Source organism: Hemicordylus capensis, chromosome 5 (genome assembly GCF_027244095.1).
Source record: "Hemicordylus capensis ecotype Gifberg chromosome 5, rHemCap1.1.pri, whole genome shotgun sequence".
NCBI lineage: Eukaryota > Metazoa > Chordata > Lepidosauria > Squamata > Cordylidae > Hemicordylus > Hemicordylus capensis.
This window is the reverse complement of record NC_069661.1, coordinates 60,348,405-60,492,583: the sequence shown is the minus strand read 5'-3', so window position 1 is coordinate 60,492,583 and position 144,179 is coordinate 60,348,405. Positions and strand designations below refer to the sequence as shown.

Here is a 144,179-nt window from a genome sequence, read left to right as displayed (position 1 = left end):
GCTCATTGTCCTGCATAGAAGGTCACTTGCAACAGGTACAAAAAAGGGGGACACTTTGCTAAGGTTTGCAAGTCTGCAGTCCACTCCATTACTGATTCACTATAAGATAAGGGTGAAGCACTTCCTGACAATGTTTTAAGTGTTACAGAATCAGAGCCTGCTTCCTCACATTATCAAGTAAAACTTAATGGCCATGAAGTACAGATGATGGCTGATTCTGGTTCTCCGTACACTATCATTTCCCATCTACTTTACAAGAATCTCCTTACTACATAAGATCTGCACCTGCAGCCTTCAGACATTCACCCATGGGGATATGGGGTTCCTCTGTTGCCATAAATGGATACTTCACTGCTGGCCTGGAATACAAAGAATGTACTGCAGAAGGGAAAGTGTATGTGTCACAAAAGAGAGTGTCATTATTAGGCTGGAAATAACAGAAAGATCTATGGATAGTGTTAGACCCAAATAGCACAGAACCCATATTACAGATGATGAAGCATCCATATGCTGATATTTCCGATTTCTTGGATGTTTTTGCTGATACTCCTGGAAGTGCCATACATTTGAAACATGAAGAACAGCACTCAAACCATATTCAGAAGCATCAGTGGTTACAACAGTGTGCCTGTTGGTGTCAAAAGAAGTGAGAGCAAGGCTTTCAACAATGGCCAATTTGATAATTTGAAAACTAGCCTTGTAGGATGCATCCCAGTTAAATACTACATTATTTTAAAAAAGAAAATGCAATGGATCCACTTTGGAGGCAAATTGTCTAGCAAATTTATTATTATTATTTCTTGTTTACACAGTCAGACAGGTGTTATTGACTGGTTTGTTTTACCCAGACATTGAGTCCTTCCCAAGGACCTGGGATGGCTGAATTTTATTGTCAATGTTGTTGCTGTTGTTATAGATATCATCACAGAATATAGGCTGTTCCCAGTAAAGTTGCTTTTTGTAATTGGCTGATGGTGATTTCTGTGGCCCCTATGGTGTTGAGGTGCTCTTCAGGTTGTTTTGGAATTGCACCTAGGGTGCCAATTACCACTGGGATTACTTTGGTCTTTTTCTGCCACAGCCTTTCAATTTCAATTTGTAGATCTTTGTATTTTGTGATTTTTTCTATTTCTTTTTCTTCTATTCTGCTATGCCCTGCTATCACCTTCCAGAAATAGCTCAGGGCGGTTTACACAGAGAAATAATAAATAAATAAATAAGGTGGATCCCTGTCCCCAAAGGGCTCACAATAAAAAAAGAAACATAAGATACACAGCAGCTGGAGTGTATCACTGGTCACTGGAGATACTGTGCTGGGGGTGGATAGGGCCAGTTACTCTCCTCCTGCTAAATAAAGAGAATCACCATGTTAAAAAGGTGCCTCTTTGCAAAGTTAGCAGGGGTTAACTGCTTCCCCAGTGAGGTTTGCCTGGCTTAATCACTTAGACACCAGGTAAAGACCTTTTTGTTCACCCAGGCCTTTTAAATCCGGGTTTTCAGATTTGATCTGATTTTTTAACTAATTTTAAAATATGTTTTAAGCTGCTTTGCATTGTATTTTCTTTTCATCTTTTTTGTCTGTTATGATTTAATGTGTTATGTGTTTTTATTGTATATTTTAATCCTCTGTTGTGAGCTGCCCGGAGAACAATTTGTTATGGGGTGGCTAACAAATAAATTGTATTAGTTATTATTAATTATCATCATCAAAGGCTATCCATGTTTTTGAAGTATTTGGACCAATGTCTAAAGGGTCTCAGTATTCTTAACATTAGACCACACATGACCTGATTCAGCTGCAGTTGTGAACTATTACTAGTCCACACAATAACTAGTTGCCCCAGTGGAGATTTGTACTGCCATCCACATAAAAACTAAAACAAAACACTTAGCTAGTTTAGTGGGGCCTGAATTAAGATAATGGTACAGGTAAGCCCCTGAGCCACCTATTGGCACAGCAGGGAACTGACTTGGCTAGGAAGCCAGAGGTTGCTGGTTCAAATACCCGTTGGTATGTTTCCCAGACTAAGGGAAACACCTATATCAGACAGCAGCGATATAGGAAGATGCTGAAAAGGCATCATCTCATACTGCGTGGGAGATGGCAATGATAAACTCCTCCTGTATTCTACCAAAGACAACCACAGGGCTCTGTGGTCGCCAGGAGTCAACATCGACTTGATGGCACACTTGACCTTTACAGGTAAGCCCATGACAATTTGCTTCCACATGTAGATCTTTCTTGCTGGATTGGGACAATCTGCTATTACTTTAAAAATATAAAGGAAGTCTTCAAAACAACAACACTGAGAGATTAGGCATTTATTTCCCTCCTCAACAAAGCATTTTAAATTGCTTAGTTGACAAAGGACATAATTTTTATTTCCATTTGAGGAAAACATTTGAGGGGGGGAAGTCTTTGGAAGCAATGCCAAATTATGAACTCCTTGTTTTCCTTTCCAAATAGTGCTCTTTAAATAAATCATTGTCTAAATCCAAGACACTATTAACCACTGTTTTATGTGGTAAATATATCATCAGTTCTGTTACAGGAAATGAAGTCCCACCAATTTCTATGTAACAGGCACAATCCTAATAAAGTTTTCTTGCTTAAGTGTATATAATCTTTTCTGGACTGAATCTAATATATTTGGGAAAGAGTGGACAGAGACACAGATAAGAAGCATCTGTGATAAAGTCCAAGAGGGAAGATTTTGGCTGTCTCACTTTGGCACGATCCTGCTGTCTAGTTATTAAAACTAGCATTTGGGATAGGATGCAGTCAGGGGGAAGGGAAGAAACATATAGAATGGATATACCTTTCATATTTTCACCACTTGTTCACTACATCTAGTTGCAATTATGTGAGTGCATTGCAAGATGTGAAATAAAATAGGCCTTCCCAGATGTTGTTTACTATGACTCCCAGCATCCCTAGCTGCAATGGCCTTTGGCTGGGGATTATGGGAGTTATAGTCAACAACATCTGGGAATCCCTGTTAGAGCTAACACTGGTCTGGAACATAGAATAATTTAGTCTGGAACATAGGAAGCTGTTTTATATGGAGTCAGACCATTGACTCATCTAGCCTAGTATTATGTCAACACTGACTGGCAGCAGCTCTCCAACGTTTCAGGAATTTTTCCTAGTCACAGGAATGTAGGAACATAGGAAGCTTCCTTATACCAAGTAAGACCTTGGTCCCTCTCAGCTCAGTACTGTCTAGATGGAGATGCCATTGCCAGGGACTGAACCTGGAAGAACCTTCTGCATGCAGAACGGATGCTCTACCACTGAGCTACACTGGAACATAGGTTAGGAACATAGGAAGCTGCCATATACTGAGTAAGACCATATGTCCATCTAGCTCAGTATTGTCTACACAGACTGGCAGAGGCTTCTCCAATGTTGCAGGCAGGAATCTCTCTCAGCCCTATCTTGGAGATGCCAAGGAGGCAACTTGGAACCTTCTGCTCTTCCCAAAGCAGCTCCATCCCCTATGGGGAATATCTTACACTGCTCACACATCAAGTCTCCCATTCATATGCAACCAGAGCACACCCTGCTTAGCTAAGGGTCATGCTTGCTACCACAAGACCAGCTCTCCTTTCCTCTCCTCTCTCTGGAGGCTGTGTATATGGCCAAATGGCCTAACAGCATCCCAGACATATCATTCTCAGCAGAGCCAAAGTTGAGAGGGAGATGATAGGGAGGCACAGATTTGTTGATTAAGTGACACATTTCTTTTCTGCCAGATGGTTCAGGGGATGAGATCTGATGTGGGGCTGTTCATAAGGCATCCAGACACCAGCTAGGTTCAGCCACAGAGTTATCCTGCAGCCCAGAAAGAACAGGTCAAAGAGGATAATGACTCAGAGTACTGAAACACCATCTCCTCTAATATGTGAGGCCAGAACTGGGAGTAAGTCTTATATCTATATCTATATCTATATCTATATCTATATCTATATCTATATCTATATTTGTTAGCTGCCCCATAACAAATTGTTCTCTGGGCGGCTTACAACACAGGATTAAAACATACAATAAAAATACATAACACTTTAAATCATAGCAGACCAAAAGGGAGAAAAGAAAATACAAAATACAATACAAAGCAGCTTAAAAACTCATTTTAAAATTAGTTAAAAATCAAATCACATCTCAAAATAAGAATTTAAAAGGCCTGGGTGAACAAAAAGGTCTTTGCCTGGTGTCTAAAAGAGCAAAGTGATGAAGCCAGGTGAACCTCACTGGGGAAGCTATTCCATAAGCGGGGTGCAACCACTGAAAAGGCCCTCTCCCTAGTAGCTACCCACCTGACATCGTTTGGTAGGGGCACCCAGAGAAAGGCCTCTGAAGCAGATCTTAAGGTCCAGGTTGGGACATATGGGGCAAGGCGCTCTCTCAGATAACTCGGTCCCAAGCCATTTAGGCCTTTAAAGGTTAAAACCAGCACTTTGAATTGGGCCCCCAAATGGGCTGGGAGGCAGTGCAGCTGTGCTAGCTACTTCACTTGCCAGGGAGGACAGGTCAGAGAGGACAACAACTCAGGATGATGTAACTCCCTTTCTTATCGCAAGTGAGACTGGAACTGGAAGTGAGATGTACTAGCTACTCCTAACCTGCCACACTTACCTATACTTCAAGTATGTACTCAATAATTACTGATTTCAACTAGTCAATTTGTTTGCAAGAAAAGGCATCTTCTAAAGTAATGATGCATCTAATGTTGGGTTACTTTTCTAAAATATTCCTGCAAACACAATCCCATAGAACCTTTATGGTAGTACTTGTTGTTCACATAATTTTCTTGGGGACAAATCAATTAAAAAGACCCAGTAGGAATAGGATCTCGTTCATGGGAGCCATTCCAAATGTGGCACCTTGTTTATGGAATCCACCCACACAGACATATACACACAAAGGTGAGACAAAGGTAATGCATGTGAAATGTCAGACCCATTTCCTGCTAGGTGGGGAGACAAGAACCAAGGTATAGACCTAATGCAGGTCTGTGGCACGAGCAGCCACAAGCTATGTACGTCCTTGTTTTTGATACCAAAGAGGCAAAGCTGACCTAGAAGGTCTCAGGACTTGCCACAGGAACGGATCTAACCAAGTACTCACATGTATCTAACTTACAAGCCTTATTGAGTTAGACAAAAAAAGCTCTCATTGAGTTAGACAAGAGCAAAGAAAAACACAACTATTAATATTTTATTCTGGGAACGGTTGCAAAATATAAGCCAATCACATAAGCATCACACTTGTCCCTTATTCTGACTATTTTTCAGTCAGCCATCCAAAATGAAAGCCTGATGCAATTTGATTGGCTAGAAGATCAACATCGGCTTATGTGGCAGTTTGGTTATTTCTTAAATGACATGGAGTATATTTGATCTCAGTAGAAACTAGCACTGCCAACACTCCACTCCGTTTCAAATCTTTGTGATTTCATAATTAAGAATTTAATCTGTCACACTTTTCACAGAGCTGTATTGCTGGAATCAATACTAAGACACAAGTATTTGAGGTTATTAAATAACCAATTTCGTGAGGCTGAAAGGCAGCACTGTTAGTGTATACACATCACAGTCATGGAACAATTGAAAATCACAGCCCAGCCTCAGCAAGGTCACAGCCAGGGAGTTCATGATTATATCAAGCCAGTGATAGAACAAGAATGAGACAGGAGTATAAAACTGACCTCTTCATTCTCACACTGCTCTGCAGATTTTGGCTACTTAACAACAATCTGCTATGTAGTATTTGTATAATAGCATGTATCTCTGGCACCATTCATCATTCTACCTGGCTGCATCAGAAACCGGAAGGGAGGCCTCCTCCATTGGCTCAGCTAGTGGCCATTTTGGCTCCAGAACTGTCTCTGACGGTGACCATTCCACTCAGCCATTAGCCCTATTCATATATCAGAGCTGTTCTCACAATCCTCACTTGGGTAGGAGGTGTGCCCAGCTAGGGTAGGAGAGCTGGGTGCACTCCCAATCAGTGGTTGTGTAAACCCAGAAAACCAAGTAGGAGAAGCGTGAGAGGCAGGAGCTCGGTCAGAGAGGTCCCTACCCAGATTATCTCCCCAGCATTTTACTGAGGGTGGAAGAAAAGCCATTTTACCAGCTCCTGCCTCCTACACACACACACACACACACACACACACACACACACACACACACACACACATTTCTTGGAAGTGTGCATGGGGTTTGGAACCTGGTTGGATGTTCCTCCTACTCAGCTGCCACTTGCGAGAACAAGCCCATTATATTCAATGCACATACAGCCATACACTTCCTATCTGTACCCTGCATTTTTGAGGTCTGTATACAAGTCCATTTTTAAAGTGAATGCACATGCAGTCATTCACACAGACACATGCACATGTGCATGGACACCTAATGCATACACAACACAGCCTATTTACACATCATATTCAACACTCAACAATGAGTTTTCAGTTATTTGCATTATGTTGAACAAATGTACAGCAGTACACTTCCTATCAGTTACTGTGCATTTGAGGGGCTTGTATTCAGGTTCACTTTTTTAAATGAATGCAGGCACAGCAATTCACACAAAAACGCATACAAGTGTACAGACATCTGTGCAACATAATGTCTGAATTATGACATGCCTGAAGAGGGCCATTTTGTAACTTCATAGGTAGCAGTTTGGAAGAGTCAATACTGAATTTGCTTATTTCCCCTTTCCTGTGTCTTTTGCCAGACAGCTTCTTCCCCTCGCCCAGATGTGGAAACTCTGGCTTCTGATATACTGTAAGTAAGGCAGAGTGAGGCATGGCCAAATGTTAGTGCCAAAAGGGAAGTTGGCTTCTGTTTGGATCAAACAGCTGTGTCATGCAAGTCCTGACCATAGTTCCTGAACACAGCAAAAAGTCTTAAAAGACAAAAGACTACTCCTGAAAAGCAGGGAGGGCACTTGGGTGTGGGATGCAATCTAGGTTGTTTCAAATCAGATATGTAGATGGCACACATTAGAGCCCTTTTGTTCTGTGCTCAATTTGAATTCAAATCCCCCCCTTTGTATTTCTAAGTTTTCCTGTCTTTGGAGCTTTGCAGAGGGCAAAACCCTTTAAAAAACCACTTATGCTCTTGAAGCTCAGTTGCTGGAGGTTTTGTTGTAGAAGCTTAGTGGCACACACAGTTTTCTACTGCCTAGAGGGCCACTTGGATGAGCACCCACCTGTGTGCTCAAACCCTTTCCTCTAGGTGGTGGAATCCCTGGACTGCTGAGTCCCTAAGCTGGAACACTGGAGTGCAGGGTCCAGAACCACTGAGTTGAAATTAGTATTCCTGAGCATTCGAGACCTGCACTGGATTGCTCCAATGATGCTCCTGAAACGAAGAGTTTTTGGGTTACTCTCTGCATGGCCCTACTATGATTCTTGTACTTGACAGTTCCCAGCCTTCAGAGCAAAATGCTTGAGCTACTGGGGCTGGGCCATTTCCTTTGTGGTCTTGTCATCAGCTGATCCTGGCACCTGACTGTCTGGGAAACCCAGTGCTCCACTTTCCTAGCTGTGGGCGCATGAAGTGCCACAGAAATTGCTATCTGGTGCCAAATTGGCACCCTGTTCCTCTCTTTGCCTGCCAGGCTGGCCAAATCCTTGCAGCAAGGACCCCAGAATCTCCACTGGTGGGAGTCACCCCATTTTGGCACCATGTGCAAAACAGCAAATCAAGGGCAAGTATTAAAGCTGCTCTTGATTCTGCCTTTTCTCTGTCTTTTTCTTCCCCCTCCTGCCCACCCTCCAATGCCTGGAGAGCCTCCAATCCTTTGCTTCCTCTCTTTCATCTTGTCCTGGGAGTTGCCTTCACTCTCTGCATAATCACTGTTGTACCAAGGTTGCCAACAACCACATTTCACACTGAGCCTCTGTATTTTGATAAATACACTTGTTTTCCAAAGCTGTGCCTCTGAGCCTGTTGCTCTGGGGTACCCTAATGTTGTCTAGCCTCTTTCTAGACAGTGGCCCATTTCTTATTCATGCTTGCAAATGCAAGCAAATTCTCCCTAGCTGGTCCAAAAGTATAGGTGCACATATGTGTAGCATGTATGTTTGTGAGCAAGTGTGGCACTGACAATACCTTCCTGTTCCTTTTATAATGAATTTATTACATTTCAAACGGTGAACTACCCTCAGTACATAGTCAGAAATACAGTATATGAAGACATACAGAGCAACAATACAAATGCTATTTAGATAAGCAATAATGTGCAAAGCTACTCACATGACAAATATTACAATGTAAATTAGTAAACAAATAAATCTATTGTAACAATAAACCTCATGACCTCTTCCTTAGCACTTAGAAAGATAATACTTCCTTGGATAAGAAAACAAAAATAACTTTTGACTTACACAGCAATTTCCCTAAGATGAGAGGCTAATAAAAATTCCAATTCGGGTCTACCATATACATCTTCCTTCTCATCCATATACTGCTACTGGATGATAAACCTAACCTCAACAAGTCTATCACAGGAACACTGTTGTTGGCATTAATTATTTAGATAGTACCAAAGATTTACCTAGCATTTGGCAGAGTAATATAAACACAGAACTTACATAGAATCTAAATAGTAATCTTTCAGCTGTTGTCTGCACACTTTAAGAAAAGTACCTTGAAAAAGAGTGAAAGTCCTAATTCCAACATTTGAAATACAGTATTTAGTTTTTCTTAAGATGTCTAAGGATTTATTGCCATCTAGAGGCTGAAGAAATTACTGAATGAAGAAAAAAAAATATAACAGCCCCCACATGATTATTATATTATTATTATTACATTTATATCCCGCTCTTCCTCCAAGGAGCTCAGAGCAGTGTACTACATACTTGAGTTCTCCTCACAACAACTCTGTGAAGTAGGTAAGGCTGAGAGAGAAGTGACTGGCCCAGAGTCACCCAGCTAGTATCGTGGCTGCAGTGGCGTAACTAGGGAAAACGGCGCCCAGGGCAAGCACTGAAATTGCGCCCCCCCGCCGCACCCCCCCGCCGCCACCCCAACATACATCTGACTGACACACATGTTTCAGAAAACTTTTATTTTAAAAATTTTAAAAAATACAAAAATTACCAATATCATACATGTGGTCAAGCTCCTATCTACCACTTCAGATTTGTTTTTTTAAAACTATCCAAATTGTGGGGCTATCATTAATTTGTTTGGATAGCTCAAGTTAAAATGCTGGAAAACGACAAATTTCAGTATGCTGGGGCTCATGAAATCCCCAAATATTATGCGGAGTTGTACTTGGAAAAACTAAAAGAAGTGCCTGTCTAATTCTCTGCTATGCATTGTAGCATCACTATTACATAAGTTTTAAAAATCAATGGAGAATTTGACTTTTCCCAGATACTCTGAAAATAATTAAATGATATGCAGAGTAAACTGTGTCACTGCTTGGAATATATTCTAGTATTTCAGAAAGACAGTAAAAATGAGAGAAAGAGCAAGAAACTCCCAGTGGGCCTTAATACTAAGGATTTCACATTGATTCAAAGACAAACTGACCATTAATAGCCATATTATTAAGACATCACATTTAACTCACTTATCACAAGAAGCAAAGTAAGAGCAAATGGATACAATCTTAGCTCATAAACTTCAGCTCAGTATTCACAAGCCCTTATTCTCTGTACATAGTGCCAATCTGAATATGTGTACAGTGACATATTATATTAATTTAAAAAAATAAAAATACCTGTAGCCCCTTCGGGGGACATCTTAAAGGCTGGGGGGGGTCTGCAAAGTTTCCCCCTCCTCCCACTGGCCTCTAGGGCCTCACAGGCACCATTTGAGCATGTGCGGTGGTCATTTTTTAAAAAAAATATATATATTAAAATGGCCGCTGAAAACAAAATGGCCACTGTGCATGCTCAAATGGCCTCTGCGAGGTGTGGCATGCCCTAGGGCCTCACAGAGGCCATTTGAGAATGCCCAGTGGCCATTTTGTTTTTGGTGGCCATTTTTAAAAATTATTTAATTTTAAGAAATTGCGCCCCCTCTTCAAGTGGCGCCCGGGGCACGTGCCCCCCTGCCCCCCCTATAGATACGCCCCTGCATGGCTGAATCAGGATTTGAACTCTGGTCTCCCCAGTCCTAGTCCAGCACTCTAACCACTACACCACGCTGGCTCTTTAGATCAGTTCTGATCAGTTCTAACGATATATTTATATAGGAACATAGAAAGCTGCCATATGCTGAGTCAGATCATTGGTCTATCTAGCTGAGTCTTGTCTTCACTTGCCGGCCTGCTCTAAACACACAAGCAAGGAGTACGAGCACATATATCTTTCCCCACAACCTGGGGCACTGTCTGCCCCAGGTTCCATATTAAAAACTATGTTATTAAAATTATTGCATATAAAAAGCTATGTTAATGTAGTATTTGTTTGTGGAGTGGCGGCACGTTTAGGTGAATGGGGGCCCGTGTTTCCCCCTGTCCCTTGCACAGTGCATATTATGAAGTAAAGGCCATCAAGGGCATCATGTTTAAAGAAGAGTCCCAGGGGATCATCTCAGGGCACTGGACAGCCACCCTGCTGAAACTCAGGAGGGGTTAATGTGGGTTGACCAAAGATGATGAGGAAAAACTATTACTAACTCTGAACCAGGCACAGACCATATGCGCCTCTAGTCCCCTCCCCCGGCTTTCTACCCCCGAGCCCACCCACCAGTCACTGCTTTCTCCAGCCAGCCCGCCGCTGCTTTCTCCCCCCCACACTGGCCGCCACTTTCTCCCACCCACCCATCCCCGCAGCTTTTTTCTCCCTCCCGTCCACCCACATGCCGCTGCTATTTTTTCTCTCCCCATCCGCCCGCTGCCGCTTTTCTCTGCCCAGCCTGCCGCTGCCGCTTTTCTCTCCCTCCCATCTGCCTGCCCGCCGCTGCTTTTTTCTCCCCCCATCTGCCCGCCCACCACCACCACTTTTTTCCCCCTCTTCCACCACATCCGCCTGCTCGCCCGCCGGCTGCCGCTTTCTTCCCCCTCTCCTCCTCCCTCCTCACTCGGCCAGGCTGCCTCCATTATTATTGCCGGAATTCTCGCAGCGTGTCGTGAGAATTCTGCTGCCAAATCCTTGGCACGCATGCCGGCTAAGAGAATTAAATATTTATATAGAAACCAAGACGGGATGTAGGCAAGATAAATTGTACTTGTTTGAATCAGAGTTCTCAGCAGTTGCTGCTATAATGAGCAAATGCCTAGTGAAAAGAACTTGGAGCCCAAAATTAGATTGGCAAACATAAATCCCAGCTTTGAACAACTAAGTAGGAGCAAGCAAGCTCATCCTGATTTAAAAGGTGAAGGTGAAGTGTGCTGTCAAGTCGATTTCGACTCCTGGTGCCCACAAAACGCTGTGGTTTTCTTTTCAGTAGAATATAGGAGGGATTTACCATTGCCTCCTCCTGTGCAGTATGAGATGATGCCTTTCAGCATCTTCCTATATCCTTGCTGCCTGAACTGGCAACCTTCTGTTTGTTAGTCAAGCATTTCCCGGCTGCGCCATTAGGTGGTAATTTAAAAGTTAAATATGCTTTATTTATCTTGGTGGTGCTGCACACAAGCAGCCCCACCCAGGTAGGGCTTCCCTAACCTGGGTAGGGCTGCTTGTGTAAAGGTAAGGTGTGCCATCGAATTGGTGTCAACTCCTGGCTACCACAGAGTATACAGGAGGAGTTTACCATTGCCTCCTCCTGCACAGTGTGAGATGATGCCTTTCAGCATCTTCCTATATTGCTGCTGCCCGATATAGGTCTGGGAAGCATACCAGCAGGGGATTTGAACCGGCAAGCTCTGGCTTGATAATCAAGTCATTTCCCTGCTGTGCCATTAGGTGGCTTAGGGCTGATTGTGCAAATAGCCTTAATGCAAATGAAGTCTTTTGAACATTCTAAAGCACTTTATACTTCCTTCAGTACACATCATAGCAGTATCTAGTAAAGTAAAGTGTGTCATCGTACCCACATTAATTTGCACAAAATAGCATCTACAAGGATCTATTAAACTTTACAAGTTAGCACAGTGTCAGTCGGCACTAGGATTCTAATGTCTAGCGGCACCACTGTTTTCTGCTAAAGTGTAGCCATGTTGGTCCTTTGCAGCATGACGAACAAAGAATTATGTGGCACCTTAAAGACTAACAAATTTGTTTGCTAAGGGGTGGTGGGAATGTCGTTAGAGAGTGAAGCCAGAAGGCACAGCAAGGCAAGAGCTATTACTATGGAGAATCAGATGCAAACAAGGTCAAGTTGAAAGAGTAAACAAATCCAGTCAGAGTGGGTGTGAGCCATTTCCTAACTGGTCATGAATTGGTAAAGCAAAATGAATTGGCTGCAAGAACATCTAAGGAGGGATGGTACCGGCTGATACGCCAGCTTCTTGAGATAAATGACCTCAAAACAATGGTACATATGCTGGTAACCTCCAAACTGGACTACTGCAATGCACTCTATGTGGGGCTGCCTTTGTATGTAGGAGCCCCACAATGAAAAGAACAAGGGAAAGATGCAAAAAGTATCCAAAGGAAAAGGAAAGGTAGGAAAATGAGGAAAAAGAAAATGAAAGAGGAAATGAGGAGGGGAGGGAAGAGTGAAGAGGAAAAAAGAGGGGAAAGAGAAAGGAAGGAAGGAGAGAAAAGAAGGAGGGAAGGGGGAGGCCCACAATGCTGATGGCGAGGCCAAGCACACGTACGCCCACCATCACCAGGATGAGGAAGGGGTTGCTGCCAGATCGGATGGGGCCAGCCGCTACACAGCCTCCACCCGGATGGTGAAGGAGTGCGTTGGAGCCAGGAAGATGTTGCTTAGGGTGCCCACCTCGGAGCGATGTTAGCCAAAGGAGATGACAGGGCTCCTTTCACCCCAGCGAGAGATACGCGCATGCGCCCGGTGGAGATGCCCGCACATAGTGCGATCAGGTCAGACACAGAATGTAAAGGAGTCCGACACCAGCGCATGCGATGGAGTTGCCAACATAGCGCACGCACGATGGGCGCACGCGCGCTTGTGACTTCCGGCCACTACCGGCCGATGGGGAAAACGGGGTGGCAGGGAGGAATGCTGCCACCCCGAGGGGCTTAAAAACAACAGCACGCCGGCGGGGGAAATGAGGCGGGAGGGGTGAGTACACCCTTCCCCGCCCTTAAAGTGCTACCCCTGTCAGCGTTTCGGCGCCGAAACCGCCCCCAGCGCCGAAACGTTTCAGAGGCCTTCATAATGGCCTCTGAAACGTTTTGGGCACAAGCCTACTGGTTATAACCTATAAAGCCCTAAACAGCTTGGGCCCTGGGTATTTAAGAGAATGTCTTCATCATGAACCCCACTGCCCACTGAGATAATTAGGAGAGGTCTGTCTGCAGTTGCCACCGGCTCATCTGGTGGCTACTTGGGGATGGGCCTTCTCCGTTGCTGCCCCAAAGCTTAGGAATGCGCTCCCTGCTGAAATAAGAGCCTCCCCATCTCTTACAACTTGTAAAAGGGCAGTCAAAACATATTTGTTCTCCCAGGGTTTTAATTAAATACTGTTTTAATAGTTTTAACATTGTTTTAAAATTTTAAATTGTTGTAATGTTTTTTAACTTTTTCTATTTTGTTTTATGGTAAACAAAAGGGTTTTATTGTATACTGCCCAGAGACATAAGTTTGGGGCAGTATAAAAAGATGTTAAACAAATACATATTTTTTGGAGATAGCCACACCCAGTCTCTGTTCTTCAGGCCAAGTCTGATAGAATTTGACACTAGGCAGCTTTGAAACCTTTTTGTTTCAAGTGTACTAGGAATGCCCTGGGAGACAGGGGTGTAGCTACAACTGAGCGGATGGGTTCAAAGAACCCGGGCCCTCCAGCTCCTGAGGGCCCCCCAGCTCCACTCCTCCCCATTTCCTTCATTATCTCCCTCACTCCAAGGGGTCAGGGTGGGGGGGAAGGGTGAACACGGCCTCCTTTTCCCTAGCTATGCCCCTGCCTGGAGAGTACCATGTTATGTCTAATTGTGTCCATTTATACTCTTGCAGATACAGTCTGGTTTGGGCAATGCAAAAGGGCATTGCTGGCACATAGTGGTTGTGTTTGGGCCGCTCTGTTGTCATTTTATTTATTTATTACATCTTCATGCTGCCCCATCTATCGCCACATATTCGACAGTCAGGTAAGCTGGTGTATTCCCGACAGCTCCCTCCTGAGAGCGCCTGGGGGGTCCTGACCCCCATTTGAGACACCCCGCCCTCCTTTAAGGGCTCTCTTGAAGGCTGGTAATGTTGGTAAGCAACAAATTTCTGTTGTTGTGTCTTGATGTATCTTCTGACCAACTGGGCTTGGCTCACAGAAGCTCATGCCATGAGTTTGTCTCTAGAGTGCCACCGTTTATTTGCCACGTTTATTCCAGTGTCCCACAAATACCGTCTTCAAAATTTGTCTTTACACTTCCCATCTTTGCCTTCACCAACCTCAAGCAGCGATAATAAGGGTGGGGGCGCAGAATGTGAAACGCACGTGTGCGCACTCTTTCCACACACACTGCTTTGCTTTCAGGAAAAGTTACCAACAGGCGCTGGGGAAGCTTTAAGAATGTACCATCTGTTCTGAAGCAGGCTCATTCATGCCTGTGTTGAGCAGAGGCTCAGCCGTGGCTCTTCCTTGCCCAAATTCGCCCACAAGAGGGAAGAATGAAGAGATAAGCAAACTGCAAGAAACAGCGGAAGAAAAGCCACCGCCCCCTACTTTTTAGGAATGCAAAGCGGGCGGTCTCTCCGGGCAGGGCAGGCGCCTGTTTTCGGCGAGTAAGCGGGAAGACGAGGGCTTCGGTCAGGCCCCGCCTCGTACTGTTTGTGCCAATCGCTCGAGGAATGGCGGGAGAAAGGGTGGAGAGGAAGGGAGCCTTGAGGAAGTGGGCGGGGCGGGTGGCGTTTGTCACCCTTCTGCTGCCAGTGTGGGACGGAAGGTGACTGTGCAAGGATGTTAAGTGATGCATTGGGAGGTTGCAAGGAAGGTGTTCCTCTGCGCTGGTATTACTTACTCTCCAAAAGCAGCAGTAGGGCAATATGTGTTAAGAAGACAAGCTTAATAAGTCCATCAAGCTCTTCATCATTCATCAGGCTGATGTTAAGCAAAAAAAAAAAAAAAAGGCGGGCAGGGATGGGTGGGATGAATGTTGCCGGGCAAGATGAAAAAGCCTTGGGCTGTTTGACCTGAGCAGTTCCACCGAGTTCAAGGAGCAGGTCCAATGTGACTTACTCCCTTGTAAGAGTATATAGGATTGCAGCCTCTCTGCAATTTATAACAGTCTTAAGGTTTTGCCCCTGCTAACTGGACAAAGAGGCACCTTTTACCGTGGTGATTCTCTTTATTGAGCAGGGGGAGAATAACTGGCCCTATCCACCCCCAGCACAGTACTTCCAGTGACTGTTGCTGGTGTCTATCTTATGTTTCTTTTTAGAATGTGAGCCCTTTGGGGACAGGGAGCCATCTTATTTATTTCTCTTTGTAAACTGCCCTGAGCCATTTTTGGAAGGGCGGTATAGAAATTGAATTAGAATTATTATTACTGAGTAACACAGGTGTTGTACAGACTTAAGTAGTTTAAACCGCTTTCTAGGTAAATTAAACCTCAAGTTGCTCCAAAGCCTACTTGGATAAAGACACAAAGGCTGCTCTCTTAAGCATATAAAACTCCGCAGTTACTCCACTCAATACTGAGTGGAACACATAGATCCTTTTTTAGGTAAAGAGAAGGAAAAAAGTAACAGTCAGTTTTACCCTCTGAACACAGCACTGCTGTGGTCTATCAGAGTGGAGAAACACCCTCTACTTGCTTTTTTGTTTTTTAAATCATGTTACTTCACAGGTTCCAAGTCTGAAACGTGGGACTGAAACCAAGTTGTGTGACACAGCCTTGGTTTTTGCCCTTGTTCACACTGTCCATCTGCCAGATTACTTGGCCTGTAAAGCTAGTGACAGGCCAGGCCTTGGTGGTCTTTGTAGGTCTACAGATTGATTTGAAATGACCGCAGCCATTTCCTAGTACATTTGCAACCTAGTTTAGAATCACACCCCTCCCCTAAGCACATAAGAGAGAACAGGGACAAATCAATCTTTTCAGTAGGCTTGAAGCTCCCAGCTCCCGGGCTTTCAATAACTGTTTACTTAACTTAAGCATATCCAGAGGAGCAGTCGTGCTAGTCTGCTGCTGTGGCAAACACAACAGAATGTTGTAGCTACACCTTAACAGGCAAACCCATGGATCGCTGCTTACACAACAAATGCGTTGAACTTTAAAGTGGCACAAGACTGTTCTTAACAGTCTTTCCCAATAAAAACTCTGCAGACAGTCTTCTGATTAGTGGGCAACATCCGGACTAAGTTAGTTATGACGACTAAGTCCCACTGAAATCAATGAGACTTATGTTAGTCATGACTAGCTGGTCTCACTGATTTCACTTAGTCATGACTAACTACGCTGGATGTTGCCTCGTATGTATATGCCCACGACTCCTTTGCCAACCCAAATCTGGCAAATACTCTTGAAGTTCCTGGGCTCCTGCGTCGTAGGAATAAATCAAGGGAGAGCTCATGGTCAGCAGCGCAGTCTGCCCGCCCACACAATGCCATTCCTCTCTCTGACTCTGAGCCGAAAAGGCTTCCTTCCTTCCAACGCCTTTGTCTCCTCCCCTCCCGCCCCTACCACTTCCTTCCGCCGCTGAACTACAACTCCCAGAAGCACTTCGGGTGTCGGCCCGGGTCTGAAAGTGAAAACAAACTTTAAGGACTGCCCGTTTCAGTGGAAACTACACATGTTTCGTTTCTCTTTTGTTTCTTCTCGCGTAACTCAGTGATGTGCTGGAGGCGCCGCCGTGACCCAGCCCCCGAAAGGAAGAAGCGCTGAGCGCCCTGGGCTTGGCTGGACGCCGGGAGCTCGGCGAAGGCCAAGAAGCGGCTGCCACCGGCTCGGGCGGTGAAAGTGGAATCTCTCGCAGGGAGTCCCCCATGCGACCTGCAAACGTGAGTCCGGTAGCAGCTACCGCCTTGGCAACTGCACCTCCGCCTTTCCTCTCTGGATAACGTGCCCGAGTGGTTTGCTTAAATAGGTGTTTTTTTCCCGTGTCTCTCTCTATTTTAACCACGTGGGGCTAATGGGAGTGAAGTGAGTTCTCTGCAACCTTAAGCAATAAATAAATATGGAGGCTGCTAGTAAGCCAGGCGGCGGGGAGCAGCTGCCGCCGAGGAGCAACGGCGTGGAGGCTTCTGCGGACTCTGCGATGGACAACTACTTGCGATCTCAGGGACTATACCGCAAGCGAGTTGCAAAGGACGGATCTTGCCTTTTTAGAGCCGTGGCCGAGCAGGTAACTTTCTCTCTCTCTCTCTCTTCTCTCTCTCTCTCTTTCTTTCTCTAAGTAGTATTTTAAAGCAGCGACAGCTACATGAGTAGGGAAGATTCAGTCGCATGCCCGTAGGTGCGAAAATGTAGGCAAATCGAGTGGCATAATAACTGTTGTATGAGACAAAAGCGGGGCGGGGCGGGTTGTTCTCCAAAAGCTAACCGGAGAGGAAATAAAACAAAAGGGAGTTGTTTAATAATAGGCCTCGAGTTGCTTTTCGAGATATCCTCCGGCTCGTGGCATGAAGACTTTGACCTGGCGGGGCAGGTTGTCTGTGACTTCAGGCGGCAACAAGCTTGGGGTGGGGGTTCAGCTTGGAAGTTTTCTGCTCGTGATGCAAGATGAGAGCGGTTAGGGTGTAGTCGCCTAAGGAAAGAAACGGATCATCGCGGAAAGAGAGACTCTCTCGGTGGAAACGCTCCTGCAGCCCTTCCTCCTGCGAGGAGTGCGTTTCGTGAGCGTGCCGTGGGAGCTCTCTCAGTTGCCTTGTTTCTAGGGCAACAGTCCTTGTTTCCTGCCCAGGAAGCGTTCCTCTTGCTTCCACATTCAAGCAGTTAGTTGTACCTCCCCATTTTGTGCCCGTAGTTTTTGCATACTGCAGATTCACGTTGGCTGGTGAAGTAAAGGAGCAGAGACGCACGTTTCCATCAAGTATCCTCTCTTAAGTGTGGCTGTGAGAAGGAACGCATGCTGTTTGGGCCCCTTCTAGAACGGTTGCAATGGCTTTGCAACGAGTCCTTCTACACTTTTAAAATAGAAAACCCCTTGGTACTGGTCTGCTGGGTTGCCCTTATTCTGTTCTGGATCAGCAGACCTGTAGAGAGAGCATTGTGTTCAAGATGGGATTAAAATTCAGCCTGAAGGATGGGCGAAAAGCTGTCTGGCCTTCAGAGTGAGTGAGTGAATGAATGAATGAATGCCCCAAGGGCTGCTTTAATTTAGGCTAGCTTCCTGAAGCTATAATGACTCGGCACCTTCTGAAAGCCTGCCATGTGGGCCACTCTGCATGTTTTTATATGCATCTACTTCGGGGACAGTTGCTAGGTGGACAGGAGACTCATTTGCTTTCAAGTATATTGTCTGGTCTGTGATACTTAGAATATTGTGATACTTCAGTCCAAGAGGTAGTGCATTGTGGTGGCTAAGAACCAGGAAATCCTTGATTTGAATTTCACCTCTGTTATGAATTCACCAAGGAGTGGGGCAGGCTGCTGTTTCTTTTCTGTCTGCATTATGAGGATAATGCTGGTCTATTTTACAGGGTTAGGGTGGTTATAAGGCTAAGAACAAGATAGTGGTTGAGATCCAGACTAAATTTCTTGTGAGTAAAATTAATGAAATTAAATTGAGATTAATGGGACAACTTGGTCATGACTAACTTGCCCCATTAAGTTCAGTGGAACTACTCATGAATAATTTAGTCTGGATGCCAGTAAAATGTGTTTAACACGCTGATAAGAACATAAGAAAAGCCATGCTGGATCAGGCCCAAGGCCTGCCTAGTCGAGCATCTTATTTCTCACAGTAGCCAGCTGAATGGGCTGTAGCTAGGTCCTGTGTTCAGTCCATGGCATTTCCAGGTAGGGAAATGGGAAAGACTCCTGCCTGAGACCTTGGAAAGCTGCTGCCAGTCAGTGCAGATAACACTGAGCAAGGCAATTTTCATATGCCTCTGTGAAGCCTACAAGTAAGGAATACTCTCTCTCCTACAATTGCTTCCCTGCAACCAGTATTTAGAGACATATCTCCTCTGTACCTGGCAAAGAGAGCATATAATCATCAACACTAGTACCCATTGATAGCTGTTTTTCAATAATTTAACCATCTCTTAAGACCATCCAAGTTGGTGGCCGTAACCATATTAGGTGGAAACAAATTCCATAGATTAATTTTGCACTGTAGGAAGAAATAATTCCTTCAAGTCTGTCCTAAATTTCCTGGTAATCAGTTTCCTGGGATGACCCCTGCTTAGTGTTGTGAGAGAGGGAAAAAACTCTCTATCCACTCTCTTCACACCATGCAGAGCTTTTAAAATCTATCATGTCTCTTCTTCATTGCCTTTTTTCCTAAACTAAAAAAGCCCCAACTGTTGCAGCCTTACCTTGTAATGAAGGTAACTGGTGCACTATGTGAATGCTTATTACTAGTCTTGCAAAACATATATTCTAACATAAGACCAACTCTGAAAATAATAATAATGTACAAATGTAATTGCTTTGCTTTTTGTGGATGCTACCACTCCTGTAGCCACCTAATGGCACAGCGGGGAAATGACTTGATTAGCAAGCCAGGGGTTGCAGGTTCGAATCCCCACTGGTATGTTTCCCAGACTATGGGGAACAACTATATTGGGCAGCAGCGATATAGGAGGATGCTGAAAGTCATACCCTCATGCTGTGTGAGAGGAGGCAATGGTAAACCCCTCCTGTATTCTAACAGGGCTCTGTGGTCGCCAGGAGTCGGCACCGACTCGATGGCACACTTTTACTTTACAACTCCTGTACAATAAGACTTAGGATGAGTTCCTATCCTTTAGTGTTTTGAATATCATTTAGCTTCTTTAGGATTAGTGTAGTGAAAATATATTGATTTCTACTGCTGGCCTGTATTTGTCTTTGGGGTATAGTTGCCCTAACTTATTTTTCCTTTACCACCAATATGACATTTTCTGACTCTTCTGATTAAAGCATGTAAGCTTGGAAGTATGTAATGCTTGGAACCAGTGTTCTCTCATTTTTTTCATCTGTGTGTGGAATAAGTTTTGTTCTGGGTGGCAGTATCAAGGCAGTGTGTGCACACGTGCATTCAAATGGGGCCTTTCTGATTCAACCTGAGCGGGATCTAAAATTAACTGAGCGGACATAAAAAAACTTGTGAGCACATGCACACACCTTAGAGGGCACACTGCTTGGAACTCAATGTTTAACTGTTTTCATCTGTTAATTTGTAAGTAAATTAACTGTAAGCTAGTTAATTTGTAAGGTTCCATAACTTTTCTCTTGGTTCCTCAGCTGATTTTTAAAAACTTCTTTCTCCAGGTTTTCCACTCTCAGTCTCAGCATCTTGACATTAGGATGGCCTGCATAAATTACCTGTGGAAAAACAGAGAGAAGTTTGAAGCGGTAAATAAACAGTATTGCATTATGGGTGGCCATCACGGGCCAAACTGTCTTCAATGGTTTGGTTTTGTAGATATGTTAGGCCTTTATTTTGCCAGACCCTTGAGGTTAATTGTTTAACGGTAGTTGTTTTCAGGTACCTATAGGTAACTAGACTGGAATAGTCTTATTTTTCTGACATTTGTGAATGCTTCTCTTTCCTTGTGGGGAGGAAAAATGCTGCACCAACTTCCTGTGTCCTGAAAGTATCTATCAAGGAGTTGTTAGTAATGTATCTTTGTCATCCTGTGCCTGAGGGTGGTTGAGCCATTTTGCATGGCCAAACCTTGGTCCATGTGAACTGGCCCTCAGATGTTATGTAATGGAATTATTCTTTACATTTTGAATCAAATACTACTGTCGATTTTATTAACTGATCAAATATGACTAAGTCAGGACTACACATCTTCAATCCTTCAGCAGTTATTGGACTCGCATCATCCCTGGCTATTGGCCATTGTTGGGTTGAAGTTGTGCAGCCCTTGGCTACATTTAGCGGGATCAGCCTGCTAAAATGTTTGTATAATATTTGTACAATTGCAGTCATCTTGTGTGATTATAAAGAATGTCTGTTTTAACCACAGAAGACTTTTATCTATATGCAGGACATGCTGGGGTTCTCCAGGGCTTTTCCCTGGACAGCGTCTGCTTTCAGTTTCCAGACTTAACACTAAAATATAAATAAAACTGAAGTGCCCCTGAATAGTTCAGAGTGCATTTCACTCATCAAGCAGAGCATCTGCAAATCTGGGGCTAGAGGAAGCGTTCCTAGATCAAAGGGTAGTATTCCCAGATTTGAACCATGACACTACTTTTTCTAGAAATTGAATACTGTCTATATTATATTATTATTATTTATTCAATTTCTATACTGCCCTTCCAAAAATGGTTCAGGGCGGTTTACACAGAGAAATAATAAATAAATAAGATGGATCCCTGTCCCCAAAGGGCTCACAATCTAAAAAGAAACACAAGATAGGCACCAGCAACAGTTACTAGAGGAACTGTGCTGGGGGGGGGTGGATAGGGCGGTGCTGTGCTGGGGGGTGGATATATGTCACAGTGATGCTAATAAAATATCTTTCTCCTGTGTTTTAAAGTTTATAGAGGGACCATTTGAAGAATATTTGAAAACTCTAGAAAATCCACAGGTATGTATTTTTGGGTCAAGCTTAATGTTACATTTTATAAGCCAGTTATAGGGTTTATCTAACTACCCTAAATGAGCCCTAAAAATTAAATATTTTTGTTGTGAATCTCATTAACTTTTGTATAAATGTGAATGAATTTTTCTTTTGCTGCTTTTTCAAATGAGCCAGCTCTCAAATATTTTTGGGTGTACATCATAGAGCTATTGGATTAGGTGGTATAAAAATGTATTAAAGACTTGCTGAACGTTTTAATGGATGCTTGCAAAACTTGCAAAAGGGGCCATAGAAGTACCCCAACTTGGAAAAAGTGTTTCATTAACTAGCGATATTCAAGGGGCGAGTAAGTCTCTGCAATCAGGGATTTGGGATCTTTTCTTCTGTTCTGCTGGCGATAGCGATCCATTAAAAAGAGCCAGCATGGTGTAGTGGTTAGAGTGCTGGACTAGGACCCGGGAGCTCCGAGTTCAAATCCCCATTCAGCCATGATACTTGCTGGGTGACTCTGGGCCAGTCACCTCTCTCTCAGCCTAACCTACTTCACAGGGTTGTTGTTAGGAAAAGCTTAAGCATGTAGTACACAGCTCTGGGCTCCTTTGGAGGAAGAGCGGGATATAAAATGTAAAAAAAAAATATAAAAACACAAAAGGAGAGACACATCCTCAAACTGTGCTCAAAAGGTACTAATTTTATTGTTGTATGTTGTGTTGTGCGACACGTTTTGATGACCATCTTCCAAAGCAAAAGGTCTTCCATGTATCAATATCCTCTGAATGAGCTCTCTTAGCTGGCAGACTAGATTGAAAGACATGAAAAGCGTTTTTTCCTAAGGAAGGAATGAGTTGGGCACAGTGTTCTCTCTAACCTTTTCATCTATGTGCGGAATGAGTTTTGTTCTGGGTGGCAGTATCAAGGCACTGTGTGTGCACATGCATTCAGAGTGGGGCCTTCCCAATGCAACCTGTGTGGGATCTAAAATTAACTGAGTGGACGTCAAGAAACTTGTGAGCGCGCACAGATGCACACACCTTAGAGGGAACACTGGTTGGGCAGCTTACATGGAACAATTTATTACCTCTTGAGCACCTGTTTTGTCTTGCTCATCCAGTGTTGTGTCTCTGATGGTGGCAAGCTCTGTTTGCTCAGCTCCTTGGGGAAAGTGGGGAGCCAGGAGAACAGTAGTACTGGAGTAGAAGATGCCATTCCCTCTCTGGAATGTTGCCTTCCACTCTGGTCCTGCTGCATTGCTCGCTCTCCCCCATCCCCTAGTCAGCTGAAACAATTCACAGATGGTTGGGAGAGGGTATGGAATGCAGTTCCGCTACCACCCTGCAGATTGAACCTCTGTGCGGCTCAGGTAGGGACATGTTTTTAAAATCCTGTTCTGCTGTGCAGTAAGAATGATTCTGAATACTTCTTGTTCTCTAGTAGGTTTTTTGTTGTTGTAAGCAAAACGGTCAGTTTGGGTGTTCACATTATTACTTAGGGCACAATCCAGTTCATGCACTGTTGGAAACAGACAGCTTTCTGTATGTTGGAGAGGAAATTCCACATGCAAGAGCCATGTGTCTGGGAAGGGGAGGGTTCAGTGGGACACTGGTTTGGCCCACTTTAGATTTAGTTCCATGTTTTGCACAGTGTAGCATTTGTGTGGAGAGGAGATGCAATGAGAAATACTATATGTATGAAAATCCATTTTGGTTGTCTGAAATAACAAAAACCTTCACTGAATTATTGAAAACGTAATTGTAACGAATGAACATTAGATAAGACATGGTAACTATTTTCTGATGTGGGTATTGCTGTGAACATGTCAGTGGACTTGCTCAGAAGACGGTTTGGTGGACTATATTCTGCACAGTGGCTTGTTCATTATAATAATCTTTCTTCCTCTCTGATACAGGAATGGGTTGGACAAGTGGAAATAAGTGCCCTTTCTCTTATGTACAAGTAAGAAATATCTCTGATTTTACCCCTAATAAAATTCAAAATATTCCATATGAATATAAACTTGGGTTTGCTTGGAAGACTCTAATGGGCAGGTCCCTCTTCTGTACTGGCAGGTGTTCCGTCATTAAGACTCCTTCAAGAAATAGGTGCTTAGAGGGATGCAGTTTTAACCCTAGTCCTAATCACACTTACTTAAGAGAGTCTTATTTTACTGAACTGTGTGGAGTTGCACAATAGCATGGTTTATACTCTTAACTGTGGGTTTTTTTAGGCTGATATAGGCAGTGCAGGCAGGAGGGCTTGTCAGGTTTGCTTTCAATAGTGTGACTAGAAGTACAGTCTTGCCAGTGAGAGAACCATGTTTTTGCACAGCCTTTCTCAAATGGCACATGCCCATGTAACCTGCACTGCAGCAACTGAGCTGGCTGCCTGTTAGCTTCTGGGCCCTACTGAAGTGCAGCTGCTAACTTCCTAAAGCCTTTTGTCCCTGTATATCCTGAGGACTACCCTTCCTCCCACTTTGAACTCTTGGAAGGAATTGGGGTAGATTGTGCCCCATTTGAGAAGGGGGAAAATTGTTTTCAGTACAATTCCATGCTACAAGTCAGGCACAACCTTAATGAAGTTAAGTACCCTGCGGTGTTTCTTCCACCCTACACCCTGTAATATTGTTTAAAATGACAGTTTTTACCAATATGGATTTTGGGGTATGGACAAGCTCTGTTACAGTGCATAGGAAACCATGTACTATGCGCTTACGGGACTATATTTCTGCTGGTATCTGGTGTTATGAAAAGTCAATAAATAGCCAGGCAAAAGAAAATTGTAAGGGCCCAGCCAAAAGCATGGTTTGAAGGCACATGATACAACAAACTTACTGAAGCTAAGCAGGTCTGGGTTTGTTCAGTGCCTGGATGGGAGAATGCCTGAGACCCCTGTTTATACTGCTTTGAGTTCCAGTGGAAAAAGGATATTGATTAAATCAATAATTCTAAATTAGGTTTCAGCAGACTTTCCCAAGGGGTTAAGGGCTTTTGTAGGGATGCCTTTTCTGGTTAATTGGTAGAAGTGTGCCTTTATAATGTGGCCAGATCTTGTAATATGATGTCATGGTTTTCAGCTGCTTTGGATTGTAAGATAAAGCAGGAAAAGCTTATCTTTTAAATTTAAAATCATTGGTACTTCATTTTTTAAAAAATGAAATATACAAAGGATCTTAAAACGGAGAATATGGCTGATATCCTGATTAAATCCAGAGAAGGTAGATATGTCTAACTTGTCCATTTAATTTTAATGGGTTAAGTCAAGTAAATTTAGTCAGAATGTCGGCCATGTTCTGCAGATTAAAATACATCCTTCAGAATTCTGAATTCAGGACAAATATGGAAATATGGGTGGGGGATGTAGTAGAAATATTGGCATGAAGGGGACATACGAAATTAGATATGGAGCAAGGGGAGGGGTTTTTGTTTCAGCTAGTAGCAACTGCAAGGTCTTACTTGGCCTGAGCTACTGGCAGAATTGTACAGTAACTTGCATATTGTCAAACACTATAATTTTGGCCATGTGCTTGGATTGCAGGATCCTCAAAGTGCATTGTTCATGTGCTACAGCTCTACAGTTTAAGGGGATAATTGTATGCTCTTCTGCCAGTCTTGGTTATGGTATTGTTGCTAATTACCCCTGTTCTATCAAAACCTGTATCTTTATACATTTCCCCTCCCTTGCATATTCCTCTAGGAAAGATTTTATAATATATCAGGAACCAAACAGCACTCCTTCACATGTAACTGAAAATGGCTTTCCTGACAAGGTAAGACAAATGCTCACAGTTCTGATATGAAGGTGGATAGTGATGAGGCTTTGGCAGAGCTCGTGCAGGATATCTGGCTATCCCAGGTTCCTGCTGCATTGTCCTGTGCAACATCTATGTCCCCAGATTGCTTACAGTGTTGCAGAGGCTTCCAGGGTCCAGTTAGGAACATAGGCAGCTGCCATATACTGAGTCAGACCCTTGGTCCATCTAGCTCAGTATTGTCTACACAGACTGGCAGCAGCTTCTCCAAGGTCGCAGGTAGGAATTTCTCGCAGTCCTATCTTGGAGATGCCAGGGAGGGAACTTGGAACTTCAGATGCTCTTCCTAGAGTGGCCCCATCCCCTAAGGGGAATATCAAACAATGCTCATATGTGGGCTCCTATTCATATGCAACCAAGGCAGACTCTGCTTAGCAAAGGGGACAATTGCTACCACAAGATCAGCTCTTGGATCATGTACAGCAGCATATTTCAGCATCCTCTGGGACACTGCAAGGGGTCCTGGAATGTTTCCCTTGCATTTCCCACTTCATTGGTGCCAAGAAAATTGCACCTTTGCAGTCCTGAATAACTGCTTTGTTGGTTTGTCCAGTTGGGCCAGCCCTATCTTCATCAGGTGGAGGTTTGGTACAATTTTAGTAGGATATATTAGGCTCTTGTTGCCATTCTTTAAAACATTATGTTTTTAAAAAGATATCCTACCTCTTGGATGTTGGTGGTGGAACCCTGCTTCTGAGCTGGAAATGAGAATATGGTGCTGTAATAGACGTGTGTTTTAATATCTGAGGCTGCTTAACATGAGGGACAAATCAGACATGGTGTGCAGTTAGGATCTTGCACATTTGAAATATGTACGTTAGTAGCGCTTATGTGTTTGTGTTGCGATTGGAGACGTGGTTCTATGGGAAGAGGGAAGTGAATCCTTTTTCCATTTTCCTGATCTAAAATGGCCGCCTGGAGGTACTGAAGGAGGAAGGAAAGTAACTTATGTTTTCTCCCATGGTGAAAAAATTGCTTCCCAACTTTGGGTCCCCAGTGTTGTTGAATTAAAATGTCCTCAGCCACAATGGCCTTTGGGGATCATGGGGGTTGTAGTCCAACATCACCTGGGGACTCAAGGTTGGGAATCCCTGAGGTAATTTTTCCTCTTCCTGGAGGTGTTGTCTGGATTAGGAAAATGGCATGAGGGACAGAGTAATTCTTGCCCTACTGCTGTGTCTTCAGTCCAAATCTCAGAAACAACACCCCCCCCCCCAGTGACTGCTATCAATATCTTTTAAGGTAGGAGGTTTGGACCATGGATCTCCCACCTCTGTTGGTTTGCCCCTTAGTCTGATGTTAATCAAACTTGTGTAAGCACACTTATGAACTTGTGAAGTTGCCTTAAACTGAGTTGGACCTTTAGTCCATCTAGGTTAGTATTCACTACTGCTTGGTAGTAGTGGTTAGTATTCACTACTGTATATTCACTGCTTGGCAACAGTTCTTCAGGGTTTCAGAAAGAGGTCTTTCTCACCTCTGTCTGGAGATGTAAGCATTGAACCGGAGATCTTTGACATGCACATCTCTACCACTGAGCTCTGTCCCCCAGTCGTCTGTCTTCTTTGATTTGATATGTAGTAAACAAAAACTGTAGAATACTTTTAAGTATGAAATTATCTACACATAAATTTATGTGCTCAAGTGGTGTATTGCTATGAAGAGACAGTGTTCATTTTTTTGTCAGCTTGTAGATTTTCTAGCATTGTTTATTAAGTAATCTTTTGCTCCCTTTTTCTTAGGTATTGCTATGTTTTTCAAATGGAAGTCATTATGATATTGTATACCCTGTACAATATACTCTCAGTGCTGCTCTCTGCCAATGTGAGTACTGGTGTGGGTTAATCAGGTTTGGAATGAGCCCGGAATAAAATTCAAAATGATCTTGATAGAATGAAAAAAATTAACACCATAATAAAAGTTGTTGAGGATTCTAAAAACATAATATGAATATCCAGGTTGTGACCTGGTAACCCTGTGTCAATGTGTTGCTGAAATCATCATGAATTTTGCTTCTCTGAGAATTGAAAGTCCTGAAGATGTTTTGAAGCTTACCAAGAAGGTGGATTTTTAGGAATTCTAAAGTATATAACAGCAGTAATTTAAGCCAAATATACAGATTTTGGCATTCTACCCTAGGTCTACTTTACCAAATTATTTAATGCCCACTGCAAAGGTCTTTGGGGCATATTAGCTGCTTAGCTTTTCAGACGTTCTGTTTGATGTCACTAATATATCTCTAGCTCTATCATTATACTACAAAAGAATGTCATGTATGGAACCCTTGAAAATAAGATTACTAAACCCTAGGGCATTTTGTAATATTTTTGTCATTGCTTCCACCAGCTATTCTGTATGAAATCCTGTATGAGAAAGTGTTCGGTGTTGATGTAAGTAAAACCTTAGAAGAATTGAACCCTCCTGATGTGACCAGGGATGGTGATGGAAACAGTGAAGCATCTGATCTGGAGGATGATGATGTAGAGTAAGTCTGCAAATGTAAAGCTAAAATGCATTGAGCACAGCAATATGCAGCTATAATAGGGATGATGAAGTGGGAAGTGAAACTTCTGTATGAGGAAACGGTATATTTTGCTGTTGTCTTGAATTCATACATTCTTGCTTTGCAACTTTAAGGTAGAATTTTCAAGAACATATATGAAAACTGCGGCCTCTCCTTTTTCTTGAGCAGCAGTACAGGAGCCAGCATGTTGTAGTGGTTAGTGTGTCAGACTTAGGATTAGAGTGATCTGAGTTCAAATCCCTAATTAGTCACTGAACTGGCCTACCTATCTACCAGACTTGCTTATCCTACAGGAGTATGTTGAAGATAAAATAAGGAATGCAGAGAACCAGAACTCTGAGCTCTTTGGAAGAAGAATGGCGAAAGAGCCATATGCTGCATTACATTTTGCTGCAGAAACTAACAATTTGGAAGGCCATGACCTGTGGGTGTTTAGGTTTCTGTTCTTCAGGTGCTTCCATAGCTTGATCCTATGAGCTAGTGCTTGTTCCAGCAGGGAATAGAATGATCTTAAGGACTCAACATTGACGAAGGATCCAGCTCTGCACGGGAAATAGACTAGAAATAGTAGCAGCTGTTGCTGCTGCCACGATAGTGCTGCCACGCTAGTGCTGCTAGTGTTCACTTGTGTAGTAGGAGCATAGAGAAATCCCATCCAGCATCCTAAAGCCATTGAGGAGGGGCTGTAGCTCAGTTGTTGAGCACATGCTTGGCACACAAAAAGTTCAGTTCTTGGTGTCTTCAGGTAGGAAAGGGAAATAGCCCATCTGAACCCCTGGAGAGTTGTTGCCAAGTCAGTGTAGACAATACTGAGCTTGAGGAATCAATGGTCTGACTTGGGTATAATCCTGCTTCATGTGTTCATGTGCCATTTGATTTGATTCAAGAGCCTATTATTCGGTGCAGACCTGTACTGGGATGGTTCTGTTGGACCTCTGTGTCTGCACTATTGAAGGGGAACAAGCAAGGGAGAAGGACTGAGTCAAGAATAGCAAGAACAATAGATTTTCAATCGAGCAGAGGTTGGTGGCTGCTCCACTCGCAAGCAAAGGGTGCTGCTTTAGCTATGACATCACAGACCAATATTTGCTGTTCAACAGCTAAAGGAAGCCTGATTCTGTGCACATTGACACCAGTAGGCCTCACTTCCACTTCTCCCTCTAAAGCATGTGCATGCGCTCACACATTTTCGATGTCCACTCAGTTAATTTTAGATCTCACTCAGGTTGAATCAGGAAGGCCCCACTCTGAATGCATGTGCACACACACTGCCTTGATACTACCGCCCAGAACAAAACTCATTCCACACACAGATGGGAAAAAAAAGAGAAAGAACTCTGCTCACTTCTGAGTCAGTGGACCTGAACAGTGTGCATAGAACTTCACAAAAGTGTTAAGTGTTCATGGGATATGGGTCTAATTGCATGACCGAGATGAAGAGCGAGCAATTGTGAAAGTCAAAACAAAGATCTTGCTCGTCTTTCAAAACTCTCTGTATCTTCTGTTCTTCACAGAAATGAAATCACTTCAGTGAGCAATTCAAATGGATTGAAGCCTCTTGTGAGTAAGAAGGTATTTTATCTTGATATTGATTCGTTAGCTTCTTGCAATAGCTATAAAGGTCTGTGCCTACAAAATTTAGTTTGTAATGCAAGGATATTAGCATTGGGTTTTTGGAAGTGCAATTTTAAACTTGTCTATGAAATGTAGGAGTTTGCACTGCCAGCAAAAGGTGTAAATCAGAGAACATTGGGTGCTTATGTGTCTTTTTGGAAGAGATGCATTTTAAATTAAAATTGCCTAAGTTTCTCTGTTAGTATACCTTTTGAGCAAGAGAAATGACTTGCTCTATTAGTCAAACAATAAAACATGTGGTTGGAAAAGGAGGGGCAGGGGAGGAAAAGAACCAAACCCAATTCTTCTGGTTGCTAAGCAGTGATACACTGTTTGTGTTCTATGCAGTTGTCGCACTTGATCAACAGACCAGAGACATATCTGACTATTTTTGATTAATTATCATGAATATTATACTGTTCAGGTATTGCATACGATCTTATACGTGTAGATGTTTTTATCTGGTCTGCATGTTGCAGTGTTCTGGATTTTAAATTTTGATATATTAAAGACGATATTTTCATTTCTTCCCAGTCTAGAATAAATGTTTCAGATTCATGTAATATTGGCCACCTGTTTCTCTGAGTATTGTGTTCTGGGATTCTTCTTTACCTAGCAGTTTCACAAAAATGGAAAACCCACCTCCACTACCTTGTCAAGAAACATTCTTAGATCACTCAATCCGTTGGTTTACCAAAATATTGAATATGAAGTCTGGCAGCAATCAAAACGAGGTAAGGCCTGATTTTTTTCTGTTGGGGTTGGGATGGGGAAGGAATCAAGCATTTTTCTATGTGCATGATAGTATATAATAGCAATTTTTTTTTTGTATTTTCAGAACAGCAAAAACAAGATTTTTCTATTGCTGCTGGCATGCAATACTCGGTTGGAGATAAATGTAAAGTAGGTAGCATTGAGCTTCAATAATTTCACTTGCTGCTTTTTCAGTCTTCACTCTCCTGTGCTTCTGCAAGAATCTTTCACAAAGGGTTGCCACCTCTTTCCTAGCAGAAGCATTTTGCCTTCAACCATGGGCATGCCTGGCAGAAGTGGAATAGGGGTAGATTTTATTGAGCATGGAGTGATGGCAGAAGTTGCTCACACTTCCACTCAGTCTCTCTTCAGGGGAAAAAGGGGGACAAATCTGCATCTACTTTATCCTTCCTCTCTTGTTCTTGCTATTCTTGACTCAGTCCTTCTCCCTTGCTTGTTCCCCTTCAGTAGTGCAGACATGGAGGTGCTTTCCTCTCTGTCCACCAGTTGGCAGCCCCTTTGAAGACAGAGCTGGCTGGATTTGGGGGCACCTCCTATTTCTTCCCAGAACCTAATCTTCTTTCCTTTCTCTGTGGTAAACAGATAATGGTTCCTGGCCTGGTAATAAGAGCCAGTTGGGAGTGGTATAGTCTCCCCTGACCAATTTTTAGAGGAAGAAGTGTACAGGCACCTGCTGCCTATTTGTTGGGTGCGCCAAGCCAGACCCATACCTATGCTTGGGCATTGTGTGTTCTGAGAACACTAAGCCATTTTGTATTGCATCTGAACCCTATTCCTCCATCAAGCAGGCTGGGAAGAATCCCTGAAGCAGCCACATGAGTAATCAAAATGTCCTATGGATTCTTATACTCCCTTCTCCTTTTGTTTGCTCAGATTTAGTTACTTCCTGCTTAATACAAACCATAGTTTGCACTGCATCCAAACTAGCAGCTTGGTAGCAAAATATGGTTTTCCGTTAATGAGAAGTAACTTTGCTGACTGTTGTTCAGTTTTCTTTAGTGAGGTGTGTTGGACATGCATATTATATAGGCATGCATATATGTCTACGGTGACAGTGGGGATTGATGTAAGGCTGCTGATGTCACAAGTCGCTGATGACTTCCTAACAAAGTGATATTCTCTTCAAGGAATTATAAAGGGGGAGAAAGTGTGTTTAGGGAGTTCTTTAGCAGACAAAAGCTTGCAGGTGCATCAAACACAGACTTACTTGCCCCTTCCTCTCTCGACTTTCCAACAGAATCTCTCTTGCCCATGTTGGCAAAATGACTTTACACACTAACAGGCAGACTTGTAGGCATGCAAGGCAGAATGGAGAACTCACGTTTTGGGCAGTATAAAAATTAGATAGATAGATAGATAAATTTGCAGAAGATTTCCCTTCATGTTGAAATATGTATTTCTTCATTGTTCCTTAGGTGCGTTTAGAGCCCAGTGGAAAATTTTATAATGCTCACATCCAAGAGGTCCAGTCTGCGAATGGGCCCATTGTTGTCTTTGTGGAAGAGCTCGGTGCCAAGTAAGTGATCAAAGTGTTTTATATATTTTTATTTTTACACACACACACACACACACACACACACACACACACACACACACACTATAAAAATAAATAAATAAAATACACAGCTAGGAGAGCTTTGACATTTCTGCTTAGTCAAATCCTTATGTGAAATGATCTCTGAGGTCACTTCTGCTGATATGTGAGTCGTAACCCTTTGTGTGCTGGTTTTTGGTTGCGTATACCAAGCTCGGGTGCCAATTACCTGACCACGGAGACGTGAAACAGCGGATGCTGGGTCTTTGAATGCTGGGGTTTGCCTGTACAAGAACGATATATACAAACCATTGTTTGCTGTGGAATTTTAATTCATTATAGTTAATGCTAGAAATGGACCTTTTTGTGTTTGGAAAGAAGTGCAGTTCTGTTTTGTTAACCATTTGGGGAATTAAATAATGGTCTATATCTGAACTAAGAATTATGCACAGGGTATGCTTCTGCCCACCTGTGTCCCCCATAAAGATGTCCCTGAGGGACTTGGGACCCTCAGGGACATATTTTCAGGAGATACCGGTGGCTCCAGAGGGAAGGGGAGATTGCTGAAAATTACACCTCCCCTCTGTGTGTGCAGGGAGGCATTTCCGATGTGCCATTGTCTTTGTAGTAGGTAGGATCAGTTAAGGAATGGGTGTTTAAAAAATAAAAATCTTGCCTGTTTCAAAGAACTGTGGCACATGTTTTGAAATGCCCAGAGCTGGGCTTGAGGACACTGGTTTTGGCTGGAGCCAGGGCAGGCTGATGACAGGGTCACAGGTGCTCACAAGTGGGCCAGAGATGTGAAGCAAAAGAGTAGCTTTTGCTTTTAGATCCTACTGCTTCTAAAGAGGGTACATACTATATACGATTCATGTTAGGACTACTTATTGCATATTATGGATTCTAATTATTGTATGATTTCTTAATACATTTCTTGTGTAAGATATTGGGAGATGGTTCATTGCATTCATGACTAAGAAAGAAATGGTGTAATAGCTCAGCTAATGTACAACTGTCTGGTGATATGGCTAGTTTATTGGATCTGGTACTCATAGGATCGTATGGATCTTTTGTTCCATAAGGAGCTAGTAGACCACGTTTGTATTCCAGTCTTCCAATACCAGGCTATAACAATCCAAGCTTAGCTTTGCGCCCCCCCCCCCAATTTTGTTGGGTTATTGTAAAAAATAACTATGTCGTGGCTATCGGTGTGTTCTCTAATCTTTTTCATTTGTGCGTGGAATGAGTTTTGTTCTGGACGGCAGTATCAAGGCAATGTGCGCACATGTGCATTCAGATTGGAGCCTTTCTGATTCAACCTGAGTGGGATCTAAAATTAATTGGGCAGACATAAAAAAAACTTGTGAGCATGTGCATGCCTTAAGAGGGAACACTGAGGCGATGGCAAATAAGCTGTAAAGTTCTTATGACTTGTTAGTTTACAGCATGACTAACATTAGGGCACTCTCTTCTTTGCAGGCATTCAGTCTTCTTGAAGAACCTTAAACCCCTGCCACAGGCATCTCCTGTGGAAAGCTGGAGCACTGTGCCGGGGAAGAAGATAAAAAGACCCACTCCAGCGCATGGGCAAAATCAGACTGGTGAGATTACTATCTTCTCCACTTAAAAATAAAATATAATTGTACAGACTTTACTGCAAGGCCATCTGCCTGTGATTAAGGAGAAATGTGTGTTGCAGATGCAGAATGCAGAGGGTCAAAGAATCCAAACAAACCAATAAAAACTCCGTCAGCGCTGCCTCCTCGGCTGCAGGGAACAAGGCAACATCATGTGTCCGGTCCTGGGATGCATTCCCAGCAAATCTCTCCTGAACACAAAAGCTTATGCAGAAATTCCTCGCAGCCTGCAAGGTGAATCCAATATATTACTACTTCATTTTGGAGCTTGAGATTTATTCTAGAGGCTATTCATAGATTGCATCTATGGAGTCTTAATATTCTAGAGTATTTATTTATTTATTTTAACTAGGAAGCTTCCTTACTTCTGCCTCTGCACTGTTGCTGTGTTTGCCATGTTTGTGCACTTAGATGCATTCCCAGACCAGAAGCTTGGTCATTTTAGCCTACAAGGAAGTGAAGTCTCAGCTTGTTGCAAATCATCCTGATAAGGCACTTCCAGATTCCCTCAGGTCATTGGCCTGGCTGCAGTGGGACTGGGATATGTCTCTCTGATTGCATCTAGAGAGTCGGAGCAGACCAGCCTAAGAGTGCCCAAGGGAGACAAAGGGCAATGAGCTTCCTTCCCACTTAATGAGTCTTTGCAGATAAGACACCTTTTCTCCCTTTTGCAGTAGTTTTGGGTGAGTCATGATGGAGAGGGGTGTGCCCCCTCCCTTTTTTTTTTTTAGTCTGCCTCTTTAGCAGGACACCTGTGGAGAAACCCTTTTGTTTAAGGGGAACACCTAAGTGATGGCCCACAGGATGTAGGCAGTGCTGAGTCAGAATCACACTTTGTATGGAACAACTGCTCAAAACCCTTTGGTTGGTATCCACTTATTCATGCCCTAGGGTCCTGTTTTGGACTAGAAGATTCTTCCCCATGAGGTTAGTGGGGTTGGTTGGCTTGATTTATTTATTATTATTATTTATTTAACATATTTATACCCCGCCTCTCCAGTGCACTACTGCTCGGGGCGGCTCACAACAATAAGATAGACACAGATTCAATAAAAGTAATAACATTAACTAATTTTTTTAAAGTCGGATTAAAAACCACAATTATTAGGTTCAAATTAAAACTGATTCATTTTGCTCTTACACATACACTTGCACCCGCATTTGCTCCCTTATGTGCACACTTGGGGAGAGGCATCCAAGTGGATGGATGATCCCCACCTAGACAGCAGGTAGCTATGAATGTGTCTTTGTTCCCTCCTCCTTCCTTAGCACTAAGGCATGGTAAATGTGTATTGGGACAACCTAAGCCATTTCCAAAGAGTCAGCAACCACCTTATGGGAAGACAGTTTTCAGAAACCTGCTGGGTGCTAATCTTTGCTTAATCACCACCTTTATCATCCTGTACCCATTTCTAGCCCTCAATAAAGCAACTTTGTTTTCAAGGCACTTGTCTGTGTTGCTTTGCTTCAGACTATCCTAAATTTCAGTTTAATCAACCACTCCCCCAATATCTTGAATGTACAGCATAGCTTTATTCAGGTTTGCACCAACTGAGCTAATTTCCTCCACTTCGGTCAAAAGGTGGTTACTCCTACACTTCAGAGCAAAGCTGGTAGCAGCACTCTTGTTCTTCAGATGATTGTCTTAAATAAAAAGGGATAATGTGCAGATTTGCCCCAGAAGTCACAATTTAGCTGTTCAGACACTTTTTCTGTTGGAGTCGACACAGACTTGATGGCACAACTTTACTTTATTAAAGTGGGAATGAACTTGTTCCAGTGGTGTAAATTCAGGCTGATATACTGTCCAGGAAAGCCAAGTGTGTGTGAGCCCAAGGCGATAGCAACTCTTTATGGTTATCTTCTTATTTAGTAAAGTAATAGCTTCCTAACCTGTTTTGTTTTTATAACAATATGTGTGATAACTTTCTTATAGCCAAATCTGCAGGTAGATCTGTCAAGTTTTTTATTGCTGTGCTCTTTTAAAATGAAGATCAGTTAAAGGTAAAGTGTGCCATAGGGGTGTGCATGAACCAGTCCGGAGGCCATGTAAGAGGCCTCTGGACCGGTCCGGCACCGAGTGGGGTCTCCCTTTAAGGGCGGCGGGGGGGGGGGTAGAACTTACCCCTCCCGCTGCTCTTCCCCCTCCGGCGCTGTAGCGTTAAGTGAAGTTTTTGGGGCGGCAGCGTTCCTTGCTTCCGCCCCTGCCCCGTCGTAGTTTGTAAAGCTGTCGTAAGAGCACTCTTAGAGCAGCACGCATGTGCGTCGCCTACGTCACACGCAGCGTGCGTGTGATGTAGGCGGCGTGCGGCGGCGGCAGGTGCGCGCCACCGCACGCGCATGCGTGCTGCTCTAAGAGTGCTCTTACGACGGCTTTACAAACAACGATGGGGGCAGGGGTGCCAGCGAGGAACGCTGCTGCCCCAAAAACTTCACTTAACGCTACAGCGCTGGAGGGGGAAGAGCGGCGGGAGGGGTAAGTTCTACCCCCCCGCCCTTAAAGGGAGACCCCCCCTCGGTGCTGGTCCGGACCATGCACATCACTAGTGTGCCATCAAGTCGATGTTGACTCCTGGCGCCCACAGAGCCCTGTGATTTTCTTTTGGTAGAATACAGGAGGGGTTTATCATTGCCTCCTCCGGTGCAGTATGAGATATAGGTGTTCCCATAGTCTGGGAAACATACCAGTGGGGATTCAAACCAGCAACCTTCTGCTTGTTAGTCAAGCATTTCCCTGCTGCGCCACTCAAGGTGACCCAGGATCAGTTAGTCACTGAAAAAGTAGCAAAATTCTTTAGTTACCATTTGTACTTGTCAGGAGGTTATCATGTATATTTTGAGTTGCGCTTTTATGACAGCTTATATTCTTGTTGCTCTATAGACTGTATTTTTGACTGACTGACTAACCATTTTGTCCACTGTATCAAATTGGGAGTATAGAACATTAGCTTTGTTTTCTAAAAACAAGACCAAAAGAGAATTTTTGTTTTATAATTTGTGGGAGGGGATACTGGACCCAATCACTTACAAGGACTGCTATCTTTTACCATTTCAGTCACTGAAAACCAATTTTGTTTCCTCTTTGCAGAAAGGTGGATCGTGAGAGAACAGAAGATTTTGACCATACAAATAAGGATTGTGACTACTTTGGCCTTTCTCCAAAGGAAAGCCAAGAGAAACAGGCTGAAGAGGAAACGCGTTCATATTATGAGATTCAGTTTGGGGATGAAGAAGCCTTCCCTGCGCTTTCTGTATGTGTATTGGAAATGGAGTGCTTTTCATAATGCATTGTTTTTCCTTTTGCTATCCTTCCCTTTTCACTGATTGGCTGGTTCTTCCTCCCCCCCCCCCCCCCCGCCGGCCACCCTCATAAAGGTAAAGTGTGCTGTCGAGTCGGTGTTGACTCCTGGCACCCACAGAGCCCTGTGGTTTTTCTTTGGTAGAATACAGGAGGGGGTTTACCATTGCCATCTCCTGCGCAGTATGAGACGATGCCTTTCAGCTTCTTCCTATATCGTATGCCTGATATAGGTGTTTCCCATAGTCTGGTAGAATACATAGTCTGGGAAACATACCAGCAGGGATTCGAACCAGCAACCTACGGCTTGCTAGTCAACTCATTTCCCCACTGTGCCATTTGGTGGCTCCCGGCCCCCATAGGAAAGCATTATTACTTGGTCTCTCTTTCTATTAAAGTTAAAAGTGCAGTTATACTTCACAAACATCCTGCACAATATATGTATATGGATGTATATATATTCCTACAATGAGTTAATTGCTCCTACTTGTTCCAGAAACGGGAAGGTTTTAGGTAGATCAAACCTTTTTCATCAGGTGTTATAATGCAGAATTGGGGAGGAGACTCCGATTCATGGAAACAGCATTGGATAACAGAATTGTAGACATGGAGAGGTTCCCCCTGCTTTTAACCAGTAAAACTTCACCATTCATTCTGGCTAGTATCCCCTTTAGTCAAAACTATCTTTTCTCAAGCGTTCATTGAGATAAAAAGTTCTTATATTTTTGCCCTGAACTGAAAAGCTGTTCTTCAATGTGTGGCAGTTACCAGGCTTTGTCCCTATACTGGGAAAAGAATGCAATGCAACATAAGACTAACCTTGTGCATCTAGGGCGGCTTTAAGATTTGCTTCATAAAAGGCACACTACCTCTCTCTCTCTCTGCCACTTAAAACTACTTTTGGAACTAGAAAAAAAGCAAAATTCTGCTGGACTATTCTAAAATGGCTCTTTGGATCCTTGTCACTGTGATTGGTATGATTGGTATGCAGATGTAGAGACCATATGAATAGTAAAGGCATAAAGAACTTTGATGGAATCAGGGTGAGGATATGTGAGGCTTTCTGAACGTTCTGCTAGTCAAAAGTAAATTTAATGGTAGGAAGCCGCTAGAGATTCTCCTCCCCACCCTCCACTTCCTTTTTTTAAAACATTGACTCATGTTGTGATTTGCATACTTGGTATTGGCAAGGTTGTGAAGACTTTATAGCAGGAAATGATACTGCCGATTGGACCAAATCAGGCTTGAATTTAACTTAGGCTCATTTTCTTTTCTTTTTTAAGCAGGAAGAGGATTTGTAGAGGCTACAGCCTCAGCACAGTTAGTAGGAAATCTCATGGGATTGACTGCTAAGTGAATCTAGAAATAAAGGAAGTTGCCTTATAATGAATGAGACCATTGGTCCAACTAGTTCAGTGTTGTCTGCACTGACTGGCAGCATCTAGGCTCCACAGTTTCAGGAAGGCGTCTTTCCCAGCCCTACCTGGAGCAGCCAGGCCTTGAACCTGGGACCTTCTGCACGCCAAGCAGGTGCTCTGCCACTGAGTAAGGATCAGGAAGCTTTCTTAAATTTCTTGTGAAGAACTGGCATGTATTCAGTCTAGCTGCCATACACTGAGTCAGACCTCTGGTCTATCTAGCTCAGTATTGTCTTCACAGACTGGCAGCGGCTTCTCTGTGGTTGCAGGCAGGAATCTCTCTCAGCCCTATCTTGGAGATGCTGCCAGAGAAGGAACTCGGAGCCTAGATGCTCTTCCCAGAGCAGCTCCATCCCCTAAGGGATGGGGTTTGTGATGGTTGGGGTTTGTGATTATTTAGCCGAGCACCAAGGAAGCTATCACTTCAGTTACAGAGTTTAGTTGTTGCAGCCATTTAAGTAACATGCATGAAGATCACTGTAGAGCAGGGATTCTCAAACTTGGGTCCTCAGGTGTTATTGGACTTCAACTCCCATAATCCCCAGCCTCAGTGGCCTTTGGTTGGGGATTATGGGAGTTGAAGTCCAATAACACCTGAGGACCCAAGTTTGAGAATCACTGCTGTAGAGTCTAAACTAAATTGACTTATTGGCAAAGTACATTTGAGATAGGGAAGACCTATCCTATCTATCGGCTACATAATGAATAGGTAGGGAGAGAGAGATGTTTCCATCTTCTCTCTAGGAGGAAAGAAAGAGGATTGTGACTCCTTACAGGAAGTACCTGAGGAGTCAAGGCAGGGGTCATAGAGTAGAGGCAAGCAGGGACAGGTAAGGAGACCCTCACTAACTACTTCTACTCCCAATGCCCCTAGTGGTCATTAGGATAGTTGGTGTGAAAGGTCGCTGCACTGGAACTCCATCTCCAAGAGCGGGTAGCAGTCTCGCCTGTGTATCTGTGAACCTGTCACTTCAGATATGGACTTGGCTATAACCTTTATGATCAGGCCCTTCGTATAAAATGCTGAACACACTTATTATTGGTTCCAAAAAAAGAAACTTGGTTATTTCAGAATCCATCCATCTCTCAGGTAGCTACTCAGACCTCTGATAATGGTGGACGGAGGAAACTCCTAGAGAGAAGAAGCAGCAGTCTGAAAGAAGAGAAGGAAGAGAGAAAAGACGTGGAAGCCAAAGAGGAGAAAGGTATCAGAACTGCAATCTTAGCTTCACTTTGGGCTGACATTTTAGCCCTATTCAGATGTTGTTTAAAGTGATGGTGTACATGATCACACCATTGAGAGCAGGCCTGGAAGTCCTGCTGGGTGCGTCTCTCACGCCTCTTCACTGCGCTGCTCATGGCTGAGCTTGGAGATCATGGAAGCGCCCACCACCATCACAGATACAGCACTTCCCTCTGTGGGTGAATGCCAGCCTAACTATGAGTCACTTCACCATACTGCTCGCGGTCACGCTGGCATTCATCCACAGAGGGAGATGCTGTAGGTGTGGTGGGTGCTTCCATGATTTCCATGAGCAGCGCGGTGAAGAGGCATGAGCGATGCACTTGGCAAGACTTCCAGGCTTGCATTCAGTGTTATGATTGCGTACACCATCCCTTTAAATAATGTCTGACTAGGACTGTTGTGTTACATGTTATACCTTCATACTATGAAGGTACGCAGTATGGGAGCAATTGGTGGATGGGTGGAGAGGGAACACTGAAAGCACCTGATGAGATTTTTAAAAGAAAAAATGCTGAATGGCCTTCTATGTACGCGTTATGGCAGGGGTAGACAGTGTGTGGCTCTCCAGATGTGGCTGAACTACAACTCTCACCATCCCCAGCTGTAATAAATTGTGGTTGGAGGTGATGGGAGCTGTAGTTCAGCCACATGTTGCCTACCCCTGCATTATGGCATGGACATGCAGCATGGTGTCTTCAGACTTCAGCTATGTTTACTTTGAGGCAGCACTAATAGTATTGCCTTTTGTTGTTGCAGACTCGAATCCCAGGCAGACCCTCTTGGATCAGAAGCTTGACCCCAAAATATGTGAGGTAGCTTAAAACATGTTATGAGCTGTGATGCCTCTAGAACCTCTTACTCTTTTGCAAAATGGAAACACGGATAAAACAGCTGTGTCTGTTTTGATTTGTAGAACAATGGGGAAGATCCCAGAGATCCCAGCACGTCTCCTCCCTCAAGTCATGGGGATGCACAGTCCCAGCCTGTTGAAGAAGTAAGAGAGAGAGAGATGCTTAAATTTCTGTCGCCCTTTTAAGTGGAGAGATCAGAGTTGCATGTTGTCTTTTTATCGTAGAGTTGGATTACAGCATCATCCCTTTTATCCAGATGCCTCTTGATTGGGGGATGGTGGTTTATCTATTGCTTTTTAACAATAAGTTCTTAATGTGGTGTAGTTAGAAAAAGGAATGAGCTGGTTCCCTGTCCCTAAGGGGCTCACAATCTGAAAAGCACAAGGTAGCCACCAAGAACAGTCACTGGAGGCTGCTATCCTGAGTTGAACAGGGATAGTTGCTCTCTCCCTGCTAAACTATAAGGAAGTTGCCAATTTAAAAGGTGCTTCTTTGCCTTTTAAGACCATCAGAGGCTGGTCTCCTGGACACAGTTTATGGGGGACTACCTTGCATGTGCCATTCATCAAAGTGGGATGGCTTGATTTAAGATACAGTAATGTTTGTACAACTGATGGTGACTGCAGAGTCTGTGGGATCACCTCCCTCAGCCTAACTTATCTCACAGGGTTGTTGCAAGGATAAACACAACCGTGTACTCTGCTCTGGGCTCCTTGGAAGAAGAGCGGGATATAAATATAAACATAAATTAAAAAAATAATATTCTACTTGATTATTACGACTGGCAACTACAGAACTGCCCAGTGATGAAATCCACTTGAATCAGGGGTGTAGTTAGGGGACAGGGGGCTTGTGTTCACCCCTCTCCTGGGAGGCCTTTCAGGGGGAGGGAGAGAATGAAGAAAATAGGGAGGAGTGGAGCTGGGCCCCTCCCAGGTTCTTTGAACCCATTTGCTCAATTATAGATACACCCCTGTCTTGAATTCATGCGTGCTGATCTAGTCAGTATGAAGTATTAGTTCAATCACCTGTGATAGTCAACTGGGGTCTTAAGTCCAAAGTCCTACACCTTGGAATATAGTTGCTGGCAGCCAATAGTGTGGGTGGGCTGTTAGCTATATCTACCTGAATTCAATTCTAGGGTTTTTTCCAAGTTAGAAATTGGCGGGTGGGTGTGTCTGTGTCTGTGTCTGTCTGTCATCTTTTAGGTAAAAACAGCTATAACCTGTATATTTTTAAGGGGGTTGTCTTAAATTCAAAGTTTGTTTGTTTGTCAAATATGTACAGCGCCCCAAACCTTCGTCTCTGGGCGGTTAACAATAACATGAAACAAGTTAAAACATACACAAAAATCTTAAAACAATTTAGGCAATTTAAAAGTCAAAACAGATTAAAACTTCAAAATCTAAAAAGCTGAAAAAGCTTGGGTGAAGAGGTGGGTTTTCAAGTGCTTTTTAAAAATTGCCAGAGATGGAGAGGATCATATTTCAGTAGGGAGTGCATTCCACAGTCTCGGGGCAGCAGTCGAGAAGGCCCGTCCCCATGTGGCCACTAGCTGAGCTGGCGGCAACTGGAGACGGACCTTTCCAGATGACCTCAGTGGGCAGTGGGGCTCATAAAGAAGAAGATGTTCTCTTAAATACCCAGGGCCCAAGCCGTTTAGGGCTTTATAGGTTATAACTAGAACCTGTTTAGATAAATATGATACTCTTATGCCCATGCCCTGTTCCTAAAGGCATCTGACTGACTGCTGTTGGAACTGGGATGCTGCACTTGATTAGACCTCCATGACCAGACCCAGCAGAGCTTTTCTTAGGCCATAGTGTTTCTTTTATGCATTGAAAGCTGCTGACTGGATCACTCTTACCGAAAGCACAAGTAGAAGTGTCTTGGACCTATCTTTATTACCCTTGTTGGAGAGGATCAGTCATATACTCCTGGAAGACAGGGGTTTCCAATTTTGGGCCCCCAGATGTTGGCAATTGTGGATGGGGGTGATGGGAATTGTAGTTCAACAACATCTAAGGACCCACGGTTGGGAACCCCTGTGTTAAGGTAGCAGAACCAGTCTGTGTTCTTCGTAAGTTTGTAGTCATGGGCCACACTGCTATGCATGCTTATGATGAGGGAGCAAGATTAGTTGAACTAGGCTGATCAGCTAATCCTCGCCTGTGGAATGCACTTCCCCTATAAACATTTGTAGTTTAACATCTTTGTCAGCCTTTAAAAGAGCCCTTAAGACACATTCCTCCTCCCCCCCCCGCCCCCCGGTCAGGCTTTTAGTAATCTCTGAATGTTTTAAATTTTTAAATTGCTGTTTTTAACTGTTTGTTTTGTTTTTCTTTGGTTTTTTTGGAACCGCCTGTTGCCTTTGGAGTCCAGTGGTCTATAAATTAAATAATAAATTAAGAGCGATCCCTGAATAATTGTGCTTAGAATCGTCCTACACCGTTATTAGCTTCACTTTCCAGGAAAAGGGTATAATGAGTTGGTGGTTGCTCAGCTGAATTTTAGAAAATCCTGCTCTTAGAGGTGAATATTAGCTTTCTCAAGCCTGCTAACATTCCATATGCCTTCCTTTGCAGAATTTGAAGGAAAGCTTGCAAGATGTAAACTCCACTCCGTCTCCCGTCTTTCCTGAGATGCATTTGCCTCCCACAGTGCCTTCTATACCCACCATTGTGCCAGCCTGGCCAAGTGAGCCAGCTTATGGACCAACAGGTTTGGTGGGGGCTGGGGTGTGTGTCTTTCTCACTCAAAACTGAACTTGTAATATTGCACCTTGCTTTAGAACTGGGTATGCGACTGTTAGCAGAGTTCACCTGCATTCAGTACATGGCTTGTGGAAGCCAGATTGAGGTTTGGGGGCAGCAGGAGGAGCACATCTGTTGTAGTGCTTCCAACATATTTTGGAGCAGAAGACTATAGAATCCCTGGGCTGCAACAGGAACCAAATGTCATCTGGTGCTACAGTTTATTTGTATTTATCTTATTTGATTCATTCAATTTATATACCGCCCTTCCTCAAGTGGCTCAGGATGGTTTACATTAATATTAAAAACACATCATCTTAAAACAACTAAATTTTTTTAAAAAAATCTCATTTAAACCAGATTAAGATTGAAACTAGATATCATTAAAAGCCAGGCCAAAAAAGATGGGTCTTTAAGGCTCTCTTGAAGGCCTCCAAGGAAGAGAAACATCTCATATCCACAGGGAGTGCATTCCATGGCCCAGGAGTGACAACTGAGAAGGCCCAATCCCAGGTCGCCACTAGATGAACTGGTGGCACCTGAAGGAGGACATGAGAAAGTGCTGTATACAGAGTCAGACCATTTGTCTGCCAAGTTAAGTATTGTTTACACAGACTGGCAGCAGCTTCTCCAAGGACCCATCCCGATGATCTTAATGAACGGTGGGGATCTTGTTATAAAACTACCTTTCACAACCTGCTGCTTGTGCTCAGTGTGGATACTCAGTGGTCCCTGTACATCAGTCATGGTGGTCCAGCTTATTTGATCCGCTGTGTTGACATTTGGGACATACCCACGCTGCAAATTCTAAGCCAGCTTTAAACTGGTTTAACTGTTGTAGCCCTTCACTGGATACCTTGAGAAATAGTAGTTCTACGAGATCTCTTGAGAACACTCTGGAGTTCTGCCTCTAGATTTCTGAATCATTGTGTATATTTTGGGAGCAGTTTAAAAGTGACTTAAGCTGGTTTTAGGGTTGCAAGCATGAGTTGTCCCCTTGGTTGAGCAGAGCCCACCTTGGTTTGCAAGTGGATGGGTGACTACTTCTGGGAACTGCAAGATATTCCCCTTTGGATGGGGCCATAGCTCTGTGGAAGAGCATCTGCATGCTTGCATACACAAGGTTCCAGATTCACTCCCTAGTGGCATCTCCCAGTAGGGCTGGGAGAGACTCCTACCTGAAACCTTGGAGGGCTGCTGCCAGTCTGTGCAGACAATACTGAGCTAGATGGAGCAATGGTCTTGACTTGGTAGAACGCAGCTTCCTATGCTTCATGCTTTAACATCGATAATAATTCTCGTGTGGAGGAGAAGGACCTTGGAATGTCTGCCTTGAGATTGTTTTAATGCAAAGCAGTATATAAATTTAACAATAAATAAATAAATAAATGTGGGTTGTGACAGCTTTGAGAGTAGTTCTCTGGGTTGGTAGAAAAGTTTTATTTGTTGGGAGATAGTTCAGTGTGTGAAGCTATGGGAGTTCCTTCTCTAAGTTAGGATCCCTTTTAGTGGTTTGGTTTAAAGATCTGAGTCCTGAACAAAGACAGGTTTTTGGTTTCAGGTGTGGGAACCACAACCTCAAAAATCAGGTCTTATTTTCTATGGTCTTATCTTTTTGATGTTTAAACCCCTCCCCCAGTGTTTGCTCCGAATGCTTCTCATGTCTAGTTTTGTATGTGTTTGTGCTTAGGTGTCACACCCCAAATGCCAGTCTCAACAGTGATACCAACTCCAGTATCTGGTCTAGATTCCTCTCTGTCCCAGACCCAGGTGACATCCAGTCCAGTTGCTGCCATTCCTGTACCTCTCCAAGCAGTTAACCAGCCTTTAATGCCTATGCCTCAAACACTGAATCCTTACCAGGACCCACTGTACCCTGGATTCCCTCTGAATGAAAAGGGGGAGCGAGTCATGACACCTCCTTACTCCTTGTGCAGCACGGGGGAGGATCTACCAAATGGTAAGTGGCAGCTTTCCACCATGGTTCAAGTGGAATGTTTTTGATGTCAAACTCTAGGTGGGGAGTACGTGTTCAAAGTTTTATTTTAAAACTGGGGAGGTGAAAATTGATGATCTTTAAAGTGATGACAAACATAATTCTCTTGTAAACCTTCTAATCCTCGTCCCATAAACCAGCTTCCCTTTTTACATCAGAAGAAATTATTGTGGTTAGATGAAGAATTAATCTTCATTTGATTTCCCTTTGTCTAATGTTTTCTATTAGTTACAGCAACTGAAATGACAATCACTAACTTCATTATTTAGCGATGTGTTAGATGTAGTGGTTAGCCCACCTTATGGCACAGTGGAGAAGTAACTTGCCTAGAGAGCAAGAGGTTGCCAGTTTGAATCCCCGTGGGTATGTTTCCCAGACTATGGGAAACACCTATATCGGGCAGCAGAGATATAGGAAGGTGCTGAAAGGCATCATCTCAGACTGTGTGGGAGGTGGAAATGGTAAACCCCTCCTGTATTCTACCAAAGAGCGGGCCTTCTCTGTAGCCACTCCTAGATTGTGGAATGTGCTTCCTGCAGAAATCCGTAACTTTGGCCTTGCCTTCCAGGGTTTTTAAATTGTTTTAAAGGGTTTTGAATTGTTTTATTTTTTAGCTGTGTTATTGTATTTTAAACTTTTCATTCCCGATCACTGATAGATTTTAACTGTTTTATTATATTTGTGAACCGTCCTGAGCTATTCTGTAAGGGCGGTCTAGAAATCTAACAAATAAATAAAGCCACATGGCTCTGTGGTCGCCAGGAGTCAACACTGACTTGATGGCACAACTTTCCGTTAGGTTAGGTTAGGTTAGATTTAGATTAGGTTAGTCAGATCAGGACCAGGGAGACTTGGGTTCAAATTCTAGCTCAGCCATCAAGCTTAGCAGTGACGATGGTCCTGTCACTAGCCTAACCTACCTCACAGAAGATTGTGAGGGTAAAATGCAGAGAACCACCCTGAGCTCTTTGGAGCAAGGCTGAGATTAAATATGTACAGAATAAGGACTATGTGTCTCTTGACTAATCTGTTATTGGATAAAATGTATTTGCATGTTACCAAAAAAGTGTGTGTTTGTGACAAGGTGTGTTTTCATTTTAAGTAAGAACCAAGCCTCAAAAAACCCAGCAATGATGTACCTCTCTCTAGCTCCCATTGATTAACAGAGCTTAATCAATTAACAGAGATTAGTGTACTGATTAAAGCATGCAGCCCTAAGAATACATGGCAGCTTTGTATGTGACAGGCCAAAACAAGCATTTGAAAGGAGAATGCAGAACTTATGGCTATTTATCCCCCAGAATCAGTGTGCATGGCAACATGTATTTACTGGGATATGGGAGAGAACGAAAAAAGGATTGTGTATAGTTGACAGAGACTACTGTTGACTAGAAGAGCCTCATGGTCCCCTATCTCCCCAACCATCCCCTTACCTGTTCTGATCACATATAGTCAGTATTGTATCTTCTATACAGTAGATTCAGTTCATTACTTAAGTGGGTCATTGACAGCTGTAGTTAATCTCCAGGTCATACACTATCAGTCAGCTATTATATGCACCAGTATACATGGCTTTAGATACAGTTTAACAGCTCTAAATGGTTAGGGTGTATTAACTTGTGTTGGGATTGAAACATACTTTAAAATGTTTGCTTTCTTTCTTAGACAAAAATATTTTAAGATTTTTCTTCAATCTTGGTGTAAAGGTAAATATCAATATTTCCACTTTGCTATCCTAAAACCAGTTTTTAGACATGGTTGTTTTGGAGAAATGGAATGACTGGCTTGCGGGTACTGGAGAGCTGAATACAGAATAGCTTGCTTCCATACCCAAAAGCATCAAGTCCAGTCTTGAGACCGATGCCCTTTAAAAATATTTGGCCTGTGCTCAAATGCACTTGGGCAGTTTGGGAAAAAGTTCTTATGCAACTCCTTCATATTGATACAATCTGTTAGACTTTAGCTAGTTTGGAACTAATTTGTCACCTTTAGAATGATGTTGAAGGTACAATATGCAGCTTGGTGTATTAGACTCCGAGACCATAGCACCATCTACTGGCTGTAAATAATGAAGCAACACCAATAAGCAAGTCTTTCATCTCTCTTCATTGCCCCCTATATATACCATTTGGTGGTTGCTGCCATCTCCAGTAAAGAGTGTTTAGTAGGCCTGGATGGGAATTCTTTCCCATTTAGAAAAGTGTGCCAAGAGGTAGGGATTGGTTCTAAGGGCATGCCCTTTTCTTGGTGGTATGAATTAATCATGTAGTGAAGTGTCCTGCTGAGCTGCCTAACAGTAGGGAGAAAATGTGACTTGTAATGTGTATTTATTGGATTGTGAACTGCCTTGAGACTCTTTTTACTATAGGCAGTATATAAATGTATGAAATAAATTATAGGCTAACTAGATAGTCTTGAGATGTAGTTAAAGGAGTACTTTAAAAAAATCTTTCAGGCATGGTAAAGATTAGCCTTAACGACGTGATTTGTGGTGTTACAGGCATACAGCTGTCCCATGTGGGCTCCACACACTTACTTGTACCCTCTACATCAGGCTTGCCTAACAGCTTGTAGAATGTACCCAAAGGTGCCAGTTCCAGTCTATTCTCCCAACCCTTGGCTGCAAGAGGTACCTTTGACTCAGAACGGCCATGAAGCTGCACAGACAGATGGACACTTTCCTATGCAGAATGAAGTTAGAATGAATGGGCAGAGTCCACAGATGGACGCCATGTCTCCAGCTGTGTCCTTGTTCATTCCTACTGCTCAGGTGCCTGAAAGCCAAGGACTTGTCTGTGTAGAATCAGAGAACCCTCTCCAAGCGCTTCATGCTGAATATGACGAGTCACTGGGAGGGAAAAGTGTGTTTCAACAACCTCCTCCATTTGGGCAGAATCCGTTTTTGGGACCTGTTCCTGTTGCACCTCTCTTTCCTCACCTTTGGTATGGGTATCCTGTTCAGGGCTACGTAGAAAACTCAGTGGTGAGACAAGTTGCTGTGCCGCTTGAGGAGAAGAGGGCTGATGCATACTTGCCGAAGGAGCGCAGTTCTCCTGTTTCAGCAGCAGGCTCTGTCGAGTCGCTTCAGAAGGCCAAGAGTGAAAGCAACGTCCAAGGCCTACCTCTCCCTGTAACTACTGCAAAAAGTGAATGTAATGCCCTAAACAAAACCTCAACCAGAGTGCCTAGGGAGAAGCAGGCTTGTACTGCTGCCCTGCCTGTTCCACAAGCAAAGTCTGTCCTCCCAAATCCTTCCATAGAGCCCCAGATCACTAAGAAGCAGGTGGTAGCATCAGCAGTGAGAGACTTACCAAAAACTGAATTGAAAAATGCTGCTCTTAGCCATAAGGAGAATACAGACAAAGCTGGTGCTGCCAGCAATGTGTCAACAGGCTTGGGGGAACGCAGGGTGCAGAAGCCACGGGAAGAGAGTTCTGAAGATGAGTGTGAAGTGTCTGATATGCTGAGAAGTGGCCGGTCAAAGCAGTTCTATAATCAAACGTATGGAAGTGGTAGAAGACCTAGAAGTGACTGGAGCTACCCTTCTGGGAGAGGGGGATACCACTACCCAAGAAATGAGGAATCCTGGAAGGGGCCCTTCCCCAGAAACAGAGATGAGGGCTACCACCATAACCGCACTTACAGAGGCAGGCCATATCGGCAGGAGAGAAGAAGAGCAAATATGGGGGATGGTCAGCGGGGGCAGCAGTTGTCTTAAGAGTAGCTTCACTCAAGGACTTCCACCACGCATACTAAATGCTAATGGAGCTAAAATGCCCAAAGGCTTCCACTCTTTCTGCTTTCCTTAAAGACCAGAATGCCCTTTTTTATACTGTCAGTGAAGTGAGGCGAGGGAAATAATCTCCCAAGTGTTATAACTTTTTGGCAGTTAAATGCTTTGTTTTGGCTTATTTAAATTCTAAAGATTATATAGCTACTGTGTTTAAAATACAAAAATGCAAATTTTGTGTTGAGCTTTATTTTTCCCCTTAGAAGATTTGAGTTTGTGGTAGAACAAAAACAAACAAATATGGCTACAATGAAAACACTGCAGTGGAGTATTTGACACATTACAATGAAGAATGTTGCACCAAATAGAATGTCTATCCTAGCATACTGTATCTTGAGTCTAAGCTGTGCTTCAAGAACTCTTGGCTTCCTGGACTGTTGATGTGCTTCCGATCCAAAGGCCTTCATCTCAAAACCTTGTGAAACTTGAATGTGTGATTGTGTGTTTGCTTCTATGAAATATCACAGATGTTAGTTAACTATCTTTTTGTCTTAGATGCTTTATAGTGTTTTATTCACAGGGGTATATTTTTTAATTTTATAAAGCATTTCTTGAATTAGTCAAAGCAATCAAGAATACCTGTGTGTAAACTGATAGGAAATTCAGTCCAGTGGTGAATTCCAGACAGTCTTAACACTGGTATGACTGTAATGGTGCCTATGCCAACTATGTATATAAATCAAAAGTAGATGCTGTGCATTTTCAAAATAGTTTTGCATCTGTTACAATAGAACTTTTGCACTGACAAATCCCTAAATACTTGGTTTAAGATACATAATCTTTAAGTTGCATCTGTATATATATGTTCCAGGTTTTTTTTTTTTTTAAGGTGTAGGTAATGAGTTACTTTAGCCTTTGAGACTGGTTGTTGTGTATATTAAACACACCTTGCTGTAAGTTTTTAAAGTATGATTATCTATCTTATGGAATAGGGAGACTTCTACCTTACTTTAATACTGTCGGATTGCTTTCTTCATCCAGCCTTGCAAAGCACTGCAATATACTCATTTTGCTCTATAAAATACAGCTGTATATATTTGTCTGTATATATCAATGTAAAAGGTTACTTTTTATTCATGTCCAAGAGACTGAGTGAGACTATTTGAATTCCCTTCAGCTGCCTGTTACCTACTTCAAATTAAAGTTTGCCCTACTGAATTTTTCTACATGGTATGAATGGCTTGTTCATCTTCAGCTCAAGCATATAGCCCCTTACCTATTTCTGACTATCACTCTGGGCTACAAAGCTGATAAGTCACTTTGCAGCCCAAATTAGTTGCTCACACACAATGACTAAAACAGTGCTGGTACCTACATGTCAAAAATAAAGACCAAACAAACACCACACTATAGTAGTAAGGCTCTGTGTGTTGCTTTCTACCCCATGAGAAGGGTAGCTGTCTCCCAGGTGCTACCATGGCTGTTTAAGAAGAAGTACCTTTAATAAATCAAGTTTTGGCTTGCTTGCAGTCTTGAGCACAAACTCTCTAGCCAGGTATTCTCAAGGTTGGGTCCCCAGATGTTCTTGGACTTCAACTCCCATAATCACCAACCAAAGGGGATTATGGAAGTTGTAGTCCAAGAACATCTGGGGGACCAACCTTGAGAATCCCAGTGTTTCTCCTTGCAAAGCAAAATGTGGCCATACCCACTATGTAGTACTGAGCTGGTGGGGTGCCTTTGAGAAAAGGTCCTCCTTGAGGTGTGGCCCCACCTTGGAATGTATGTATAGAGCACTGGGTAGATTGCTTTCCCCATAGAACTCTATGGGGAAAATGCTGGGAAGGGTGACATCTCCCAGCAGTCTGATGGTGCTAGGACTTGACTGCCCAGTGCTGAGGAAAGTGCAGCACAGATGCACAGTGGGAAATGGCTCTTGCACTGGATTTTTTTTTTTTAAACCAAAGTGGCCCCTGCTTGAAAAAATAGTGAAGATACATGCACTAGAGCAGTAGTTTTTAATGTGGAAGATCTACCAGATGTTGCTGAACTGCAACTCCCAGTATCTCCAACCACAATAAATTCATGTGTTCAGTATGAATCTTGAGTAAAAGGTTGCCTTTCCAAATAAGTTTATTTTACAGCTTGGAAAAACTGCCTTTGACAAAGAATCCCCCTATGTGAATTCAGCCTGAAAGGCAGGGTGCCTCTGAGTATCAGTTGCAGGGGAGTAACAGCAGGAGAGAGGGCATGCCCTCAACTCCTGCCTGTGGCTTCCAGTGGCATCTGGTGGGCCACGGTGTGAAACAGGATGCTGGACTAGATGGACCTTGGGCCTGATCCAGCAGGGCTGTTCTTATACTGTTTTTTAGTCTTAAAATGCCACAGGAATCCTACTATTGTCTCATTCAGAGTTTCCATATTCCTAGGATTTGAAATTGAAGTTTCTCCTAAGATTTTATAGCAAAAAATTAAAGCCTCAAGAATTACAGTACCATGAAATCACAGCATAGAAGTAAAAATATTAAATTAAGTTGATTTCATTCACTTTTGAAACTGTTATGAAATCATGTACAGCATTGGAGTTTTACAGCCATGGATGCTAATGGAAGGATGTTGGGAATATGCTTGTGGGGTGGGTACAATAGGTGGTATGTGGTTCTAAAGCTGTTTCATGCACACACTTTGGAGTGGGGTAGTTGTAGGGAGAAACATACTTGGCTGATATTTGTGGCCCTTTATTCAAGAATGAGGTGTATGCCAGATCTGCCGAGTCAGTATAAACTTTTGCATATAGCGTTTATGAAGCTTTCTTGCTGCTATTTTACAGCACACTGATGTTGTTCTTATCCATGCTTGGCCGACTGGTGTGAAGTCTTCTAAGTAAAGCTGCTAAACAAAGGACCAAGGTTTTGCTGCCCGAGTCAGTTTAGCTTCTGCAAAGGGGGAATCTTGCCTCACCAAGCTTCTAGAATTGCCAGGTGTGATCCTGTCCTACTTACATCAGTTTAAGGCATTTTGCCATAGCTCCATGCCCCTAATTTAAACTGGTACATTTCCATCTGCCATTTAAGTCTGGTGGATGGGCCAAGTTCAAACTTGCAAATAACCATGCCATACGTTCAAGCTACATGGTTCAAGCGAACTATGGAACCAACTAGGATGTAGGCAGCTTATAAGAAGTAGAAGCCATATCTTAAAACAAATTGTAATAGTGTTAAAATGAACTCCCTGTCACTAAAATGTAGCTGGTCTTGTAGAATTGTACTCTAGTCAAAAGCTTCAGTTCATTCACAATATATTGTCAGCCTCAAGACTAAGTAAGGTGAGAGTGGACTAATACACCAGCAATCTTGCCTAATATGACAGACTCTACCCAATATTTGAACTTTAATCACCCTGAGTTCAACAAACAGCTGTAGAGATTTAGATGAACATTTATTTATGAAACCCTCATTTGAGAGATTCAGAATCTTTTTAAAATAGCAATTTCTATATCTTGACATTTTTGTAAACCATCTTGTACAGAAAACAGCTGAAAGACTTAAAATTGGAAATATGTCAGCATTTGGTACATTAATAAGTTACATCTGAACCAAAGTCTCCCTGTTGTGAAAAAGCTCAGTCTCTTGGTATAATTTCAGCTGCCTCTGCTTTGAAATCTTACATCCAAAAGATGGCCTTGTCAGGCACAAAAAGTGGTACTCTGACACTGCTACTGCAGTAGATGTTACTGAACAGTAACATTCTATTTTAACCTCTGGAATGAGAGCGGTATTGTAAAACCTGATTGCATTTTATGTAACAAAAGTTTTCAGTTTTATAAACCGATGACACAATTTTCATTTAATCATCCAAGAAAAAGTAGTTCCCACTTTTCTTCTGTTCCACATCCTAGAAAAGAAACACAAAACATTAAACTTCCCTTAAAACTGCAAATGCAGAAATCCATGTCTTTTGTGGAGAGGAGAAAGAGATATAAACTTTAGCATTTGCCATGCCTGCTGTTCTTACCTTGATTGAATTGAGCTTGTTTATTCTTGGTCTGTAGTTGTTTGGATCTCTTCTGAAAGTAATCTCAAGCTGAGACAAAAATTTATTCATGCCAGCCAGAAGGGTTTGAGGACTGTAAAGAAGTCAGAAGAATATTACCTTCCTCAGGAGGCCATTTTACAGTTTCCTAGTTACTGAAGAGCAACTTGAAAGATCAGCAACAACTCAAACTACTGTATCAACAAAGCAGACCTCAGGATTGCAGCTAGTGACTACAAGGTTTCAAGATTTTTTTGGTATATATCACTCTCCTAATTTTGCCTAGCAGTAGAGGTATATTGTGTCAGCAACTGCTGCTACTGTTACTAGATGCAACAGGATAAAAAGCAGAGTGGAAACATGATGGAAAGGGTTGGAATTTGTGCATACCTATGACGACAATTTCAACTCCTAAATCCACTTGAGCTTTAAACTAGGCTGGTAAATCAATTTAAAAAACCATTCTGAGCCATGGTACCCTTTCCCCCAAAACTAGCAGTAGTGACTACGATGTGGATGTGCCTGTTCAAGCTTTCATTAGGCCCAAAAGCCTCACAAAAAGGAAGTTTGCAGCACAAAGATTCCTGCAGATTGTAGTTTGCTAGGACTTCTGAGCGCTTGTACTGGAAACTAGGGCTGTTTTCGGACATTTTGGAAGGCCCGATGCGCCATTCCTTCCCCCACAATGCAGAGGCAGCTGATCCTGGATATTTGCCCCAGGTAGAACAGTGAGAGGGGGAATGCCTTTAATTCCCAACTCAGCACTCATGCATGGGAGTCTGGGTGGGTGCAGAGAATGTCAGGAGACATGCAGGAATCCCTGAACTTTCCTCCAGCCTCCCTGCCGCCTTGGCATTCTCCGCACCCGCCCAACCTCTTCTGTGCCAGTGCTGTGCTGGGAATTAAAGGAACCCCTCCAACCACCGTACTACCTGGGGCAAGTGCCTTCGGATCGGCTGCCACCACATGGTGTGGGGAGGGAATGGCCCTACTGGGCCTTCTGAGATACCCCAAAGCCCAGCCCTACTGCAGATGACTTGCTGGTAAGGCTTTCAGGCACAAGAGAAACCCTGCCCCTTTGCTTTCTGCCCAATCACAGCTGCTGGAAGCTAAATTAAGGGGAGAGGAAAGAGATGGGTGAGAAGGAGAGAAGCAAAGTGCAGGGAAGGTTTGGACCATTAGAGGGCTGCCAGGGAAACATCTGAAATAGGACAGTCATCTCAAAATTTCAGAGCATTCTTTGAAAAAGCTCAAAGAGGAAGAACCTGTTATAGTTCAAGATGGGAGAGCCCACTAATCTCTACATATAGCACATTTTATGAAGGATTACATGCTAAAACAAAGATGGTTCACACATTATACTGAATATATTTAGCTAGTTACAGCTGAGCAACCAGCAAAGTACAGGTGGCCCTTGTTAGCCACAGTTTCACATATCTGCAGTCAGGCAATGTATACCTGACCTCATTATCCGCAGTATGCAGCTTCGCATATCCATGGTTGTGCTCATGGGCTGGTGAAAGGAGTTTGGAGGAGGACAGCAGAGTACTTTGGTCTGCATGCTTAGAGTTTTTGTGCTTCTAAAAGCCATTTTGAGAGCCAGAAGGAGCCATTGCTCTGGAACTTCTGGAGGCTTTTTGGAGCCATTTTCTGGAGCCTCTTGCAACATAGTGCTGCCCTTGTAAGATGCCAATTAATCCTTTTATAGATTTAATTTTAATTTTGATGAAGTTTTTAAATTAAATCCAAAATTAACTTTGAATTTGATAAGTATAGTACTGTATTTATTTAAATTGCAATTAAAAACTCAATTTAAATTAAAAATTGATTTTAATTATCCACTGAAGATTTAATTCTCCTCTCACTCCTTGATTCTCACACTCCTGTGTGTGTGTTTCCTTGAATTGGATTTAATTTTGTGCTGCCTCTTTGGCTGGCCAACCTACAACCAATCAGGCCAAAAGGCTTGTGCTGTTAAGTGCTGACTTCCACAGTGGGGTGAGGGAATGTTATGCTTACGCATTACTAGAGAAGCTGGAGGGCATTGCTGGAGAATGGGAAAGGGAGAGAGCTGAGGTAGCCAAAGTACAGTGCTGTGCTTCATACTTATTTCTGCTTTTACCCAGTCATTTTCCTGGGGTCCAGAACCTACCCCCCTCCCCCAATTCCCACTGACTTAAGGTTTTGTTATCCATGGTTATAGGCCAAAACGGAACCCCCACCAACAAGGGCCACCTGTACTACCTGAAATGTATTTACTTCTAGCAACTGAAAGGCAAAGTGACAACTTTCAATTAAAAGACAATGGCTAGCATTCAGCTATATATGCATGATTTGCCCTGTTAATTTCAGTGGGACTACTCATGAGGAAATTTAGTCTGGATGTCAGCCACCGTCTTGTTTGGAAATGTGACACAAATCAGTCTGAAATGAACATTCACATTGGTTTTCCCACATGAGGTCTTTTGGTCTCCATGAAGAAGCACTGAAGACAAGCGAGTTGTACATCTGCAAAACCTAGGGGAAAGAGCCAGCCAAAGTATAACCATTGCTTTGTCCATATTCCTAATTCTCTTAAGAGCAATTCTTTGTTTAGAGGTGTACACAAACAGTTTGACCATGAACTGGTTTGCCTCAAAGCGGGCTGGTTCAACGGTTCAATCATGAACCGGAGGCAGCCGGGTCTATTGTCAAACTGAACTCGGTCTATGGTGGACCGGTTTGGGATTGAGGGGCTATGTTTATAAAGGGGGATCCGGTGATGATTCCCCTTTACAAGCAAAAAAGTGGGGGGATCCTTGAAAAGCCTTCTAGAGGTAAATTTTTATTGTGAGCTGCCCAGAGACTCAAGTTTTGGGGGTGATATAAATATGTCAAATAAATGAAGGGCTGCCAGGGGGTTAATGAGAAGGCACCTTTAAAAGTAGATTAAGATTCTTACGGGCCCGGTGGTGGTGGCTGCTCCTCGAAGCCCCCCTGGTGCAGCCCAAATACGGAGTGCTCCCTCCAGCAACTCACCTCTGCAGTGGGGCAGTTCCAGTCTCCACGCATGCACCCCTTTCCTTGTAAAGGGGAATCTTCACTGGATTCCCCTTTATAAGCAGAGCCCATCAAACCACCAAACTGGTTCAGTCAAACAGAGCAGACCAGCCACTTGGTTCAACCAAACTGGTTCATGGACCAGCAGTTCAGCTCGAAAATTTCAGTTTGGCACACCCCTCTTTGTTTTCACTTACTCCCTCTTTGCTAAGTTTGCAGTACGCTAGGTAACTTTTTAGGGCTGTGCTTTGCAGTGTGTGTTTGAAATAATATGCACCACCCCTTTGAAACTATGTAGAGGGTGGCCAACTGCAGGCTTCCAGGGCAGGGGGCCCTCCTTTATGGCAAGCAGAGCCTTCTACTTTCCAGCCACTGCCTGGTCAAAGCTCTATAGAGAAAGGACTACACCTCCCATCGCTTTCCCATGTGACTTCCCAGCCATTGGTGGCACACTACAGGGCTCTACTTTCTGTAAAGGACTATGATTATTTATATACCACTTTTGAACAAAAATAAAGTGATTCCCTGTCCCTAAAAGGGCTCCTAATTTAGAAAGAAACGAAAGGTACACAACAGCAATAGCCACGAGAGGAATGCTGTACTGTGGTTGAATAAGGAGAATGCTCTCCTCCTGCTTAATAAAAAAAGAGAACCTTACGATGGCCAGAGACTGTAATATAGTCTTTATAAACCTTACAGGTTCTAATAACTTAGCAATGTTATCGCTTTCTTACTGTTTATACTCTCTCCACATTAATAGCTGCCAATGTTTTCCTACCTTATGCTGGTCAAAGACCATAAGGAAGTTATTGATATAAAGAGAATCACCACTTTAAAGAGTTCCTGCTTGCTCAATTAGCAGGGAATTCCCACAACACTGGAAGCACACAATACTGTGCAGAGATGGCCACTCTAGGAGTGACCACCTCATTGTGGTTCTGAAGGGGTGGTGCATATTATTTTACTTAGACGCTCTGAAGCACAGCCCTAATGATTCTGATGCCTCTTTGAATTTGCACTCATCAGAATTATCTCTTCCCATCTTTGCCTTATTCCGAGGCCTACCGTGATAACGTAGCAAACTGACAGGTAGCATGCTCTTTGTGTAATTATATAATTTTCATTCATATTCACAGGCTACAAAGTAGACGGGCATATGAACAGGGACCAAGTGCAGGACAAGTGTACCATTAGTGGCACTTGTACACCCAGCTGCTGTTGAGCTCCGCCCCCCCCCCCGCCTTTTTAAATTCACAAGACCCCAGAGTGATCTTATCTTTCTTTGTAAACCACTTGGAGAACTTTCATTGAAAGCAGTATATAAGTTTTTGTTATAGCAGTGGTAGTCGGTGAATGAATACAAGCAGCATTGCCCTCACTCAATGACTGCTTCACGATGATGCCACAGCATCGTCATAAAGCTAAACAATCCCATGGGTTGGGTGAATTAAGTGGTTTCTTCCCAAACTAGCAAGACTGGAATGCAGACACAGCTCACATGCTACACAACAGCAACATATGCACCAGAATTGTGTGCTACATATTTTGTCCTGTGCCTGTCCATGCTGCTTATTACCTGTTTGCTACTGTGCACTTGGATGGAATGCCATCAAAGACAATGACACGATCTGCTAAGTAGGTGGCCATGATGAAGTCATGCTCTACCACAAAGGCAGTTTTTTTAGCGTGCAGAATGAAACTGAAATAGAAGAGAGATTTCATGAGGTTTCTTGCGATCCATTATTATTACAATTAGCTTAAGATACTTCACTTATGAAACCAGTAAATGCTTTTTGGACATGAACCCCTCTCCAGATTACCGTTTGACAACTCTAGCTGCCATCAGACGCTGCTCAGAGTCCAGGTATGCAGAAGGCTCATCAATCAGGTAGACATCAGCAGGCTTGCCAAGACAAAGAGCAAGAGCAACTCGCTGCAACTCGCCACCAGACAGTGTTTGCACCTGAGAGAAGCAGAGTTTAAGAAGTTCACTTGATATATTATTGAAGGCCCTCAAAACCCAAACATGCCATGAACATAGTATTTAATTGATTTTAATGTTTGGTTTTTGTTTGTTGTGAGACCATGGGTTGGGGTGGTATAAAAATGCGCTAAATAAATAATAACATGGATATTACCTCTTGATCAATGATATTTTCTATCTGCATAGGCTTCATTACGTCAGTCACAAACTGTGGATGAGTATAGGCATCTCGAATCTTTTCATGAAGCAGCTGACGTACACTGCCCTGTTCAAATAAGTCCACATTTAGCTCAATTCATTATCTCCAATATGCCTTCTCCAGTATTAAAGATAAAGGTAAAGTATGCTGTCAAGTCAATTTAGACTCCTGGCGCCCACAGAGCCATGTGGTTGTCTTTGGTAGAATATAGGAGGGGTTTACCATTGCCATCTCCCATGCAGTATGAGATGATGCCTTTCAGCATCTTCCTATATCACTGCTGCTCGATATAGGTATTTCCCATAGTCTGGGAAACATTCCAGCAGGGATTCAAACCGGCAACCTTCTGCTTGTTAGTCAAGCATTTCCCCGCTGCACCACTTAAGGTGGTCTCTCCATTATTAATACCTAGAAATTGTACAAATGAAACACAGAAGCAACACTTACTGTAGACTTAGGACTGATCTTCTGTGGCTTGTAACTAACATTTAAGATAGGTACTTCACCTGTAAGAGAAGGACTGTATGTAATCACCATTGAAAAAAATGAAATCAAAGTTTTAAACTGTATGTTAATTTTTAAAAGTGTTAATATGCTTTTTCTTAAAGGAAAACATTACTTTTATCATCAGGTGTAAGTCTCCCAGCAAGCATGCGAATGAATGTCGTTTTGCCAGTTCCTAAAAGAGAACAAAAGTGAATACTGTATTCGCATTGGCTCAAACATTATTTATATTCCAATGTTCAACAAAAAAGTTCCTAAACTGTACATAAAGTGGTTTACATAAAAACACACAGAAAATGATTCCCAAAGCTATTTATGATCTGAAAAGAAATACAAAAGACACGCCAGCAAAAACCACTGGAGGGGACACTATACGGGGATGAATAGAGGGAGTATTGCTCTTGCCCTCCTAAACAGAAGAGCCAGTACCTCTTTGCATAATTAGCAGGAGTTATATGCATTAACATAATGTATGTTAAATAGAGAGGCCTCCATATAATTAAAATTGAGAAATGTGGCAACTAGAGCTTTTTTAAGATCTAGAAGTATCCAATAATCACTGTTGACAATATTTTGAATGAAAATCTCTTACGGAAATGCTTGATAAACGTTTGTTCACTGATCATATCAACATACGAAACAAATTAAGAACTCACAAAAAATTGCTATAATACTGCTGGCCAATTATCATGTGTTCTACATTTGGCTACCCTGGGCCACTATATCGAAGTCTTAGCTGGCCTATCCGCTTCCTGACAGGGGCAGGTCACAGAGCTCCTGTTGCACAGGTTCTCAATTCTCTTCCAGGCACAAATCAAGATGTTGGATGTTTCACGTTTAAATCCCTAAAATGGTTTGGCCCCAATCCCAGATGCCTCAAAGACCACTTCTTCCTTCATGTCAGAGTCTTAGGAGATCTACAGAGTACGCTCTTCCCTGAATGCAGATATTATACACATGCAGGAGGATCATCTTGTAGTTAAATACTGAAGCTCACAAAGTAATATGGGATACAAACTACAGCTTAAATCCTGATTCAATAATGTAAGATTAACTACTATTCTATAAGCATCTCGAATTTTCGGAAAGGAGTGTACATAAGAGAGGAAAGAAGTTCAATACCACCAACACTCTTCCCTTTGGAATGGAGATTTTGAATATATACACTTGTTACCATCCGTGGGGATGTTATCTTTTTAAAGCCTAGCTTCTGTAGATTTCTGTGTCCTCCATTTCTGCCATTAATAGGAATTCAGAAGGTTAAATATTACATGAATGGATATATGACATCAACAGCTGGGACAGGGAGCAAGGAACATGCTTTCCTACATTCCTGACAAAGCTTCAGAATATAAACTCCAAAAATTCAACTGCGCTGATTTTTCCAAATTGCAAAAAACACTCACCATTTTCTCCCAGCATTACCATGATCTCAGAATCAGTGAATTCTCCAGCTACAATTGATAGCTCAAATTCTCCCATCTTCTTTCTCATTCCAGGATATTTATACATACACATCTTCTTAACTTCTTCTTCATTAGCAGTCTCTGCCACTTTAAAAACAAGAGATGCATCTCGGAACCTTAGGTTTTCCGTTGGAACGTAGCCATCCAGGAAAATATTAATGCCTGCAGAAGAGAAGTCTGCATTAAGAAGAGTACCAAGCCATGTAGGAAACTACTGAACAATGTTTAAATTCCATTTTAGGTGGTCTGCATCAAGGTCTATCTTTTAAAGCCTAGGAAACAGCAATGCAATCCAGTGCAAGATCTTTCTGTACTTTTTACTTAAGCATCCTCCACAGGATGGAAGCGCATGGTACATAGTACCTTTATGTAATTAAGGCGGAACCTACTGAAGCAAGGAATATGTAGAACTTTGCAAATGAACATAATCAGAGATCCACAAGTTTAGGCTTAGATCACTAGCCAGCCATTAACTGTGGCTGCCACCAATTCTCTCTCTTCCCTTAGATCCGTATCTAGCATACAGGTAGAGGGGCTTAGGAGAGACACGGGTCTTTTGTCACTTGCACTGGGATATGGAGGTGGTAAGAAACAGAGGGAGGCCTCTCTGCAGTAAGTATGAGAAGTCACAAGTACCTAGGAAACTAAGGAAGCATTGTTCTTCATTTGTTAGAATATACATTAAAAGATACCAGTAAGTTATTTGCAGTAGAGGCAGACCTTTTGTAGGAAGAACAAATGCAACAAGGGAAGAGAGAAAGCAAATTTAACAACACTGACCTTCTCGAACACTGAAAGGCATAGTGACGACACCGTAAGCACTTGGCACACCATATAAGCAGCAGATGAAATCAGAGAGATAATCTAGTACACTCAGGTCATGCTCTACCACAATAATATATCTGGAAAATAGGGAAATAAAATTTTTAAAGCTATTATTTTACTGTAAAGGACTCTGAAGGAGGGGGAAGTTGTATCTTTTCAGACCTTCAAGCAAAAATATATGACCAACTTCAAAACAACTTAAGCTTATGCTACTACTGATCTAGTACACAACATCTTTGTCAATGTGGTATCATTTAATATGCCAGCAGCCAACATCCAGACTAACATGGTATGTCCCAATTAGTGTTTTGCATGTTTCGCGGGAAGGTGTGATTTTTGCTACTCTTCCCTTCCTTTTGCAGCTATGTGCCTCCCAAATATATGTTGCTGAGGGTCCCACACAGGAACATATTTTCAGGAGGCACAGTAGCCTGCAGAGGGGAGGGGGAATAGGTGAAAATGGCACCTTCCCTGTTGTACACATAAAACATTATTTGGCACATGCAGCAGTAGTCTGGAAGCCAGCCTATATATTCTTGACACAGTGCTAAATTGACAGTATTCAAAATCCTATCAGTATTCTTGCTGAAAACATGACACTCAAAGTGTCAATCTGAGAAAAAATTAATTCACCACTTCAGCTGAAAATTTAAGCACAGAAGTAGCTGCAACAAGACATTCCTGAGACAAGGATTACATCTCAAGTACATGTACATAGACACATTCTCAGCTGTCTTAAGTAAAGGTAACAACTGTAATCTTAGGAAAAATACATTTTAGAAACAAAGCCTGTGGGAAATTGTCTAAAAGCAAGTAATGTCAAGTCCTATTGCTTTGGAATTAAAGCTGGACTAGACTGACAGCAGAGGCTTGGTGCTTCAGATAGGGATACCACCATCGGCCTCAGCCCAAACCACAAAATCTGAGATTATGCAGATACTTAACTAGCCTTGATGAGAAGTACTACCAAATGATGCAGTGGTGTGTGTTTTAGGGACAGAGGATAAGCACTTGAAAAGTAAACTTACATCAGAAGAGGGTCAACAAAGATAGATGTTATCTGTCCATAAATGGATGCTCACTACAGTTAAAATAAAGGCCTTTATGCATACAGTACCTACCTGTCTGGGTTTATTAGAGATCGAATAGTAATGGCAGCCTTCAGACGCTGCTTAACATCCAGGTAGCTAGATGGTTCGTCAAACATGAAGCTATCCAAGGGGGAAAAACAGGCCTTAAGTCAACACATTCTAACGTATTAACCAGTCTCCTTTAAATTACATTAAATTACTATATAAAGAGCCAACTATCCCCCTTTTAAACTGGGCTCTTGTATTGGTCAATCTTCTTGTTCTGCCATACTATCATTTAAGATGGGGATGGCTCACTGATACCCCAGATCCAGCCTGCGAAACAATTATATGTGGACCCAGTAGCTTTTCTGAATTTTAAACAAAGAATGATGGATTAAAAAAAAAAATGTTGCCCAGCATCACAAAAAGACATTCATTTTTCAGGAGCTGATAGAGAATTCCCCCCACAAACTTTAATGCTATACTTCTGAGTTTTGCATGTAGTGACCACTTGAAGACCACCATGAGTTTAATATAAATTTTACCATATTGCCAGTATATGAACTGGCAAAGTACCATAGCCAGAGGGCAATTTGAGAAACATATTTACTCCTCAGCACTACCTCTGCACAAAATCCCTTGGAATTCTGTACTGTATATGCACATATGTGCAGAAGGGAAGGAAATTTCAGCTTCTGTCCATGGGTGGAACTGCAATTTGTTGTTATGCCAGATCCTCAAATGTGCTTAGAACAAGACTGGCTGGGTTAAAACAAAAAAATCATGGTTTGTTCTAAGTCATGACTAGAAACTGAAAATTTCCTCTCCTGCATGTGGAAGGGAAGGGGAGTGCAACAGCCCAAAGCTTATGAGCCCCTGGTGGCGCAGTGGTAAAACTGCCACCCTGTAACCAGAAGGTTACAAGTTCGATCCTGACCAGGGGCTCAAGGTTGACTCAGCCTTCCATCCTTCCGAGGTCAGTAAAATGAGTACCCAGAATGTTGGGGGCAATATGCTAAATCATTGTAAACCGCTTAGAGAGCTCCGGCTATAAAGCGGTATATAAATGTAAGTGCTATTGCTATTATACTAAGGTAAAATAAAGTGTGCTGTCAAGTTGATTTTGACTCAGTGCTAAAATATGATTTAATCAAGATTTAGTATGTCTGAACCCATTCATAGCTTTTAATAAAAAGTTAAGCACCCTGTGATAAGTGCTAAAGGCTATTTCTTCATATTTGAATATGGATCTTGCCAATTTAGAAAGTCACCAATCTCAATGTCACTTTTATTAATCCCAAGGTCAGTACTAATCAGGACTAAGTTTCAACAAGCAAACCTGAAACATCCCATTCTCAATGAGCGACCCAGACACAATTATAGACACTATAAGAATCATTAGCACTTAAACTACAGAAGTGTTTGGTTTGCATGGCAGAGTAGATGGGCATTAAACACACCAACAATATCCTTAAAAAATCAAATTGTAAAACAAAAGAAGCTCCAGACAACTCCTCTTACTTAGTTTAACGTATCAGTCGCACGAGGACTGATTTGCCAATTCTAGCTACAGGAGAAATATTCTAAGCAACAAAGCTTCTAATATGTCCAGTACAAAACACATTACATACATGTCAGCCTTCTGAATGCAAACCACAGCACAGGCAAATCTCTGAAGTTCTCCTCCTGATAGATCTTCAACATTTCGTTCTCTCAGATGAGTCAGATCTGCAAATATTTTTTACATCCAGTATACACATTGCATGCTAAAATGCCCAGTTGCACAAATATTTATAATGTCCTGAGCCATTTTGGAAGGGCTGTATACAAATCAAATCAGATCAATAAATAAAAATATCAGCTTATATCAACAGTTAGTACCCCAGTAGAACTGCTCTTTCTGCAAAAAGGAAACATATGTACCCAATAGCTTCACCATTCACTTCAGTGATGGACTGTTCTGCACATGCACTTCTGTTGTATGCATGGACTTTCCCCAACATGAAAGTGAGTGTAAAAATCTAACCTAGGAATTGGGGATCAAAAGCACAGCACATCCCTAGGATGAAAGCCAAATGAAAAACAAATTGTCTTATTTTTAAGCTACAATCTATCTACTTGCTAGTGAAATGTAACAGATCAACCAGTCTTCCCTACTGACATTAAAACCTCTCTATAACCCAGCCCCTAATACCAAATTTCTAGCTGTTGACAGGTACAAGATAAAGTCTAAACATATTATTTTACTAGTAGCTAGTATGTAATGTTGTTTTGTGCTACTCAAAGTCTATGAAAAATGTTTTAAACATATTTAATTACAATTCATTAAAGTAAATGAGCAACATTCCAACTGGCCAGTCATGCCTGACGACCACTGAAATCAATGAAAAGTTAGTCATGACTAACTTAAGTCCCATTAATTTTAATTTAACTAAATGACTAAGTCAGTCTGGATGTTGTCTATAGTGTAAAATCAACCCTCAATACCTCGCATAAAAATAGTCACTTACCAAGCTGCTGACATACAATAGTCTGTGTGCCAGTTTCATCCTTCCTGTCCAGTATAGTGCCCACTGTCCCCTGTCATGATAAAGGAAACAGTCAGTCTTTTTTTAAGCCAAAAGTTTAGATATGGTACTAAATTGTAACCTCCTCTTGATGACTCTGTCTTAAGATTGTAAACTTTGCATGATCTTCTAAAAGCTTGCCATTTCTCCACACTCATAACAACTTTACTCACTTTAGCAGCCTTGGGAATCTGGTCCACATACTGGGGTTTAATAATTGCCTTGAGGTCGTCCTCCAAGATCTTTGTAAAGTAGTTCTGCAATTCAGATCCTCGGAAGTAAGTCAAGATTTCTTGCCAGTCAGGTGGGTCCTATACGGGAGAATTTCAAAAAAAGCATTTGAGAACAAAAACATGGTTCAGCACAAGAACACATCTATCTAATGGCTTGAGGAATGTATTACAGGTGCTGGTGAAGGGGCAATAGTCAGTTCCTGGATTAGACCTATATCATGTGCAGGATAAAAGCAGCCGCTGCTAAGGATCAAAAGCATACTCCCCCCACCCCCTTTTTCCACTGCCCTGATTTAAAAGGTGTCATTGTCAACTAGACTTTTTAGAAAGCAAACTTAATGTGAGCTGTGCTAGGGCAGTGTCGGGAGCCGCGTCTTGTTTTGGGGGGGCGGGTTGTTGCCCCATAAGGGCTTCTGTTGCCTGTGCTAATTCCGTGCGGAGGAGAGGGAGGTGTCCATAAGAGAAAGAAGAAAAAAGGCTTAAGGGCAGTTGGAAAGGAAAAAGAAGAGAAAAGAACAAAAGTAAGCCCTATGTGAAGCCCTTTCTCTCTGCTGCTATCCTGAGACAGACAGGAAAGGAACTGGGGGATCGGGGCTCTGCCTACATTAAACAGGAAATTTTTGCTAACTTCCGGTCTATTCCTGAGGCATGCTGGGAATAGTGATGAGCCCAGACCGTTCCGGAGGCCATTCTACAAGCCTCCGGACCGGTCCGGACATCGGCAGTTCAGGGTTTGGGTGATTCGGGGTGGGGGGTTCCTTTAAGAGTGAGGGGAGGGTTTACTTACCCCTCCTGCCGCTTTCCCCCTCCGGCGCCAGTAGTTCTGTTAATAATTGGGACGGCAGGATACCTCCCTGCCGCCCCTTCTTCTGTTTTGCTGCTGCTGGCTACGCTGCAAAAGGCTTCAATAAGCCGCTCCAATTATTAACAGAACTACGGGTGCCGGAGGGGGAAAGCGGCAGGAGGGATAAGTAAACCCTCCCCCAGCTCTTAAAGGAACCCCCTACCACAGTGCCGGACCGCAGTTCTGCGGTTCCGTGCACACCCCTAGCTGGGAATACCCTATACTCTAGGATGGGCTCCAATTATGGTGGAAAAACAATATTTTAAAGAAACCAATTAAGTTCACATATCTTGCACAGAAAACGAATGACAAAAATAACACTTCCCATGAGTAAATAAAGTCTAGAAATACTTAAAATCTGAATATTAATCAGGCTAAGTAGGCAGAAGTGACAAGAGCTAGTCAATGCTGCTCTACATTCCCCCAAAGAAATGTAAGTTGTCTTTTCACAAAGGTGTAAAATGTCCTTACTAATTATGAACGATTTAATATTTTCCCCCCAAAGGTAGCACAGTGATGTAAACTTTGGGGTAAAGTTACAATACTACACATGACAAAATGCTATGTATGAGTTGTTTACATAGGCTGTTTACCCAACCCAATGGACAGTTGGAAGAGCTGAAGTCACAGTAGAGAACAGGAGACCTGATTTTGGGAAAGATAACATAAAAGAGTGGCTGACATAGAAGAGAGAGCTGAGAGTGAAGATACTAAGGTCATAATTGCTGCCCTATGATGATGGGATACAGGCAAGTGATTTTTAATAGTCTCACAATAAGACATTTGTGGGAAAGCAACTGTAATAGGTTGCTGGTAATTAAAGACATACTGGAACATAGATATATTTCCTTAAAAAAATTCCTTGTACTTATCTTAACACACATTTTTGTCAACTTCTGCTCTTCTTTAATGATATGGGCTCCACTTATTAAATTATTATTATTATTATTTATTTTTTTTACATTTATATCCCGCTCTTCCTCCAAGGAGCCCAGAGCGGTGTACTACATACCTGAGTTTCTCTTTCACAACAACCCTGTGAAGTAGGCTAGGCTGAGAGAGAAGTGACTGGCCCAGAGTCACCCAGCTAGTATTATGGCTGAATGGGGATTTGAACTCGGGTCTCCCCGGTCCTAGCCCAGGACTCTAACCACTACACCACACTACACCAGACTGAGTATTACTAGAAATTTAGCAGGTTCTACTAGTTTTCATTTCCACAAAGACTCAAAAATGCAAAACTTAAAAAGCTGTTAGGTCATCCCATTTTGTATGTATTGTAAATACATACATCATATTTCCCAAGATTTGGCTTCTGTTTTCCTGCTAAGATTTTCAATGCAGTTGACTTTCCAATGCCATTAGTTCCAACCAATCCCAGCACTTCTCCTGGACGTGGAATAGGCAACCTGGGCATAAAGTAATCCAACATTAACACAACAATGATCAAAGAGAGACAGAATATGTTCATTCAATATGCTTTCATACACAGTACTCAGCACCATAAATGCGAACAAGTTGTTCTAGTAAGAACGAATTAGCCTACTTTCTTTTCACTGTCTTTACATCTGGACTAAATTTGGTGCAAATCGAGGTCCACAGGTTAGAGCTCTTGTGCCTCAAATGTTCATGTGTCCACCATCTTGGATCAAAGTGTGTGTCATAATTACAAACTGCACCATTGAGGTATCCCTGGGTGTGTCACTCACTACAGATGTTCCAAATTTGGTTCAATTTGGTTAGACAGTCCTCAAGTTAGTGAATTTGCACCTTAAAAGTTTATGCATCTGCCATCTTGGATCAGGATGGGTGACACAATCACAAACTATACCATTGGGGCATCCCTATGTGTCCATTTAGCTGTAGCAAATTTGGTTCAAATCGGTTCACAAGTTAGCTCACTTGTGCCTGAATGTTTATGGTTCCTCCATCTTGAATCAGGGTGGATCACATCATCACAAACTATGCCATTGAGGTGTCCCTGTGTATCACTCACTGCAACTGTATCCAATTTGGTTCAAATGGGTTAGACAGTCCACAAATTAGCCCGCTTGTGCCTCTGATGTTCATGTGGCTGCCATCTTGAATTGAAGTAGATGACATCATAGCACACCTCGCCATTAGGGCATCCCTATTTGTCCCTACAGCTGTAGCAAATTTGGTTCAAATCAGTTAAGTGGTTCACAAGTTAGCCCACTTGCGCCTCACAAGTGTACGCATCCGCCATCTTGAAACAGTGTATATGACATCACAAACTATGCCATTTAGGTGTCCCTGTGTGTCACTCACTGCAACTGTACCCATTTGGTTCAATGTGTTCAAATGGGTCAGGCAGTCCACAAATTAGTACACTTGTGCCTCAAAGGTTTACGTGTTCGCCATCTTGGATCAGGGTGGATATCATCACAAACTATGCTATTGAGGTGTCCCTACAACTGCAGCAATTATGACTTGTCCCCTTAACTAAGCAGCGTCTTCCCTGGTTGCATTTGAATGGCAGACTACATGTGAGCACTTTAAGATATTCCCCTTAGGAGATGGAGCCGTTCTGGAAATAGCATCAATGTTCAAAGTTTCCTCCCTGGCATCTCCAAGGTAGGGCTGACAGAGATATCTGCCTGCTACCTGGGAGAAGTGTCTGCCAGTCTGTGGAGACAATACTGAGCTAGATGGACCTATGGTCTGATAAGACAGCTTCTTATGTTCCTATTAAGTTTGTTTGCAGGCTCACTGCATCACAGGAGGTGTTGCGTTTTTGTACAAGAGCACAAATACTTCAAGTGTGCCAGCACTCTGTATATGCTCGTTAGATCAGAAACACATCAAACATTAAGTGATGCGTTTCTGGTTTAACTAGGCACTTCTGGAGTGTGGGCATGCTACTTGACGAATATGTGCTCTTGAGCAAAAGTGCAACACTGTGCACACTTTACTACAAGCCCACAGTGGTGCGAGCTGATTAGCACTGTCCATGTTATGCTGTGCAACACGTAGGCGACTATTCATGAAACAGCGAAAGTCAAACAGCCTATACCTACTGGATAAGAGAGGTCTTCTTGCTCACATAGCAAGTCTATATTGTCCTGCAATGGGAGACAGACTAAAGGAGACTAAAGCAGTTTCCTGTCCTGCAACAGGAAGTTGAACTAGCTTCCTTGCAGTAATCCAGCACCATTCTGTTGAAAAATTGTTTAAAAGTCCATTACTCAGATCAGTTACATTTACAATTACGGCAGTACCACTGCTCCTCTCATGCTATTTTTTCTTCAGGAACACATAGGAACATAGGAAGCTGCCATATACTGAGTCAGACCACAGGTCCATCTAGCTCAGTATTCTCTACACAGACTGGCAGTGGTGTCTCCAAGGTTGCAGGCAGGAATCTCTCTCAGCCCTATCTTGGAGATGCCAGGGAAGGAACTTGGAACCTAGATGCTCTTCCCAGAGTGGCTCCATCTCCTAAGGGGAATATCTTACAGTGTTCACATGTAGTGTGCCATTCAAATGCAACCAGGGCAGACCCTGCTTAGCTAAGGAGACAAGTCATGCTTGCTACCACAAGACCAGCTCGCCTCTATGTGGCAATAGTACTGAATGAAGCAAACATGCATGTCTACAGAAGACTGCAACAATTTCCATGATGCCAGCAAGATCAAGTCAATTGCAACTATTCATATGGAAGCTACAGTCAGGGCAGGGCACAGAAAGCCCAAGGACAATCTCATGAAGGGGACTCAGAGGCAATGTTACATATATGGACCAGACCAAAGTTTCGTTTTCTTTGCAAAACTTCTCTAGAATTGAATTTCTCAATTAAGACAATGTATTTTTAAAAATCCTAAACCAGGAATACATTGATTACCAAAGATGAATGTTTAGCTCATACCAAGGGAATGATACAAACACACTCTCTCACACAAACATTCAGATTGCATTATATTTATTTTAAAGCAATAATTTTCTAAGGTGTGTTGAAAATGATACCTGTGAAGTTTGAAGGCATTGGCACAGTATCTGTGTGTTGTTTCTTTCTCCAGGTTGCTAGGCAAGTTAACAATTGACAAGGCTCCAAAGGGACATTTCTGAAACATTAATAAAATAAATTTATTAAAGCACACTACAAGCAACAGACACGAAATACATTGTACAAACCTGCTTTTTTCCTTATATTACCTTTTCAGATATGATTTTAACTTTATTTTTGTAATATCTCCAAAACGTTACTCTCTTATTTAGACATCACCCACAAACTATAAAGCAAAATTAACAAATCTCCAACTCCTTTTGAAATAGCTAGGGTGGAAATGCTACACCCCAGCTATTCAAATAAAGGAGGAATTTTAGAGCAAGTATCCTTCTTTATTCAAAACCCATTCCTAAGCACTATTAACCTACTATGTCCTACTACAGGATTATGATACATAAAGGTTTAATCTATTAAAAAAGTTAAGACACAAATTGTGCTACTGATGTAGGCATCAAGGGTAGCATATCAAGAAGGGCAGAGGGAGGGAATTCCCAAATTAAGATGTATAAAAACCAAAGTTAGTATCCAGAGCTCTATTGGAGATGTGCTCCATCAGCTGAAAGTCCTTCTGTGAACAGAAGTAGAGTTCTAGTCACACAAGCACCCCTTCTGTGATCACAACTCTTTTTGTTCATAGAAGGAGTTTCTGACAGTGGAGCACCACTCTGCTGAAAGTCTGAATGCCACTCCCCAAAATATAAAATCAAACAAAAGATATTTTATAGAATGGCATACAAGTTGCAATGCATTTTCTTGGAAGAACAAAATCAACCTGCATTAAAAGGCAAAAGGCTCTCTTTCTACCTCTAAAAAAACCCACACACTGGGGCAGTTGTACACAGATAGATAGTAATCTATCTACACTACATATATGGCAAGATCAGGAGGTGGTCACATTTATTTGAATGGCCAGGGAAGCACAGAAGCCCAAGAATCTCACTATGGGGGGCAGGGAAGGAGGCAAGAAGAGCAATCAAGCCCAAACCATTCCAGTGCATTGTACAGTTTATTTTAAAAATTGGACACATTCTTTACCTTAATGCAAATACCGCATCCAATACATAGTGTTTCAGAAATCCATGCTATCTTGCACAGTGATGTTACTTCTATGCACAGTTTCCCTGGTGAAAAAGAATATTGAATATAAGAAACAGGTTTCTTGTCCCAAGTATATCATGGAATGTGGCCTTGAAACCATAAAGTATATTTTATGGTTAAAGAATACATTTGTGTTTAAGACTTCAAACAGCCCCCTAATAACTCCCTAAGCACTTACTACAGTTTTCATAGTTGATTGCGCCCAACTTCCCTAACCCTTTGATATAGTCTTCTACTACTGACTCAAAAATGTAAATGAAAGTGACAGATTACACAGAGGATACCTATGAACATGACTCTGGAATCTTGGAATCATCAACAGAAATTATATTTCCTGCCCTAATTGTACATCTTTACAATCCAATTCATATGAAACATTGAGTTCCTTACCCATTCGAACCACAGGGCAGCTCTTCTTGCATTCCTGGCGGCATTTCTTTGGCTTACACTTGTCATGGTTGACAATAGCAATTCTTGTTAGCTTATCAGCCATAGTGAGGAACTTAGAGTAACGTATACACAACACCAACTAAATATTCCAAAAGGTAGATGAAAATTCAAGTTCTAGACAAAAAAAAGTATCAAGATTGATAAATAGCAAGGAATAGTGGATTGGACAATGCTAGATTTTGATAAGGAAGTGCAGTCAGAGAGAACATGCTCAGTAATGTTGATCATAGGTTCTTACTTCATTTCCACAACTGATATTCACAATTATTAATCTCTACCTCTATGCCTACTATCCTATTTTGAGGGCACATTCTTCACTACAGGGCTTAGCAAAACATGAGAAATGCATGAGACCCCTAGAATCATGCCAGTAATACTGAACCATAGTTTAAGAGTAGTAACAAGTTTGAAATGCCTTCATGAACATTATGTTTTCTCTTCATGCAAAACCACCTAATTATCTCTGACAGTTATGCCTCCTACCTTACCATAATCCATAAAAAGAATGCCATAAAATTTTAAGGTGGACAAAATACTAGCAAGCTTCTAGCACAAATCTGGCCATGTTATTTAACTGCAACGGCAAAGTCCTAAATGTCAGGCACTACCAGAAGTGTTGAACAGAGTAATATATAGTTTTTGTTGAAACCTTTTATTAGAAGTTTTTAGGTCACTGGAATTTGGACCCAGCCAGCATTACACATGCTAATAGCAGACAGGAACATTGTGAAATACTGTATAATACTGTTCTGTAGGGATGTGCATTAACCAGCAGATGGCCGGTTTGGTGGGGATGGGTGTGTTTTTTCTTTAAGGAGCAGGGAGGGTGCTCTTACCTCCCCTGCCGTGGTTCCCCCACCAGTGCTGTGCCCAAAATTGCTGGTGCGGGGCAGCAGTGTACTCTCTTGCTGTCCTAGTCAACATCAGACCGGAAGTGGTCAGTGCACGACGTAAGAGCACATCCTCGCTGCTCCTTGAAGGTAACCACCCCGCTACTGAACCATCCAGCAGTCCGGAAAAGGCCAACTGAACTGGTTCGTGCACATCCCTACTGTTCAGATAATAGAATGTAACTCTTGTCTGAAATACACAATCAAGGATCTGATATATCAGATACAATACTAGGATATAACATACAACCAAGTACTGAAACAGTGAGATAGGATGGAACGCCGGAAAGAGAAAAAAAGTGGGAGATGTTATCTCCCTACAACAGGTCTGTACAGCTACAGCTTGTCTAGGCTTGATAACCTAAACCACATCAGAGGCTTGATAAACCTTTATGTGGCAACAGCAACAAGAGGGTTATCAAGCACTCAGCAGGCTTCAATTCAGGCTGTGTTCAGCATAGTGGTACACAAGCTGTGGAGTCTCACCTTGGGATCAAGCTCTCCCAATTTGGTATTTGCTTTCAAATTTATTTCATGCATTTAGAATACTCCTATATGCTTAGAAGACCTCCTTCCTACATTTGGAATCTGCTGGCAACTTTCCAAAAACAATGTGTATCTAGATGTCTTAATTTAAAAACAAACCAAAAACACTTGTATTCTTTATCTCACCCCACAGACAAACAGAAATTGGATAGGATGACTCATTCATCACAAGCCATCATCCATAAGCAAATAAATAAATGGTCCCTTCTCCAATAAGCTTACAATCTAAATTTCAACAGGGGGAAGGGCAACAGAGGAAGGGAGGATGAAAATGAATGTTTCCTTTACAAGACGAAAATAGGAAAAGCATATATAATGTACCAGTGTGCCCTGAGAGGAAGGCATGAAAGGATGCGCCCAGGCCAGGGGAAAGCAAAACATCGGCCCCCACAGAGACCAGCTCTGGCCTGTGAGAACTGCTGGGGCACCCCCCCCCCGCCTTCCCAGGACTACTGAAAGACCAGTGTGCCCTGAGAGGAAGGCATGAAAGGAGGCACTCAGGCCAAGGAGCTCTTGTCCTCAGCTCCTGAAAAGACCAACAGCATGGAACGAAGTTTTATTAATCTTCTGTAATTTGCTTATTTTAATATTGTAAATCGCTTTGGGTGCCTTTGTCAAGGCAGAAAGGTGGCATAAAATGTAGTAAATAAAAAATAATACCACCACTGATCTGAAACTACAGTGAGGGAAATAAGTATTTGATCCCCTGCTGATTTTGTCTGTTTGCCCTCTGACACAGAAATGACCAGGCTATAATTGGAATGGTAGGTTTATTGTAGCTGTGAGAGACAGAATAACAACAAACAAACCCTCAAAAGCCCAGTGCCCAAAAGTCAGCGATGGATTTGCATTGTAGTGAGGGAAATAAGTATTCGATCCCCTATCAACCAGCAAGATTTCAGGCTCCCAGGTGTCTTTTCACTATATGCAGGTAACGAGCTGAGATGAGGAACACCCTCTGTAAGGGAGTGCTCCTAATCCCAGCTTGTTACAGTACCTGTATAAAAGACACCTGTCCATAGAAGCAAGCAATCACTCAGCTTCCAAACTCACCACCATGCCCAAGACCAAAGAGCTGTTGAAGGATGTCAGGGACAAGGTTGTAGAGCTGCACAAGGCTGGACTGGGCTACAAGACTATCGCCAAGCAGCTTGGTGAGAAGGTGACTACAGTTGGCACGATAACTCGCAAATGGAAGAAACACAAAATAACTGTCAATCTCCCTCGGTCTGGGGCTCCATGCAAGATCTCACCTCGTGGAGTTGCAATGATCATGAGAACGGTGACAAAGCAGCCCAGAACTACACGGGGGGAACTTGTCAATGATCTCAGGGCAGCTGGAACCATAGTCACCAAGAAAACAATTGGTAACACACTACGCCGTGAAGGACTGAAATCTTGCAGTGCCCGCAAGGTCCCCCTGTTCAAGGCAGCACATGTACAGGCCCGTCTACAGTTTGCCAATGCACATCTGAATGATCCAGAGGAGAACTGGGCAAAAGTGTTGTGGTCAGATGAGACCAAAATCGAACTCTTTGGCATCAACTCAACTCGCCGTGTGTGGAGGAGGAGGAATGCTGCCTATGAGCCCAAGAACACCATCCCCACTGTCAAACATGGAGGTGGACACATTATGCTTTGGGGGTGTTTTTCTGCTAAGGGGACAGGACACCTTCACAGCATCGAAGGGACGATGGACGGGACCATGTACTGTCAGATCTTGGGTGAGCACCTCCTTCCCTCAGCCAGGGCATTGAGAATGGGTCGTGGATGGGTATTCCAGCATGACAATGACCCAAAACACACAGCCAAGGCAACAAAGGAGTGGCTCAAGAAGAAGCACATGAAGGTCCTGGAGTGGCCCAGCCAGTCTCCAGACCTTAATCCCATAGAAAATCTGTGGAGGGAGCTGAAGGTTCGGGTTGCCAAACATCAGCCTCGAAACCTTTCTGACTTGGAGAGGATCTTCAAAGAGGAGTGGGACAACATCCCTCCTGGGTTGTGTGCAAACCTGGTGGCCAACTACAAGAAACGTCTGACCTCTGTGATTGCCAGCAAGGGTTTTGCCACCAAGTACTAAGACATCTTTTGTGAAGGGATCGAATACTTATTTCCCTCACTACAATGCAAATCCATCGCTGACTTTTGGGCACTGGGCTTTTGAGAGTTTGTTTGTTGTTCTTTCTCTCACAGCTACAATAAACCTACCATTCCAATTATAGCCTGGTCATTTCTGTGTCAGAGGGCAAATGGACAAAATCAGCAGGGGATCAAATACTTATTTCCCTCACTGTATAAACACTTCAGATCAGAGTAGCAGCAATCTAAAAGAGCTTTTGTTTTAGTCAAAGTATATTTAAGGGGTTTGCCAATTTTACTTACAAAGAAGAGATAAATCTTTTCAGGAAGAAAAGATATACCACGCATCTTTCTTTTGAATCCTGTAATTTTATTTCAAAATTTATATTCCATTCTTTCCTGACAATAATGGGGTTGCTCAGAGCAAGCATATTATTATGCAAGTGCCCTATCTGTATGCAACACTCCACACCACAACATATGCTTTATAACTGGAAAGGACTTACTGCTAGATAGGCTCTGTAAAAAAGCTGATGCCAATCATTTGCAAGAGATTGGCTTGTGTGGTAAATCATGCTTCTGTCCCTTGGACCACAGCCTGGATAAGAGAATAGCCTACAAGAATAAAGAAGTTGGCATCTCCAGCAGTGTGTTAATTAAGCTATTTGCAGTATGTTAATTCTGAACAAGTTATGTTTGAGAATCGTCTTTCATGTAGGTTCTGTTTGGTCAATGGACCAATAAACTACACTCTGCACATATACAAAAGAAATGATAATTTTGCCTCCAATTCATCTCAAGTCCTCCTCACCACACTTCAAAGATCCTAGTCATTCTTATGAAGGCTAAAAACAAAAGTAGCTCATAAAAGAGTGAAACATATAATCAGAGCTTTGGTTTTTGTCACTGCTGTAGCAATTTAAGAAGCTTGCCTTTCTGGCAGAGAGAACTGCTGACACAAAATTAGGAAGCAATGCTCCAGCTGAACAGCATTCTCTCTTTGTATGCATCTCCCTACTTTACACTGCAGTTGGGATAGTTTTGTGCAGTCTTCCACCTTCCTATGGTTATCAGTGGCCCCTCCAATTTTTTTCATTTCTGTGAAGAATGAGTTTTCTTCTGTGTGGCAGTATGAAGGCAGTGTGAGTGTGCAACTGCATTCAGAATGGGGCCTTCCTGATTGGGCCTGAGCAGGATCTAAAATGAACTGAGTGGACATCCAAAAGCTTGTGAGCGTGCACACATGCACACGCCTTAGAGGGAGCAGTGGCTGTTATCACAAGAACTAGAAAGTTGTATCATTCCAAGTACGTTCTGACTTCCATGCTCTAAATAATTGCCCAGTGTGAGTGAGCAAAGTTATGGGTGATGATATTAAAAAGGCTGAATGGAAAGTTAGCAACATTCACACCACAATACATTTCAATCAAGTCTTTAACATGTCATAAGAATGTTTCCCTATAACAGATTAAGACAATTACTCTTTTACAATTGAAGGCAACTTCTGTGTATGCACACAGATGGAGTCACAGCTGCTATCCAAAAGTCACAGTGGAAAAACCCAACAATACACTGATAAGCTTTTCCTAAGTAGAGACATTATTGAATATGGGAGATGATGGGGGAAGAGAAGAGTTCTGTTTTGAATCTACATGTTTTATTCTGGCAGTTTTAGATAGATAGTGGTAAGGTGGCTTTATACTTCAACAGGTCTCACCTAGCAGCACAAATGGCAGTACCAACCTTGGCTCGTTTTCAAACACTACCTTAAAAGTGTCAGCAGCAATACTATAGCTAAGGAAATAAAGGCTAAGAAAACAGAACTGGAAAAAATGGATATTTGGGTAGGTAGATAAGAGGCCTTCAACACAAAACTGAATGGCCATTCGCAGGTATGGCAGGCAGCGGGGTGGCTGCCTTACCAAGAGTTTACCTGAGGGATTCCGAAGCAGGAATCAAAGGGTGCAATGCTAAGGCTTCTGCCGGTTAACACGGGTTAGCAAACCCACCTCTACTTTTTAAGTCTGTCTGAAGATGCAGATCTGCTAAGATCACTCTTAACACGCATGTCACCCTTTTCAGCGCCACGAAACCGCCTCTACGATGGCACGGGTGTGTTTGCAGCTTTGGCAAAAGGCTGACTACATTACGGGCGGGGATGGATAGAGGGGCCCCAATAACACCCCCTCCCCGGGGGGGTGCGGGTGGAGAGGAGGCGGCCGCGCACAGGCGATGCCAGGATTGCCCGGGGACTGTGCTACCCACACGTTCACGCTGGAGTGCTGAGCTCGCCCCTCGGAAAAGCACCGCGAGCGGGCTTGGTAACTGCGGCCCAGGCAGCCCTTACGACAGCCGCCACACCAGCCCCGCCTGAGGCGAGGAAGAGCAGGAGACGGGACGGGAGCGAGCCTCGTTCTCCGCCAAGCTCTACTTACCAGGAAGGGTTAAGGGGGGGCATAGAGGTCTCCCGTCCAGGACGGGGAGTGGGGGGCGAGGCGAACGTGAGACTCGTAGGGCCCCGCTGCTCCCAGCCCGGCCACGGAGACAGCGTGTTCCCGCTGCCACCCGGCCAAAATGGCCGCCACCCCAAAAAGAGGAGCCGCTGCCGCTCACCATAGAGATGAAGCCTCCGCACTCTGTGGCAGCAGTGCCGCCATAATGGAGCGCCGGAAGTGCTTAGAGAGGAGTCTGGGAGGTATGTGTGACGTCATCGCCTAACGACAAGGTGTCTGGGAAGCAAACGGGGGGAGGGTCCACCGCGGATCGTCTGTGGGCGTGGCTAAAGAGTGGGTGTGGCTAAGGTGCCCGCGTTAGTACCGGTTGGTGGAAGTGTAAGTAATTTTTTTGCTGCTAATAATAATAATAATTATTATTATTAATGAAGATGATTCACTTTAGGAATGGTTGGGTTATTTCTCTCTCTCCGTCCCTATTTTCCTCTGGTTTGTTCTCCTCACCATAGTAAGGTGAGCTGGCGAGTCTGTCTGCTCGTTTTCTCCCTTTTTGTTCAAAACCCCAGTATTTTCTGAGCGTGCATCTGCCCTCCTCTTCCATAGGAGAAGAAATCCTTAGAAAGAAAAGACAAGAAGAAAGATTTGCCTAAGGCAAAAGTGTCTCTGGTCATGGGCAGAATGCCTCTCCTTGGATCTTGTCTTTCTGAGTGAGTGTAACCCCCAAATCGAATCTCCTGAGCCTTGACCCCAGCCTGCGGCGGTGGCGTCCCCTCTCAGTAGTCTGGAGAAGGGTTGGCAGGCAGATTGACAGAGGGGAGAGGCTCAGGATCTGTTCTGGCTTATCTTGAGTGTCTGCACAATGGTACCTTGGAAGCCATCGTTCACACACATGCATGTGCATGCAGTGTGTGCATACACACACTAGCTAAAAGTATCCCATGTAATTCTACACACACACTTACCGTTGTTAAGGGGTAGATACCCATGTGGCAGAGCACTAGTCAAGGCTGAGGTAGACCACATACAGGCACCTTCCTGTGTGCTTCTTGTTACATTTAAATGCACTGGCCCCAAATATGCTGAGTGCATTTAAATGTAATGGAGCTCAGATGGAATGCTTTCACATGTTTCATGTGAAACATGAAACATTTCACTTTCCCCCTCTTTTACTCTCATACATTCATATTCATAACACTACAGCATTCCCAGCTTATACCTGTATGCTGCAAATGCATAAGAACAGCCCTGATGGATCAGTCTCAAGGCCTATGCAGTCCAGCATCCTGTTTCCCACAGTGGCCCACCAGATGCCTCTGAGAAGCCCACAGGCAAGAGGTGAGGGCATGCCCCCTCTCTCCTGCTGTTGCTCCCTTGCAACTGGTATTTAGAGACAACTTGCCTCTGAGGCTGGAGGTGGTCTGTAGCCACCAGACTAGTAGCCACTGATAGATCTGTCCTCTATGCATTTGTCTAAACCCCTTTTATGAGCCCCTGGTGGCGCAGTGGTAAAACTGCTGCCCTGTAACCAGAAGGTTACAAGTTCGATCTTGACCAGGGGCTCAAGGTTGACTCAGCCTTCCATCCTTCCGAGGTCGGTAAAATGAGTACCCAGAATGTTGGGGGCAATATGCTACATCATTGTAAACCGCTTAGAGAGCTCCGGCTATAGAGCGGTATATAAATGTAAGTGCTATTGCTGCTATTGCTATTGCTATTTTAAAGCCATCCAAGTAGTGGCCATCACCACATTCTGTGGCAGAGAATTCCGTAAGTTAATTATGTGCTGTGTGAAGAAGTACTTCCTTTTGTTGGTCCTAAATTTTCTGACCTTCAGTTTCTTGGGATGACCCCTAGTTCTAGTGTTGTGAAAGAGGGAGAAGAATTTCTCCCTGTCCACCACCGTTCTCTCTGAGGTGTGCAGCTGCGCACGTGCGCATCCTCCGCCTCCCGCACAGTGAGCCTTAACTGCCGCTCACTTCCTCTGCGGCTGCTGCTCCTCCCTCTGCCTTTCCCCATCACCTTTTCCCACTCACCCCCGCCGCCTCTCCCTGCCCACCACACAATCTCATGTAGTGGTGGCAGCGAACGGAAGGAGACGATTCCTGTTCACAAGAGCCAGGGGAGGCGGAGGTGGATGCGGGTGGTGGAGGTGAGGAGTCTTGCCTAGAGCCCATGCCTCTGCCTCTCTCCACCTGCAACACGAGCGATGGGCAGGGAGAGGTGGAGGAGAGAGGATGATGGGAGGAGATGGTGGCTCCCCCTCCCCCCCAGCAGCAGAAGGAGACCCACATGGTGGGGTGTGTGTGTCTGGGGATGATTAATTATTTCTCAGTTTGTGCGTGTGAAAGAGAGAGTTATGTGCACACAGTTATGTGTGCCTTGATACTGCCAGCCAGAACAAAACTCGTTCCACTCACTGATGATAAAAACTCGTTCCACTCACTGCTGTCCACTCTCTCTACTCCATGCATCATTTTATACACTTCTATCATGTCTCCCCATAGTTGCCTCTTTTCCAAACTAAAGAGCCACCATTTCATCCACCATTTGAGGCTGTAGTGCCCATGCCATGACATCTCATGCACCTGCACTAGCATTGCACAGCTTGGCTGGAATTTTGTATTTTCCAGTGCTGATAAGGAGTCATGGGGAAAGATGATGATGATGATGATGATAAATAATTAATAATAAACTTTATTTGTTGGCTTCCCCATAACAAATTGTTCTCTAGGAGGCTCACAACAGAGGTTTAAAACATACAATACAAGATCCTTGTACAGTTCTTTTCAGGCCTATGCAATTATGATCAGGTGATAACACTACTGTACTAATTAGAGAGGTCAGTGGAGAATTGCATAGCCTGTGCTCTTCCATACACAAGCAGATAAAAATTGGTATGATATAGTGGTTTGAGCGGAAGTAGTGGTTAGAGCAGATATAGTGGTTAGAGGGGAGACCTGGGTCCAGCTGCCCTTTCAAGCATGAAGCTCACAGGGTGACCTTGGGCCAATCCTAATCAGTGGTCCCTCTAAGGCATGTGTGTATGCTCACACTCATATGTTTTTTGATGTCCACTCAGTTAATTTTAGATCCCGCTCAGGTTGAATCAGGAAGGCCCCACTCTGAATGCATGTGCACACACACTGCCTTGATACGGTTATTATAAGGATTAATGTATGCTGCTCTGAACTCCTTAGGGGGAGGAAAATGGAATAAGTAAAAATAGAACAAATATGCTGATGCTCCTTGGAGCTCTGAAGACGAGGTGGGTTTACAAGCATCGGGGTTCAACAGAGAGGAGAGTAGAAAACAGTGTTGAAATATTGGTCAACTGTGGATATACTGGCATATCTAAGTAGTGAATGTATATGAGTATTGCACATGAGCAGTGCAAGTGTGTGTGTGTGTGTGTGTGTGTGTGTGTGTGAACATAATAACACATAACCTGGATCTTGTATGTACAGAGAAGACAGAAGAACTTTTGCTAAGGGCTAGAGCTTTGAATTGGACCCGAAGTGTGTCACAATCTCCTTGGGCATTTTATTATAGAAAGGTGGGATAAACATATCTATAATAATAACTGCTCAGCTAGCTCCTAGTCCACTTCTAGCTCAGTCAACATTAGACAGACAGGATTGGGAGAATGAGAAGTCAGAGAAAAGGGCCATGAGAATAGACATAAGAGAGTCAAGCAACTGCACAGATACAGAAGTTTTCATCTAGCTGTATAGCTACGAGAGGCAGAAGGTTAGATCCATACCTTGGCTGCAAGCCTACCTCACTCAGTCTGAGACCACACCATGCTACAATGAAAGCGTGGTGAGGCTGAGGGAGCTAACCGAGCTGGGAAAGGGATTAAGAGTGGACTGGTAGCAGCCCAGTCTTACAATCAGAGTACACACAGCAGGAGGAGAAATCTGTTTCTTCCCTTCTTCAGCAGTCCAAACACCAGTCATCTACTTATTTTCAATCCCTTTCCTAATGATGCCTAGCGTGGAATTTGCCTTCTTCACAGCTTCTGCACATGGAGTTGACACTTTCAGTGAGGTGTCCACCAGGACCCCAAGATCTCTCTCCTGGTCAATCACCCGACAGCTCAGACTCCATCAGTGTATATGTGAAGTTGGGTTTTTTTTGCTCCAATATGCATTACTTTACACTTCCTTACACTGAACCAGGTTTGCCATTTTGTCACCCACTTACCCAGTTTGGAGAAAATCAGAATCTGTGGTTGTTAGCTATGAGTTGCAAATCATAGTCTTTTATATGTACAAAAGTCATGTTAATCACCACGTAACTTGCAGAATTAACCAATGTATTGTGGTGTTTATTCCGTAATCCTTTGTCATGGGACACATTCTTCATTGTGTTGCGTGAAGATTCTGTTTTACAGCAATGAAGGTACATGTTGTCAACATGGAAAACCTCTGCCTAAAAGGCAATTAGTACGTGGTTGCAAACCCACAGATTCTTGACATTTTGAAAAATGTTAAAACAGTTCAGAAACCAGATCTGACACACTGGAAATTGTTCTTGCTATTAATATGTTTGAAATGCTTCCAATAGCTGTAACTAGTACAACTTAAAGGTCTCTTTGAATTTTCCCATTGTCTAATTATTTTATAATTCATTCCTGCTAATGCCTCTTCATGTTTTTGCTGTGTCTAGCTTGCTAAAGGACACTTTTATTCTTCCACTGCTTATGCTAAGCAGATGAGGACAAAAATAAAGATTGTTGTTATTCTGTTTAGCAGAGACTGCCTTGTAACTTCTGATGTCTGATATGTGAGTGGCTGGCTGGGTTACAGGTTTACTGTGTTTTATTTTTATTATTGCATTGGATATGTTTCAGATAAACCTATTAGTGATTAATTTCTGGTGGTGTATGACTAAAAGGAATCTTCAAAAGAAGAAAATTAGATATTTTCTCATGCCCAGAAATGTTAGTTTGGGGCAGTATAGAAATTTGTTAAATAAAATAATAAATAAATAAATAAATAAGAAATATTTTTGTGATCTTTGTATCCCTTCCTCCAAAGTGTCCAAGGCAGCACCCATAAGGATTCTGGATGATTGAGAATGATTGTTTCATCACCTCCAATCCTATGAGATAGTATAGGCAGTGAGAGAAGCCCTGTTCAGACATTATGTTGTATGAGTGTATGGATGCCTGTACATTTGTTTGTGTGAACGACTGTACCTGCGATCATTTTTAAAGTGAACCTGTGTACAGGACCCTCAAATGCATGATACGGATAGGAAGTATGCTTCTGTACCTGTATTCAGCATAACTCATAAATAACTGTACCTATGTATAGATCTTTACCTGTGTACCCTTTACACTTGTACGAGTGTTGAACATAATGTGTGATTAGGACTGTAGTGATGGCCCAAGGTCACACACCCACGTTTCATGCCTGAAGGTTCTGAAACCAGGTCTCCCTGATCGATCTTCTAACTCTGTCAGCGACACCACACTAGCTTCTTTCTGTTCTGTCTTGACCAACAGCCCTGTCCTGTCTTCACCAAGCTCATGGGTGAGAGGAAGTTTGTGGTTGCCCAGCTAGGGGAGAGGACCAAGTAGTTACAGTCAGATTGAAGTTCTGGGCTGACAAGTGACAACTTAATTCAACAAGGCTGAAGCAGAACTGAAGCCATTTTCTCCCCTGCCTTGGCTACCTATCTAAGGCTCCACCCCTTCTGGGATGGATGGAGATGTTTTAAGGGGTGGTCTCTGTGTCTGGAACCTTGCGCTCTCTTGCTGTTTACTTGTGCTTATATGGGGTGTGTTGTTATATTCTCCACGTGGTGGTGGTGGATGAAAATTGGGAGGGCATTGTGGGGTAAGAGTAGTGGCTCCTTATGGGATTCCAAACCAGACAGTGCTGCCTCAAGGCTTCTTTTCTTAGGGAGCTCTGAGGACTTGATTCTGGAGTTGTGTTGAGGTGGCTCTGTAGCCTGGGGCACCTAGGGTGCCTCAGAACTTCTCACAGGGGCGTAGCAAGGTTGGAGGGGGCCCAGAGACAAGATTTTAAAATGGGCCCCTCATTGATATACACACAAACACACTTCACAATATATAGTGCACTCACACTCACATCCCCATTATGAATACAGTGAATATCCAGTTCACATTGAATCTAGTTTTTTTACTCTCTGCTCCCGCCAATCTCCAAGAGACTCAACATAATTCATAGGGGGTGCAACATGGGCGGGTGGGGAGTCATGTGATGTGCCTCTGGGGGGCCCCTTGAGGCAGTGGGGCCCCAAGACGACTGCCTCCCCTTGCCTAATGGTAGTTATGCCCCTGACTTCTCAGCACCTCCCCCCTCTAAATCTGTGCCCTAGTCATTGCTTAAAGACAGGGCCATGACACTTTGGAATGGGGGAAATGCAAATATTTGCTCCTATTTTCTTTAATTCTGTGGTACACATAATATAACATCTGCAGTATGCAAGGCATATATCTTGTGGCCACCCATATAAATCACTTTTATATCATGCCTTCTTCTCTGTGCAGTGTTCTTGGAAGACGTTCTTAAAAACTCTTGCTTTCTAATTCTGTCTGTATTCATACTGCAGTTAAGTCCCAGTGAGTGTAGCTTGCTCCTGTGTAAGTGTACATACATTTGCACTCTTCATGTTTAAACTAGGCCCTTCCTAGTTTGAAACCCACTTGCTCTAACATATCACTGGACTTTTCCCACAAGGATGTTTGAGGAGTAGTACTACTGAAGATTGTGGTCTGTTTTGCACCCGGTTCAGCATTTTAGATTTCTACCTTCAGGTAATGTTCTTAATTCAAACATTAAGAACGCTGACGGAATTTCATTTTCCTCTCTCCTGTATTTTGTTTTAAATGTAAAATGCCTAGAAATCTTTTTTCAACAAGGAACAATAGTTTGCTGTTCTCAGTGTATGTTTTTTACATTAAAACTGGTAGGTCAACAAGAGTAAAGGACTTTGAGAACAGCATGTTCACCGCTCTGAGCTCCTTGGAGGAAGAGTGGGATTTAACTGTAAAAATAAATAAGAATAAATGTAGCAAATGGGGAGGGGCTTGGGGTCTACAGGTGGAAAGAGGTATTGGAAGAATATCATGGCCCTCCCCTGGCTTGAGTGAAAGTCTCTTGTGCTTATTTTAAGGTCCCTCTGGATCCAACTCAGTATCTGTCTTTACAGTTATTAGTATTATAGTAATACAGCTGCATCAGTTGTGCCACTGTGCTAACATCAAGCATGGGCATTTTAAGCTGATTTGCTTCTCTGTTAAGTAGGGATGTGCAGAAATTTCCAATCTTGGAATGCGCCATTTCGAGTTTTCCAAGCTCGGAACAGAATGACCCCGTTCTGAGTTGGAACGTTCCGAGCACCATTTTGGATTCCAAAATGGTGCTCTTCTGGCCTCTGTGTGTGCATGGCAGCTATTTGTGTGGTTAGCACACACACACACCCCGCATGGCTGCCACATATGCGCAGAGGCTGGAAGAGCACCATTCCAAAATGGTGCTTGGAATGTTTCGAGTGCTCCGAGCTCATTCCATCAGACCAACTGGCTTGATGGTTGTTTTGGTGGAAAGTTACAGGGTATTTGCATTAAGGATGTGCATGAAGATCTTCGGCACCACGGGGGTAGTACTTTAAGGGCGGGGGAGGGTGTACTCACCCGCCGCATTTCCCCCGCCAGCGCTCTGTTATTTTTAAGCCCCTTGGGGTGGCAGCGTTCTTCCCTGCCGCCCCGTTCCCCCCATCAGCCGGAAGTGGCAAGCGCATGTCCGCCTGTTGCGTGCGTGCACGCCCGTCTGCCATGCATGCACTCATACATGACGGGCACATGCACGCTTGCTACTTACGGCCACTTCCGGCTGATGGGGGGAACAGGGTGGCAGGGAGGAACGCTGCCGCCCCGAGGGGCTTAAAAATAACATAGTGCCGGTGGGGGAAATGCAGCGGGAGGGGTGAGTACACCCTCCCCCGCCCTTAAAATACTACCCCTGCCAGCGCCGAAATGCCGAAACTCCCCCCACTCCAGCACCAAAACATTTTGGAGGTCTTCATAATGGCCTCCGAAACGTTTTGGGCACATGCCTAATTTGCATTCCATTCCAATCCCAGAGTAGAACGCAAATATCGTCCCATACATATCCCTAGTGTTTAGCCCTCTTCAGATGTCATCAATGTAACCAATGAGCACTGCTGGCAACGTAGAAAGTGGGGAGGAAGTTCTGCTCTGGTGCTGTGAGTCACCCCTTCTTCCAGCTGCTCACAGTTACAGCTCGCTTTGTCTGAAGGAGGAAGCGCTGTAACTGATGGCCAACGCTTCTGTGAGTGGAAACCTAGATCGAAGATTAAGGAAGTGCCAGCCATCATGGTTATGGTGCTTCCTCTTTCAGACACTGTGAGTCCCCCCTTCATAATTGTGGGTGGCCAGCAGGAGGGGGTGAGTGACAGTGTCAGGGTCAGGGCAGGACTTCCTTTCTGCCTTCAGCACTCATGTGGTGTTCATGGTTACATCAATGACATCTGAAGAGGGCTTTTATCTCTTACAAAAGCAAATCACATATATCTGGGTCCCCAGATGTTATTGGGCTTCAACTCCCATAATCCTCAGCTCCAGTGGCCTTTCGTTGGGAATTATGGGAGTCCATTAACATCTGGGGACCCAGTGTTGAGAATCCCAGCTCTGGATCACAGCTAAAGATGACTACATTTGTGGCCGGCTTTCTCAAAGTATTCTGACTTCTCCCATGGTCATCCAAATGATTATACTTTAACATCTTTCACAACCTTCTTCTTTTGCTAGTGAAAAAATGACCACGACTAACAAGACACCACCTGGTGCAGATCCAAAACAGCTGGAAAGAACTGGAACTGTTCGAGAAATAGGATCACAAGCTGTCTGGTCACTTTCATCTTGTAAACCAGGTACATTGAAAAACCACAGGGCAAACAAAGAAACTACACATATAATCTCTGAATTTCTTATTGGGTGGAAAGTGATTTTTCTGTGTTGATTCAAATTAGTGAAAAATATTTAGGTTTGGAACACTAGTGAATGTTTTAAAATGCCATCCAGCTATATATGTAATACACTTTCTGGTTATACCTTAACATGATAAATAGATTGATTTCTTCTAAGGATTGTATATGATGACCATTTTAAAAACATTTTGACTCTCACCTTTTGATAAGACTTTGCCAGTAGTAATGCATATTAAAATCACAGACTTGGTCTGCATCGTATTATAGGTCTTATATAAAGCAGAAGACGACAATTTACTCAGGGCTACCTTAGTAATGGAAGCGTGATGCTTATTTATGTGTCTGTAAGTATAACCAAGATCAGTTAAGTAAGTTTCATATGCAGGTAATGAATACTAATCCTTTGCTAGTATTACTGATGTTTAGTGCTGAAACATCAGCTATGTGTATCCACCTCTAAGCATTGTATGGCCTTTTGCTCTCAAAAACTAATTCAGAATATAGGAAAGCATGGACTACCCCATCTCACTAGTAGAGTTTTCTAGAAAACTGTGGTGACAGTGTCCTCGTATTTCCGGCTGGCATCCAGACTGAATTGCTCAGTCTGAACTCGGTCTGAAAATTGGTGAACTGCACTTTTATAGAGTTGCTTTTTCTATAGAAGGGTTTCCTGATATTTCAGAAGTGGTGGGCTACATGCTACTCAGGCTTTAGTCAAGATAAGGGACCTGTTGTTGCTAACTTGTGCTGCTGCAGAACTTCAAAGATAGCCCCAGCAGTCTAGTGACAAGACCACTGTGCAAAATCTGTAAAGTGCTTCCTTTTGCTGGTCTAAGACTATAAATAAAAATTACTTCCTTACTATAAAGTGTTTCTGGTATGGATGTGCATGAAATGGATTTTGTGATTCATTTAGAGCTCGAAACGAGTCGCAAAATGGTCAAAACGTTTTGACGAAACACCAGCCGAGCCAGCTGTTTTGTCAAAACAAACTCGAAACATTTTGCATATTTCAGCCATAGGGAACAATGGGAAAACCTGAAACACCCCTTTGTTCTCCATGAGTAGCTCCTAGGGACACCAAAGTGGGTTGGATGGTAAGGCATGATGGGTGTTACCTCCCACCAGTGTTCTCTCTAAGAGGGATTCCTAGATGTTGTTGACTACAGCTCTCATAATCCCCAAGCAAAAGACACTGCAGCTGGGGATTCTGGGAGTTGTAGTCAACAACATCTGAGAATCCCTCTTAGAGGGAACAGTGCCTACCACCCAACCAACCCACAAAATAAATGCGCAAGTAGGCGATTTTAAACAACTTTTTAACCTTTCCCCAAAACCCCCATAGGGTCTTATGTGGGTTTTGGGAAAAGGTTAAAAATTTATTAAGATTTGTAGGTAGGTAGCACCCATCATGCTCTACCACTCAACCCACTTTGGTGTCCCTAGGAGCTACCCATGAAGAACAATGGGGTGTTTCAAGTTTCCCCATTGTTCCCCATGGTCGAAACAAGTGGCACATGCAGAGTGCACATATGTTGCATTATAATTTGTGATGGAGTTTGCAACCCTGCCTTGAAAAACACTGAGAATAGAAGCACACATTAAAAGGGAATGTGTCCCTCCCAACACAGAACATACTTTTTCCAAACACAGACCAAAAATGGACAAAAAAGCATCACTGACCCAGAATCCAATGCCAGCCACAGTGCCTGTGCTGCAGTAACATCATTGGCACATGTTGCTCTCTCACACACAATTATGACTCCTTACGTTCCTAGCATTGCAACAGCTGCCACAGCAGCTTCCTTACTTAGCATCAAGCATAGCTATAAGCTCAGCTAGAGCAACTTCAGCCGTATTTTGACTGAGTAGTACACCTTGCAATGCAGATTGCAAAGTAGACCAGAGCAGTGAATGAAGCACAAGTGAGTCTCAAGGCCAGGCATAGAACTCATCATAGCAATCACCAAGAAATATTATTATTATTATTTTATTTATTCGATTTCTATAGCGCCCTTCCAAAAATGGCTCAGGGTGGTTTACACAGAGAAATAACAAACAAATAAGATGGAACCCTGTCCCCAAAGGGCTCACAATCTAAGAAGAAACATAAGAAAGATACCAGCAACAGTCACTGGAGGTACTGTGCTGGGGGTGGATAGGGCCAGCTACTCTCCCCCTGCTAAATAAAGAGAATCACCACATTAAAAGGTGCCTCTTTGCCAAGTTTGCAGGAGTTACACAGAGAGCTGCCACTGTCCATTCTTGCCACAACACTATCTCACCAACAAACCAAAAACCACAACTCAAGGAAGGCAGGCACCCAAGTTCTGCCTTTGTAAATCTGAGATCCAGCAAACCAGATAGTTATAGCAGCAATAGCACAACAGATTATACTTAGTGCTGAGAAAAGAAAACCACAAAATCAAACCTTTCTTGATTCCTTCCTCCTCTCCTGATATAGGGGCTCTCTCTGCCTCTGAGTCCTTTCAACACATTTTGAATTTAAAATTCCCTCCAGAGGTGTTCCCCCTCCTCCCAGCCAATGGGGGCACAGCTGCCCATGACAACACTTGATTTATATGATAACAAGCCAACCAAGCAGCAAGGAGATCACAAGCCAATCAGAAGCCAGTGCTCGAAAACCAATCAGCAAGGGAAAAACAGGTCTCTAAAATGGTGTTCAAAACATTTTGAATTGAAACAGAGTCCTTTTTATTCGAGCTTGAAACAGGCTCTTTATTTAGAGGGTGTTTTGTTTCAAGCTCGAAACACTCAGAACGACCCATTTTGAGTTGAAACGTTTTGCACATCCCTTTCTGGGTCTCAGTGCAACACTCCTTAGCATTATTTGCAGTGTTTGCAATAAAAAGGAGCACTGTGCTGCTGGCCAGAAGTACTTTAATGGTTTTGCATAGTGCCATTGTGTCTACAGCATTGGGGCTTCCTTTGGAGTTGTGTAACAGCCCCAGCAGATCCTTGACGTTAACGGAGGGTTGCACAGCATGTAGCCCACTCTTGAAAAAGCACATTTTCTTTCTACTCACATAAAGTCATGTTAATGTTCAGTCTTCTGATGGTTGCTGTGATCGTTCAGTTTAGAGTCTCAGGATTTACGGGCTTACTTGCAGGATACTTGTAGAACTCAACTATAGAGCCTTGTCTATAGCTTAGGCAGGAGCGCTCTAATAACATTGCAAAAGGCCTTTAAATCATTTTTGGCTTTGCTTATTTGAGTTCTAACGCATTGGAACTGTCACAAGATTTGATTGAGTGTCTGGTTGAAAGTTCCAAGCTCCTCTTACAAACCAGGATGTGTAGCTGTTTTTGGCATCAGACTCTCTTATTTTGCTTGAGTGTCTGGATACCTTAAAATTAAAACTAAACCATAGACAGGCTCATGGAGTTAATGTGCATGAGCAAATGCGATCAACAACATGTTTCTCACTGGCCAGGATCAAGTCCCCAGAGCTGTTCAGTGTGAGACTCAAGCTCACAAATGTCAGGAGTGTCATTTCATAGATTCTCAACATCTTTTTTGTCACTTTAATAACCAGCGTGGTGTAGTGGTTTGAGTGCTGGACTAGGACCGGGGAGACCCGAGTTCAAATCCCCATTCAGCCATGAGACTAGCTGGGTGACTCTGGGCCAGTCACTTCTCTCTCAGCCTAACCTACTTCACAGGGTTGTTGTGAGGAGAAACTCAAGTATGTAGCACACCGCTCTGGGCTCCTTGGAGGAAGAGCGGGATAGAAATGTAAAAATAAATAAATAAATAAAACATACACACACTCTCTCTCTCTCTCTCTAATATCCAGGTACGAATAAGCATTTGTGTCTCAGTGCACATCACAACCTGGAGAACACTCCTGTATCTTTAACAGTCCTTATAGCTTCTTCTGTCCCTCTCCTCTCCCAGTCTTATCATCCACCCACTTTTCCCTCCTGTTCTGCCTGCTGGGGAGCACAAGAGCCTTGCTTGTTTCAGCAGGCAGAAAGGGAGGGTGGGCAAGATGACTGGCAGGAGTGGTGCTGCAGAAGAAATTAAAGAGCCTAAATAGTAGCCAACACCACATCTTGTGGCAGAGAATTCCACAAGTTGATTATGCGTTGTGTGAAAAAGTACTTCCGTTTGTTGGACCTAAATTTCTTGGCAACCAATTTCTTAGGATGACCCCTGGTTCTAGTGTTATGTATGTGAGAGAAATTTCTCTCTATCCAATGTCTCCACACCATGCATGATTTTATAGACCTCTAACATGTCTCCCCACAGTCGTCTTTCTTCTTAACTAAAAAGCCCCAGGTGTTGTAGCCTTACATAGTAAAGAAGGTGCTCTAGGCCCCTGATCATCTTGGTTGCCCTCTTCTGCACCTTTTCCAGTTCTACAATGTCCTTTTTTAGATGTGGTGACCAGAATTGTATTCAGCACTCCAGGTGTGGCCACAGCATAGTTTTGTATAAGGGCATTATAATATTAGCAGTTTTATTTTTAATCCCCTTCCTAATGATCCCTAGCATGGAATTGGCCTTTTTCACAGCTGCTGCACATTGAGTGGACACTTTCAACGAGCTGACCACCACAACCCCGAGATCCCTTTCCTGGTCAGTCACTGACAGCTCAGATCCCATCAGCGTATACTTGAAGCGGATGTATCAGTTTACACTTGCCAACATTGAATCGCATTTGCCATTTTGTTGCCCACTCATCCAGTTTGGAGAGATCCTTTTGGAGCTCCTCACAATCAGTTATGGATTTCACTACCCGGAAGAGTTTGGTATCATATGCAAATTTGGCCACCTCGCTGCTTACCCCAGCTTCTAGATCATTTATGAATAAATTAAAAAGCACCGGTCCCAGTATAAGCTGTATATTATAGAGCCAGGCAATCAAGATATTTTCATCGGACACTTTTACAGACTAGGGTAGCCAAAATATTTTTCCTAACAGGCACAAAACCTCTTGATATGACTAAGACATGCAGCCCCATATTTCATTCCCTTTCTGACATCCCATGCCAGCTCATCATTGCTACATCTTTGCACTTGCATCTGTTCTACAAGAGTATGGCCCTCATCCTTCTTTCCCACCTCCAGCCAGAAAGCTGCTCTTCCCCTCGTTGAACCTGCCCATAAAACCTAGGATCAATTTACCTGCCTTGAATCACCACTGCTGCATCATCCAGTTTTCACTTCCTTCAAGGCTTTCTACATCTTGGTCTATGGGTGACAGAGGGAAAGTGAAGTCTAGCAGTTGCTCATCTCTGTTTAGTCACTTTATTGGACTGTTTCAGGTGGTTCCCATGGACTGATTAGGAGCCACTAAGGCTTTTGTAGCATTCCCTGTGTAGCTGCTGTAATTGCGATGTTTGTGACACATGCACTTTCGGTCCATAGTACTAAAGACCACATGATCCTCTTTTTGTGCACATTAGGATTTGGTGTGGACCAATTACGCGATGATAATTTGGAAACATACTGGCAGTCTGATGGATCACAGCCTCATTTGGTGAACATCCAGTTCAGGTACTGAAGACTAACTGGGTTGGGTTTTTGTAGTTAGGTTTGGTTTTAAATATTGTCTATAGTGCAAATGGCCAGTTAAGTGGTAACATTTGAAAATAAGCTTACTATGGTTTGACTCTATAGTATTACAATCAGAAGACATTTTAGTTACTTAAACTTGCAACTACTTAAGGGTCCAATATTATGATTCAGGGAACCCTTGAAATTTGTGATTCCAATTCAATACCTTTTGTTGAATTGGGGTTGTGATTCCAATTCAACACCTTTTGTTTTCCATGGGCACAGAATTCCATGGATTTCCTTGTTCTCTAGCCTACATAAATTCTCTTGGGTCACGCCTTGCTGTGCGGTTGCATTGAATTTGAACCCCACTCACCTCTGCATATGTCAGAGAAGCCCATTTTAGTGTATTTGCAATTATCTGGGCTGGAAAAGGTTAAGCTGAGATATACTGGTTGTCATTTGTTTATAATATTTATACCACTTTTCAGCAAAAGTTCTCAAGGTGGTTTACATAGCAGAAAGAGAGAGTAGATAGTCACTGTCCCAAGGGGCTCACAATTGAAAAAGAAACACAAGGGAGACACTAGCCATGGCTACTGGGAGAGATGATATGCTAGGTGGAATAGGGACAGTTGCTCTCCCCCTGCTCAACATAAGAGGGCCACCACTTTAGTAATATTTATACCACTTTTCAGCAAAAGTTCTCAAGGTGGTTTACATAGCAGAAAGAGAGAGTAGATGGTCACTGTCGCAAGGGGCTCACAATCGAAAAAGAAACACAAAGGAGACGCTAGCCATGGCTACTGGGAGAGATGCTATGCTAGGTGGAATAGGGACAGTTGCTCTCCCCCTGCTCAACATAAGAGGGCCACCACTTTAGTAATATTTATACCACTTTTCAGCAAAAGTTCTCAAGGTGGTTTACATAGCAGAAAGAGAGAGTAGATGGTCACTGTCCCAAGGGGCACACAATCGAAAAAGAAACACAAGGGAGACACTAGCCGTGGCTACTGGGAGAGATGCTATGCTAGGTGGAATAGGGACAGTTGCTCTCCCCCTGCTCAACATAAGAGAGCCACCACTTTAGGTGCCTCTTTTGCCAGTTAGTGGTGGGTATTATCCACAGTGTTTTTACATTTCTCAAATTGTCTGCATGTGACATGACCCTCAAACATATAAACAAAGAGAATTAAGTTTAAATTGCTGGACCTCGGAATAATTGAAGAAGCAACAATCCCTCAGTACCAGTGCTGTCCATATACTTGTGCCTCTGCTTGTGCTTAATTCGTGGTGTTTTGTATGATCTTTAAATCCAGTAAGGGACCTGAGCATGTTTGCATTAGCATGCAATTCTATACACCAGGTGAACATGATTTTTCCCAACTGTAGGTGCTGATAACCTTAGGCTGCAGTCCTATGCATGCTTACTTGGGAGTCAACCCCTTGAACAAAAAGGGACTTACTTCTGAGTAAACATGTATAAGATTGTGCTGTTAGCTCCCCAGAGTTAGGACTTGAGCTATTTTGTGATCTCCCCCGGATGTCTGACCACTTTATTGAAGGCATTGAAGTGGAAGTTCAGAATAAAATAAGTATATTATTTTGAATTTATTTAAGTTGTTACCCTGCTTTTGTTTAGTACTGACAATTAGTTAGATGCACTCTATTACTGTTTTTAAAAAATATACATCATTATTTATAGAAATAACAAACGTGGGGGTTAGTTAGTTCTGATCAGTTGAACCTTCCAGTTAGAAAAAATATAGCATATGCTAATACTTTTTATAGCATATAATTGCTTAGATTTTGCTGTTTCTTGTTTTCAGAAGGAAAACAACAGTGAAGACATTGTGTATTTATGCAGACTACAAATCTGATGAAAGCTACACTCCGAGCAAGATCTCTGTCAGAGTAGGAAACAACTTCCACAACCTGCAGGAAATCCGGGTGAGTACATTGTAGTCCATAATACATTATTTTATTTGAGCAATTTTAATAGAGAGAATGCCCGTTGCTTGCAGCATTTTTTGAACACACACACGTACACATGTACACACACACACCCGAATTAGAAAGCAAAAAGAAATCTGATAGTGTTGCACAGTGACATGTTTGTAGCTTGACAGCTAGGAGTAGTGGAATTACTTCTGTCCCATGACATTTTGCAAGCTGGGGAGTTATGATGACGATCTGTTTCCTGTGTGATCCTTGATTGACTGTAATTGTGACTAATCCAGGAATAAAGCACAGTAATTAGAAGAAGAATCAGCACAGAATGAGCAGCAGCTGGATAAAAGAATTGCAGCAAATGGGATGGGAAAGAGATAAACATACAATTAAGAATATGGAGAGGGGTATTTCTACCCCACTGCAAAAGCTCTACTTTCAACGTGATTTTTTTTTAGCTGAACCCTATGTTTGATCTGTGCAAGCTTGTTTTATTTGTAGTTGTCCACTAGATGTCACTGTTGGATTTAAATACTAGCTTTTGGATTCATGCCCCACTGACTGTTCAACCAATAATTAATTATTATACTTTTATAATGGTATGTTGGGCTTCTACATAAGATCTTGATAATTTGTGTGGGGAGGGAGGTAGACCCTGAAAATGTCTGCTTTTCAGGCCACTGTGTGTCAGCGAGATGGGGAGAGAGAGAAAATGTTTTGATAGTATGATTTAGTAGGCAATTTAGACCATTTTTTTGAAGAGACAAATTATAAACTGGGTTGACTTTCTAAACTGTTGCCAGGCTAGTTTGGGCTACTATTTTTCCTGTATTTGTTTTCCTTGGAGGTTTGATATGTATTGTTCTTATTCATGGAGAAACACTGATTTATATGCAAAAGGATTTGATCTTATTACATTTATTAAACACCCCATAATAAAGAACACACAAATCCTTGCAACTCCCCACAGCTTGTAATTTAATAACAAAATAAGAAGAAAGTATGGCTCTCAGCCTGTTAACTAATGACACTTTAAAAACCCTGATGATTTTGTAAATTGCAAGTGGCTGCTTGATGACAGCCTCTTGTGTAGTTCATAAGTCTGGACATGTTTACTTCAAGTTTGAAGAAAATTTAAAAAAATACAGTAGTTTTTCTTCCTCTAAATGATATAACACAATCTTATACATGTTTATTCAGAAGTAGTAATAAATCGAATTGGCCCATGGGGCTTATTTTCAGAGAAGTGTGTGTAGGATACATGCAGTGTTCCCTCTAACTTTTTTCATCTGTGCATGGAATGAGTTTTGTTCTGGGCAGCAGTTTCAAGGCAGTGTGTGTGCAGGTGCATTCAGAGTAGGGACTTCCTGATTCAACCTGAGTGGGATCTAAAATTAACTGAGCGGACATAAAAAAACTTGTGAGAGCGTGCACATGCGCACCTCTTATTGAGATCACTGGATATAAGCCTTAGGGGTGTATGAGGCAGGGGTGGGATAAAGCCATATAGTTTGTTATTTTTCTGCACCTTTTTGACTTGATACTAAGCAGGGCTGTCCCTAGTGGGGTGCAGGGCTGGGGGTGAATTAGCATGTGCAAAACCACAGACACAAACTTACACAATTTAACACAATTGCATTCCAAACGTGAATTCCAAAATTGAATTCTCTTGTAATAAAAATCTCATTTGAAGGAAGACACTTGGATTCCCAATGCTTAAATTTGGGTGGTGGCCACTGACTGTAGGTTATAGTTAAACAATCCATTATGTATGTTGGATAATTTGTGGGAAATACAGTCATACTTCCTAATGACTTACAGATACCATTTTGCATGAACAATCCTGCCAATGAAATTAGCTGAATGCACTACTATTTACACTTTTATACCAGAATATTCTGGGAGGAAGGTTTAAATATCATTTTGCTTGTATTTTTTTAAAGAAGAAATCATCAAGATAACTAGCAGATTTTAACTGTTATTGTTCTCAACAGATGTTTACCACTCAATAATCAGATCAGTAATTTCAAAACCACATCATGCCCCAAAGAAGCAGATCTTTCTCAGATTCATATTTACCATATATAGTCATTATTCGATAAAATGAAAAACATTTGAAGTTAAATCCTACAAATTTCAAACTGTTCTTTTACTTCCCTTTTAAAGCACATTAATTTAAAAAATCTATTAGCTATATGTAAATCATCAGTCAGTGCAATCTCCGCAAAATGACTTTGCCCAATCAACAACTAGCAGCCTCACTGAATATATTGGACAGAAACCTAGATATGATAGTTGCTCCTATCTGTAAACTGACAGTAAAACACTTTGTAAAGCATACAAGTGTATTGTTTTGCTTCTGTCACAAAAGCAGGAATCTTATGAAGAAAAATGGGCATGATTCAGCAAAACTTGTACACTGAAATTCTTTGTGTTTACCATAATAAGAGGCAAGAATATCAAACCACAGCTTGATCCTGTTGCTTCCCTTCTCCCTCCCTTTCCCCTTTTTCAATCTGTCCCTCTTGCCTCACCCCTGAAAGTTTACTGCAACTTAACAACACCAACACCTGTTCCTTGCTTCAACCCACCAAAGGTGGTGTTTTATTTTCCTTTTTGCTTGGAATCAAGAAAATATGCATTTTAGTCCTTTACAAACATTAAAAATAATATACAAGTTCTTTATATATGAGCTACTGTTACAAGCACAAAGCAAAATAAAATAATAATGATGATTATAAGGGGAAACATGTTGAGAAAACCATTTTCTCATATTTTGCTATTTAAGCATCATATAAATATTTTTAATGGGGGGTGGGGAGAGAGAAAACCCCACACACCCAGACCAGGTCAGAGCTATAAGCAGTTTAGTATCCGCAGGAACAAAACCAAAAACACATCAATTATGTTAGAGCATTTTTCCCTTCCCTCTTATTCTCTTTAAAGCTTTTAATACTTTTGAACTGAATAATTTCTCACAAGAAGGTATATTATTGGGATGGGGAAGGGTTTTTTTTAGAAGTTTGTACTAGAACAGTTTTGGCATACTTTGATAATGATTTTTTAAAAGTGTAAAACACTTCCTCCCCCCCCCCCCAAACACATGCACACAGATTTAGATTACTTCTTTCTCACACACAGTTCGCTGGGATCGGTGGAAAGAGAAACACACTGGCTTAAGCAAGGGGAACAATTCATTATCTCACAGAAAGCAAACAGTTAAGGGTTGGGGTTTTTGTTTTACTTTCCTGCAGGGAGACAATCCCAACAGCCAGCTTCCAGGTCTCATTCACTAGGCAACTCCATTGTCCTTGTGGAAAATTACATTCATATGCCGGCTAGAGTGGGGATGTGGGGGGCGGGGAGGAGCACAAGACCCCAGGAGAACAAATCAGGCAGCTCCTTCTGAGAGAGGGCGGGACTAGCAGAGCAGAGTGTTAACCCTTTCTTGACTCTGCTGCTGCCAAGGAAATGCCGATCTGGACCCTGGCAGTCCCTTGGATTCACCCCCAGAACAGTGAGATGAGCTGCTGCCTCTCTGCCTGCTGCTCCTGCAGCTGAAGTGACTGCAGAGAGAGTGAGCAGCATGGCAGTGAGCAGGGGCAGGACCATGGCAGGATCACTGCTTGGTCTTGGAGCCTCTCGGGACTCGGAGGTTCAGTCAGCCATGCCAGTGTGGGGCCTCTCCAGGTGCGGGGCTTGGGGCGAACACCCCGGTTGCCCCACCGTAAGGACAGCCCAGGTCATTAAAGAAAGCAGTGTGATAATAGGATCTTTTGAGCAAAGTATCTTTGTTATACAAGAATACCTTCACTTTGGGCTGATTAACTTGTTGGAAATCCAATTTAAACATAAAATTCCCCCATGGATGCTTGCCCACCTCATGGTGTATAATTAAAATCCTGTGATGTATTCTCGTGTTTTCTCTCAATGGCCAGATTATAAAACGATACGTTTTTAACATCATCTGAGATCTTGCACCATGAAGCATGCATTTTTACCTTCCCTGGGTAGTTACTTTAATTTGGAAAAAGTTGAAAACTGGGAACCAAAATGTTTTCTTGTCCTTTGAATATTTCCATTCTCTGGAAACTGCATTTGAACTACGTTTTTCAAGCTGTGGAGATCAGGATCTGTGAAACTGGCAATGTTTTAAAAGAAACGGTCAATTTTTTGTATGGACTAGATGCACTTTTCATCACCACTGTAGCTTGGAAAGGAAAAGGCAAGGAAGTGGAGTTCTTCTGTATGGCAGTGCAGATTGAGGCTGACAACCTCAAATTATGCTTCTTTTAATGGTTCTTGTAGAAGCTTTCTGATGTCACGCTAGTAAGGATGATTGCAATGAAGTAAGATAAGAATATATTATTTTTATCTGCCTGATGCAAGCTCAGTAAAGTTTGAGCTTAAAAGTTTGAGCTGGTTCACCTGAGAAATATAGATATGTTGCTTCACCCGCAGATATTTCTCAGGTGTCAGAGTCCATCAGAAGAGAACGATAGTGCTCTGCTGTGTGCTAACCCCTAGGCATTTTATTTTCCACCCGCGATTACCCTTGTTTCTGTTATTGCTGCTGCTGTGATTACATTACCAGCCTTTTAGTACTGAAAACTACACACAGATAAAAATAATCCTATCATAAATTGTTTGCTCATCCTGCCATGTTCTTACATAAGCAGTGGGAATCTTTATCTTTGTGCTTTAGTGGATTTTTAAAATATGATATAATTAGCAAAATTAATCCTGCATGTTTTGGCTGCAGTCTGATAGCAGGTGTAGCTTAGTGGTGAAGATAATGAACTCTGAATTGGGGAAGAACTGTAGTTCATTTGGAAGAGCATCTGCTTTGCATGAAGGAGGTCCCAAGTTCAATCCCTGGCAACCAGGGTAGACAATACTGAGCTAGGTGGGTCAGTAGTCTGACTCGATACAAGACAGTGACTTATATAACCTTTGTAAAACCCAGGTTCAAATGTGTCATGAACTCACGGGGTGGCCTTAGGCAAACTACTTCATCGCAGCCCCCCCCCCGGCAATATGGAGATAGTAATGCTTACCTTTTGGGGATATTGTAAGCATTATAACAAGGTAATACACATAAAGCACTTTGAACATCCAAAGACGTACAAATGCAATGTGGCACTATTTTTATTCTCATTTCCACAGGGTTTTCTTCTCTAAAGAAAGAACGATCGGTTCCTGCAATTGTGCCTAAATGAATTATTAGGACTGATTGCTTTATTAGTTCTGGAGCTCTGTGCTAAATCTCCCCCACTTTGTATCAAAAACTGCTTTTGAAACTCCACATGAGATTCAGAACAAGTGCTTCATGGCAAAGTTGGAAGAAATGCCAGTCCAAAACCCCATTGGCCTGCAAAACTAACTATTGATGGGATCCTTGCTATAAGTTCCTTTCTTTCTTTCTTTTTAAACCCCATGTTTCTAGGACCAGGTGCACCAAACAGAAGTTTTTAAAAAACAACTAGGAAGAAAGCTTCCCCACTGTTCTAACTGTACATAACTAGCAACATGCTTTCCTGCAGTTGTATAGGGGCTTCTTGAAGGGCGTGGAGATGGAAGGTTGTTACCCAGACTTGTCTGTATTGCAACGTGATATATAACTTGGCTGGGGCTTTCTGCTTCAGATATATCCCCTACCCATTTTCCTCAGAACAATGTACCTAGGGCCGGTTTGGACCTAGCCCCCTGTCCACCGGCCCCTCTGCATCACCTGGGGGAGGAGAGTTCGTGTGCACATTTCCCTCCAGCTGATTATGCTGCATTAGTGTGTGTGTGTGTGTGTGTGTGTGTGTGTGTGTGTAAAATATGGGTGAACTATCCCCCTATATGCTTCTAAAGTGGCAGGATAGCCTAGCATGTAGGGTGAGATATGTTCCCTTACTCTCCTCCCCCATTTGATGCATAATGGCTGGCAGACAGGATGTCCAAATTAGCCCCTATAGTGTGTGTAAACTGGGGATATAATTAGTGGTACAAATGCACCAATGCAAGCAGAAAGCCCTGCCAGAAATGCATTACATGGATTGGTTAAAGTCAAGCTGCCGCAACGCAGCCGTCCTCTAGTCAGTTTACCCTTCCTCTTTTTTCAGATCTTTTTTCTTTTACCTTAACTCTGTTTCCATAAGCATGAGATATTTTAAAGCCTTCAGAACATAGGAAGCTGCCTTATACTGAGTCAGACTGTTGCTCCATTTCGCTCAATATTATCTTCATTGACTGGCAGTGAATTTCTAAGGTTTCAGGTAACTTTTCCAAGGTTTCATTCCCAGCCCTACTTTGAGATGCTAAGGGTTGAACCTGGGACCTTCTGCATGCAAAGTAGATGCTCTGCCAAAGAACTATAGCCTTGTATATCTAATTTTAAAAAAAAACCCATGAAGCATTGGATTGGGTAGGGCCCCACAAAGCTAGAGGCCCTACCTGTCTATGTCTTTGTTTTTATTTGTATTTATATCCCATCTTATCCCAAAGGCCCATGGCAGCTATCAGTAATAAATAGAGATTTACATATCGGGAGGTATAAAAATATGATCGATAAATAATATAATATAATATAATATAATATAATATAATATAATATAATATAATATAATATAATATAATATAATATAATATAATATAATATACATGCCAGTCAGTCAAGTTTATTTATGTTCAAAGACCAGAATTAATATACATGCATTCATGTCCCTTCAAGGATGCATGCATGATACATATACACACACACACACACATCCAGAAAGGCCCAGGAGTGTTGAGGGTGGAATTGGGGAACAGGTTGATGTTAACAAAGTGTTTGCAGGGTTGTTTTGACTGTGCTGAGTCACATTGCATTATTCTAAGGGTCAAACTGCATAGGGATGCTCAATTGCGTGAATATTATTCCCTCTTCTTGCAATGTTGGTTTGTTTTTTTAATTTATCCAGAGCAGCAGTATGGAGCGATAGTCCATACTATCGTTTGGATTTGTGTGGGGCACACTGTTCAGGGATGAAGTAAAATTGACTGGTGTTCATCCTGGATCCTTTTGGCTGGCAGTTGCTATTTTGTTCTCCAGGATGCAGCTACCCCATAACAGCGTCATGAGGAGGAAATGTCAGCTGAAAGCCAGGAGCAGATCTTTTATCACCCTCTCCCCTGAAAATACTGGGGCAGTTTTGCCTCAGAGCAGAGGCAGTTTTGCCCCCTCTTTCACCTCAGTGCTCCCACAAAGTTTGGCTGAACTTTCAAACATCCAACCCAACCCATTATTGTCTCAATGATAGACTATTGACATTTAATCAGCATTTGGCTTTTATGAAAATATTTTCCTTTAGTCTGCAATAAAGCCCATGTGACAGGCTGTCTGAACATGAGAAAAAGATTGTGGAATAACGTTTCTTAAACAAAATGATTTATGTTTAACCTGGAAAGGAAACAATCTTCCTATTCTGTTAAGAGCTTACAGTACATGTACCTGGTTTCTCTGGAGTCTTTCTGGTTGTTTAGTGAACTTAGTATCTCCCCTCACCCCCAAAAGCTTGCTTTCTTGTTAGATTAGGGGATCCAAAGCAAATCTTGTCTAGGAAGCCAAATTGGTGTGTTCCATATTTTGTGCAGTTTGGCATTTCTGAAGTGGCACCCCCCCCCCGCTTCCTCCTTGCTCTTTCTGGTAAGGATTATTCTGCCGTATAAGCAATGACATTCCATCAGAGTCTAGGAGATTAGCTCCCCCTTTCTTTATTATTTACTAGAAAAATTGAGCTCTCCCACTGTATCATAGCTCACTTTCTCAGCCAATTTGTATTCTGAGTAGCACTTATATAATTGCTTTTGATCCCTCCTGGTTTCTTTCTTTCTGACCCCCCCTCCCCTCCCGCTAATCATACTTCAACTTGTGGTTAGCTGCTTTTAGAAAGACAGCACTTTACAGGATGGCTTTATTTATGACCCCGAGTCATAGTTTTGAGTTGTGATAATAAAAGCAACAATAATTAAGTACAAAATCAAATCAGAGGATTAGGATAATGTAATTTTTAAAAAAAAGAATAAAAAGAAATGCTGATTTGAGAAGTTCCTGCTTTAAACAACTAGCATTAGTAACCTTAACTTTGCCTCTCAGATAACTTTTCAGTAGGGATGTGCATGGATTGTGATTTGACACGCGATTCAGAACACATCCCCAGCCCTTTAAAATGGAGGAGAGCAGGTGCATACCTGCTCCTCCTCCACTCACTGCCACTTCCTGAATTGGCAGCGTTCCTCCCAGCTATTTTCACATGCTGGCAACGCTCTCCCCCAGCTGCCCTTGCATGGCGCTGGCATGCTCATGGCCTCCGCGCCTGCGCAGTGGCCATTTGCATGGACAGCATACCTGCTCCTCTGCTGCTTGTAGCCACTTCCTGAATTGGCGGTGCTCCTCCCAGCTATTTTTGCATGCCAGCTGTGCTCAGAAATAGCTGGGAGGAGTGCTGCCAATTCAGGAAGTGGCCACAAGCAGCAGAGGAGCAGGTATGCACATGCTCTTCTCCGTTTTAAAGTGGCTGGGGATGTGTTTCGAATCGCGTGTTGATAGCGAAGTGTGCACATCCGTACATTTTAATGAGGGCTAACCAACCTCCATTGAACTAGAAGTACCACCTCCCTCAACCATGATGGTTCTCAAGGTAGTTTGCTGTAATAAAGTCAGATTTATAGTCAGATTATGTTACTTTGACAATGACAAATCTGGAATACCAAGTATAACTGTCGATGGTATCAAACAGTGATATCATGTATCTCCTGGCTCTGCTTCCCTGAAAGATGTCAGTTCCAAGGCTGGGGGGAGTACTGGGGGAGTGGATGATATTGAGAATCCTCTTCACTATCTACCAGGTGTTACCAGACATCCTCCCCTCTATCTTGGAATTTGGCTTTGAACCTGAGTGAGACTGTGGCAGAGACAAGCGTTTGATGCCAGAATAATCTTGGTTTTTTATTTACTACATTTATATCCTGCTCTTCATCCAACAGTCCAGAGCAGTGTACATGGTTTTGTTTATCCTCACAACAATCCTGTGAGGTAGTTGAGGCTGAAAGATAAGCGACTGGCCCAGAGTCACTCAGTGAGGCTCTCCAGACAAGCAGTGTGGAGAGCCTGCAGGGCTTGTGCAGGGGAAGCGGGCTCCCTGCACCTGAGCATTCCACCCTCGGCTGCCCACACAATTACTGGCTCCGTCACAGAGCAGGTTGGGGTGGCGGGTATCGGGGGCCGCTTGGCCCCCGGAAGTCCCAGAATGCCCCATGTGAGTGCGCGGGGCATGCTGGAGAGACCCCCAATGCATAAGGTGTCTTACCGCAATTTGTGCAAACAGCCTAGAGAGCCAAAGCACACTGGATCCGTGAATTCTTAAGGAAGTTGAATTTCCATATGAATCAAGCAGGGGTCTTAGACAAAAGACAAGCCCTGAGAATTGGAATAACCACACCCCAAAATGCAGCCAAGGCAAGCTGTAAGACCGTTAATTACAGTTGGCACACTAGTGCCCTTTTGTCTGGGCAATCCATCCCCATCTGTGCATTTCCCTAACTGATCTCTTCTGCGCTTGAATCTTCCTGCCTTTGCAGTCCCTGCTAGCAGACCCCTGAACATATAGTCTTGCCTTTTACAAAAGTGTATGTGACTGCTTACATAGGATTGTGGTGGCGCAGTCTGCCCTGCCTTGCTCTGAAGGCTTGCCTGGCTGGGTGCTTGCTTCTGCACTCAAGCCCCTTCCCTTCTTAAGCTTCTTAAGCTTCATAACCTTCACAGCACTGGACTGCTATGTGCCAATTCTGAACTGAAATCATTGCCCTTGGGTGTGCCTCCTGTGGGCTTTTTGTCAGTGTGGGCTTGCTAACCCTTTTACTTGACTGCCTTGGAACCCTGGTGCTTCTCCTTACTAGCTGTTGGCATGCAAAGGGCTTTAGCCCTTTGGAACATGGTGAAAGTTGGGCAGCATCCTTGCCTACCGCGTTGGCACCACCTTTATTGTCAGGACCCTTGGATCTGCTCCCTTGGCTTTGCTCACAAAACAGCAAACTAAATGACAGGTATGGAAGTTGCTCTTTCCTCCTTCCCCTCTCATACCTCCCCCCCCTCCACCCACATCTCATCTTCCACCAACCAGTAGGCTATGCAAGCCTCCACCATTCTGGCTTCAGAGCAAAGATGCACACAAGTGTAAGGATGCATGGGCTTGATTTGGTGTATACTGGTATTGATACAGGTATTCCTGCTGCCACTGCTCTTGTGAGCAGATGGTATCAACGGCTACCATCCCTAAGACTTAATGCTCTCAGAGTCAATTGCGTTTGGTGACACTGAGGGGGCAGCAGTGGATAAAGGCCTGTTGCCAACACTCACTGGGTCTGCAACAGTGGACACAGGGAACCAGCCTCGCCCATCCTGTATATAAGCTACCTTGATTATGACTGGCAGCCCATCTTTTTGGGGGTGGACTTCCTCATTCTGACTGATGTCCAGCTGCTGCAGCTCCTGACTCTGCTCCCCTGAAAGGCAGTGGCAACAAGGGGCATCCTGGGAGACGTTCTTCAGAGGCCTCTCTCCCCAGACCCCCAGCTGCTGCTGCTACTCTAAACTGATATAGCTCAAGGCATGTGTTGCTCTTTCCCTCTTGGCTTCAAGGAACAACATTCTATTAAAGCAGGAGTTTCCTCTAGATTTTGTTGGATTACAACTCCCATCATCCTCAGCCACAGGATGAGTATGATGGGAGTTGTAGTTCAGCAATATCTGGGGACCCCTGGTCCTAAAGCCAGGAGAGAAGACGAGTGCATTTGACCAGCTTCTGTAGCATTGTGCTGTACAGGAGAACTCCATTATCCATGGACTCAACACCTGCAGTTTCGTGTATCCGTGGTCAGGTAATTGGTGCCCGGCTTCAGTACATGTGGAAAAATTCAGCAAAAAGGTTAAGACTTGCATATCTGTGGGCTGTGGGTGAAATTTGAGGGGGGTCATTTGAGCAGAAATGACCTCAGAGGTCATTTCTGCCTACCATTTTGAGTAAGGGAGGCATTTTCTGGCTCTGTTTTGTTTTTTAAAGCAATTTCCACGGAAAAAAAGAAATTGCAGCATTTGGGGGGCATTATTGGACAGCTGGCCACAGACAGACAGCATGTTCGGGCACCCCTCCCCCCATTTTCCCCACTTTCTTCCCCTTTTTTGCACATTTTTGCTGGCTAGGGAACCTAACCCCCCCCACCCTATTTCCATTGCCCTGATGGCCCATTATCCACAGTTTCACTATCCGAACCCCCCATCCCCATGGAACGAAACCCCCACAGATAATGGGGTTCTTCTGTATTTTGTATTTCTTCTTGGCCTTTTAAAAACGTAAATGTTTATTTTATTAACCTGAGTTTGTATGGTTTATTATAATTTTTAAAATTTTGGCAAGCTTCTCAATTTATAGAAAAAAATCTTTTTGCATCTTGTATTTTGACCAGATCTTTGTAAATATAACCACACACATGCATGTAGGGAAAATATTTATATTTATGGATTGCCCGTTAAATTTTTCTTTAGTTTATAAGACTCACTAGCAGAAGATTGTAATTGGCTTTGGAAAAAGCTTCTCAGGCAAACAGATGCTTTTTAGACTTCAAACTAATGAGACTGTAGCTTGTTATCAATCTCAAAACTGGGGATTTATTTTGTGGTAGAGGGCATTGTGGGTTTTAAAAAATGAATTAGATGTTTTCTTAGTTATGGATAGCAAGGCAAAAAGTATTTTATTAAATTATTTCCAATACTCATGTATTTATGACAGTCTTGTAAATGAATTAAAACTCTTCTGGTTCTTCTTCACTCTCACCGTTCTTTGCACTCATCCATCTACTGCCTCCCTCCATCCCTTTGGGAAAAAACAAAACAAAACATCAATGTGCTTCTTGCAGTTTATTCCACTGGCCTTTTAGAAACTGAGGAAGGCTGCATCAGTTACAAAGTGGTGCTCTTTCCCGAGCTCAGAATGGGTGCTGCAGCCCCTTAAAAAGGCTTTGAGATAAACAGCCGTAGGGTTTCTGCCTGAGTCCTGCAGGTTGGGGGAAGGTGTTGTGACATCATTATATTTGAACTGCTTCTCTCATCCTTAAAGGATGAGGAGAGGTATCTGTGATCTAGCACAGGGATTCTAAATGTTGGGTCCCCAGATGTTATTGGACTTCAGCTTCCATAACCCCCAGCCGCAGTGGCCTTTGGTTGGGGATTATGGGAGTTGAAGTCCAATAACTGGGGGACGCAACGTTAGCACACTGCTGTTCCCTCAAGGGATGTATTTTTTTGCCCTGTGGAAAGAGCTCAGGAGAAGCGGAAGAATACAGCTGATCTTTCTGAAGCTGGAAATAGCACCATGGTGGTTTTCTCCATGGTGTAGGGTATTGTGGTAGCCAGGAGGACATGTTGCTTCCTCCTACCCCTTGCCCTGGGACAATTTTGACTTGCTGCTGGAAGCAGTTGAGTCACTAGTGGCATCTCTGAACTGTGGACAACTATTGCTGCGTAATGATGGATCCCACTGGAGGCTTTTCCATGTATAAATATGTAGCATGTCATCTCGTTTCATTAGAATCTGTGAATAATAAAATGCTGTGAAATGTTAATACTGCCTACTTGCTGAACATTCACATAGCTATGAACCTAGGCTAGAGACAAGTGAGTCCTTACATAATTATCAATGATTAGATAATTCTGGGGTTTATTTGTTTGCTCTAAAGCCTGGATATGTCCTTCCAAAGTCCTGCGCTGCCATTCAGTTACGTTTCTAAGCAGAACCAATGCTGTTCGTTCCTAACCTCTACATACATACATTCTTTATTGATTCTTTGCTTCCAGACCTATTGGGTAATAATTGACCTTTTTCTTAGTTTGAGGTATGTTAGTTGGTAGATGTGCAAATACACCTGAGGTGTAGATTGGTGTCACGGCTGCCTGTATTTCAAAGGCAGGAGGGCAGAGGGGGATCTCCCGTTCCTCCAGTGTTTTGGATCATATGTGATTGTTTCTCAGGAGGACCTATATGTCTGGCCACCTCACTGAATGTAGGCACTGAATGACTATTGTTATGAGCAATTAAATGGGCATATATTAGACCTCTGCACAGGCAAAAATAAATCAAATCTGATATGATAGTTATCGGTGTTGGGTCTTTTGGCTCTTAAAAATATCATCAGTATTGTTATTGGATTTTGGATCAGAAATCCAATTAAAATATCAGTAAAAAATCCCCATAGAAGCCTATAGGAAAATTTGAAAAATTGATGGGGGTTGCTCTTAAAGTTGGCACACAGATAGTGGAGGATGGCAGGACTTTTTGTATTTAGTTTCAAGTTTATCCAGCCGTCATTTGATTTTTAATTAATATTTTTAAGTAATCTGGAAATTGTACTCACATCCGGGAATCACAGAAGTCACATCTGAGAATCACAAGGGAAGTGATGTAACCTCCATGAATCTACCAATTGATTTTGACATTGGTAAGCTAAATAAGCAGAAGATGGCAGTCATTTTTTCTAGCTGTGATCACGAAAAAGAACCCCTTCAGATGTGGACTCATTTTGTATTTCCGCCAACTGCTGCCATTCTGTGTTCCGAAACTTTGATAGTGGCTCCAATATTTTTTGCGATATCTGATCAGATAATTCCAATGTGATATAGGCTTCCTTATATCAGATTGCAATGGTTTCTGGTTATATCTGATATCATAGATTTCGTTCCGATATTTGACATTGGCTATATCTAATGCACAAGCCTAGCATATATACTGGGTGTGCATTCCAAAGACAGAGATCCTTTTGCTTCTCCACACTCCCCCAAGTGTAAGCTGGTGGCTGTTATTCCTGTGTTGACAACATTGCTGCTGTGGTTACTGTGAGCTGCAGAAAAGAACAATAAGTGCTCTTTACAGCAGAACTTTCAGTGTATCCAAAAGTGGGCCTTTGGATCTTTCTGAATGAAGATATTTAAGTCTCTCTGACTAAAATTTCTTATCCCCATGTCTGCCACACTTTCCTCACTGAAATAAGAGATTGTGTCCCTGGATACCAATGCCTCCGTAAGTCAGAGTATAAGGGCATTTGGGGAGCTCTATTCTTAGTGAAAATTTCCCCAAAGTCCACCCAGATTTCTGTGGTGTCTCCCCATTTGCACTTTCTGATGCATTTTAGTTGCACATTCCAATGGTGTCTCTCCAGTCCTTACCAACAAAGCAGTTCAGGAGGAGGAGGACAGGCAGACCCATTCACAGACATGTGGAACAGTCTTATAGAAGACTGCATTTAGTGAAGAAGCAATTTATAAAGATTGAGAAGGGGAAAAACCTGATAAAGTGGCTGGAGTCCCTGTCACCATTATTCCTGAGCCCCTTATGCACTTGACTTACAACTCTGTAACATCCTCTGCTCAGGCATACTGTAGAGCTGCAAGGTAAGCATGCTTTCAGAAAAGACTTGTAGTAAGGCAAGGAAAAAGATGCAAAGATATGAAACAAAACCACCATGCTTTTCTGTGATTATCTGTTTGTGTCAGTACTAACTTAAAGCAATTCATTTTGTTTTCTGCCAATTATAGTGTATTAGCCAATAGGGATTACTGCAACTGGAGTGTTTGAAGAGCTCTTCAACATACCTGGAGAGTTGTCAAGGCCTCAGTTGAAGGTACACATCTGTAACTGTGCTCTTCCCTTTAACTGGACCTCACTCAGTGCCTGACGTGATGGGCAGTGATCCAGTAACCATCTAGAGTTGCCTCGAGGCAGGGAGCTTCAGAGCAGTTGCCATCCAGGTTTGTTTGGCAGGGCCAGCACAAGGGGAGGGAGATGAGAAAACAATGTTTTACTTCTCTCCTTCCCTGCTGCCAAAATTACATCCATGAGGGCTGCACAGCCCTCGCAGACATATTTCTGGCAGTGAGCATAGCTTTTGCGGGGAGAGAGGAGAAACAAAAAATGTTTCCTCCATCTCCTTCCGTGTGTTGCCCTGCCCATCAAGCCTGCAGGGCAACTACTCTGAATGTTCCTGCCTCGAGGCAACTCTGATTCAATCAACGGATCACTGCCTGTCATGTCAGTCAGTCATTGTAATAGCATGGTCCATCCATAATCATGGAAATTGTCTGACTTGGTGTGTTCCAGTGTTGTCTTAGGAACAGAGACCACCACCTTGACATTTCCCTTCCTTTATGTTTGATATGGCTTGATATAAATTCACAATGCTGAAAGATTTTATGATGTACACTGAGGAGTGTCTCTTCTACATGAACTGTCTCGTGCAGATCCACCCTCAGTTCCTCAGTAGTCTTATATCTATTCAGATTTTTTACCCACAACAGAGTTTGACCAGCTATATCACTGTAAGCTTCACCAAGTCAAGAAACAGCTGCTTGAAACTTCCCAAGTGCCTCCCCCCCAGCACCCTCTAGTATTTAGCTTGTTATAGCAATTAGGATGTTAGTTTGTTTATTTTGGCCTTTGGAAGTGTTTCTGCTTGGTTTCAGCACTAAATGGTTCCATTGGTCATTTTAGCTTGGAACATAACAATGCAGACATTTTACCACTCTTGGGATACTATACAACACTATATGTATACCGTAATGATTTTCTGTCAGCGCATTAGGTGTGATCTAAAAACCATCTATGCTTGTACTTTAAGACATTTGAAGCCCATTAAGGTTCATGGGGCTGAGCTGGTTCAAATAATGATTGAATTGCAGTCAATAGGTATAATCTACCATGAAGCTGCCCTGTGCAAGCTACCCTTGTGCAACTCCCATTGACTTATTCGGGGCTTGCACAAGAGATTTCTGACAGATTGTGTTCTTGATCTTCTCCAAAGCTTTACAGATATCAAGCTCCAACCAAATAGTTTCAGAGGCTAGTGTATAACTGGTGTTCGTGATCAGAATTATTAGCAACATCTTTGAGGATAGTCAGTGGTCTCTTATCTACCAGGGGAACTGCACTTTGTTGTGGGTGCTGAATGTGCTCAGTCAAACAATCCGTTGAGCTATTGGGCAGAATGACCAATAGGTCGCTAGACTAATTGACCCTGTCAGTATATAATAGGAACACTTGCAAACAAAATTTTCCCTGCCAAGAAAATTGCAAGTGAAAAAATTCCATAAGAAATTGGAGTATCCTCTAAGTACCCTGGAATGCTATGATTCAGTTAGCAGAGAGGGTTAGGAGATCATTTACTGAATGCTCACATACCAAATGCTTGAATGAGTGTAGCTGTTTTGATAAGCATGTGTATGTTTAAAAGTTTATTTTAAAAAAAAGCTTACTTTTTCCATTCAGAGCTGTTCTTTCCAAACAGTTGATGAGTTAGCTAATATACGCATGTCTCAAGTTGCTTTCTTCTATTTATCTTCTTCTTTGCCCTTATTGTAATATATGATATTTCTGATGAAAAGACAAGAATTTTGGCTGGTGACTACACTGTGTTGTAATGAGGGTGGAGTATGTCTGTCATTCTGTAGTGATGCTGGTTTTTGCATTAGTGAGCCAATCTTCAGACAGTACATCTGGATATTCAAGAACATATTCCTGTGAATCTATCAGCATTGTGTACTAGTGCAAAGTAATTGCAAATCAACTTCATCAGTGTTTTAAACCCGGCAGGTAATAAATGTAACATATTTCTTCCTCCAAGAAAGGAGTTCCTTCTGGCATCCTCCAGTATGTGATTTTTGTCCATTTAAATCATGTGAAATGTCACATGGAAAGAGCAAACTGCTTTGGTTTGGAAAAGAAAAGCGATGCACAACTATTTTAAAATAAATTAAATATAGCTGTAAAAAAATAGACAAATAAATAAAAATAGGTTCTGAGAAACTCAGACACAATATGCTTGGATTCATTCTGTGCCACATGGAAGCGATTGTTTTTCTTCTTTTCAGAAGTAACGATCAAAATTGCACCTGATATCGAAAATGATAGTTTAGTTGACTAGCTTACAGATGGTGGCTTAAAAAAAAAAATCCCTTAGATTTGTAATGAGGGGGAAATGATGGTATGTTTCACCTAAAGTAAGAGAGACAATGTGTAATAAGGGATTTTGTGGTTTTACAGCTCAGTGCATGTGTTTGAAAGCTGTTCTCTCAGCTTCGTGGGTGGCAGGTTATGCTACCATATAATGTATTGTAGTTGGCTCTCCACACTTGTCAGGGTTAGCGTTCAACCATTCGGAAAATTTTCCCATTGTTCTAGCATGTGAACCAAGACTAGCGTTGAATTCCCAATAACTAGACAGGGCAGGGGGAGGGGAAACAGTTTAATTAGAGACTTGGCAATTGGATTACTTTTGTTATTGTCTTAGGTATTTTTATATAATTCAAATTCTAAATCTGCAAACACAATCTGTTTACAGTTCCAAAGCTGAACGAGCAAATGTAGCCCTGTAGGGCAACTTCTTTCTGCCGTCTCAGAGAAATGTTGTATACTCTATTCGGCCTTTCTTCTGCATTGGCTCTCCATTTCCATCTTAAACATGTTTGCTTTAGATGGACCATAGCTTTTGGCAGCTTTCGCATTTTTAGCAAATAATACTGTTTCTAGCAAGAGTTGCAAGCAAAAAGGGGAAAAAAACTTTGTGTGAGGTCCTTGTAAACTGAACCTTGGGAACGTTATGTTTCTGTATTTTCTCCTTTGTGTTTCTTCCCTATTCGTGTCATGGTTATAAATTATATAGTTTGAAATGAAGAATTAAGGACATTCTATTTTGTGACTCTCTTTTAAAAAAAAATAGATGGTGTGCAGCTTTCTCTCTCTCTCTCTTTTTGTGCTTGGCTTTATTTTCTTTTTACCTGTTGTTTTCAAGGCTGGCACACAGTGAAATAAGCAGTTATGGCACTGAAACTCCATTGTGCCAGGGCTTAATCCAATAAAAACAGAAATACCGCCTGCTGAGTTGTATGCAGTGTGCTTGTGTGAACATCAATATCTGCTGTTCACACACAATGTTTTCCTTCAAAGTTCTCCTTGGAATATTGGAGACTGTACTGAGAGGGGGATTTTTTTTGGCCCTTGTTCTTTAAAGGTTGTAGTGAATATTGTCAAGTTTGCTTTGGTAGGCTCACTCGATGTATTTCGCAGATGATCATTACTACATCAAAAAAAGAGGCATGAAACCAATAGAGGTGAAGGGTTTGGATAAAGTAAATAAGTGTTGCGTCAAGAAAAGGGGGAGGGGGGGGGAAGCCAGATGCTCTTCTATCCTGTATTTGTTTTTTCTGTCTTGAAAGGAGAAAAACTGAAGGAGTGTGTGCATGTATGTGTGTGTGGTAGCAGGGGAAATGATAAATTTAAATATTGATGTACAACCGTTGAAGATGTTAAACGTGGATTTTGTCTTGGAGACAAAATGTACCTTGGCCAGATGATACATTTAAAACAAAACAATTGCACCCTGTGCTGTAACTAATACTTGGTTCTGGCATTAGAATGGTGACTCGGACAATGTTTAGATCAGCCATAGTCCATCTGACCACATGTGGAATGTGCTCATTGTTTCCAAGGGATTATACAGCAAACTTCATTTTTAAAATGCCTCATTGATGTTTGGGTTGTTTTGTGGGTTGTTTTTGCTACTCTTGGTGGGTTTTGTTTTGGGTTTTGTTTGTTTTTTGTACTTTTCAGCATTTCCTTAGAGATTTTGATAGTTGAATAGCAGAGCACAGACAATATTATATGCAGTTTGCAACTCACCTCTCCAGCTACCCTTAAATAGAAAAAATGGGTAGCAGATAGTCAAGAACACAGAATATGCAAGCATTGTAAAGCAAAAGTTACAATATACTTTCAAATTTTGAAATAAGTGCCCTGGTTCTAGCTTAGCTGCTAGTTGTAGGTCACTAGAAACAAAATAATCTGTCTTTACTGAGAGAACACTATCCTCTCAGTCAGCTGTGGATGACCAAACATGAAACTGAAACTTTGAGAGCGAACAAGGCGAATGTTCTCATGTGACTCCATGACCTACCAATGTAATGGTGCAGCCTCTAAGGAATGTTTTTGATACAGTACTATCATTTTTAGATTTTGATAAACATAGAAGTTGAGAGCAAACAGTAATAACAACAACAACAACAACAACTAATAGTAGTATTGTATTAATGTGAGACACTTCACTCTAAGCATTTTGCATTAATTATCTTGTAATGCTTACAAATCTGTAATGCAGTGGTTCCTAACCAGGGGCACATGAACCGCTGAAGGTACTTGGCTTGTTGGGTACTCAGGTATCCTGATAACCGAGCAAAGAGGCACGTTTTAAAGGTGTTGATTCTCTTTATTCAGCAGTGGGTGGGGGAGCAATTGGCCCTATCCATCTCCAACAGACCATAAGAACAGCCCTGCTGGATCAGGCCCAAGGCCCATCTAGTCCAGTACCCTGTTTCACACAGTGGCCCACCAGATGCCACTGGAAGCCTACAGAAAGGAGTTGAGGGCATGCCCTCTCTCCTGTTACTCCCCTGCAATTGATATTCAGAGGCATCCTGCCTCTGAGGCTAGAGGCAGCCTGTAGCCCTCAGACTAATAGCCGTTGATTGACCTCTCCTCCATGAAGTTATCCAAACTCCTCTTAAAGCCATTCAGGTTGTTGGCTGTCACCACATTTTGCGGCAGAGAATTCCATATGTGTTGTGTGAAAAAGTTAGTCCTAAATTTATTGGCAATCAGTTTCATGGGATGACCCCTAGTTCTAGCGTAATGCTCATGAGAGAGAAATTTCTCTCTATCAACTTTCTCCACACCATGCATGATCTTATAGACCTCTATCATGTCTCCTCACAGTGGTCCTTTTTCTAAACTCAAAAGCCCCAGGAGTTGTAGCCTTGCTTCATAAAGAAGGTGCTCTAGGCCCCTGATCATCTTGGTTGCCCTCTTCTGTACCTTTTCCAGTTCTACAATGTCCAGTTCTAGATGTGGTGACCAGATGTGGTGACCACAGTACTCCAAGTGTGGCCGCACCATAGTTTTGTATAAGGGCATTATAATATTAGCAATCTTATTTTCATTCTCCATCCTAATGCTCTCTAGCATGGAATTGGCCTTTTTCCACAGCTGCCAAACATTGAATCGATACTTTCAAGGAGCTGTCCACCACAACCCTAAGACTCCTGGTTAGTTACCGACAGTTCAGATCCCATCAACGTCTACTTGAAGTTGGGGGTTTTCGTCCCAATGTGCATCACTTTACACTTGCCAACATTGAAATGCATTTGCCATTTTGTCACCCACTCACCCAGTTTGGAGAGATCCTTTTGGAGCTCCTCACAATTTGATTTTGATTTCACTACCCTAAAGAGTTTGGTATCATCTACAAATTTGGCCACCTTGCTGCTTACTCCAACTTCTAGATCGTTTATGAATAAATTAAAAAGCAGTGGTCCCAGTACAGATCCCTGGGAGACCCCACTTCTTACTTCCCTCCATTGTGAAAACTCTCCATTGATCCCTACCCTCTGTTTCCTGTTGTTCAACAAGTTACCAATCTACACATTACTTGTCCCCTCCAGTGGCTGTTGCTGGTGTCTGTCTTATGTTTCTTTTTAAGATTGTGAGCCCTTTGGGGAAAGGGAGCCATTTTAGTTTATTTATTTTATTAATAACTTACTTACATCCAAATTAAGTTACTTATAAGTAGTGCTATTGAAATTAGTGGAACTAGTTTACTTGTTTTATTTCAGTGAGAGTAATCATAACAGTCTGGATGTAAGCCAGAAACTGTAATAGTTTGTCTCATTATCAACGCTTTAGTGTATACACTAAACATCTCTGTGGGGTACTTAAGCTGAAAGTTTCAGAGGGAAGGGGCATACTTGTTACTTCATTGCTTATAACACTTTAATGTGGTATTTCTGATTGCAATCCCTTCCTTATTCCATACAAATAAACTGAACATATCTTTGCGATTCGGTTTTTTTAGAAGAGGCAAAGTCTGCAACTGGAAAACCATCATGAAGCATGCCCCTCCCCCGGCAAACCCTTTAGTCTCAAGGATCAAGGCGAGGGGAAGAATCCCCCCCCCCAAGTTAATCTGATTGCATATGGTTCCACTTTATTTATATAAGTGAACTGAGAGGAAGTCATGTATTCAGATTCCACAGCTGGTAGATGCTGGCAGCGTGTCTACTAAGCATTGTAGGATGTGGCTTGTTTGATATTTGCCTCTTTTATATCAAGTAGGAAAAGTAGTGGCCTCTTCAGTTGATTCTCTGGTAGTGTCCATGGAAGCATGTACTTTGCAAACACTATAAACAGTGTTTTCTCTAATTTTTCTCATCTGTGTGCAGAATGAGTTTTGTTCTGGGTGGCAGTATCAAAGCAGTGTGTGCTCATGTGCATTCAGAATGGAGCCTTTCTGATTCAACTTGAGCAGGATCTAAAATTAACTGAGTGGACATTAAAAAACATATGAACATGTGCACACATGCACTGACTATAAACAATGTAAGGTACTGGTGTATTGTGGTGTTCTTGATCTTCTCATCTACAGTAGCCTTAATATACTTCTGCTCAATTGTACAGATGCAAAAATACTTTGGGGGTTTTTGCAATTCCATTGCTAAGCAACTCCATTGCTTAGTTCATTATTATTATTTTGCTTTTTTATTTTATTCTTATTGAGGAAATCTGTCTAGACACAACAAACAATTTTTGAAAGTAAATTATGAACTTTCTTTTTATGCTATCATAGGCTTTTCCCATTAAAAACAAGGACAAATGGAATTAGCAGAGATTGGAACTGCAATGAAATGATTTTCCACCAGTCTTGCAAGCCTATTTATGGGGAAACGGTGAAGAATCTACTGCTAGGAAATAACTAATTTTCCCTGCTCAGCATTTGGATGTGTGCCTTTGGCAGCTTGTGTTCTTACTAGAGCACAACAAAACACCTTAAGTTTAAAAACTGTTATCATAAAGGCATCCCAGTTCTCAAGATACCTGGGTTAGTGTGCCAAGTGGCCTCCATTGATGTAACCACAATTACAGCATGTGTTGCTGTTTAATGCTTAACCTGTGCAAAGTAAATAGAGCAAGTCCTGGTATGCTACCTGTTAGTTCTAACAAGCAGTAAAAAGAGATTCAGTGAATCGGGTTGTGTCACTATGTTTCCTAGAGTAGTGATCGTCAGACTTTTCAGATCCAGAACCTACATAAGAACAAAGAGAAGCTTGCTGGATCAGACCAGCAGTCCATCTAGTCGAGCAGCCTGCTTCACAGTGGCCAACTAAAAAGCTTCCAGGAGGGCCACAAGCCAGACATAAAGCAGAAGCCCTTCTCTGCTGTTGGCCTGGAGTTCCTCTGAACGTAAAGGTTCCATGGAGTTTTCGTGATGAATAGCCCTTTTAGGCCTTTCCTCCATCAATCTTCAATTGCAACCTACAACATGAGGATCCATTTTTTTGTTAGAACTGAGAATTCTAAAGCATTGCTCTTAGCACCACAGTAACCTCTTCTGGCCACTAAAGGCACAATAAGATTTTAATAGGTCTGTCTTGGTTAGTTAGAGTCAGAACCGTACAGTTGTGAACCATTCAGTTGTTGAAGGCTAGTACCTGTTTGTGTATGTGATGTCTCTCTTAGTATGTGATATTTTAGTTCCTTAATAAATCTTTAATTTTTTTGAACTGACCCTATTGTCTCCAGACAATATAATGGGCTAAACAACTTTACCACCAGAACATACTCTGCTGTGTGAGGATTTAAATGTTTCTCCTCATACCCCTCAACAGGGTTATGGGCCTAGTGTTCTGAATATGGTGAAGAAGGTAATTAGTATGAATAAGAAAAAAAAATTGACTCAAAGATGGAGACAGGACAGAGAACTGAGAAGTTAAAAGGTCCAGATTTTGAGATGTGATCTTTCAAAATAGAGAGGCTCTTAAAAAGCCATGGAATCAGCAGGGTCACACAGAGCACCCTGCCAGAGAAGGAGAAGAAAGACATGCTTGGGCCCGTGAAGATGATAAATCCACCAGGATAATTTGTCTTTTGGTGAGTGACTTTATATTGGTACCTGTAAGAAATAAACAGCATGCAAAGGACATGTGGGAGACTCGTAAGAAATTTTATGAAAGAATGCCAGCTGTCTCCAAGGTGCATCAAGTTATAAAGATGTGTAATAAGAAAGTAAAAGAAGAGAGGAACAGTCTAAGCATGTAAATGAGATGGCGGCTTCATGACAGCTGCAAGCACAGGGAATAATTTTGCCTGATACAGTTCGAGTTGGATTGTTATTGAACAGTCTTTCTGAGCATTTTGAGCTTATTGTAAATGTATTGGAAGCCAAAGATTATTTGAGTTTGTAGTTTGTAATAAACTGCTTGGAAGACTTTTTTGATCAGAGGCATTGCGTACCAACTAAAGTTAAGTGAAGAAAATGCTTTAAAAACTTATCAAAAGAACAAAAGAGTGTTGTATGTGGGATTCCCAGAAATATGAAGGCTCAATGTCCTCAGAACAAAGAATTTGCAACTAAAAAGGAGGTGAAACCACATTTCAAGAGAAGTGAGTCACTTTGGCATACAAAGAAAAATGCATGTAAGCAAGGAGAGAATAAGTCTGACAAATATAAAATATACAGAGAAGAATTTAAGAGCTAGTTCTACAAAATGTAATGCTGAAATTTGTATTGATTCAGGTGCAATTAGCAATTTGATTAAGGAAAGAGAAAGGTTTACTAAGTTGGACACAAATTATAAGGTTCCCATTTTTCTAGCAGATGGGATCTAGATGTTTGCAGAAGGCAGAGATTCTGCAAGGCAACACTGCAAACTTCAAAAAGGAGAAACAGTGAAACTGGTTATTGAGGATGCATTGTTTGTGCCCAGACTTAAGTCCAGTCTGTTGTTGGTTAAATATGCTACAGAGAACAGTAATGAAGTGAAATTCAAAAGAAAACACTGTTTTATCACTGATAAAGTTGAGCTACTTATGAAAGGGACTTTGGCAAGAGAGTGGCTTATTTGAAGTGGATTGTATGAATGAAGAGGGCAAAATTGCAAAGCAATGTTCACATAAAAATACTTGAATTTATGGCATAGAAGAATGGGACAAAGAGATTCCAATGCAATACTTCAGCTGGAGAAGGAGGATCTAGCCAGAGGCCTAAATATAAGTCACTGTAATGTAGAGTCCAAGTGTACATGCTGTGTAAGGGTGAAGGGAACTAAATCCACCTTTGCTCAATGCAGAGAAAGAGAAAGAGAGACACAGCAACTTCTTGAGCTAATATACAATGATATTTCTGCGCCCATGCGGATCAGTTCATCAGGGGAAACAAGTATTTGTTAACTTTCATAGGTGTTTATTCAATCAAGATACACATTTGATCAGTGAAAAGAACCAAGCACTTTAAAAAATGGAAAGTGTATGTTGCAAGCGTTTGCAATAAGTCTGGAAAGAAGCCTCAAATTCTGAGGTCAGACAATTGAGGAGAATATACAGGAAATGAGATACCTGAATATCTGAAAAAGGAGGGTATTGAACATCAAATGACAATGCCGTATAAGAACAAAATGGTGTTGCAGGAAGAAAGAATTGGTCTTTAATAGAAATGGCCAGATGCATGCTGTTGGATGCAGGATTACACAGTAAGCTTTGGGGAGAGTCAATTATGACTGCTACGTATTTACAAAGACTGACTGCTAAAGTTATAAATACAATACCATTTGAATTGTCGCATGGAAGGAAGTCTAATATAGAGCATATTAGAGTTTTTTGGGTCGAAAGCATATGCCTATCCAAAATAAACAAATTCAACTGCTGGTGTGAGGAAGGGATATTAGTTGGCTATGCACCAGGATGTAAAAGGTATAGAATACTTGATCTTGCCACAGAAACTAAAATGCATAATGTGGTGTATATTGATGAAAAAGAAAAGCCAACTGCTGACGAAGTACCAGATATTAAACTGGATATTTGGATGCGAAAGGAGCCTGAACAAGAAAAATCAGAGAAAGAAGTTGATATAATTATTGTGCTAACTATCCAGAGCAAATTGAAAACATTAAGGCTGAGTCTGAAATAAAGGCTTAGCAAGAACCAGCAAAGGTATTCCAGCAAAAATACTCTCATATATTACTAGAGAAGAAAATGTGCCAATACATGAGAGGATATAAATGTAATAATATCAAGGACAGTGAAGAAGATGCACTTCAAATGGTCAATAACGTGAAACTATTCAACACCAATGAAAGAAAGCAGGCCTACAAGAAAGAACAAGTCAAGAACTGAGCAGAAAAATGGAAAAATAAGCCACTGCATGGTCAATATTTGCACAATATAAGTGGAAAATCAGACATCACCAAGACCTGGCAATGGCTTAAGAATGGCAACTTGAAGAAAGAAACAGAGGGTTTAATACTGGCTGCACAAGAACAGGCACTAAGAACAAATGCAATAAGAGCAAAAGTCGAAAAATCCACAACAAACAGCAAGTGCCGCCTTTGTCAAGAAGCAGATGAAACAGTGGACCACCTAATCAGCTGTTGTAAAAAGATCGCACAGACTGACTACAAACAAAGGCATGACAAGGTAGCAGGGATGATACACTGGAACATCTGCAGAAAATACAAGCTACCTGTAGCCAAAAATGGGTGGGACCATAAAATTGAAAAAGTGGTCGAAAATGAAGATGTAAAAATATTATGGGACTTCCGACTACAAACAGACAAACATCTGCCACACAATACACCAGATATAAGTGTAGTCGAGAAAAAAGAAAAACAAGTCAAAATAATCGACATAGCAATACCAGGTGATAGCAGAATAGAAGAAAAAGAAATAGAAAAAATCACCAAATACAAAGATCTACAAATTGAAATTGAAAGGCTGTGGCAGAAGAAGACCAAAATAATCCCAGTGGTAATTGGCGCCCTGGGTGCAGTTCCAAAAGACCTTGAAGAGCACCTCAACACCATAGGGGCCACAGAAATCACCATCAGCCAATTACAAAAAGCAGCTTTACTGGGAACAGCCTATATTCTGAGACGATATCTATAACAACAGCAACAACATTGACAATAAAATTCAGCCATCCCAGGTCCTTGGGAAGGACTCGATGTCTGGATAAAACAAACCAGTCAATAACACTTGTCTGACTGTGTAAACAAGAAATAATAATAATAATAATAATAATAATCCCCCAGTGAGGCACTACCTTGGCGTGGTTGTGGGGCTTGTGTGCTCTGATGAAGGTGAGAGCTATGCCAGAGGTCCAACCATACTGGACAGGTCTCACCAGAGGAGCCAGACAAAGAGTGCCTCTCCCATCAACAATATGGTGAGATGTAACTTTAATAAATCTATACCGGATTGGTCGTCGCCCGGGTCAACAAGGACCGCGCCAGATGCTATAGTCCCTGGACATCTGGTGGCAAGTGGGCAACAGGACTCAGGATCTTCAGTTGAGCAACCAGGGTTGGAGACAGCAAAGTTACTGGAAGAAACGTCGCTTAACCGAAAAAAATATACGAAAAATGCCAAGAAGGAAATAATGATCTGCTATTACAAGTCTAGTCCAACTAGAAGAGGTTATTTAAAAAGAATGTACCAAATTTGGAAAGAGAAGCATCCATACACAGAAATAACAGAACAAAGGCTAGCAGACCAGAGAAGATTCATAATAAGAAATAAAGTATTCACAGGAGTTGAGCTGGGAGAACTGCAAAGAGCAACACAGGCTCAAGATATGGAAGAAGAATTATCACCAATTGAAGAAGTTGCTCAGGCGCAGGTGGAGGAGGTGTTGGAAATCGAGGATGCCACTGTTGCTGAACTGTTTCAAAATCAAAACCAGGCAACCGCCCCTTTGCCTTCACCTCAAAAACCCGAATGCCGTTTAACAGAAAAGCAACAAGAACTAAAGCAAAAAATAACTGAGCACATGAACCAAACAACCACCAGGGTTCGACTTCCAGCTCTAAAAACAGTTGCCAAAAAACAACTTGCTCAGGCATTAAAAGATGTCAATGCTGCACTTGCAGAAACAACAACCAATAATTTGCAAGAAACAAACCAACTAATGTACAGTGCAGCAACAATAACAACACAAGAGCTCGGATATAAGATCAGTGGACCTGTAAAAAAAGAAAGTAGTACATCACCTAAATGGAAGATTCGATTAGAAAATAAAATCTCCAGGCTTAGATCAGATGCTAGTAAATTGAAAGATATGAAAGACAAGAAGCTGAAGAATGAAAATACCAAACAGTATCTGATCCAAAAATACCACCTAGATTCAAGGAAAATTAGAGAAGTCCTGGAAATAATAAAGCAGCAAATAACAGCAGTGTCAAAGAAGATTAGCAGATATGAAGCCAGAATTACACAACACAGGCAGAATCTCCAATTCCAGTCGAATCAGAGATGTTTCTACCAAAGCATAGAAGGAGAAACTGAAAGAAACATAGAAACACCAAATAAAGAAGAAACAGTGCAATTCTGGCGGAAATTATGGGACAATCCAATAGATTATAATAAAAAAGCAGGCTGGATGAAAGAGGTCAAAAATGTAACCAACAAATGCATGATCTAATAATAACACCAGAATTAATAAGTGAAAGAGCAAAGAAAATTAAAAATTGGACTGCGCCAGGTGACGATGAACTGCATGGCTTTTGGCTTAAACACCTAACAAGCCTTCATAAACAACTATCAAAACAGTTCAATCACATTATGAAAGGCGGTGATATTGAACAATGGCTAACAACTGGGAAAACTCATCTCATTATGAAAGACCCAGCAAAAGGTACAGTTCCAAGTAATTATAGACCGATAACCTGCCTGCCAACCATGTTCAAATTATTAACTGGAATAATAGCAGATGAAGTGATGCAACACTTATTAACTAACAAACAGCTTCCAGTTGAACAGAGAGGGAAATTGCCCGAACACCAGAGGCACAAAAGACCAGCTGCTGATTGACAAAATGATTTTAGAAAACTGCAAGAGAAGAAAAACAAATCTAAGTGTTGCATGGATTGACTACAAGAAAGCCTTCGATTCATTGCCTCACACATAGATACTAAAATGTTTAGAAACAACTGGTGTCAGCAAAAACATACAGATATTTATTTAAAAAAAAGCATTGAGCATGTGGAGTACACAGTTAACAATCAATGGCGAGGCACTTGGACAGGTTAGCATTAGAAGAGGCATTTTCCAAGGGGACTCACTATCCCCTCTATTGTTTGTAATCGCCATGACCCCACTTTCACAAATACTAAACAAAACAGGCCTCGGATACCAAACATCTAAAACATCCAGTAAAATCAACCATCTGCTGTACATGGACGATCTGAAGTTGTATGGAAAGTTCCAGTCAGAAATCGAATCACTGCTAAACACTGTCCGTATATTCAGTAGCGATATAGCAGTGGAGTTTGGACTAGACAAGTGTGCTGCATTAATAATGAAAAGAGGAAAAATAACAAAAACAGAAGGAATAGAACTGCCCAATGGAAGCAAGATCAAGAACCTGGAAGAGAAAGAACGTTACAAATACTTGGGCATTCTCCAGGCTGATAACATGGCACACACTGAAGTGAAAAGAAAAATTGGAAGTGAATACATCAGGAGAGTTAGAAAAATCCTCAAGTCCAAACTCAATGGCGGGAACACCATACAAGCCATAAACACCCGGGCTATACCTGTAATCAGATACACTGCAGGAATAATAGACTGGACCCAGGCAGAGCTAGAGACGCTAGATCGTAAGACCAGGAAAATCATGACCATCAATCATGCTCTTCACCCCCGCAGTGATGTAGATAGGCTCTACCTCCCTCGCAGCTCAGGTGGAAGAGGAATGCTGCAAGTCCATCAAACAGTAGAGGAGGAGAAAAGAGGCCTTGAAGAATATATAAAGGACAGTGAAGAAGATGCACTTAAGATGGTCAAGAACGAGAAACTATTCAACACCAATGAAAGAAAGCAGACCTACAAGAAAGAACAAGTCAAGAACCGAGCAGAAAAATGGAGAACAGCCTATATTTTGCGACGATATCTATAATAACCAACAGTATTGATGATAAAATTTTGGCATCCCAGGTCCTTGGGAAGGACTCGATGTCTGGATAAAACAAACCAGTCAATAACACCTGTCTGACTGTATAAACAAGAAATAATAATAATAATTTTGCAGCCCCTGGTGGTGCAGTGGTAAAACTGCTGCCCTGTAACCAGAAGGTTGCAAGTTCAATCCTGACCAAGGGGCTCAAGGTCGACTCAGCCTTCCATCCTTCCGAGGTCGGTAAAATGAGTACCCAGAATGTTGGGGGCAATATGCTAAATCGTAAACCGCTTAGAGAGCTCCGGCTATAAAGCGGTATATAAATGTAAGTGCTATTGCTATTGCTAATAAATAATAATAATAAATAATGACTACAAACAGACAAACATCTGCCACACAATACACCAGATATAACTGTAGTCGAGAAGAAAGAAAAACAAGTCAAAATAATCGACATTGCAATACCAGGGGATAGCAGAATAGAAGAAAAAGAAATAGAAAAAACCAAATACAAAGATCTACAAATTGAAATTGAAAGGCTGTGGCAGAAAAAGACCCAAATAATCCCAGTGGTAATTGGCGCCCTGGGTGCAGTCCCAAAAGACCTTGAAGAGCACCTCAACACCATAGGGGTCACAGAAATCACCATCAGCCAATTACAAAAAGCAGCTTTACTGGGAACAGCCTATATTCTGCGACTATATCTATAGCAATTGACAATAAAATTCTGGCATCCCAGGTCCTTGGGAAGGACTCGATGTCTGGATAAAACAAACCAGTCAATAACACCTGTCTGACTGTGTAAACAAGAAATAATAATAATTAATAATATTGATAAAATGCCAGGTAATCAAACTTGCAATTGGAGAAAAGCTGCAGAAGAAGAGATCCATGAGAATAATATTTGGATACTTACAAACCTGCCTATGGGAAGAAAGACTATATTGTGCAAATGGGTTTTCAAAGTGAAGCACAATGCAGGAGATGTCCAACGCTATAAAGCAAGGCTAGTAGCGAAAGGATATTCTCAGAAATATGGTAAGAATTATGATGAAACCTTTGCCCCAGTAGTAAAACACTCTTCTATAAGAATATTCCTCTGTATTGCAGCAGCAAGGAAAATGTACGTAGACCATTTGGATGTCAAAACTGCATTTTTACATGGTGATATTAAGGAGGACATTTACATGGAGCAACCACCAGGATTTGAGGAACCTGGTAAGGAGGGACTTGTGTGTAAACTCCAAAAGAGCATTTATGATTTAAAGCAAACAGCAAGAGCCTGGAATACAAAGTTAAATCAATTGCTAGTTAAACAAGGGTTTTATTCTAGGAAAAGCTGACTCTTGTCTATATTCAAGCTTTAGAATCAATAGATGGACTTATATATTAACATATGTTGTTGATGATTTGACTGTTGTCAAAAAGAGGAGATAATGATGAGATTGTAAAGCATTTGGATAAAGAAATAGAAGTAAAACAACTGGGGAATATTTTGTATTATCTCGGAATACAAATAGAAAGAGAACAAAATGGAGGCACTGTTCCTTCTAAGGCATGCACATGTATGCACTCACAGGTTTTTTGATGTCCACGCAGTTAGTTTTAGATCCTGCTCAGGCTGAATCAGAAGGCCCCATTCTGAATGCATGTGCACACACACTGCCTTGATACTGCCACCCAGAACAAAACTCATTCCGCACAGAGATGAGAAAAATTAGAGGGACCACTGGATGGAGGTTGTCTTCTTAATCAGAAACAAAATATAAAAGACTTGTTAGAATGTCTGGATCTTACAAATACCAAGGAAGTCAGCACTCCAATGGAAGCTAACTGCTTGAAGCAAGACCCAAGCAATGACCTTCTTCCAGAGACAGTTCAATATAGGAAAGCAGTTGGGAAACTTCTATATATTGCCACAGTAACAAAACCAGACATTGCTGGAGCTGTGGGAACTTTAAGCAGGAAAGTGAGTACACCCACCAAAAATGACTGGATTGCGGTTAAAAGACTGGGTAGGTACCCTAAAGGTACAGTTAATCTAAAACTTAAATTGCCAGCAAGTAATAATCCTAGACTAGAGGGTTATGTGGATGCAGACTGAGCAGAAGATAGAACAGATAGTAAATCTACAAGCGGATAGCTGTTCTTTTATGGAAGTAGAGTGATTAGTTGGTACAGTCGAAAGCAAAACGCTGTTGCTCTTTCCTCTATGGAAGCGGAATATGTATCAGCCACTCAGGCTTGCCAGGAAATAGCATGGATACACAAATCGTTGCAAGACTTTGGAGCTGATGAACTGAAACCAACTGAATCATTTGAGGACAAAATTGTATTTTGCTTTCACAAATGGAGAAGACAAAGTCTAGAACAAAGCATATTGACACAAAATACCATTATGTGCATGATGTACAAGAAAAGGGTCTTGTGGAGTTAAAATACTGTCCAAATGAGAAGATGATAGCTGATGAACTCACAAAGCCATTGCCAAGAGATCATTTTCTAGTGAAAGATGATGGGAGGAGTTGATCAGTGCTTGGGCAATGAGGAGGAGTAATGAGGCGACCACACTTGGAATACTGCATACAATTCTGGTCACCACATCTAAAAAAGGACATTGTTGAACTGGAAAAGGTGCAGAAGAGGGCAACCAAGATGATCAGGGGCCTAGAGCACTTTTCTTATGAGGCAAGACTACAACACCTGGGGCTTTTTAGTTTAGAAAAAAGACAACTGCAGGGAGACATGATAAAGGTCTATAAAATCATGCATGGTGTGGAGAAAGTGGACAGAGAGAAATTCTTCTCCCTCTCCCATAACACTAGAACCAGGGGTCATCCCATGAAATTGATTGCCAAGAAATCTAGGACCAACAAACAGAAGTACTTTTTCACACAAGGTATAATCCACTTGTGGAATTCTCTGCCACAAGATGTGGTGACAGCCAACAACCTGGATGACTTTAAGAGGGGTTTGGATAACTTCATGGAGGAGAGGTCTATCAATGGGTACTAGTCGGAGGGCTGTGGGCCACCTCCAGCCTCAAAGGCAGGATGCCTCTGAGTACCAGTTGCAGGGGAGTAACAGCAGGAGAGAGGGCATGCCCTCAACTCCTGCCAGTGGCTTCCAGCAGCATCTGATGGGCCACTGTGCGAAACAGGATGCTGGACTAGATAGGCCTTGGGCCTGATCCAGCAGGGCTGTTCTTCTGTTCTTAGAAGTGAGAATTCTAAAGCATTTCTCTTAGCACTGCAGTATCCTCTTCTGGCTACTAGAGGCATGATGAGATGCTAATAAGTCTGACTTAGAATCAGTTAGAACGTTCAGTTGTTGTTGAAGGCTAGTGCCTGTTTGTATATGTCATTCAATGACACTCTCTCGCAGTATGTGGTGTTTTTGTTACTTAACAGATTTTTGTTTTTGTTTTTTTAACTCAGCCTAGTGTCTCCAGATAATCTCTTGGGCTGAACTTTACTACCAGAGCGTTCTCTGCTCAGTGTTGCTGACCACTCAAGATGGCATCCGCACATGCTTAAATGCCATTTCCGGCTGGGAACAGGGAACTTTCTGTTCCTAAGCAAATGCAGCCTGCAAACAGAGAGTCCGGCTGCTTCATACAATCAGCGCCGCTCTGGGGCAGCGGGGGGCAGCGGAGCTGCAACAGAAGGGCAGATTAGACCTGCCTTCTTCCTTTTAAAGTGCCCACTCTCCGCTGCCCTGGATGTGCATGAAACGCTTTGTGCACATCCCTATTTCCAACCCCAGTGGCCAGTAGACAAGGAGTATGGGAGTTGTTGTCCAGCAGCAGCTGGAGGGCTAGAGTTGTGCAGCCCTGCTCTAGGTTGACCCAGATGCAAAGCAAAACAGGAATGCCTTTTAATAACTATGCAGAAGAAGGAGTTTTGGCAGGTGCAAGCTTTCGCTCCCCTGCATAACAAGCGGCAGGTGCCACAATTCCAACGCCTGCAAAACTATTGAAAGTAAAGGAGCTGTGACTCCTTACCATCTGGTCTATCCTTGTCTCTTTCTCCTTTTACTTTAAGTGGGGGGAAAATCTCTATAAACATCAGAATGGAAGACTTCAAAATCCACTGGTGAGACCTGTTATCAGATCCCAGCCCACTAGTTGAAAACTGATGTTTTAGGGAAGCTGCAAGCCATCAAAAGTGTATGTTTAGAGAATTATTGTGTCCGTCGGGAAGAGTTGGGCTACAGTCCTTGGCTGAAAAAGCATAAATCCACTCGACTGGACATGCTGTCATTTTTAAACCAGGCCAATGTGACAATCCTATCCAGAGCTGCATCATCTGCAAAGAAGATAAATTAAATAACTGCATGAGGTATTGTCTAATGTTCAGCCAATTGTTTTCTGTGTTTCCGTCTTCTGTGTATATGTTGACCCCATCTTGAGCCATTGCATACAGCACTATATGCTGCAAAGCAGACCTGAATGGTTCAGCCCAACATTGCTTTAGAGAACTCCATAGCTTCTTTGTGAGGCATCTGAAGTGCATCTTGTGTTTGTCATTTTAAATCATTTACATCTGAATTACATTGTATAAGTAGCTCTAGTATAAACTTGTTTATATCTGTCACTCAGATGTAGACCCCTGTTCAGGCATTATAAAAACTAGAAAAGCTGTTTTTGCATACAGAGTTCTCGTGAGTTTGTTCATTTGTTCTCGTGAGTTTGTTCATTTGTTCTCGTGAGTTTGTTCTGTAACCGTGGAATTGCCCACGGTTACAGTGATTATCTGAAGAGACAAACACTGTACTTGTGGACAGATTCTTCCCATGATCCAGAACATAGGGGCACCCAGCTGCACGTGATACGGAGTCCCTAGTTTTTGTATTGCCTGAACAGGGCTAGAGTGTCCTAGTAAAGCAGCTACTTCATTTATAATCTTTTTGTAAGAGTATAAGGTGTTTCTTTGAAACCAGAACAGATGGGAACAGACTTATCAGCTGTAGCATTGACATTAAGTTTGAGTGCTTGTTTGAAAATTGCTCTTGCTGGACTCTGAGCTCTGTGTAATGTGACCAGTTTGGGTAAAATGACATAGCTCTTATGATGTCATCATGAAGTCAAAACAAACAAAAGATTTGACTGGGAAATGAATATGATCAAATCTGAGGCATTCCAGATTATCTGGAATCACTCTTCCTTTAAGGTATGTGAAATCAGTGAACTTTTCAAAGCAATGATCAGGTGTATTGTAGAAAGGACCAAAAGGTATGAGATGAATTGCACAATCTTCTGTCATTTGCTTCCATTAATCTAGTGCATACAGAACTCTCTGAGCAATTCATTATCTGAACATATATTATTATTATTATTATTATTTCTTGTTTACACAGTCAGACAGCTGTTATTGACTGGTTTGTTTTATCCAGACATCGAGTCCTTCTCAAGGACCTGGGATGGCTGAATTTTATTGTCAATTGTTATAGATATCGTCGCAGAATATAGGCTGTTCCCAGTAAAGCTGGAATAATTATTATTATTAATTCGATTTCTATACCGCCCTTCCGAAAATGGCTCAGGGCAGTTTACACAGAGAAATAATATATAAATAAGATGGATCCCTGTCCCCAAAGGGCTCACAATCTAAAAAGAAACATAAGATAGACACCAGCAACAGTCACTGGAGGTACTGTGCTGGGGTGGATAGGGCCAGTTACTCTACCCCTGCTAAATAAAGAGCATCACCACATTAAAAAGGTGCCTCTTTGCCAAGTTATATGGCTGCTGACATAATTCATTCTACTTTGTTTTTCATATGAAACCCTTATTTTGCAAATTGTATGTTTGACTGCCCCTCAAAACTCAGTAGAATGCTTTTCAGATGATGGACTGTGTCTTTACCAAAGGTTGTGTTGAAGGAAGTCCCCACAGTAATTTATCTGCCCTGTGTCCACTTCTGAGGATAGGGAGCCCTGCGGAGTAGGGTGGAATGTGGCGGGAGCTGCCAAGGTAGGGGAGATTGACTAAACTCCTCCTCTCTTGCATGAATGGAAGTGTCTTCCATTCAAACCGGCAACATCTGGCTTGCTTGTCAAGTCATTTCCCCACTGTGCCATTAGGTGGCTTAATGCCACATAGACTGGGCAAATTCACGTGCGATTTTGACAGAGAGGCCAAATTTTTAGACATGCTAAATGACTGTGCCTTAGAACAGTTAGTCATTGAACCAACCATAGAGAAGGCGGCCTTGGACTTAATCCTGAGTGGTACCCAGGACCTGGTGCGAGATGTCAGAGCTGTAGAACCACTGGGGAATAGTGACCATAGTGTGATGCGATTCAGCTTATATGTGTGCTCCAATTCAGCAAGTGGAACATTGCCAGGGAAGTCCAACACAGATGCATTGGGCTTTAGAAGAGGAAACTTCTCGAAAATGAGGGGACTGGTAAAAAGGAAGTGGAAAGGGAAAATAAGGAGGATCATATCACTCCAGAACGCATGGAACTTATTTAAAACCACAATAATAGAAGCTTAGTTGAAATCTATACCAAGAAGGAGGAAAGGTACCACCACGTTCAGGCGGACGCCAACATGGCTAACAAGTAGAGTCAGGGAAGCTATAAAAAGGAAGAAAATTCTTCCAGAAAATTGAAGTTCTGCCCAAATGAAGAGAACAGAAAGGAACATAAGCTCTGGCAAAAGAAATGCAAGGAGACAATAAGGGATGCAAAAAGAGAGCTTGTGAAACATATAGCTAGAAGTCTCAAGGGGAGTAAGAAAAACATCTTTAAATATATCAGAAGCAGAAAACATTCCAGGGAGGTGGTTGGACCCTTAGATGCTGAGGGCTTGAAAGGAATTATTAAAGAAGATGAGATTGCAGAGAAGCTGAATGAGTTCTTTGCATCTGTCTCACAGTGGAGGATGCTGACTATATACCTGCTCTAGAACTGAGCTTCTCAGGCTTGGAGGCTGAAGAACTGGGCCAATTAGAGGTGACAAGAGAGGATGTTCTAAACCGAACTTGAAAACCTAAAAATTAACAAATTGCCAGGGCTCTGAGCAGTTCAAGAGTTCTGAAGGAACTCAAATGTGAAATTGCTGATCTAGCAAAAATAACGGGAAAGTGGATAATGTAATTCTGATTTTTGAAAACTATAGGCTGGTTAGCTTAACTTCTATTTTGGGTAAATTGATAGAAAGCATATTTAAGGACAAAATTGTTAAACGCATGGAAGAACAAGCCTTGCTGAAGGAGAATCAGCATGATTTCTACAAGGGCAAGTCTTCTACAAGGACAAGTCTCACTAACTTTATGGAGTTTTTTGAGTGTCAAAAGGCATGTGGATATAGATGATTGTTATATCACCGGACGGGCCACCCCTGGTTGTGGCCCCCTCTTGTGGCCTCAGAGTCCTTGGCCTGGGCTGTCAACTTTTCTAGGTTCCTGGGCCTGCCTGTTGCACCACCGACAGGTCCATGGGTGCCTGCTGTCAATTGTCCCCTTTTAGGAATCACTGGGCTCCTTCTCATGGCAGCCCTCCTCCTTGACTGGCCCCTCATCACAGGCTAGGCCAGTCTTATATAGCTTCTGGCACGTGGGGCAACTCTCGGCCTGAAATCTCACAGAAGTTTGCCTCAGTCTTGCAAGAATTTGTCATCTTCAGACAACAAAGTCTCACTGCGAGCAGGGAGCCAGTGCCATTTGCGGTCAGCTGAGAGGCTGGCCCCAACGTCAGGGCCAGGAGAGGCACCACCGCCCATTCAGGTAGGGCAAGCCCATATCCATCCTCCCCTTCACTTGGGTTGGGGGTGGCAGCCCCCCGACACAGATCTAGTTGACACACTTGGACATCCAAAAGGCTTTTAACAAAGTTCCCCACCAAAGGCTCTTGACTAAACTTAGCAGTCATGGGATAAGATGATAGATTCAGTTGTGGATTGGTAACTGGTTTAACAACAGGAAACAGGGTAGGAGTAATGGTCAGTTTTTACAATGGAGAGAAGTAAGAAATTGGGTCCCCCAGGGATCTGTACTGGGACCAGTGCCCTTTAACTTGTTCATAAATTATCTAGATGTTAGGGTAAGCAGCGAAGTGGCCAAATTTGCAGATGACACTAAACCAGTTTAGTAGTCACAAAACAGATTGTGAGGAGATCCAAAAAGAATCTCTCCAAACTGGGTGAGTGGGCGACAAAAAGGCCAATTCCAATTCTAGGGATCATTAGGAAGGAGATTGAAAAGAAAACTGCTAGTATTATTGTAATGCCCTTATATAAATCTATGGTGTGGCCACATTTGGAGTACTGCATGCACTTCTGGTCACCATATCTTCAGAAGGGCATTGTAGAACTGGAAAAGGTGCAGAAGAGGGCAACCAAGATGATCAGAAGCCTGGAGCACCTTCCTTATGAGGCTAGGCTACAGCATCTGGGGCTTTTTAGTTTGAAAAAGAGGCGACTATGGAGAGACATGATAGAGGTGTATACAATTATGCGTGGAGTAGAGAGAATGGACAGAGAGAAATTTTTCTCCCTCTCTCACAACACTAGAACCAGGGATCATCCCATGAAACAAAAGGCCAGGGTATTTAGGGCCAACAAAAGGGAGTACTTTTTAATTAATAATTAATCTATGGAATTCCCTGCCACGGGCTGTGACAATGGCCACTAGCTTGGATGGTTTTTAAAAGGGCTTAGACACTTTCATGGATGACAGGTCTATCAATGGCTACATTCTGTTTCTTGTCCATCCCCATGACAATGGGAGGAAAGCTGGTTTTGTGGTGGTGAGCATGAATTGTCCCCTTTGTTAAGCCAGGTCTGCCATAGTTTGCATTTGAATGGGTGACTACATGTGAGTGCTGTCTGCTGTAAGGTATTCCCCATAGAGAATGAGGTGATAAGCTCATGGTAGAGCATCTGCTTGCATCCAGGAAGTCTAAGGTTCTCGAAGGCATTTCTAGGTAGGACTGGGAGAGACTCCTGCCTGATGCCTTGGAGAGCTGCTGCCAGTCACTGTGGACAGTATTGAGCTAGATGGACCAATGGTCTGACTCAATAGAAGGTGGCTTCCTGTGTCACTGTTTATTTTTGTGGGTACCTTCAGAATGTTCTGTGAAGAAATAAAACTGAAGGACTGGAGAACTATCCTGTGCAGATTTTGTTACCAATTAACTAGAATTATTTTTCCTTTGTAAATAATAGACTAATAAATAATAGACTGAAAGCAGAAGTTGTGCAAGTCATGATACATTTTGGTTGAACTTTCCTTTTTATTGGTAGGAATGTTTAAGATTCATAGGCCTTTTCCTAGTATTCCTCCCAGTGACGTCTTTTTGCTGGCTTATTTATCTAATAAAGTCCATTTTCAGTTACTGCTCTTCAGGGCCCTTAATTTCCCTGCTTAGCAGATGGAACAGGATGATAGAACTGAGGATGATAGAATATCAGTAGGATATTCCATATGTTGATAGTATCCTGCACAGTTCTTCTATAATTCATTGGCCTTTCTTCCATTTGAAGCTCTAGTAGGAAATAGGTTGTTTTTGTGCAATGAGATAGTTATGGCTTTGATTTGGTCTCTAGCCATTGATTAGCTTCCAGAGTTCTTGTGAGTTAACAAAGTTTTGCTATTGAGTCAATATATTGTAAAAACAGCCCCCCGCCCCCGATACATTAGGAATGTAGGAACATAGGAAACTGCCATATACTGAGTCAGGCCATTGGTTTATCTAGCTCAGTATTGTCTTCACAGACTGGCAGCGGCTTCTCCAAGGTTGCAGGCAGGAATCTCTCTCAGCCCTATCTTGGAGATGCTGCCAGGGAGGGAACTTGAAACCTTCTGCTCTTCCCAGAGCGGCTTCATCCCCTGAGGGGAATATCTTGCAGTGCTCACACATCAAGTCTCCCATTCATATGCAACCAGGGCAGATCCTGCTTAGCTATGGGGACAAGTCATGCTTGCTACCACAAGACCAGCTCTGTGAGGGACACTGGGTAAGGGAAACACATTGAATCAAGGAATGGGTAGCATCTCTAACTTGGTCTCTACTGTATTACTGACATTATGAATTTATAGACCACTCTGGCTAGAATCTAGAGAAGTATTATACAGATGGGAAGATACCACACAAATATTCATGGTTAGGCTTGTTTTCACTGTAGCAGTTATCACTGCTGAAGAAACAAGCTTCTGCTGTAGAGACAAGCCTCATATTTAACTGATCAGTAACTTGACATTGAAATCTTTATCTAACTTTGGTTCAGTTTACTTTTCAGATATCATTGTTTGGGGCTGAGGGTCTACTATATTTATGTCTCTTAGCATTTCTTGGGTTTCAGGGATCACGACCTCAGCAAAGTGAAGAGGGCTCCAAAGGGCAATTGACACTTACCTGGTGCTGTTGGGAGAGGAAGAGCCAAGAAGACAAGGTGGGGTGGTGGTGGTGATGGTGGTGGAAGCAGACAGGAGAGATTGATGAGAGAGCAGAGGCAAAGATGGGCAGAACTGAAAGGCATGCAGAAAGCTTGAAGAGTGCAAGAGGACAAGGGATTCTCACAAGACTGCCAATGCTGCAGAGAGCTCTTCAGAGAAGAACGGGGAAGTGCTGAGGAGGAGGAAGGCAAGGTCTGATGTGACAGTGGAGCTCCCAGGGAGGAGTTCAGCTGAGATAACAAGAACTGGAGTAGGAGATTAACTGTGTGTTTAACTCCCTTTCCTCCCATATTAAGGTGCTTAAGGGGAAAAACATGTCAAATGACCACACCAGAATTTTTGTTTTTGCTATTTTTTCCTTATATTTATTTATATTTTATTCTGTCAAGGATTTTTGTTTGCTTTTTAACACAATCCACAAATTTTGCCTGCAATCTATCTTTCTAGGATCCTATCTTTCCTCTCCCCCCCCCCCCGCCCACATAGGCAGTTCACAGTCACTTTCAATGATATGTTCAGATGACAACGTGGATACTTTTGCAGATGTGTTTAAAAAAACAAAAAAACACCTGCCAGTGTCCACCTTTCCCCTCATAGACCTACAGTGAGGGAAATAAGTATTTGATCCCCTGCTGATTTTGTCCGTTTGCCCTCTGACACAGAAATGACCAGGCTATAATTGGAATGGTAGGTTTATTGTAGCTGTGAGAGACAGAATAACAACAAACAAACCCTCAAAAGCTCAGTGCCCAAAAGTCAGCGATGGATTTGCATTGTAGTGAGGGAAATAAGTATTCGATCCCTTCACAAAAGATGTCTTAGTACTTGGTGGCAAAACCCTTGTTGGCAATCACAGAGGTCAGACGTTTCTTGTAGTTGGCCACCAGGTTTGCACACAACCCAGGAGGGATGTTGTCCCACTCCTCTTTGCAGATCCTCTCCAAGTCAGAAAGGTTTCGAGGCTGATGTTTGGCAACCCGAACCTTCAGCTCCCTCCACAGATTTTCTATGGGATTAAGGTCTGGAGACTGGCTGGGCCACTCCAGGACCTTCATGTGCTTCTTCTTGAGCCACTCCTTTGTTGCCTTGGCTGTGTGTTTTGGGTCATTGTCATGCTGGAATACCCATCCACGACCCATTCTCAATGCCCTGGCTGAGGGAAGGAGGTGCTCACCCAAGATCTGACGGTACATGGTCCCGTCCATCGTCTCTTCGATGCTGTGAAGGTGTCCTGTCTCCTTAGCAGAAAAACACCCCCAAAGCATAATGTGTCCACCTCCATGTTTGACGGTGGGGATGGTGTTCTTGGGCTCATAGGCAGCATTCCTCCTCCTCCACACATGGCGAGTTGAGTTGATGCCAAAGAGCTCGATTTTGGTCTCATCTGACCACAACACTTTCGCCCAGTTCTCCTCTGGATCATTCAGATGAGTATTGGCAAACTGCAGACGGGCCTGTACATGTGCTGCCTTGAGCAGGGGGACCTTGTGGGCACTGCAAGATTTCAGTCCTTCACGGCATAGTGTGTTACCAATTGTTTTCTTGGTGACTATGGTTCCAGCTGCCCTGAGATCATTGACAAGTTCCCCCCATGTAGTTCTGGGCTGCTTTGTCACTGTTCTCATGATCATTGCAACTCCATCTTGCATGGAGCCCCAGACCGAGGGAGATTGACAGTTATTTTGTGTTTCTTCCATTTGCGAGCTATCGTGCCAACTGTAGTCACCTTCTCACCAAGCTGCTTGGCGATAGTCTTGTAGCCCAGTCCAGCCTTGTGCAGGTCTACAACCTTGTCCCTGACATCCTTCGACAGCTCTTTGGTCTTGGGCATGGTGGTGAGTTTGGAAGCTGAGTGATTGCTTGCTTCTATGGACAGGTGTCTTTTATACAGGTACTGTAACAAGCTGGGATTAGGAGCACTCCCTTACAGAGGGTGTTCCTCATCTCAGCTCGTTACCTGCATATAGTGAAAGGACACCTGGGAGCCTGAAATCTTTCTGGTTGATAGGGGATCGAATACTTATTTCCCTCACTGCAATGCAAATCCATCGCTGACTTTGGGGCACTGGGCTTTTGAGGGTTTGTTTGTTGTTATTCTGTCTCTCACAGCTACAATAAACCTACCATTCCAATTATAGCCTGGTCATTTCTGTGTCAGAGGGCAAACGGACAAAATCAGCAGGGGATCAAATACTTATTTCCCTCACTGTATATAGGAAAGAGACTGTGTTCAAATCATAAGGCTGGCACATCTTTATCGAAGATAAAGGTAGATCCCTTCCTATGGTCTTGCCATGACTTTTCTCTTGGTGGTCTTTCCTCTGCTGTATATTTCCTTCTTCAGAAATTGTTGTTGAAATATATTCTTTGTATCTGGCATTTATTTGGTGCTGGTCTGTCTTCCTGTAGACTCTTCAGGAATGTCTGTTTTAGCTCCTTGAGTGAATAGAAAGCTCTTCTGACCTAATGGACTGAAGTAAGCCGTGTCTTGACCATTTACAGGAGGTGACTGATGGTGGCCACACAGTCACCTCCCTAGGTGGTCGTTGCTTCACTAGGCAAACGAGGCTGCCTTTCACAGTGAGTTCTTTGACTGAACTAGCTTCTGCGTTTCTTGTAAAGCTTCTCTTGTGGTGTCCCTCCTTTTGACTCACTTGGAATTTCTGAAGTTTCTCTTGGATATGCTTCACTTTTTAGCTGGAACTGGTGCATCATTGCTATTAACTTGTTCTCTTCCTTCCTAAGTGAAGAGATGGCAGTCACCCAAGTTCTGCTACTTCATGTGTTGACAGTTCCAGTTTTGGAATTACATAGCAGCCTGCTGAAGCCCATTCCTTGTAGTGAGGTGCACAGGAGTCATGGGGCAGGGGGTTGAGAAATTTAGGAGAAGATATTATTTCTTTATGCTGTTGTGAAGAGCTACATGTCTAGCAGCAGGGAAGTGCAGCAACACAGAAAAAAGCATATGCAAGATGTGGTGCATCAGTAAAAAAGAAGAAATTATTGCCCAGAAAAACATGTAGGGATTGCTGTTATTTACTTGATTTAAATCCAGGCCTTTTCTGCATTAAAAAACTGTTGATAGAAAGAAGAAGAGAATTGAAGGTGTGTAGTGGAATTTATAGTAGCAACCGAGAGGCAAGGTGGGTGGGGTCAGGGATAGTGTGGGCAACAAGAATGGAGACTGGGAGATGGTCTAAAGGAAAAAAGATAATACAGACTGAGGAAACATGGGGCACTATTTAACTGCCGAAGAAGAGGCTGGGATCTAATGGATTGTAGTTAGAGACAAGGGACTTGGAACTGCTGAAGCCAAGATGCAGAACTATTACATTATAACAGAGCTACACAACTTTAACCGTTTTGCGGGGTTGGGGGACTACAACCCCCACAGTGGCCAACAGTCAGGGATTATGGGAGTTGCAGTCCAACATCTGCAGGAGGGCCAAAGTTGTGTAGCCCTGCATTATAGTAGATCATTGAGTGATCCAGTAAGGTTAACACATATGTATTTCCCCAATTCATTTCTAGATGCAGGCATATCCTTGGGCTACCAAGGCTGTCTGAAGCTAGTATAGGAAGGATTAAAACATGATCTAGGACTGTGTAGTCAGGGCCTCAGCTCCAGTTATTATGGGGGAATGCATGACTGATACTGAACCACAATTCCTCCCCCACACATGTTTTTCCAATAATGTTTGGGAAGATACATATGTGATGTACCATCATTATGTTCAACATTTTTCTGTCCCCCTTCCAAAGAAATGTGGGACATGTCATCACTGTACTTACTGTTTTCCCATACACTGAATGAGAATTGTTAGTGCAGTGATGGCATGTTACATCATTGCTTTCAGCAGTGATGTGACATGCCATCTTTTTCCAGATGTTCTTCTACCAGCTGTTACAAGGGGGATGGGGCGGTGGGGTTCAGGGAAGCATCAGCCATGCATCCTTTGTAACATGCAGTAAAACCTTTTGAGTTGCTGTTGCCAGTTTAGGGAAGAGAAGAGACTTTCCTGTGATTGTCAGAACTGAGCAACCTTTTGTTTGTTTAAAAAGCAGGACTGATATGGCCTTCTCCTTAATTACTACGGCAGAGTTCTGGTTCTTACACTACTTTGAATCTTGAAATTGAGAGAAAGGAAAGGAGCTAGTCATATGTTGAAAGAATTGTGTTGGAATGCCCCAGACAAAGATACACACACTATGGTTTGTGGAGAAACTAAGACACCCCACCCCACCCCCGAATGAAAGGATCTGTAATTCAGCATGGCTTAAGTTCTGTGTTTGCTATCTTCAGTCATGTGCAATTGTATGCATGCCTAATAATGGCACCATTCTAGATTTACTGAACTAATTTGAATTTTAAAGGAGGAAGTGTGTGTTTGGATTAATTACAAATGTCTATTTCTAGATTAAAGCAGGAGGAATTATACATTTTCAAGGGTTGGCTCTGAAAAGTAGAGCTGTACTTTCCAATAGGCTTATTAGATCACCTGATATTTCGTGTGTCTGTGTGTGTGGCCTCCCGCCCATCAACAATAATTGTGGCTGGGGATGATGGGAGTTGTAGTTTAAAAACAGCTGGAGGGCCAAGGTTCCCCACTCCAGCCTAGACCAATATGAACTAAATTGGGTATAGTTGTAGGGACACATAGGGACACCTCAACAGCGTAGTTTGTGATGATGTCAAGATGGCAGACGTGTATACATTTGAGGCGCAAGAGGGCTAACTTGTGAACCACCTAACCGATTTGAACCAAATTTGCTACAGCTATAGGGACACATAGGGATACCCCAATGGCATAGTTTGTGATTTTGTAGTCCAACCCAATTCAAGATGGCAGAAGTGTAAATGTTTGAGGCACAAGTGGGCTAACTTGTGGAACATCTAACCAATTTGAACCAAATTAGGTACTCCATTTATTTGTTTGTTTTGTTTGTTTGATTGTTTGATTGATTGATTTCTACACCGCCCTTCCAAAAGTGGCTCAGGGCGGCTCACAGTTGTAGTGAGTGACACACAGGGACACTTCAGTGGCATAGTTTGTGATGATGTCATCCACCCCAATTCAAGATGGCGGAAGCACAAACTTTTGAGACACAAGTGGGCTAAGTTGGACAGTATAGAAATCAAATAAATCGGTAGTGAGTGACGCACAGGGACACCTCAGTGGTGTAGTTTGTAATGATGTCATCTTCCCTGATCCAAGATGGTGGACATGTGAACATTTGAGGCGTAAGTGGTCTAACTTGTGGACCTCAATTTGAACCAAATTTAATCCAGTTGTAGGGATAGTGAAAGTAAAGTAGGCAGGTTAGTTCTTACTAGAACAACCTTTTAATTTAGTGTTTTCCATTTGTTAATGTTCTCCCATATAGGATGCATTCAGGCATCATATTTCTGGTCCTCCAAGCTGTTGTTTCTCCTGCCCCTTCCTCCATGAATGGGGCAGCTCCTTCTTCCTCTCCGCTTGCTGTTGCTCTTCATGTGCAGTTTAATAAGCTGGTTCCTGGTATGATCTAATCATTGTTTGCTATTATCCTGGACCTGGCAAACTTTGGCTTGAGAAAGCCCTTCACACCAGGATGGCAAGTCACAGTTGGATCCTAGTTTCCAATCCTAGTTTGGAGGGCTCACTCAAATCATAGTTCACCAACTCAAATACAAAAGCAAATTTATTAATCCATATTAATCCAAAGTCAGGGGTGGTAGAGCTCATGACCACATGGTTGTTCCTAATCCTCCCAACCGTAGCTTAGATTGGAAGTGTGATGTCTGAATGCAGCTGTACTGTGAAATAACCATTCATAAATTATTAAAATTGCAACTATTTTTAGAGGATCAATATAATATTAACACACAAGCTGTCTGGACTGGCAAAAAATTACTTGGATTGAAAGTATTTTTAAAATCAAATCAATGGTAGCATTTCTGAACAAGTTTATACATCTGCAAGCCCTATTGTGCATGTATGTAAGCTTGCCTGGTTGGGAGTCCACCTGGGAACCATATGTAGGCCACTCTGACCTCTTTGAAGGAAAAACTGGCAGTATGTGTAATAAAATATAGAAATTAATTTCCAATGCTTGTTTTCGTCCTTCTGTTCCAGGCAGTTTGTTTATTTAATAGGATCATCTGGTAGACGCCATACTCTGCCTGTGGACTTTAATTATTATGAAAGCCTAATATAAAATGGTTCAATTAATGGTTGATGAAAATGTGAATATCAGAATACAACTTTCTTTTTCAATAATGAGCCTCCTCTGGTGAATCAACCATTCTTATAAATTAAACCAGGGATCTTTTAAACGGAACACATGAATTGGTGTTTTTTGCTTACCTATTCTGCAAATGACAGTAAAGGCCATTGAGACAACTTAACAGTTATAATATCTTAGAATGTATATTCTGTGCAATAAATTCAGTTATTCATCTTTTTATTATGCAGTAAACTTTGTGGCACAGTAGCTATATATATTTAAATACAGATGGATCAATTTAAATAAAAAAGGAAGACTCTAAATTATTGCTTTACATCAAGTTGCCATCTTTCTTATTCATATGATTATAGTACAAGCAAGCATATTTATTGGTTACTGTAACCATTAAAGCATATATGTTTGCAGCTAAATGGAACCATTTATATTCCAAAATCACTTCTCATACAGCCCATGAGCTTCTGACACTACAGAACTTATATTTACTTGGAGTATAATGATGAAATTAAGAATCTTGGTGTGGCTCTATACACATGCAGACATAAAACAGAGCAAGACTTGAATCTATCAGGAGCAAGAACTGATAGTTACTGGATAGAACAGTGGTTCTCTATGCCTTGGAAACTTAGGTTGACAGTCTAACTATTTGTAATTTGCACAATAATGAATGCATGACCTGACCCACCATGTCCTATGTAGAGTGTTTGACCTCAAACGTCACACATTTTTACACCTGGTTGGTTTTTACGTAAGACAACAAGCTTTATGTCAATGGCGGACATCCTAATAAAGCATGTGCCATTGAATGTCCAGGGCACTTGCTTGATTTGCCAGAATGTTGTGTGGAATTGGAAGCAGAGGCTAGAGTTAGCACACAGGTACCTGATCTCAAATATATAAAAGCAGTAATTCTTCATTTTAAAAAATTGTATGAGTTAAATTAGGTATTTAATCAGGGTAGATACAAATTAAGATTTTAATTAAAATATTTATATTTATTTTAATTGGTTTTTAATGTGTTATATTGTGTCCATTTAAAATATCTGAATGCAATACAAACAAACATATTAAAGTCTACACTCTAAATTTCTGAATCCATGACACTCTGTCAAACAATCTGTATAGCGCCTAGAGATTTCTATATTAGGCGGCATAGAAATTCAATAAATAAATAAAATAAATAAATAAACACATTGGCTATGGCTAACAAGATGTGGCGACAGCCAACAAACTGGATGGCTTTAAGAGGGGTTTGGATGACTTCATGGAGGAGAGGTCTATTATCAGCTACTAGTTAGAGGGCTACAGGCTACCTCCAGCCTCAAAGGCAGGATGCCACTGAGTACCAGTTGCAGGAGAGTAACAGCAGGAGAGAGGGCATGCCCTCAACTCCTGCCTGTGGCTTCCAGCGGTATCTGGTGGGCCACTGTGTGAAACAGGATGCTGGACTAGATGGGCTTTGGGCCTGATCCAGCAGGGCTATTCTTATGTTCTTATCCTGACTAAATGTGTGACCACAGGCCAAGAAGAAGCATCCCTGCAGTGGAAAACTTCTTGAACTATTGCACAAAGGGAGGCTGTTCGCCAATCTCTGCTTTCTTCAGAAGTTCCCTACGCTATCCAAAAATATGTTCCTGAGGGCTGTGTCACCCTCACGTATTTTTGAGTGGTGCAAGGCACTTCCAGAGATTATAAGAGTATAATTTTATTATTTGTTTGTATTGCTTTCATGTATTTTAAAGGGACACAATATGACTAAGACATTATAGAGAGAGAGATTAGAATTTTAATGTTTATCTATGCAGATTAAATATCTAATCCAACTCATACAATCAGAATTAAAGAATTACAACTTTTGTATATTTGAGACCAAGTACCTACATGTTGAGCCCCCTAATGGCACAGCGGGGAAATGACTTGACTAGCAAGCCAGAGGTTGCCAGTTCAAATCCCCACTGGTATGTTTCCCAGACAATATCGTGCAGCAGCAATATAGGAAGATGCTGAATGGCATCATCTCATACTGCACAGGAGATGGCAAAGGTAAACCCCTCCTGTATTCTACCAAAGAAAACCACAGGGCTCTGTGGTCGCCAGGAGTTGACACCGACTCAATGGCACACTTTACTTTACTTACCTGTATGTTAACTCTACCCTTTTCTCCCTATTCCCCACAACATTCTGGCACTTCCCTAGAATCACAGTTAAAATGTGCTAATTGTCATAAACACTTTTTTGTTGTCTGAATCATTCACGTTATGCTCAACCTTTTCCTCCATTTTACTTATTCACCTACTTCCTGTTGTACTGGATGTCAGTTATTTAATTGCTCGTGCTATCCAGTTCTAAATATTTTTTGCTTGCCTGTTTGTTTTCCCCTAGCAACTTGAACTAGTGGAACCGAGTGGTTGGATTCACGTTCCTTTAACTGATACTCACAAGAAACCTATTCGGACTTTTATGATTCAGATTGCAGTTTTAGCCAATCACCAAAATGGAAGAGACACTCATATGCGACAAATTAAGGTGTATACGCCAGTTGAAGAAAGTTCTATTGGTAAATTTCCAAGATGTACAACGATTGATTTCATGATGTATCGCTCAATCAGGTAAATAAACAATGAAGATGAGTTTTGTACTTTAACAATACCTATGTATTTTTGTGTAATTTTAAAATAAAGTCTTAAAATCTGCTTATTATACTGTCTTGTGACTTCTTCTGGCAAACATAGACATGGATGTAATTTTGCTACAGCTTTTTAAACAAAAAATGGTTTCTGGTTTTCTTTTCCAGGAGACAGGAGGAAAAACATTCACTTCATTTGATTATCCATTCATGTACTGTATAATTCCATTACTAGATTGGACTCCGAAAATATGTGTAAATAGTTGTTTAATATGATGATTACTTGATTTTTCCCAGTATACAAAGTAGCTCATGAAGAAATTCAGAAAGCTAAGATGCTTCACTGACTTCAGTACGGGCAAGCTGACATAAGTGCACGTACTACACTTAAAAGTAGTTCTAAAGAAGTCTAATGAAGACCTGAAAGAAGGCAATAAGCAGGCATATTTTTATTTGTTTTTATATAGGAGAGAGGTATGATGACTATTTCTAGAACATAAGAAAAAGCCAGCTGTAGTCTGAAGGTCAGTCTAATCCAGCATCCTATTTCCTACAGTGGCCAGCCAGATGTTTCTGGGAAGCCCACAAGCAGAGTATGATGGCAGTAGTCCTCAAAGAATATAGGAAGCTGTCTTATGCTGAGTCAGACCATTGGTCCATCTAGCTCAGCAATGTCTACACTGATTGGCAGTGGCACTCCAATGTTTCAGGTAGGAGTCTTTCCCAACCCTACCAGGAGATGCCAAGAATTGAACCTTCTGCATGCAGAGCAAATGCTCTACCACTGAGTATAGCTCTATCCGAAAGGTGACATACATGGGTCTCCCATCCAAACACTGACTACGCTAAGACCTGCTTAGCTTCGGCAAGATGGCTGTCTCATATGTCTTTGGAGAACTCAAAAGCATGCTTAAGACTTTGTGTCATTTTAGTTGGACCTAATAAAGCTCTTACTAAATATGGCTTTTGGATTTCTTTCTCTATCTTAGGGACTTGGGCTCTATTTTAATATATTGAAAAATTCTTTTGAACCCAGTTCATCTAAGAAAAAAGAATGTGAAGACCTCAGGCTGACTGATGGTATGGTCCTCTAGCAAGAACCTCGTTTGCATATTTTGGGTTTTTGTTTTATTGCTAAATGCTGTACTGAGCAAAATTGCTGCCTTTTTAGGGATGTGCATGAAATGAAATGGGTTTTGTGTTTCGTTTTGAGCTCAAAATGAAACGTAAATGCCTGGATAATTTCGTCGGAATAAGTGGTTGAGCCGGTAAACCAGTCCTCTGAGGTGGGCTGATGCTCTAAGTCTGGAACGGAGGATTGGTCTGCCCACTGACCCCAATTGGTAGACCAGCTCTCCCCGGAAAAACAGCCTCCAAAACGGTGCTCGGAACACTCGAAATGTTTCGACTCGAAACGGGGTCATTCTATTCTGATCTCAAAACGAGCCCTCAATTTTGAAAGGTGCTTTGTTTAATGATGACTTAGCACAATGAAATCAGTGAGACAGGTTACTCATGACTAAGTCAGTTCCATTAGTTTCAATCGGACTTTGTCATGACTAACCTTAGTCTGGATGCTCTATGTGTTTAAATACTGAATTCAGTCCATTGTGAAAAGGTCCAATCACTTACATTTTAATTGACCAAAAATCTAATTTGGCAAGGTTCTTTTTTCTTTCTTTCAGCATTAGCAAAATTTAGTCTTAACAATCTCCTTACTGTAGTCCTGCATGAAAGCAATCACATTTCTGTACTTTTCCTATGACAAATTTATTTTTCCTATAAGCTTTCATTGGCTGGCTCAGTTGGCATAGGCTTACTGACAATGAGCCAGGAGATCTGAGCTTAAGGAAAACTCACAGCTCTCTCAGATGTTGGTACAGAGCAGGGTAAACCCATCCCTGGGCATTAGTACTAGCACTTGTTGGCACTGCTGGCACAACACATGTTGGTACATGCAGCCTCTTGGGAATTGTAAAAGGGACACAGATTGTGTACAACAGAGATGGTCTGTATAAACAATTGCAGGGGGGTGTGAGCAGCTATTACCTGGTCCTGTTTTTAAGGGGTGAGATAAGCTGTGGTGTAGATTGAAAGGTACGGATTCAGTGGGTGGTGGGGAGAGAAGGAGCACATGTGGATAAGTTATAGCGGCTAGTTTATTAGGTGTTTATATCTGTGTAAAAGTGTGT

The 144,179-nt window shown here is 42.3% G+C and overlaps 3 protein-coding genes across 10 annotated transcripts; 2 read left to right on the top strand and 1 right to left on the bottom strand.

Moving 5' to 3' along the window:
* The first annotated feature begins 16,640 nt into the window (after nt 1-16,640).
* On the top strand, nt 16,641-50,125 carry OTUD4 (OTU deubiquitinase 4). 5 transcript variants are annotated; one of them, XM_053252599.1, is made up of 21 exons: nt 16,641-17,385; nt 20,460-20,543; nt 21,680-21,730; nt 23,631-23,677; nt 25,418-25,490; nt 27,275-27,356; nt 27,879-28,017; nt 29,571-29,628; nt 30,287-30,404; nt 30,509-30,573; nt 31,860-31,960; nt 33,458-33,579; nt 33,678-33,849; nt 36,704-36,866; nt 39,404-39,536; nt 40,334-40,389; nt 40,491-40,571; nt 43,014-43,125; nt 44,872-45,141; nt 46,843-46,883; nt 47,678-50,125. In XM_053252599.1, exons 1-21 carry the CDS (start codon nt 17,218-17,220, stop codon nt 48,893-48,895), a joined length of 3,354 nt encoding a protein of 1,117 aa, XP_053108574.1. In that variant the 5' UTR covers nt 16,641-17,217; the 3' UTR covers nt 48,896-50,125. The 5 variants fall into 5 exon arrangements, with proteins under 5 accessions (XP_053108574.1, XP_053108575.1, XP_053108572.1 ...); XM_053252600.1 differs by having other exon boundaries at nt 16,642-17,041; nt 43,014-43,149; XM_053252597.1 differs by having other exon boundaries at nt 16,642-17,385; nt 29,571-29,616; nt 43,014-43,149.
* A 2,201-nt stretch (nt 50,126-52,326) lies between these two features.
* On the bottom strand, nt 52,327-77,468 carry ABCE1 (ATP binding cassette subfamily E member 1). Of its 3 annotated transcripts, XM_053252602.1 has the most exons (19): nt 77,256-77,372; nt 77,199-77,219; nt 71,189-71,362; nt 70,736-70,821; nt 69,658-69,755; nt 66,965-67,082; nt 64,770-64,907; nt 64,540-64,609; nt 63,661-63,757; nt 62,078-62,167; nt 60,912-61,033; nt 60,072-60,293; nt 58,781-58,840; nt 58,609-58,667; nt 58,117-58,227; nt 57,799-57,941; nt 57,555-57,677; nt 52,922-53,033; nt 52,327-52,801 (listed from the first exon to the last, which is right to left on the bottom strand). In XM_053252602.1, exons 3-19 carry the CDS (start codon nt 71,289-71,291, stop codon nt 52,754-52,756), a joined length of 1,800 nt encoding a protein of 599 aa, XP_053108577.1. In that variant the 5' UTR covers nt 71,292-71,362; nt 77,199-77,219; nt 77,256-77,372; the 3' UTR covers nt 52,327-52,753. The 3 variants fall into 3 exon arrangements, with proteins under 3 accessions (XP_053108577.1, XP_053108578.1, XP_053108576.1); XM_053252603.1 differs by lacking the exons at nt 77,199-77,219; nt 77,256-77,372 and adding an exon at nt 77,377-77,468; XM_053252601.1 differs by having other exon boundaries at nt 77,199-77,356.
* On the top strand, nt 77,458-142,058 carry ANAPC10 (anaphase promoting complex subunit 10). 2 transcript variants are annotated; one of them, XR_008307884.1, is made up of 6 exons: nt 77,458-77,594; nt 86,020-86,141; nt 91,632-91,722; nt 93,552-93,672; nt 108,284-108,369; nt 141,744-141,879. XR_008307884.1 is itself a non-coding variant. In XM_053252604.1 (5 exons), exons 2-5 carry the CDS (start codon nt 86,027-86,029, stop codon nt 141,972-141,974), a joined length of 558 nt encoding a protein of 185 aa, XP_053108579.1. In that variant the 5' UTR covers nt 77,458-77,594; nt 86,020-86,026; the 3' UTR covers nt 141,975-142,058. The 2 variants fall into 2 exon arrangements, 1 of the variants encoding a protein (XP_053108579.1); XM_053252604.1 differs by lacking the exon at nt 108,284-108,369 and having other exon boundaries at nt 141,744-142,058.
* The last annotated feature ends 2,121 nt before the right edge of the window (nt 142,059-144,179 follow it).

Excerpts from the sequence above, each read along its gene's own strand:
- ANAPC10 (XM_053252604.1), top strand. The coding sequence starts at position 86,027 with ATGACCACGACTAACAAGACACCACCTGGTGCAGATCCAAAACAGCTG. Across the intron at positions 91,723-93,551 it reads TTGGTGAACATCCAGTTCAG|AAGGAAAACAACAGTGAAGA; the intron begins GTACTGAAGACT and ends TCTTGTTTTCAG. Across the intron at positions 93,673-141,743 it reads ACAACCTGCAGGAAATCCGG|CAACTTGAACTAGTGGAACC; the intron begins GTGAGTACATTG and ends GTTTTCCCCTAG.
- OTUD4 (XM_053252596.1), top strand. The coding sequence starts at position 17,218 with ATGGAGGCTGCTAGTAAGCCAGGCGGCGGGGAGCAGCTGCCGCCGAGG. Across the intron at positions 36,867-39,403 it reads AAGCCTTCCCTGCGCTTTCT|AATCCATCCATCTCTCAGGT; the intron begins GTATGTGTATTG and ends TGGTTATTTCAG. Across the intron at positions 43,150-44,871 it reads GCCAGCTTATGGACCAACAG|GTGTCACACCCCAAATGCCA; the intron begins GTTTGGTGGGGG and ends GTTTGTGCTTAG.
- ABCE1 (XM_053252603.1), bottom strand. The coding sequence starts at position 71,291 with ATGGCTGATAAGCTAACAAGAATTGCTATTGTCAACCATGACAAGTGT. Across the intron at positions 64,610-64,769 it reads AGATTCCCAAGGCTGCTAAA|GGGACAGTGGGCACTATACT; the intron begins GTGAGTAAAGTT and ends TTATCATGACAG. Across the intron at positions 57,678-57,798 it reads GCAGCTAGAGTTGTCAAACG|TTTCATTCTGCACGCTAAAA; the intron begins GTAATCTGGAGA and ends CTTCTATTTCAG.